The sequence below is a fragment of the Elaeis guineensis genome, chromosome 16, assembly GCF_000442705.2.
Source record: "Elaeis guineensis isolate ETL-2024a chromosome 16, EG11, whole genome shotgun sequence".
NCBI lineage: Eukaryota > Viridiplantae > Streptophyta > Magnoliopsida > Arecales > Arecaceae > Elaeis > Elaeis guineensis.
In genome coordinates, this window is record NC_026008.2 from 5,363,505 (window position 1) to 5,507,683 (window position 144,179).

Genomic DNA, 144,179 nt, shown 5'->3' on the forward strand with positions numbered 1-144,179 from the left:
ATGGAAAAAATGACCAAAACTCCATTTACGGGACATGGAGAAAGGGCAAGTAACATTTTGGACCTTGTACATACTGATGTATGTGGTCCAATGTCGACTCAAGTTAGAGGTGGATACTCTTACTTCATCACATTTACTGATGATAGGTCTAGGTTTGGATATGTGTATTTAATGAAATACAAATCCTAAGCCTTTGACAAATTTAAAAAGTATCAAAGAATGGTTGAGAAATAAATTGATAAAAGTATTAAAGATCTTCGATCTGATCGAGGAGGAGAATACTTGTCTAGTGAGTTTCTCAATTATTTAAAATAAAATATAATACTCTCTCAATAGATACCTCCTTATACTCCATAATTAAATAAAATTATGTAGAGGAGGAATTGCACCTTATTAAATATGGTGCGGTCCATAATGTGTTTCATGGATCTTCTGATATCTTTTTAGAGATACGCCCTCGAGGCTGCAGCGTATATCTTAAATAAAATATCTTCAAAATATATTTTTAGCACTCCATATGAAATATGAAAAGGGAAAAGACCAAATCTTAAGCATCTTAAGATTTGGGGTTGCCTGACTTATGTGAAAAATGTTGATGGACATAAGCTGAATGCTAGATCAGAAAAATATAAGTTTGTAGGTTATCCCAAGGAGAGTATAAGATACTACTATAATCCTACTCAACAAAAGGTATTTGTTGGTAGATATACTATTTTCTTGAAGAAAGAGTTTATCCAAAAAGGAGGCAGTGGGAGGTCTATCGAACTTAAGGAAGTTCAAAACCTACAATCCATCTAGGATTTACAAAATGGTTCTCAACCAGTGTGCCCATTATTGAGACACAACCACTACACACACCTCCTCTCTGAAGGTCAAATAGAGTACGTAATGTACCACTCAAGTATGGGTTTATCATTGAGAACGATAATACATCCCACATCATTGAGAATGATGATCCCATGATCTATTCGGAAGCTATCAAGAGTAGTGACTCTGACAAGTGGCTTAATGCCATGAAATCCAAAATGGACTCTATATATGCTAACCAAGTATGGACTTTGATTGATGCACCCGAAGATGTGACCTCAATAGGTTGCAAATGGGTCTTCAAAAAGAAGATTGGAGCAGATGGCCAGGTAGAGTCCTATAAAATCAAGCTGGTGGCAAAAGGTTTCAGACAAAAATAAGATGTTGATTATGAAAAAATCTTTTCGCCAGTAGCCATACTCAAGTCTATTCGGATAATGCTTGCTATTGCAGCATACCATGACCATGAGATCTAGCAGATGGATGTCAAGACTGCATTCCTCAATGAAAACTTTGAGAAAGAAGTCTATATGACTCAACCAGAGGGATTTGTCTCTAATGGAAGAGCAAATCAGGTATGCAAGCTGAATAGATCCATTTATGGATTAAAACAAGCATCGAGAAGCTGAAACATCCATTTTGATAAGACAGACAAATCGTTTGGCTTCATCAAAAATATGGATGAACCTTGTGTGTACAAGAAGAATAGTGGGAGTGCTATTGTCTTCTTGGTCCTGTATGTGAATGACATACTGTGTTAGAGTTTTATGGTTTCATGCATGCATGATTTTTCAAAACGAATACGCAGTAGAATTTAAAAATTTTTTAGATTAAATCTAATTTAATTTAAGCATGCATAAGATCAAATCTTCAAACCATAAATAGGATCATCATATGTGAGATTAGATTCAGATATAGAAATCAAATAGACAAAAATAAATTTAAAACATACCTGGATATGGATCAATCTTCAACACAAACAGATGATCATGGATGTCTTTCGAAGATCCCTTTAGCCACACAAGCATTTGGCCTCTACGGGTATCCATACAAGACTCTGATCTGATCAGAAGTCTTTTGATCTCACTAGAATGTTAGCTTCCTTGTAGAGATCGCATCTTGATGGTTGAAAATCTTCTTTTCTTTCAAGACACTCTTAGAGAACAAGAAGATATAGGAGGATCTTGATCTCTATACTAGAGATCATGAGAAAAATCTTTTCTTCTCTTTTCTTCCTAAAATTCAGGCACCAGATCTTTACAATAGAGATGTAATAATTTTGTAAAACTTTTGGACAAAAGAAAGAGGAGACATCAATATCTAAACATGGACAAAAGGGAGAGATAGAGATGTCTAAACAACCAACACTTGGTTGTTACAAAAAGAAGGGATTAAACCAACTCACCTCACACCAAAACCATGCACGCCGTCCCTCTCTTTTTTTGTCCCTTAGTTTTCCATGATAAACCTCTAATTTTTGGGAATCTAAAACCTACTACCAATCACCTTTACACATCCCAAAAGATGGGGATTTTATAGGCTAAGATGGAGTTTGAAATTGGATAATGCCTAGGACTCTTATCCTTTTGATGCCACCCACCCCAAAACTATTTCTGCCCAGATTTACATGATAGAAAAGGAAGAAAATCTTTCTTTCTTACATGCACAAAAGGGGAGAAAAAGTGGAATCAAAGTGGTTGGGGCGTGGGTCTTTTGGGTGCACAAAAATAAGGTGGCGTGGGACTCCTTGTTGCATGGATAAAGGAAGAATTTCAAGAACATGGGACTTTTAGATAAGGTGGCTGTTTTAAATCAAATAAAATATCAATAAATCCTAATCATATTAGAACTTGATTAGACTCAAAAAGATAAAAAAATAAATCTGATTTGGAGCCTAATTTATTTAGATTAGATGTCTCCTAATTGAAGGAGGAGTCCTAGTCCAATTGGACTCTTTCTTGGTGCTTGAGTCAAACTCAATTTTTAATCCTAATCCAATTAAGATTTAGTTCACCTATAGAAATAAGGATTCCTAGTCTAATTAAGAATATATACATCTTAGTCTAATTAAGAATTGGATCAAATTCAAATCCAAATTCAATTGAGACTAATCATCCAATCTTTTTGTGGTTATCTTATAACCCTATAGGGTTTGATCAAATCAAACCCATAAAGAGTCAAATTAAATTCAATCAAATTAGACTTAATGCAAGCCCCATTGCTCAATCAAATTAAGTCAATTAGTAATTCTATTGCTAATTAATCCTCCTATAACTCACTAACTCTTTAGTAAGTTACATAATGCAATATTTGTATTAGATCAATTATCATCAAATTGATAATCAAATCTTGTTATGATTCATAATCATAATTCAATCATCTGATCTGTCAAAAGTCTCTTTTATGTGTGACTCCATAGATTCTATTTTGTCTGATAGTAAGATATATTGTGATCTCTATAACAATAACATTGAAACTCTTTTCAATGGATTGAAACAATTCCAACTCAGCCCACCAAGGATCATTGATCATCAAGATAATCCTCTTGAGTCTCACAATCCATCAGTGACACCTAGCAGTATGTAGTGGCAACCCAGCAGAATAAATAATTAACCTCTAGGTGTAGTTAGCACATGATACAGTCCCTCTATCGTGAGTCCTGACCAGATGGCAGGTCATGGATGAATCATCAAATCTCAACATCGATCATATGATAGATTCAATCAGCTCGAGTCCATATGTGATTCTATGGAAACTCTTTGTCATCAATCACAATGCTATGGCCATAGACTTAAGGACTCAACCTCTTAAATCTCATAGGACTACTCCCTTCTACTAAGATCGATAGATTCTATATTGATGCACACCCCACTCCTACAGTGGATCAACTATCGCCAACATCTACTACAAGGGCTCATTGAGACCCATATTGATATGTCAGTCAAACTCCAGCAGCCTCACTGGGAGCAGTAATGCTATCTCAGGTCAAAGAATCAGTCATACAATTGCAGCATCGAGAAAGTCACTAACGAGTGAGCAGACATCCATGTGACTTTTCATGTTGGTCACGCTCAGTGCTAGTTATTCTCTAACAACCACCTACACTCTTGCTCCAGTGTCTCTACACTGCAGACTCGAGATCCATCTGTCTGAAGGAAGCAATCCGTGCACTGATCTATCTGGATCAATCACCATCCCCATAATGATCCTATAACCATGAGCAATTTAGGAATTAACCATTAATGACACATGTCTCAAATTCTTAACTCTTTAAGAATGTGTCATTATCTTGTTAATCCCTTGGATGATTTATGGACACATAAATATGAATGGTAATATAACTGCCCAATAAGTATAAAATCATATCCTAGAGATATAAAATGTGTCAACCAAGATTGGCTTCTAGGGCATACATCCAACAATCTCCTACTTGCACTAAAGCTAATCTGCCATGTACTAAGCCCCATCTTCACAAGACAAGCTTTAGTCTTAGGCTAGCTAAGTGACTTACTAGTGGGTCAACCACATTACATGTAGAGTTTGCTCTCTGCACCTCTATGTATTTCTACTTGAGATAGTCGCGTGTTCTGCTGCTCTATGTGTTTGGATATCTGGTGAGACCTAGGCTCCTTAGCAAGGACTATAGTGCCATTATCTTTGCAGTATAGTATCACAGCATCTGATGGTATGATAATCAATTCTGCAACTAACATTAGAACCAGAATGCATCCTATACATCTACAGTGTACTCAGCTTCCATTGATCGATTATTTGGAATCTTTTCAAAATATCGACATACGAACACACCCTATGATGTAGACATTCTACTATCAATATCAGTCATGAAATCTGAATTGGTGTATCCTCTCACTTCTAGCTTTGATCATTTTTCAAATTAAGAACATATCCTCAGTTCTTCTTAAGAGCTTATTGTTGCTCCTAGATTGATTTTGATGATTACAAAGCAGATTGAAGGGATACAAATAATTTTAAAATGAAAAAGTCCTTATGCTCTTCAAGGGCAAAATCGTAATTTTACTAAAATCTTGATTTGATAGTACCATTTGGTAGAACAAATGATTTGAAATCTATTGGTGAAAATTTCATTGTGTTTGGACTTATATTTTTGAAGTTATGAAGGTTTGAAGTGCATGAGTCGACTCATGAGTCAACTCATGGCACTGTGAGCTGATTGGCACGCAAAAATTCTCCTTGGCACGCTAGTTTTCTGGCTTGGCACGACCTGTGAGTCGACTCATGAGTCAACCCACAAGGCATGAGTCGACTCATGAGTCGACCCCTGCTAATTTGAGCCAAGAATTTCCAGAAACGCATTCTCTGGTTTTTGCAACAGAGGTCGACTCATGAGTCGACCCCTGAAGCATGAGTCGACTCATAAGTCGACCCCTGCGACGGGAAATATCAGCAACGGCTATTTTTTTGCCCGTTTTAATTACCTTTTATGCTTCCTAAAAATCCTCTAACGGCTCTTTATCTGCCTAAATTGTTTTCTCTTGCTTCTAATGTCATAAAATGCTTTAAATGGTAAAAGAAATTGCAGATTAAATAGCAGATCAAACGTGAAATCAAAGGAGAAAAAAATAGAAGAAAGGATCCAAAATCTGCACGAAAAAGCCTGAGATCAACGAAATATCCAAAAAGAAAAAGAGAGAGGATCCACAATATACAAGAGAGATTGTGAAAGAGAAAAGCAAGAGCATTCAAGAGGATCTTTCAAGCCTATTGTCCAACCTTGATCTAGAGATCTTCCAAAGCTTTCAAGAGATCTTCAATCAACAAACAACCTCTTCTCAAGCATTCGTTCAAGCGTTCATCCATCTTGAGAAAATTCGAAAAGGGTTCTTCATTTGAGTAAAGTTTTTATTGTTATATTAGCTCATTTAAAGGAGCTGTTATTGTATTAATCTGTGCTCAAAATTTTCTAACTCTTTGTGAGTTTTAGTTCTTATTTTTGGAGGATTTTCAAAACAAGAAAAGGTTGATCCGAACCTGAAATCGGAGTGTTTTGGGTTTACTTGTACCCGGAAAATAAGTGATCTAGCTTGGGATAGCTAGTGTCGGAGTTTCCGACGTTTTGTATTCGGGTTGAATACAAAGTATAGTGGATTGAAATTCCCAAGTAGGAGCTTGGGGAGTGGATGTAGGTGCAAGGTTAGCACCGAACCACTATAAATCCTTGTGTTTGTGGTGTGCTTTATCGCTTCACTTTATTTTTTTATTATATTCTTGCATTCCTGCTTTAGGTAATTAATATTGAATTAAAGTCTTTGTTTTGTTCTTCATAAGTATTCAGTTGAGCTTAAAATTTTTAGAAACCCAATTCACCCCCCCTCTTGGGTTGCATAGCTGGGCAACAAGTGGTATCAGAGCCGGTGCTCTAGCCCTTCTTTGATCTAACAATCAAAGAGCCAAAGATCTATGGCAACCCATGTCGGTACTTCTCTAGCCGAGGGGCAATCAACAAACCGATCTCCACTTTTCAATGGGTCTAATTACACCTATTGGAAAGCTCGGATGAAGATTTTCATACAAGCACTCGACTATGATATGTGGAGTATCATAGTGAATGGTCCTCACACACCCACCAAGATTATAGATGGTGAGGAGTCAACCAAACCCGAGAAAGAATGGGATGAGGTTGACAAGAAATTGGCACAATTAAATGCCAAAGCCATGAATGTTCTTTATTGTGCACTAGATGCTAGTGAATTCAATCGTATTTCTACTTGTGCATTTGCTAAAGAAATATGGGATAGGTTAGAAGTAACCCATGAGGGAACAAATCAAGTAAAAGAGTCTAAAATAAACATGCTTGTACATAAATATGAATTGTTCAAAATAGAGCATGATGAGTCCATAACTGTCATGTTTACTCGTTTTACTGATATAATTATTGGTTTGAAGAGTCTTGGCAAATCTTATACTAACAGTGAACTTATAAGGAAGATTCTCAGGTCACTGCCAAGAACTTGGGAAGCCAAGGTGACTGCCATCCAAGAAGCAAAGGACTTGAACACTCTACCTCTAGAAGAGCTTCTTGGATCCTTGATGACTCATGAACTGAGCATGAAGCAACATCAAGAGGATGAAGTCAAAAAGAAAAGAACCATTGCCCTCAATTCCACAACTTCGCCTAATTATGAAATGGATGAATCTGAAGATGAAGAACAGGATGAAGAGATGGCACTCATCACCCGAAAATTTAAGAAGTTTCTAAGAAAAAGAAACAGGAGATGAGAAAGAAATTCACAAAAGGGGAACAAAGCAAAGAAAAAGAGAAAGATCAACCCCTTACATGCTATGAGTGCAAGAAGCCGGGACATTTCAGATCCGAATGTCCACAACTAAAAAAAGGTCCCAAAAATTTCAAAAAGAAGGCAATGATGGCGACTTGGAGTGCGAGTGATGACTCAAGCTCCGACGAGGAAACCTCAACAGAACAAGCCAATCTGTGTCTGATGGCACATGAAAATGAGGTAACTTCTGAATCCACTAGTGAATTCACATTTGAAGAATTGCATGAAGCTTTCTATGACTCAATTGATGAATTAAAGAAACTAGGGAAGAAAAACAAAGAACTGAAATTGGAAAATCAGTCCTTAGTGAAACAAGCTGAAATTCTTTCAATTGAAAAATTCACCTTGAGTCAAGAAAATCAAAACTTAAAGGATGAAATTAACAAACTGAAATCTATAGTAGATAAGTTCACCTTAAGTTCAAACAAACTAAATATGATCCTTGAAAATCAGAAAGCTATATATGATAAGGCTGGACTTGGCTATAAACCTCTGAAGAAATAAAAGTTTCTGAAGGATATTTATGTAAATTATACAGGTAACAAGTCTACAAATATTACTTATTTCAAATGTGGTAGAATAGGACATAAATCATACACATGCCTTAAATCTACCAATACAACTATAAAGAAAATATGGGTTCCAAAAGGAACCATTCTGACTAACCCAAAAGGACCCAAGAAAGCTTGGGTACCTAAGACAGAGACTTGACCTTTGCTTGCAGGTGTGTCTAGCATCCCAAGAAGGAAACAGGAAATGGTATCTTGACAGTGGATGCTCGAGACACATGACTGGTGATGAATCACAATTCATCACGCTTGATGCTAAGGATGGAGGGATGGTCACCTTTGGAGATAATGGCAAAGGAAAGATCATCGGGATAGGTAACATTGGTATCACTCCCTCCAAATACATTGAGAATGTTTTACTAGTTAAAGGTTTAAAGCATAACTTACTTAGCATTAGTCAATTCTGTGATAAAGGGTATAAAGTAGTTTTTGAATCATCTATTTGCATTGTGACTAGTCCTATTAACGATGGCATTAAATTTATAGGACATAGGCATGGCAATGTTTATATGATAGATTTGAATGACTTAGCCAAATTAGACATGCAATGCCTAGTATCCTTGAATGCTAAAATCAATGAGACTAGTTGGCTGTGGCATCGTAGACTTGCACATATCAGCATGCATTCTCTTTCAAAATTAATTAAGAAAGATTTAGTTCTCGGTTTGCCAAAACTGAATTTTGAAAAGGATAGAATCTGTGATGCATGCCAATTAGGTAAACAAACTAGAGTATCATTTAAATCCAAAAACACTGTTTCAACTTCTAGACCATTAGAGCTCTTACATATGGACTTATTTGGACCAACAAGAACCACCAGTCTAGGAGGAAAAAGATATGGCTTTGTAATTATAGATGATTACTCTCGTTTTACTTGGGTTTTCTTTTTGGCTCACAAAAATGAAACTTTTCATATTTTCACTAAATTTCATCGAAAAGTCTCTAATGAAAAAGGATTTTCAATTCAAAATATTAGAAGTGATCATGGAACTGAATTTGAAAATCAAGATTTTGAAAATTTTTGTGATGAAAATGGAATTGGCCATAACTTCTCTGCTCCTAGGACACCCCAACAAAATGGGGTAGTTGAAAGGAAAAACAGAACCTTAGAAGAAATGGCCCGTACCATGCTTTGTGAAAGCAACCTTCCAAGATATTTTTGGGCGGAAGCTATTAACACAGCATGTTACATTTTAAATCGTGCTTTAATTAGACAATTTTTAAAGAAAACCCCCTATGAACTTTGGAAAGGAAGAAAACCAAATATTACATATTTTCATGTCTTTGGTTGCCGATGTTTTGTATTAAATAATGGAAAAGAAAAACTTGGTAAATTTGATGCAAAATCAGATGAAGCAATCTTTTTAGGTTACTCCTCCACTAGTAAAGCATTTAGAGTTTTCAACAAAAGAACTTTAGTAGTTGAGGAGTCCATACATGTTGTTTTTGATGAATCTAACGATCTTCCTTCAAGGAAGAATGAGGGTGTTGATGATGCAGAGCCACTAATAGAAGGTATGAAGGAGATCACTCTGAAAGACTCAACAACTCCAGAAGACAAGGATCAAGAAGACGAACAAAATGAAAGAGGTAAAGAAATTCAAGAACAACCTCAAGGTACAAATGACCTACCCAAGGAATGGAGGTATGTTCACAACCACCCTAAGGAGTTAATTATCGGTGATCCTATGCATGGGGTAAAAACACGTTCTTCACTTAGAGATGTACTTAATCATTGTGCTTTTGTATCTCAACTTGAACCTAAAACTTTTGAAGAAGCTGAAAATGATCATAACTAGATTAATGCTATGCAAGAGGAACTTAATCAATTTGAAAGAAATAATGTTTGGACCTTAGTATCAAGACCTAAAGATTATTCAATAATTGGCACAAAATGGGTCTTTAGAAATAAATTAGATGAGCATGGAAATGTAATTAGAAATAAAGCAAGACTGGTTGCTAAGGGATATAATCAAGAAGAAGGAATTGATTTTGATGAAACTTTTGCACCTGTTGCTAGATTAGAAGCTATTAGACTTCTACTTGCATATGCTTGCTTTATGAATTTCAAGTTATTTCAAATGGATGTTAAAAGTACATTTTTAAATGGATATATCTCTGAAGAAGTATATGTAGAACAACCCCCTGGATTTGAAAATCATACTTTTCCTAATCATGTCTTTAGATTAAATAAAGCTTTATATGGATTAAAACAAGCACCTAGAGCATGGTATGAAAGGCTAAGCAAATTTCTACTAAATAATGGTTTTTCAAGAGGCAATGTAGATACAACCCTATTTATTAAAAGAAATCAAAATGATATGCTAATTATACAAATTTATGTTGATGACATAATTTTTGGGTCTACTAATGAATCCCTTTGTCAAGACTTCGCTAAGCTTATGCAGGGGGAGTTCGAGATTAGCATGATGGGAGAACTCACCTTCTTCTTCGGACTCCAAATCAAACAATCAAAAGAGGAAATCTCCATCATCCAAAGCAAGTACACCAAGGAACTACTCAAAAGATTTGGAATGGAGAACTGCAAACCAATTGGCACACCAATGAGTCCCTCATGTAAGCTTGACAAGGATGATGAAGGTAAAAGCGTAGACTTAAAATACTATAGAGGTATGATTGGCTCATTATTATATTTAACTGCAAGTAGGTCTGATATAATGTTTAGTGTTTGCTTATGTGCTAAATATCAATCTAATCCTAAAGAATCTCATTTGAATGCTGTTAAAAGAATCCTTAGATACTTAAATGGTACTCAAACTCTAGGGCTATGGTACTCTAAGGACTCACAAATTAATTTATTAGGATATTCATATGCTGATTTTGCTGGATGTAAATTAGATAGAAAAAGCACAAGTGGAACTTGCCAATTTCTTGGAGTTAACCTAATCTCATGGTTTAGCAAGAAACAAAATTCGGTGGCACTGTCTACGGCTGAGGCCGAATACATTGCAGCTGGAAGTTGTTGTGCTCAAATCTTATGGATTAAGCAACAACTCGAAGACTTTGGAATCAAACTTAATGAAACACCAATAAGATGTGACAACACAAGTGCCATAAATCTATCTAAAAATCCAATTCAACATTCAAGATCCAAACATATTGAAATAAGACATCATTTCATAAGAGAACATGTTCAAAATAAAAATATAATTCTTGAATATGTTTGCACTGAGAATCAATTAGCTGATATCTTTACAAAGGCCCTTAGTGAGGATAGTTCTGTGAAATTAGGAGAAATCTAGGAATTCTAGATCCATTTGCCTAAAATTTCTCAATTTCCAAAGAATTGATTAGAGCTCAATTTTCAATAACTATCCTGGTCCCAAATGCTCAAATTTATCATTCTAAAAACTTATCTTTGAGCAAAATTCCTTCACTCAAAATTTTAAATTTTTTTGAAATTTATTCACATTTTTCTTGATTTTCTGAACTTCATGAGTCGACCCCCATGAGTCGACTCAATGGCAAACTTGTAAATCCCACCAACTTTCAACGAGTTCATTGTTTTTATAAGAGTTACTGTTTGTGAGATGACTCATCTTCCCATCGTTCTTCTTCCAAAAGCCGTCTTCTCCAACTCTTTTTTGCTCCAAATCCAAGGATTAATTTTGAGGCTATTCTCCCTCCTCCTCTCCACCAAAAATCGCCTCCTTCAAAAGGATTTTCTGTGCTTTCTCGCTTTGCTTGGCGCGGTTGGAACGTGCCCTAGCACTTTATCGAACTTCCAAAATCCACTTCTTTTCTCCACCAAAATCCTTCTTTACTCTCTTGTGATCCCTCCTTCACTCAATTCAAGTCTCCTTACCTGCTACTTCAGTGGATATAGCTCCAAAGATGAAGCTTCCTCAAAGAAGGAAATCAATCCGTGAGCCTGAAGAAATTGTCCGAAAGAAAAGGCATGCTCAGTCTTCAACTGCTCCCACTCCAGTTTCAACATCTGCTCAAGGTCCCTCTCAATCCTCCATAAGCCCCAGTGTAAATCCTCTTTCTGATAGAAAAGTAGAAATCGGGAAAAATATAGATTTTCGGTTCTTTGAGAAAGAAGGTTTTACTTTTGCTATCAAAATTAAAAATCAAAGATGGGAACTCTATTGCTCTCTTAAGGAAGTCACCTATGTTGACCTAGTAAGAGAATTCTACCAGAATCTACATTATGGAAACGGGTCAGTGACTTCAACTGTAAAGGGAATTGATATCTGCTTGGATTCTAGGATATTGGGAGAAATACTTCAGTTGCCTAGTGAAGGATATTCATATATGAAACTCCCAATTAAAGAAGAGGGGATCAGAATGATCTTAGGAGAAACTTATTCAGGAAGTTTAAACAAATTGGAAGCAAAGATTTTGTCCATTGAGATGAGGGTGCTGCATCAGATAGTTTCAAAGCTCTTCTTTCCTAGGAGTGGTAGACATGACTTGCTTTCCAGCAGAGATGTATGTGTCATGTTTCATGTCATCACTCAGACCCCCCTAAACCTCCCTGCACTTATGATAGAGGCCATGAGAGAAACTTTGAACAGATCTAAGGCACACTTGCCTTATGGTATGGCCCTTACTAAAGTATTTAGGAGGTTTGGAGTTAGTTGTGAGGGGGAGGCTGCTACTAAGCTCTCACATGTGGATACTTTCAACCAACACAGCCTGCACCGAATGAGAATTACAAAGACTAATGGTGGTTGGATCAAGGGCTCTGAAGAAAGAACTGAGGATAGAGCTGAAACAAGAGCTGAAGACAGAACTGAAGGCAGAGTAGAAGAAGAAGGTCCATCTTCTCCTGTACATGACTTCAGGGCAGCTTCACCAGATACCCAGTTCATTTCTGATACTGAGGCTGGCCCTTCAGAGTTTACTAGGATGCCCACACCAGTTTATCAGCCAGAGAGCAGAGCACCTCATTCAGAGTTCAGACTGGCTGACGATCAGATCGAGCATATATCTCAGCGTGTGGCTTCTTTGCTGTCTAGTCAGTGGAGTAGTACTTCTTTTGCACCTGGAGCTACCTCTTCTGATCAGACTATTACTCCCCACATCTCCACTGTGTTTCAGATGATTTCAGATCAGTCCATCAGGATACAGCAACTTGAAGACACAGTCTGGAGATTGACTGGCAGAGTTCTAGACTTGCAGGGGCAAGTCCTTGCTTTGGCCCATCCCAAACCACAGGAGTCAATCATTAAGGTCACAGACCTCACTGCAGAGGCTGGCAGGCTCAGAGGAGCACTAGAAGGTGGATATGAATTACTGAGGAAAGAGATCCGAGGATCGAGTGAGCATGCTACCACTCAGTTCACTGCTCTACTTTAATCTGTTTCTAGAGCACTGAATGTACTTGATTCTATTAGACTCACCCTTTCTGTTCAGTCCTTAGCATCTCAGCGTTCTCAGCCTCCCAGTTCATCTCGCTCTCCTGCTCGTGGCAGAGGCAGATGGGGTAGAGGACGTACTTCTGATCCATCATCTCCTCACCCTATATCTGATGACTCCGATCATTGACTTATCTTGATCTTTACTAGATCCTAGGTACTAGTGTCTTGTTCTAGGATCTGTACCTTGGGGCCATGTATTGACAATTAGCTGGTTGATTTTTATAATATGAACTATGTATTGAAACAATTATGTTTTTAATGGAATCATCTTTTGCTTATATTTCTACCTTTTGTAATGATATCGATCATATTTTGGTTATATATTTTCTTCTTGATTGAAATATTGTCTTCTCTTTGTTGTTGTTTGCTGTTGATAATTGCTATATTAAGGGAGAGCAAACATCTGTGATATACTCTAAAAGGGAAGAAATTAAAGAATATTTCTGAAAAAGAAAAGTTAACCATGTCTGATGATGTCAAAAAGGGGGAGAAAGTAAACAATTAAACAAAAAGCAAGCAACTCATTAAAAGCAAAACCCTAAATTATGAAAGAAAAAGGGGGAGAAATTAAACAAAAAGCAAGAAAAAGGGGGAGAAATTAAACAAAAAGCAACTCATCAAAGGCAAAACCCCAAAAGCAAAATTACAAATTATGAGAAATTAATTGAAGAATTTAAAGTACAATGCTAAGTACAATGCAATTATGTAACTTTTAAATTACTTCTTTACATATGCTCTGATTTACCTTAAAAATTTAAATATGCTCTGATATATTTCAAAATTCAGACTTGCTCTGATACATCTTTTGAAATTTACCTTGATACATCTTAAGAAGTTTAACTTACTCTGATACTCCCTAAAATTTCTTTTAACTTGCTCTGATACATTATAAAATTTGCTCTGATACAGTGTGAAATTTTCTCTGATACATTACAAAATTTGCTCTGATACAGTGTGAAATTTTCTCTGATACATTATAAAATTTGCTCTGATACAGTGTGAAATTTTCTCTGATACATTACAAAATTTACTCTGATACAGTGTGAAATTTTCTCTGATACATTATAAAATTTTCTCTGATACATTACAAAATTTGCTCTGATACAGTATGAAATTTTCTCTGATACATTATAAAATTTGCTCTGATACAGTGTGAAATTTTCTCTGTTATATTATAACATTTACTCTGATACATTGTAAAATCTTTTCGGATAACATTGTAAAAATTATTTTTTTTGCTCTGATATATTGAAAAAAATTTATTTTTCTCTCTTGCTCTGATATATCTTAAACTCAAAATGATCTAATACTCTTTTCAAATGTTTATGAAAATGGACAAACTATTTTTGCATATGACCATTTATATCACATGCCAAAAGAATCATATTTCTCAAGCATATACACCTACAGTGCATTCTTTTGAAATTAATGCATTCACATAAATGCTTTTGTTCAAGTGTTTTATCATCATCAAAAAGGGAGAGATTGTTGCTCCTAGATTGATTTTGATGATTACAAAGCAGATTGAAGGGATACAAATAATTTTAAAATGAAAAAGTCCTTATGCTCTTCAAGGGCAAAATCGTAATTTCACTAAAATCTTGATTTGATAGTACCATTTGGTAGAACAAATGATTTGAAATCTATTGGTGAAAATTTCATTATGTTTGGACTTATATTTTTGAAGTTATGAAGGTTTGAAGTGCATGAGTCGACTCATGAGTCAACTCATGGCACTGTGAGCTGATTGGCACGCAAAAATTCTCCTTGGCACGCTAGTTTTCTGGCTTGGCACGACCTGTGAGTCGACTCATGAGTCGACCCACAAGGCATGAGTCGACTCATGAGTCGACCCCTGCTAATTTGAGCCAAGAATTTCCAGAAACGCATTCTCTGGTTTTTGCAACAGAGGTCGACTCATGAGTCGACCCCTGAAGCATGAGTCGACTCATGAGTCGACCCCTGCGACGGGAAATGTCAGCAACGGCTATTTTTTTGCCCATTTTAATTACCTTTTATGCTTCCTAAAAATCCTCTAACGGCTCTTTATCTGCCTAAATTGTTTTCTCTTGCTTCTAATGTCATAAAATACTTTAAATGGTGAAAGAAATTGCAGATTAAATAGCAGATCAAACGTGAAATCAAAGGAGAAAAAAATAGAAGAAAGGATCCGAAATCTGCACGAAAAAGCCTGAGATCAACGAAATATCCAAAAAGAAAAAGAGAGAGGATCCACAATATACAAGAGAGATTGTGAAAGAGAAAAGCAAGAGCATTCAAGAGGATCTTTCAAGCCTATTGTCCAACCTTGATCTAGAGATCTTCCAAAGCTTTCAAGAGATCTTCAATCAACAAACAATCTCTTCTCAAGCATTCGTTCAAGCGTTCATCCATCTTGAGAAAATTCGAAAAGGGTTCTTCATTTGAGTAAAATTTTTATTGTTATATTAGCTCATTTAAAGGAGCTGTTATTGTATTAATCTGTGCTCAAAATTTTCTAACTCTTTGTGAGTTTTAGTTCTTGTTTTTTGAGGATTTCCAAAACAAGGAAAGGTTGATCCGAACCTGAAATCGGAGTATTTTGGGTTTACTTGTACCCAAAAAATAAGTGATCTAGCTTGGGATAGCTAGTGTCGGAGTTTTCGACGTTTTGTATTCGGATTGAATACAAAGTATAGTGGATTGAAATTCCCAAGTAGGAGCTTGGGGAATGGATGTAGGTGCAAGGTTAGCACCGAACCACTATAAATCCTTGTGTTTGTGGTGTGCTTTATCGCTTCACTTTATTTCTTTATTATATTCTTGCATTCCTGCTTTAGGTAATTAATATTGAATTAAAGTCTTTGTTTTGTTCTTCATAAGTATTCAGTTGGGCTTAAAATTTTTAGAAACCCAATTCACCCCCCCTCTTGGGTTGCATAGCTGGGCAACACTTATGGTCATTTTTACAGCAATCCAGCACTGACAGCTTGGATACAACTGATATCTACTAGTGACAATTACGGTATAACCAGTTCAAGTACTTTATGGCATACGACTATACCCAAGAGGGTAGCAGACCCCTCTTTAAAATTTCTATGCTGAATCCTTTCAGCATCCAGTCTCTGTATTTTATCTGTGAAAACACAAGCATCCAATTGCATCTATCTCTATAGATCTTTGGGACGCTCGCTTTATGTCTTTTATGGAGAAATCTATATTCAATCATATTTTAACCGATGTCAGTTTTGAACACTCCCACTGACCCTTTTGAAATTCATAATTTTTTTTAATCAAATAATTTGATCATATCATCAAAATAACTTGTTTCAATTCCAAGATTATTGTGGTCCTTGTGATCATCTATCACAAGAAGTAAAATCCATAGGCTATTCCATATAGAAATCTTTAGAAGATCTCTACTCAGGAAAGCTATTTCACATCCCTTTTTTGGAGTCGATATCGTACATCGCCTCATTATAGATTCTAAGATCATTTCTATGCTCTCCATCTCTCATGAGAAATAATTTTCTCTACATCCTCTGCTAAGCATACCCGAGTATCTTTCGAGAGGATTGAAGATCCTACTATGTGTACGAGATGGAGAAGGAATATATGTCTACTGGCTCATGATGAATAGGTTCTTAAGATTCTATAGCTCGTTGCTCTTCAGAGACACTCACTTTGAGCTTGACTTTTCTCCCACTGCTTTATCTTAGTCAAATAATTTTCCAAGAAGATAGCATGTCGGGTCACAATCATATTGTGATTCTTTTAGAAAGTAATATCCCAAATTCTTTTAGGATGAGCTTTATAGACCTATCCTCTAACATATCCACCTGCTCTGCTAAACATAGGCTAGACATCTTTGAATCTCAGAATAACCAAGATTCAGTTCTCACCATGCCACACCTCATACGGTGTGGTAGGAATAGGTTTAGAGAGAACCCAATTCTATAAAAATAAAGCATGTCCCTAAAGAAACATAAATCAGTGAAGTTCATTATGGATCAGACCATATCTCATATAGTTTCTTGACTCTTCTTATCTCGTCAAACTGAGATTTACTAAAAGTAGTCCAATATGAAGCTATGCCATATTATGAGATAACCGAGAAATTCTTTTTATTGGTCTTGCATCCTCGATCCAATCGAAGTACCTATAGGAATTTTTTGATTTGTTTCTCTACTTACATCTAAATTCTTTGAACCTTTCAAAAATTTTAGATTTGTATCTCATATACAAAGTAGAGACAACTCCTTGATTAGCACATCACATGGGCTACACACATCAAATGTGTACAAGAATAAATATCTCAATGATCCTTTTTCTCTTGTCCCACAAGAGTAGCTTGGTCATATTTTCTCAAAGAGATGATACACAAACTAGATTTGACTCAACAATCAATGAGTCCAAATGCCCATATTCTTCAATTTTTTAATAATTTCTTCTCCAATATGACTTACCCTAAGGGTCCACATATACTCAAGATTTACCTCAATTCTGGATTTCTCAAATCCAATGGCATTCACTACTTGCTCAAGTTCACAGATGCATCATCATACAGATGATAGAGACTGTCTCTAAGAACTAAATCCTAACGATGATCGCGAAGGATAGATACCCATGGCCACAGTAGCAACTATTGCCCTATAGCCAATTCAAGGGTTACTTTCTCAGCCCTCTATCTTCCCATCGACTCTACACTAGATCCCATAGCTCAACTAGGAGAAAAAAAAATTGTAAGGATAATATTGAGCAATTTTGACATGCCTACTCTAGGTGTCTTTATTTCTTTAGGCTCTTCAGGTATTTATCTCTGAACTCTTTCAAAGTTTCTTTGTTAGCAATACTTTGACCAATTCAGATCAGGTACCATGATGATCTTTCATATGGTAGTTTATAATAAATTATCCTTATAAACTAATCAGAGATCGTAGGATCAAATCCATAAGCAATTCCTTATGCATTATCATGTCAAGCCTTTAGAGCTCCTTAATGTCCTTGATCATTATCAAATAATGATCATAAACTGATTGCCCATCACGCATCACATGCACTGTGCGACTCTGATCACCTCATAACACTTGTAGATGAATCAACATGTCATAGGCAGTGAACATGTGATCATGCATAGCACCTATCTTAATTGTCATTGTTCATCCACTCATCAAGTATAGCTCATTGATTATGGGTTGGATGAATCATTAACAATAGAATAGCATGGTAGAGAACATTGCTTAATTTTTTAAAATTAAGAATAATTCTTAAGTTTATTAGTCAGTCTATGTACTTGGTTTTGGTTAATCGGTTAATATCTAAGACTCAAGCTAGAGGGTTGGAAGTTGACACAATGAACAGCAAAGAGCAAAGATTCTAATTGGATGTTTGTACTTAATTTTTGTAATTTACTCTGGGAGCTTTTAGATGTAAAAAGTGACTCCCACTATTTTATCAGATCTTTCACACTCTTCGGATGGAGAAATAAAAATCCTGACGCGATAATTGAGTTTCTAGTAGGTGCTGCGGTCCCACTGATGTCATGTACCTCACCTAATAGTTATTGGTAACACAAATAAATACCGTTGCATGGACAACTCTTTGTCCAGATACTTCTCTAAGTATATTGTAGCCACTTAGTCTCTAAGTCATGTGGGCTCACCTAACAGTTATTGCCCGCGCTCCTTAGTTAAGCCAGACCTACCATTCACAAAAAGGTACAAAACCGTCATTGGGTCCCTCACCTAACAGTTATTGGGCCTAACTCCATCTTTACCCCATAACAACTCTTTGCTAATAGAGTGGTTGCATGTTCTCGATGCAACTGAACCACTATGACCAGCCGAGAACAATCAACATCGATAGTACGTTCGCACATCTACAATGGTGGAAGACCTTGGATTTAATATTTGATGGAGAAATTTTGGTTTAGGTCTCATCTAATCAGTCATCACATGATTGATGTAATTGGTATGGGCTAAATCAAACCACCAAGCAATCATATTTGAGACTCAATCTTCCAAATTGGCTAGGTAAGTGGAGATTGGTGGGGGTCCCCCCGTTGCTTTCCTTAGACATCAATAAATTGATCAGATAAATGAACAGAACCAATTAAATAATCATATTTTAATTACTTGCCTTAGACACCAATTGAATAATTGATCCGAATAGGTTAGCTTAGGTGAATCAGACTCGAGCCACAGAGCCGAATTAGGTCCTTAGGTTAATTAATTCTATATATGAATGTTAATCGATTCGATCAATAATAATTGTATGATCTTAAGCTCTATTGATCTCACCCTAATCAATACTTGACTCAGTTTAATCAACTGCTAAATCGATTTAGACCCTATATGATCAAATCAAAAACTTTTTGGTGTAATCAAATTACATGACCTAATTTGATCTACCCATGACCGATCCCTCATGCACAAATACTAATTTCAGATCTTAAATCAAAATTTTTAGATCTAAATTCTTTACATGAAGAGTAAATTTTGATCTCAAAATAATTTTAGATCATGATACAAGTATGTATCATATACATAAATAAGTTCAGGTCATTGAAACAATTTCAGCCCTAAATATAATTTCATATATCATATATATGAATTAAAATAGATCTCAAAATTTTTTTCAGATCTAAATAATAAAACATATATCACATATATGCTATAAAATTAGATCTAAAAATTTAATCTAATTGAAAATTTTAATATCATTCTATGATAACCATACAGCATAATAAATTATGCCAGGGCAACCTTATGTCAGAACGATATCAAAACTTATCAGATCTAAAATTTTTCTCTATAAATTTTAAATTTAAATCTTAATCTTATGCATATGATGTGGCTCTAATATCACTGTTGGAGTTTTATAATTTCATGCATGCATGATTTTTCAAAATGAATACACAACGAAATTTAAATTATTTTTAAATTAAATCTAATTTAATCTAAGCATGCATAAGATCAAAACTTCAAACCATAAATAGGATCATTATATATGAGATAAGATTCAGATACAGAAATTAAATAGAAAAAAATAAATTTAAAACATACTTGGATATGGATCAATCTTTAACGCAAACAGATGATCATGGATATCTTCCGAAGGTCTCTTTTAGCTACACAAGCATCCAGCCTCTACGGATATTCATACGAGACTCTGATCTAATTAGAAATCTTTTGATCTTATCGGGATACTAGTTTCTTTGCAGAGATCACATCTTGATGGTTGAAAATTTTTTTTCTTTCAAGACACTCTTAAAGAATAAGAAGATATAGAAGGATCTTGATCTCTACACTAGAGATCATGAGAAGAATCATTTATTCTCTTTTCTTCCTAAAATTTATGCACCAGATCTCTACAATAGAGATGTAATAATTTTATCTAACTTTTGGACAAAAGAAAGAGGAGACATCCATGTCTAAACATGGACAAGAGGGAGAGATAGAGATGTCTAAACAACCAACACTTGGTTGTTGCAAGAAAGAAGGGATTAAACCAACTCACCTCACGCCAAAACCATGCATGCCATCCCTCTCTTTTTTTCTCTCTTGGTTTTCCATGGTAAACCTCTAATTTTTGGGCATCTAAAACCTGCTACCAATCACCTTTACACATCCTATTGGTGCAGAATTCTGTCGAAGCCGGAGAAGCTGGAGCTGGGATGATCGCGGTCGCCGTCGGGACCTGTAAGGAAAGTCTAAATCGGAGTTAGGGGTGCTCCGACAAGACCCTCCGACGCTCAAGTCAGTACTCTGCTTCAACAGAAATGGAGTACTCGAGTGAAAATTTTAACAGAGTTTCAAGATAGAGTTTAGAGCTTAAAGAAGAACATATCTAGGGTCCCTTTTTATAGACGGAGAGTGTAACTGATTGACAGCGACGTCTGTAACCATCTGGTAGTGGGCCATTCAGGGCCATACAGAGTTTGTTACGGAGAGTAGTGGCATCAGAGGGTTGTTCAGGGCCATGCGAAGTTTGTTACGGAGAGTAGTGGCGTCAGAGGGCCGTTCAGGACCACGCAGAGTTTGTTACGGAGAGTGGAGTGGTGTCTATTGTCGTGACTTGTCAGAGAGTGGTGGAGCCACATGGAATCCATTACAGAAAGTGGAACAAGATAGTGGCCATTGTCGTGACTTGTCAGAGAGTTCGGATCTGTCAGTTGAAGCTCGACTGGGACGTCTGATGGAGCGAAATGGCTCTCTGTCTCAGCAATCCAGGAGAAGCTCGGATATTTCTGAGGTTGTGATGGGTCTACTATTGTTGGGTGCTTGGAGCACTGATGCTGCAGGCGGGAACCATCTGCCGTAGAAGCTCGGACTGAGATTTTCTATTGGGGAAGTCCGGTTTCATGAAGAATCTGGTAGAGGGTCGGCCGACAGTGGACTTCGAATGGCATTGGGGAGGTTCGTCCACTGGAGGAGTCTGGGGATCCTGTGGAAGTTTTGATGGCATTGTTGAAGTTCGGCTGACGCTATTGAAGGTTGATAGCTGGAGAGGTTCGGTAGACATCGGAGGCGATCGGCCGTTGTAGAAATCCAGCTGCTGGAGCCCGTCTGTTGTAGAAGCTCATCTGGGATCCATCCGCTATGGAAGTTCGGACAAGCTTCGATTCTTGTAGAAGGCTGAAAGGAGGCCGCTTATTGTAGAAACTTAGTCGAAGATCGATTGTCGTGGAAGCTCGGATGGAGATTTCTTACTGTAGAAACTCGGAGTAGTGACCTGGCTGATGGAGTCTGCCCCGTTGTAGAAGCTCGTCTGGATCCGTCCGCTATGGAGATGCTCGGCTGAAGTCCACCTGTAATAGAAGTTCGGAAGGAATTCGTTTACAATAGAGGCTCGGATGGAATTCACTTACAGTAGAGATCCAGAGTAAACCATTTGTAGTAGAAGTTCAGAGTAGATCGCTTACAGTAAAAATTTGGAGTAGAGATCCGGCTGGTGGAGCCCTTCCGTTGTCAAAATTCATTTGGGATCCCTCCACTGTGGGAGTTCGGCTGGAATCCAGTTCTCGTAGGAGCTAGAATGGAATCCAGAAGGTGGTCGACCATCGTAGAAATTTGGATGGAGTCTGGTTACTGTAGAAATCACATTGTCGGAGAAGCTCGAACACCGACGAAGTCCGGATGAAGTTCAAAGTAGAGTCATCCGTGGTCGAAAGAAGTCTGGAAGAGATTTGGAGAATAGTCGATCACCGTAGAAACTCGACTGATAGCGGAGTTCAGAGGGTATTTGGAGCAATCCGGTAGATGAATGGGGAAGCTCATTGTCAGAGAAGTCCGGATGGTCGAGGGAGTTCAGAAAGACGTCACACAAGGTCAGAAGCCGAAAAAGTCCTGGAAGGGTCGGTCTTTTACAAACTTCGGCTGGGGGTATTTTATACCCAACACTAGTCCCCCTACTTCCGAGTTTGGGTTCCGAATGAAGAAAGTATAGAGAGATTTTTCACAGCCAAAGTTACCTCCCTCGATTTCTGTACTTAGTTGTTTTTGGATATTTTAACGTTCGGCACGCTAGTACTGGAGCCTTTTCAGAAAAATTTTTTTCTTTTTGGAATTCCTGCTGGAGCACTGCTCTAGGTACGGTGCAATAATGGTTTTACTAGTTATCGGCCACCTTCAGCCGCTTGCCACGGTGAGTGGGCCACGTGGTGGTTATGGACTGGTTAGAGGAGTCCTGCAGTCATTATTGCACCAGACCCCATCGTCTATTTAAACCCACCTCCCCCCTTCGGGGATCTCACTTTGCACGGGAGTTTCTTCGGTCCCTCCTTCTTCCTGAGAGTTTCATTTTTCCTTAGCATCCTTCTTAGCCTTAGATGTCCTTCGAGTCGTCTCCATCTCTGCATCCCTCAGACCAGCCTAGGTTAGCTCCAGAACTTTCTCTATTTTTGCAGCTCTGTTTATAGACTGTGCCGATCTTCCTTCGTTGCAGATATGGGCGCGGATGCGGCTCGGATGTTAGCCAAGAGTCTCAAAGCCCATAAGAGGGAAGGCGCCGCAACTTTCAGGTCGGCGAAGAAGGCGAGGGTAGAAGAGACAGATCCGATCGTATTTTGCCTTGATTGCCCAAAGCCGCGCTTGTGGCACATCTTCGACCGCGAGTGCTTCCCGATCCTGCGGATGGGGGAAGCTGAAGGGGGACTGGAAGAAGAGGTCAGAAAAGAGGGAAAACCTGATCTCAGAAAGAAGGTCATGCCCACCGTCATTGTGAGGCAGCGGAAGCCATGGCGCAGAAAGGATGGCATCTACATGTACTTTGAAGATAATGCTAGAGTAATTGTTAATCCGAAAGGGGGACTGGAAGAAGAAGTCAGGTACTTAAAGTAATCCTCGACGATAGCTGGAACTGAGAGTTTGAAGTCTGATGAAGCCGAGCTTCCTTAGAGCTTTTTTTTTTTTTGGCCTTCAAGGGCTTTGTAACGCGTACTTTGCCAATGAAATGAAAAGAAAATTTTCTGTTACCCTGTCCCTCCTTGCATTAAGTTGTCGTTTATCGAACTTCTTTTGTCTTCCATCCTATTCGACATTAGCTTTGTTTGAAGATTCTTCCTGATCATCGACGTATTGATTCGCTCTTAGGGACTGGAGATTTTCGACAAGGGTTTTCTTTCCTGTTGAGATGAGGTCCCTTAAACCTCGGATGCAGCTCATTATTATTTATTATCTTCTTTTTTTTTTGGTGTAGCTTGTCGCTTTTTCTTCTTCTTTTTTATGTTAGGGTGAGGGTTTTCCCTTCTGTTCCTAACGGGATTGTAGGGGTGTAGAGGAGTTGCTGAGGGGCTTTTCCCTTCATTCGGTCTCAAATGACTAGATCTTCATTTGTGTTAGGACGAGGTTCTCCTCCTGTTCCAAAGGAAGCTCAAGATGGCGACCGACGAAGTTGTCCACCTTCGGAGGTAGTTGTCTGAGAGAGTCCAGCCTGCTTCTGCACAAGGCTCCGACGAGCTCCGCTCCTTGAGGGAGACCATGGCAGAACTGTCTGTGGCCCTTGGGCGGGAGGAGGCCGAACTGTAGCGATTGAGGATTCAACTGATCCACGAGCAGCAGGCGGTCAAAGATGCCGAGGCGGAGTCCGAGATCCTGAGGAAGAGGCTTCGAGAGTTAGAGGGCGATGGCCGATGGTTCCACCAGATGTACCGGGAGATGCTGCTAAGAAAAATAAAACTGGAAGAAGAAGTCAAAAATTTAAAGCAATCCCTAATAAGGACTGGAACCGAGAGCTCGAAGTCGGAAAAAGCTGGGCTTCCTTAGAGCCCCCCTTTTTTTTATCTTTCACCCTTCCATATATTCTTTTTTTTCTTGTTGTTTCTCTTTTTTGGCCTTCGAGGCTTTGTAGTGTATACTTCACTAATGAAATGAAAAAAAAAATTTCCATTACCTTGTCCATTCTTGTATTGAGTTGTTGTTTACTGAACTTCTTTTGTCTATTTCTCCTCGACCTGCGTTGAGTTTCCTCTGAGCGACTGAGGGTTTTTGATAGGAATATCTTTCCTCGTTGAGATGAGGTCCCTCATGTCTTTGATGCAGTTTGTTTTTTACTTATCACTGGTGTAGTTCGTCGCCTTCCCTTCTCATCTCTCTTTTTCTTTCTATTTGGGCGAGGGTTTTCCCTTTAGGTGAGGGTTTTCCCTTTGCTCTTAGTGGGGTTGTGGGGATGCAGAGGAGCCGCTGAGGAGGCTATTCTCCTCATTCGGTTCTGATCGACCGTGTCTTTATTTGTGTTAGGGTGACGTTCTCCTCCTATCTCCGACGTAACCAATTTCAGCTCATGCTAGGATGAGGTCTTCCTCCTGCTCCTAACAAGGCCGTGGGGGCACATAAGGGCCGTTGCGAGGGCCTCTACCCCCATCTGATCTTTAAATAATCAGAACTTCGACTTTGCTCATGTTAGGACGAGATTCTCCTCCTATTTCTAACAAGGCTGTGGGGGCACATAAGGGCCGTTGCGAGGGCCTCTCCCCCCATCTGGTCTTTAAATAACCAGACTTTTGACTTTGCTCATGTTAGGATGAGGTTCTCCTCCTGTTCCTAACAAGGCGGTGGGGGCACATAAGGGCCGCTGCAAGGGCCTCTCCCCCCATCCGGTCTTTAAGTAATCGGGCCTTCAACTTTGCTCATGTTAGGATGAGGTTCTCCTCCTGTTCCTAACAAGGCTGTGGGGGTACATAAGGGCCATTGCCAGGGCCTCTCCCCCCATCCGATCTTTAAGTAATCGAGCCTTCGACTTTGCTAATGTTAGGACGAGGTTCTCCTCCTGTTCCTAATAAGGCCATGGGGGCACATAAGGACCATTGCCAGGGCCTCTCCTCCCATCCAATCTTTAAGTAACCAGGCCTTCCACTTTGCTCGTGTTAGGACGAGGTTTTTCTCCTGTTCCTAACAAGGCTGTGGGGGCACATAAGGGCCGTTGCAAGGACCTCTCCCCCTATCCGATCTTTAAGTAACCGGACCTTCGACTTTGTTCATGTTAGGACGAGATTTTCCTCCTGTTCTTAACATGCTTAATTTCGATTGTATGAGGGAGTTACTTCCTGTCATTATAAGCCCATGCTAAAAGAAAAAATATACAAATATGAAACTTTTATTTAAGACAAAGCTATTGGTAATACATTCGCAGATTTTTCGAATTCCATAGCTGCGGAAGGTCTGCTCCCTGTTGGGGTCCTCCAGAGATGGAGTTGATAATCCCAATTGGAGGTCGATCTTCAGGCTGCCCCTCCCTCCTTGGCGGCTTCGGTTGCAGCAGGGCCCTTGGCCGATCTTCCCTACCTTCAGGTCAACATCGAATGAATCTATCGAGCCGACCTCATCTGATGAGCTCCTCAATCTCGTCTCGAAGCTGAATGCACTCCTCCGTGTTATGGCCATGGTCACGATGATAGAGGCAGAACTTGTTAGGGTTGCACTTCCCGGGGTGTGTGTGCATCCTTTCCGGCCCTGGCAGCTGCTCCCTAACCTCCATCAGCACTTGAGTTTTTGATGCGTTGAGAGGAGCGTAGCTGTGGAATCTTCTGGGGGGAGAGCCCCGTCGGACTCTGTGGTCCGAGCTTCTCTACCTACAAGCCCGGGGTGGAGTCTGGACACGCTTGTGTCTGGAGGGAGTTCGAGAACATGGTCGAGCTTCACTCGGCCTTTTTTCAACTGCGGACTTGCTGGAGTCTCCCGCCTGCCACTCCTTCGCGGCCTCCTCATCCTTCATCTTGAAGTCTTTTTCTGCTCGGACATATCCTTCGGCCCGAGCCAGCAAATTAGCAAAGCCCCTGGGATACTTCTTTTCCAGAGAAAATAGAAGATCATTCTTTTGAAGACCGCCCTTCAGGGCGGCCATCGCGATTGATTGGTCCAAGTTTCAGACCTCCAACGTGGTGATGTTAAAATGGTTGAGGTAAGCTCAGATGGATTCTCTCTCCTTTTGCTTGATATTGATGAGGGACTCTGAACCTCTCTGAAGATGCCAGCTGCTAACAAAGTGAGCTGCAAACTGGTGGCTCATCTGATCAAAGGAGAAGATAGTACCCGACTTCAACATCGAGTACCAGTTCCTTGCTGTTCCCTTCAAGGTAGATGGGAAAGCTCGTCACAGGATGGCGTCTGGCACATCATGGAGCAGCATCATTATCCGGAAGGCCTCCAGGTTGTCAACCAGATCTGAGGTCCCGTCGTAGCTTTCGAATTGGGGGAGCTTGAAGTTTGGCGGGATTGATTCCTACATGATCATTTGAGAGAAAGAAGGGTCAATACAGATGTCCTCACCATAAGCAAAGGGAGCATGGCGGAGCTCTTCGATCCGTTGGTTCATCTCCTAGAACCTTTGATCCAAGAGGTCCTCTCGACTGTGAGTCTCGAGGGTCTTCTGGCAGAATGGAGGTAGGGATCCTCCGGGGGTGGAATCGTGATCAGATTGAGGGCTCTCCACCCTCGGATTCCCCTTTACGGGGAAGACAGGGCGACTGGCCTAAGTGGCCCACCCTACCATCGGATTTTGGAACTCCGATGATGCTCTTTCCAACCACACTGACGCCTGTGGCTGTTGCTGCTATTGCTGCATGGCCTGCACTGCTTCGGTGAGGCCTCTGACCTGCTGAACCAGCAGGTCGAACTGCTCCATGCCGACTGTCGTTGCCAGAGGAGGAGGAGGAGCCTAGGAAACTGGAGACGAGGCTGGATCTTGCGGAGCTCGCTGAGATCTGGCCGCGGAGGCTGTGGATCGCCTGGTGGATGCCCTTCGGGGAGGCATCAGGTGGAGATCTAGTAGGAGAAGGAGAAGAGGATGTCAGAGAAGATGACCAGAGACAGTCCCGTTGAGCACTCCTTTAAGAACAAGGGTACTGCGAAGACACACGCCCTCCTTCTAGCATCAATTCTGTTGGTGCAGAATTCTGTCAAAGCTGGAGAAGCTGGAGCTAGGATGACCGCGACCGCCGTCGGGACCTGCAAGGGAAGTCTAAACCGGAGTTGGGGGTGCTCCGACAAGATCCTCCGATGCTCAATTCAGTACTCTGCTTCAACAGAAATGGAGTGCTCGAGCGAAAATTTTAGCAGAGTTTTGAGATAGAGTTTAGAGCTTAAAGAAGAACGTATCTGGGGTCTCTTTTTATACATGGAGAGCGTAACTGATTGACAGCGACGTCTGTAACCGCCTGGTAGTGGGCCGTTCAGGGCCATGCAGAGTTTGTTACAGAGAGTAGTGGCGCCAGAGGGCTGTTCAGGGCCACGCGGAGTTTGTTACAGAGAGTAGTGGCATCAGAGGGCCGTTCAGGGCCACGCGGAGTTTGTTACGGAGAGTGGAGTGATGTCCGTTGTTGTGACTTGCCAGAGAGTGGTGGAGCCGCATGGAATCCATTACAGAAAGTAGAATAGGGTAGTGGCCATTGTCGTGACTTGCCAGAGAGTTTGGGCCTGTCAGTTGAAGCTCAGCTGGGATGTCTGATGGAGCAGAATGGCTCTCTATCTCAGCAATCTAGGAGAAGCTTGGATGTTTCTGAGGTTGTGATGGGTCTACTGTTGTTGGGTGCCTGGAGCACTGATGCTGCGATGGAAACCATCTGCTGTAGAAGCTAGGACGGAGACTTTCTGTTGGGAAAGTTCGATTTCGTGAAGAATCTGGTAGAGGGTCGGCCGACAGTGGACTTTGGATGGCATTGGGGAGGTTCGTCCACTGGAGGAGTCTGGGAATCCTGTGGAAGTCTTGATGGCGTTGTTAAAGTTTGGCTGACGCTATTGAAGGTTGATGGCTGGGGAGGTTCGGCAGACACCGAAGGCGATCGGCCATTATAGAAATCCAGCTGCTGGAGTCCGTCTGTTGTAGAAGCTCATCTGGGATCCATCCGCTATGGAAGTTCGGACGAGCTTCGGTTCTTGCAGAAGGCTGAAAGGAGGCCACTTATTGTAGAAACTTGATCGAAGATCAGTTGTCATGGAAGCTCAGATGGAGATTTCTTACTGTAGAAACTCAGAGTAGTGACCTGGCTGACGGAGTCTGCCCCATTGTAGAAGCTCGTCTGGGATCTGTCCGCTATGGAGAAGCTCGGCTGAAGTCTGCCTGTAATAGAAGTTCGAAAGAAATTCGTTTACAGTAGAGGCTCGGAAGGAATTCGCTTATAGTAGAGATCCGGAGTAGACCGTTTGCAGTAGAAGTTCAGAGTAGACCGCTTACAGTAGAAATTCGGAGTAGAGATCCGACTGGTGGAGCCCTTCCATTATCAAAATTCATCTGGGATCCCTCCACTGTGGAAGTTCGGTTGGAATCCGATTCTCGTAGGAGCTCGGATAAAATCTAGAAGGTGGTCGACCGTCGTAGAAACTTGGATATAGTCTGATTACTGTAGAAATCCCGTTGTCGGAGAAGCTCGGACACCGACGAAGTCCAGACGAAGTTTGGAATAGAGTCGTCTGTGGTCAGAAGAAGTCTGGAAGAGATTTGGAGAATAGTCGATCACTGTAGAAACTCGACTGATAGCGGAGTTCAGAGGGCATTTGGAGCAGTCCGATAGATGAATGGAGAAGCTCATTGTCGAAGAAGTCCGGATGGTCGAGGGAGTTCAGAAAGACGTCATACAAGGTCAGAAGTCGGAAAAATCCTGGAAGGGTCGGTCTTTTACAAACTTCGACTGGGGGTATTTTATACCCAACACATCCCAAAAGATAGGGTTTTTATAGGCTAAGATGGAGTTTGAAATTGGATAGGAATCAAGAGTCCATAACACCTAGGACTCTTATCCTTTTGATGCCGCCCACCCCAAAACTATTTCTGCCCAGATTTACACGATAGAAAAGGGAGAAAATCTTTCTTTCCTACACGCACAAAAGGGAAGAAAAGGTGGCATCAAAGTGGTTGGGGCGTGGGTCTTTTGGGCGCAAAAAAATAAGGTGGCGTAGGACTCCTTGTTGCATGGATAAAGGAAGAATTTCAAAAACATGGGACTCTTAGATAAGGTGGCTATTTTGAATCAAATAAAACACCAATAAATCCTAATCATATTAGGATTTGATTAGATCCAAAAAGATGAAAAATCAAATCTGATTTGGAGCTCAATTTATTTAGAGTAGATGTCTCCTAATTGGAGGAGGAGTCCTAGTCCAATTGGACTCTTTCTTGGTGCTTGAGTCAAACTCAATTTTTAATCCTAATTCAATTATGATTTGATGCACCTATGAAAATAAAAATTTCTAGTCCAATTAGGAATACATACATCTTAATCTAATTAAAAATTGGGTCAAACCCAAATCTTAATTCAACTTGGACTAATCATCCGATCCTTTTGAGGTTATCCTATAACCCTATAGAGTTTGATCAAATCAAATCCATAATGGGTCAAATTAAATCCAATCAAATTAGACTTAATGCAAGCCCTATTACTCAATCAAATTGAGCTAATTAATAATCTTATTGCTAATTAATCCTCCTATAACTCACTAACTCTTTAGTAAGTTACATAATACAATATTTGCATTAGATCAATTATCAATCAAATTGATAATCAAATCCTATTATGATTTATAATCATAATTCAACCATCTAATCAATCAAAAGCCTCTTTTATGTATGATTCTATAGGTTCTATTCTGTCTGGTAGTAAGATATATTATGATCTCTATCACAATATCATTGAAACTCTTTTCAATGGATTAGAACAATTCCAACTCAGCCCATCAAGGATCATTGATTATCAAGATGATCCTCGTGAGTCTCACAATCCACCAGTGACACCTAGTAGTATGTAATGACAATTCAATAGAATAAAAGATAAATCTCTAGGTACAGTTAGTGCATGATACAATCCCTCTATCGTGAGCTCCGATCAGATGGTAGGTCATGGATGAATCGTCAAACCTCAACATCAATCAGCTCGAGTCCATATGTGATTTTATGAAAACTCTTTTCCATCAATCACAATGCTATGGTCGTAGACTTAAGGACTCAGCCTCTTAAATTTTATAGAACTACTCTCTTCTGCAAGGGTCGATAGATTTCATCTTGATGCACACTCCACTCCTACAGTGGATCAACTATCACCAACATCCACTACAAGGGCTCATTGAGATCCATGTTGATGTGTCAATCAAACTCCAGCAGCCTCATTGCGAGCAGTAGTGCCATCTTAGGTCAAAGGATCAGTCATACAACTGTAGCATCAAGAAAGTCACTAACGAGTAGCAAACATCCATATGACTTCTCATGTTGGTCACGCTCAGTGCTAGTTATTTTCTAACAACCACCTGCACTCTCGCTCCAGTGTCTCTACACTGCAGACTCGAGACCCATCTGTCTGAAGAAAGTGATCCATGCACTGGTCTATCTGGATCAATCACCATTCCTATGATGATCTTATGATCAGGAGCAATTTAGGAATTAACCTTAATGACACATGTCTCAAATTCTCAACTCTTTGAGAATATGTGTCATTATCTTGTTAATCTCTTGGATGATTCATGGACACATAAATATGAATGGTAATATAACTGCCCAATAAGTATAAAATCATATCCTAGAGATATGAAATGTGTCAGTCAAGATTGGCTTCTAGGACATACATCCAACATATTGCTCATTGAGAATGATATCCCGATATTGCAATCGATCAAGACTTGACTATCACAAAAATTTTTCATGAAAGACTTGGGTGAAGCGTCCCATGTACTTGGCATAAAGATCTATAGAGATAGATCAAAAAGGATGCTAGACTTATCCCAATCTAGGTACATTGACTTGGTGTTATAGACGTTCAACATGGAGGAAAGTAAAAGAGGTTACTTGCCCATAGGTCATGGCATACAACTCTTTAAGAAGATGTCTCCTAAGATACTTGAAGAGAGAAATAAAATAAGTTCTATTCCTTATGCTTTGGCTATAGGATCGATTATGTATGCTATGTTATATATCAGACTTGATTTGGCTTATGCCTTGAGCATTGTAAGCATATTTCAGGCTGATCTCAAGGAGGATCATTGGAAAGCTGTGAAAAACATACTCAAGTAGTTGAGGAGGACTACAGATATTTTTTTGATATATGGTGGATTTGATTTAAAACTGAAAGGTTACATCGATTCTAATTTTCAATCTGATTCGGATAATAGAAAATCTATATCTGGGTATATGTTCACCTTGTATGGTGGTGCAGTAAGTCAGAAAAATTCCAAACAACAAACGTTGCTGACTCGATTACTGAGGCTGAGTATATTGCTGCAAGTAAAGCTGCTAAGGAGGCCGTCTGGATGAAGAAATTCATCACAAAGTTGGATGTGGTTCCAGAGATTGAACAACCAGTGCCCCTTTATTGTGATAATAATGGGGCAGTTGCTCAAGCCAAAAAATCAAGGTCTCATTATAAATCCATGCACATCCTAAGATAGTTCCACCTCATTCGGGAGATAGTCGAAAGATGCGATGGGATCATGGAGCGAGTTGACACCAAGAACAATATAGCAGACCCATTCACTAAGGTTTTATCAATGCAGCAGTTTGACCGCCACCTTGATAACATGGGTATCAAGTATAGGGGCAATTGACTTTAGTGCAAGTGAGAGATTGAAAGAATGATGTCCTACAAGCCAATCGCATATGGGATGAGATAGGATGTTTATTGTATTTATCTTTCAGACTCATATAATTGATATTTATATTATTAATAAAATAGATATTTTTGATTCATTATATGCTGCATCTTGTTGTTCTTAAGATTATAATGAACTCTATAGGTCCGAACAATGATTTTAGGATCGTGAATGAGACTTAAATCTTTGATAGCCATGACTTAAAATATTTCTAGTCAATGGTACATTAAGTCGGGGATCAATGATACCAATAAGACTGGCATGTCCTATGTATGCTCAGAAATGAGGGTGGTTGATCTCATAACCACTTGTGTGGTGACACTAATACAAGGATATGGATTCTTATTAGAGAATGAGTTTACTGAATTAACCTGTGAGAGAATATTAGATAGAGTCTTATTTACATGTCAACTAATATTTCTTTAGTGGGAGTTGTGTAAGTGATCCTTTGATCTGAGATCCCCATGGTACCTTATGTACCTGGATTCATATTTTGGTCCACTTCCTAACTTAGTCCTCTGATTCTTGTGTAGAGTGTTCTAGATATGCTGAAGTGTACATGAAGATTGTGAGTGATCAATAAGGGATCAGTCACTCCTAATAAGGGGAGCGAACATCCTATGTGATCTCATAGGATGATGATTCGAAAATCTTTGGCCAAAGCAGGATGATAATTAGAAAAATATTTCTAATATATCATCAACTGAATCATTACCTTTAGATCGAGATACATAAAGATAAGTAACTGGATTTGACATATTTTAATGCCCACTGTTCATATGGGATGTTGTTTGACTGAAGGATTGAATTATACGGTAACTTGCCACTAAAGGGTATTTTGATAATTTTTTATTAAAATTTTAAATTTTTTGGATAGTTATGATATGTTGCTAGATGTTAATTTTGACTTATAGACTCGATAGAATTAAAAGAGTTTAATTTTAGAATCAATTTGGAAGAGTTCAAGTTGATTGGGACTCTTCGGGTGACCTAATCTCATCGGATTATAGTTACGTCGAAAGTCTTGGTCCACTGCTAGCTAGATTTGAAGCCCAATGGATCACACACTTTGAAATTTGGCCTTGGTCTGATCTAATTAGAGTTTAATATAAATTCTATGAATTAATTTGATATGCTAGTATATTGTATTAACCCAAGTTCCTAAATTGGTTTGATTCAAAGTGTTTGAGCTAACCTAAATCATTTGCCTTTGACCTAATGGGATTAGGTCAATTTAAATTGAAACCTTATCCAACTTGAACTAGTTTCAAGTGGAGAAGGACTCTCTATACCCACTAGAAGTCACATAAAAAATAAATGCCGCCCCATCTCAAATTAGCATGTGAAATGGAGAGTCCTTCTTAAAGAAGGCTCTTAATTATATGTGTTGCCTTAAAAGATAAACCAAATATCCTATTATTTAATGTCAAAATTGATTGGATTTTTTATGGCACACAAAAAAGGGAGTGTTCTTCTACTACAAGTATTTGTTACATTAAAAATTCATATGATAAATTTATTCACTATGTGAGAAGATGGAGCGCCAAAGGTTGGCGCCCCTTCATCTCATGTGATGTCCCTTGGTCCCTTATTTGTATGGGATGCCCCACTTGGTTTCTTACAGTGATTTTTGGGTTAAAACTAGATAGGAGGGATGTGGTAATCATATAAAAAATTTTGAAAAAAATTTGAGAAAATGACCAGGGAAATTTGAGTGGCAAAAGTTGTAAGAAGGGTGGTGAGATTTTTAGCAAGTATTGCTAGTGTGCCCTAGGGTTTGGTTTCTCCATGTGTTGAAGCCAAAAATTAAATATTAAGTTGTATGATATTTTAAGAGTATCTTTTGGTGTCGTTCTGGTGGCAAGATCGAAAGCAACTGAACTTTGGCATGATTGTAACGCAAGTTCGAAGCCGGCAGTGTTCTTGAGAAGACAAGGCTGCGGCAACGCATCGGTTGGGAAGGACCTTGGCCAACTTCTGTGTAGATCACCGTTGGAGGACTTCTACCTTGGGGTCTTGTAGAGAACACCAACATGCCATTTTTCATTTTGATAAAAGTATAAAATTCTATCTTTTTTGTCTGCTTGTTTTTGTTTTATCGATATCGGGAAGGTGATTCTAAGGTTTGGATTCTGACTTGATAGTTTTATTTGATAAAGATATTGATTTGTTTGATTTTAAATTTTTAAAAATTATTTTTTACTGCGTGGCTGGAACCCAACAAGATTAGAAGTAAATGTGATCTACTGCTCACATCATGCATGCTGATTTTATCATGTTATTATTTCAAATTTTATATGCAACATATCATGTCATAGATTTTAAAGTAGGTTGATTTGATGATTAGATCATATGCATGTTAGATTATTATGATTAATCTAGTTGCCTTCCACTGTAATTTTTTTTTTAAAAAAAAATTAAAATACATGCATGAAATCACCTACATTCTCCAATAATTATGATACACAATGACCTACACTTGATACAATTATCATCCTTATAATAATTGTGTCATTTGGTTACGAGCAGGATTTAAGAATCATACGATCAATCCTCCTTTATCATTTTGGAAGCTCTAAGGACTTCATCACAACATATGAGTTTTATTTAGGAAGATGTATTTCTTATGATGAATCTGTTAGATAATATTTATCATTTTATAATTTATATACATGTATAGAGCATAATCATCTACAACCTAGATGATTGGTTTTAGGACATATTTCCTAATAGATATCCATTGGGATCAATCTTGAACTTTTCTTCTTATTTTAGATCTATCTTTTTCAAGATAAATCTCAACCTTATGGATCTTTGATCAACTGTTGATCTTTGTCCGCGATCTCAACACTTGAACTGTAACCTTTCTCCTTATTCCTTGATATAGAAGAGATCACCCAATACCTTGGCCATGTGGAAAGGTAAGACGCCCAACCCTTGGGCATTGAAGAGAAAGGAGAAGGAGAGGATGGCATGGAGATGGGAGGAGATGGAGATCTGAATTCACAATTCAATTATTCTACAATAATTGATCTTTTTTTTGATTCCAAATCAATCTCCAATCAAGCTAAAAAGGTTAGTCCTTATCTCATAAAGTCCATTGCCTTTTAATTTGATTTTCTTCTCAAGAAAATCAGATCTAATTGGAAAGGACCATACCCTATATGGCAAGTAGAGGGGAAGCCCACATCTTATAAGGTAAGATGAGAGGGTGCCCCTCATCCCATAAGGCAGGTAGAGGGGGTGCCAATCTTTGGTGCCTTTTAGGATTTTGTGCACACAAGAGAGGGGGTGTAGCCCCTCTCTCTTTCTCCCCACGCCAACTCCAAAGGGGCGTGCACCCCTTGGACATTCCAAAAAGAAAAGGAGGCATGCACCTCCTCTCCTCTTCTCTTTCCAATTAATCCATGCCAAAAAAAAAATATCAAGGAAGAAAATAAAGTGATTTGTTTGCCAACTCATTGGCTTGATCCAATCCTTTTGGGCCCTCAAATAGATGTCCCTCTAAATCCAAATCAAAGTGGATCTAGATTAGGTTTAAGGCTATGGATTTGATCCAATCTTTATCTAATAAAGAATCTAAGTCTGGAGAAGAATTGGATTTAACCATATGCTAGTACAATTCTCCTCCAATATGATTTCACTAAATCCTAACCTAATTATTACTTCATAAGCCTAATTGGTTAATTAAAGATTAAATCTCTTAATATGTGATCCCATAGATTTTATTCTATCTGATAGTGAGATATATTATGATCTCCATCATAATATCATCGAAACTCCTTTCGATGGGTTGAAATAATTCCAACTCTGCCCTTCGAGGATCATCGATCATCAAGATAATGCTCGATGAGTCCCACAATCTACCAGTGACACCTAGCAGTATATAGTGATAATCTAGTAGAATGAAAGTATGAACCTCTAGGTACAGTTACTGTATGATTTAGTCCTTCTATCGTGAGTTCCGACTTGACAAAGGTCATGAAGAACTCATTTGTCCCCATTGTTAGTTATATGCCAGATTGGCTCGACTCAAGTTCACTTGTAAATTTTATGAAAATTCTTTTCCAATATTCATACTTACTTTGATCAAAGTCTTTCTGAACTCAGTCTCACAAATCGTATAGGACTTCTCTTTTTCTACCAAAGTCAATAGATTCTATCTAGGTGCATCCTACTCCTAACAGCAAATCTGAACCTACTGTAGCCAACATACACAGTAATGACCCAAATGGTTCGGGACCAAGAGAACCTATAGTCAAACTCAGTAGCCTCACTGTGAATAGCCGATGACACCGTAGGTCAAAGGACTACTCATACCACTGCAGCATCGAGACAATCACTGACGAGTGAGTAGACATCCAAGTAATTTTTCATGTTGGTCATGCTCAGTACAAGTTGTTCTCTAACAACCACCTGCACTCTCACCCTAGTGTCCCTACACTGCAGATCCAATACTTATCTATCCAAAAGGGAGGTGATCTGTGCATCGATCTTTAAATGAATTGATCACTATCCTCCATGACGATCTTTTGATCGGGAGTATTTAGAAACTAACCACTAATTAATGTATGTCTCCAATTCTCAATACCTTGAGAATTACCAAATCATCTTTGTTAATTTCTAGGATAAATTATAGACACATAAACATAATTGAAAATAAAAATATTTTTTATTAATAAAAAAGTATTATAAGTACAAAGTTAAGTCCTGAAATTATAAAATATGTCAACTAACAATTGACTTCTAGGGCACTCATCTAATATATACTAAGTATCAAGATCTATAGAGATAGATCTAAGAGGATGCTAGGCTTGTCCTAGTCAAGGTACATAGATATTGTGTTGAAGAGGTTCAACATAGAGAGAAATAAAAATGGTTACTTGCCCTTATGCTCCTAAGACATCTCTCGAAGAAGATGTCTCCTAAGACATATGAGGAGAGAGAAAGAATGAGTGATATCTCTTATATTTCGGCTGTGGGATCTATTATGTATACTATGTTAGAAAATTGGATAGGATGCATGTATAGATTTCAAAAATCTTTGAATAGCAATGAAAATGAATCGGATCAAACTTTTTAACCCCACATGCATTAAATCTCATCTAATCCTATCTGAACCCAAGAATAAAGACATGCATATAATCTAAAAATAAAAAAGAGATCACATCTCAATATCTTTGCACAGATAGAAATACACCGCTTCTGATGATCTTAGATCTGAAGGTCCTTGAGCCGCACACATATCCGGCATCTACAGGTATCCATCGGGATCAACCTTGAATCATTCTTCTTGTGGTAGATCCATCTTCTCTAAGTAGGATCTTGGCCTTTTTGAATCTTAATCAATAATTGATCTTGACTGCAACCTCAACCCTTGAACTGCAGCCTTTTTCTCCTTGTTCCTTGCTATAGAAGAGACTCTTCTCAACTCAGGTGTGTGGATGATGGACGCCCAACCCTTGGGCATGGGAAAGAGAAGAGGGAGAGAGGGTGAGGCATGGAGAGAAGAGAGGAGTTTTAAATTCTCAAAATTCAATAATAATGAAACCCTAAGAGACCATCTATTTATACAGACCTTTGTTGATTCTCAATCGTTATCCAATCAGGCTAAAAAAATTAGATCTTAGGTCTCTCACTTTTTAATCTATTTTTTTTTCCAAAAAAAATCAGATCTAATTGAAAAGGCCATCATCTCTGTTGGGTATAAAATAACTTCAGCCGAAGTTCATAAGAGGCCGATGCTCCCAGAGCTCTTCCGGCTTCCGACCTTGTACGGCATTTTTCTGAACTCCCCCGACCGTCTGAGCTTCCACAATACCATCCGGACTCCTCCAGTAGTTGACCTTCCATAGTGCCCTCCAGATTCCTCCAATGAATGAACTCCTATCGTGCCATCCGGACTTCTCCGATAATGAACTCCTTCAGTCGTCTATCAGACTGCTCCAAATGCTCTCTGGGCTTCATTATCAGCTGATTTTCTATAGTGATCGACTACCCTCTGAATCTCTTCCAGACTTCTTCCTGCCATGATCGACTTTACTCCGAACTTCTTTCGGACTTCGTCAATGTTCGAGCTTCTCCAACAGCAGGACTTCTACAGTAACCAAACTCCATCCAAGTTTCTACAGCGATCGACTGCCTTCTGGATTTCATCCGAGTTCCTACAAGAGCCGGTCTCCGTCCGAACTTCTACAGTGGATGGATCCCAGACGAACTTCTATAACAAATGGGCTCCACCAGCTAGATCTCTACTCCGAACTTCTATTGCAAGCAGACTTCATCCGAGCTTCTACAATAAGAAGTCTTCATCCAAGCTTCCACAGCAACCGATCTTCATCCGAGCTTCTACAGTAAGCGATCTCCTTTCGGACTCTTACAAGAACCGGACTCCGTCCGAACTTCTACAATAGAATTGAATTCCAGACTCCCCCAGCAGTCAACCTTCCACAGTGTCCTCAAGACTCGTCCAATGGATGAACTTCCATAACGCCTTCCGAACTCCACTATCGATCAACCTTCTGCTGGATTCCCTGTGAAACTGAACCTCTCCAGCGGACAGTCTTCAGACAGGCTTCTACATCAAATAAATTTCAGATAGACTTCTCTAGCAATCAGACTCCTGTCGAACTTCTCCAACAGAAAGTCTCCGTCCGAGCTTCTACAGCAGATGACTTTCGCTTGCAGCATCAACGCCCAAGGCACCCGACAACAGTGGACTCGTCAGCAACCTCAAAAATATCTGAGCTTCTCTTAGATTGCTGAGACAGAGAGCCATTCTGCTCCATCAGATGTCCCAGCCAAGCTTTAGCCGTCAGGCCCAAACTCTCTGGCAAGTCGCAAAAACAGACACTACCCCACTCCGTCCTCCGTAACAAACTCCATGTGGCCCCACCATTCTATGGCAAGTCACGACAACAGACACCACTCTACTCTCTGTAACAGATTCCACGTGGCCCCACCACTCCCTGGCAAGTCACGACAACGGACACCACTCCACTCTCCGTAACAAACTCCACGTGGCCCTGAACGGCCCACTACCAGGCAGTTACGGATGTCGCTGTCAAGCAGTTACGCTCCCCATCTATAAAAGAGACCCCCCAAATATGTTCTCCTCTAAGCTCTAAACTCTATCTCGAAACTCTGCTAAAATTTCATTCGAGTGCTCCATTTCTGTTGAAGCACAGTACTGACTTGAGCGTCGGAGGGTCTTGCCGGAGCACCCCCAACTCCAGTTTAGACTTTCCTTGTAGGTCCCGATGGCGGTCGCGATCCCCTCGACTTCAGCTTCTCCGGCATCGGTGGAATTCTACACCAACAGAATTGGCGCTAGAGGAAGGGCTGTGTCTTCGCAGGACTCTTGTTCTTAAAGGAGTACTCAACGGGACTGTCTCCAGTCATCTTCTTCAACATCTTCTTCTTCTTCTCCTGCCAGATGTCCATCGATGCCTCTCTGAAAGGCATCCACTAGGTGATCCATGACCTCCGCGATCAGATCTCAGTGAGATCCGCAAGCTCCGATCTCGTCTCCAATTTTTCAGGCTCCTTCTCCTCCAGTAATGGCAGTCGGCATGGAGTAGTTCGACTTACTGGTTCAGCAGGTCAGGAGCATCACCGAAGTAGTGCAGGCCATGCAGCAGCAACCGCAGCAGCCGCAAGCATCTATGCGGTTGGAAAGAGCATCGCTGGAGTTTCAGAATCCGGCAACCGGGTGGCCCACTTGGGCTAGTCGCCCTATCTTCTCCGGAAAGGGGAAGCAGAGGGTGGAAAGCCCTCTGTCCGATCATGATTCCACCTCCGGAGGGTCACTACCTCCATTCTATCAGAAGACCCTCGAGACTCGTAGTCGAGAGGATCTCCTGGATTAAAGGTTCCAGGAGATGAACCGACGAATCGAAGAGCTTTGCCATGCTCCCCCTGCTTACGGTGAGGATATCTGTACTGACCCTCCTTTCTCTCAAATGATTATGCAGGAACCGATCCCGCCAAACTTCAAGCTCCCCCAATTTGAGAGCTACGACGGGACCTCAGATCCGGTTGACCACTTGGAGGCCTTTCAGACAATAATGCTGCTCCATGGCACGTCAGACGCCATCCTGTGCCGAGCTTTCCCATCTACCTTGAAAGGGGCAGCAAAAAATTGATACTCGACACTGAAGCCGGATACTATCTTCTCCTTTAATCAAATGAGCCATTAGTTTGCGGCTCATTTCGTCAGCAGCCGGCATCCCCGAAGAGGTTCAGAGTCCCTCATCAACATCAAGCAAAAGGAGGGAGAATCCATTCGAACTTACGTCAACCATTTTAACACCGTCGCATTGGAGGTCCGAAACTTGGATCAATCAGTTGCAATGGCCGCCCTGAAAAGAGACTTCAAAAGAATGATCTTCTGTTTTCCTTAGAAAAGAAGTATCTCAGGGACTTCGCTGATTTGCTGGCTTAAGCCGAAGGATATGCCCGAGCAGAGGAAGCCTTCAAGCTGAAGGATGAGGAGGACGCGAAGGAGCGGCAGGCAGGTGACTCCAGCAAGCCCGCAGCTGAAAAAGGGTCAAGTGAAGCTCGGCCACGTTCTCGAACTCCCCCCGGACACAAGCGTGTCCAGACTCCTCTCTGAGCTCATAGGCAGAGAAGCCCAGACCACAGAGTTTGATGGAGCTCTCCCCCAGGAAGGTTTTACAGCTACGCCCCTCTCAATGCTTCAAAATCCCAAGTGCTGATGGAGGTCAAGGAGTAGCTGCCAAGGCCAGAAAGGATGCGCACACACCTCGAAAAGTGCAACCCTAACAAGTTCTGCCTCTATCATCATGACCACAACCATGACATGGAGGAGTATATTCAGCTCCGAGACGAGATCGAGGAGCTCATCAGACGAGGTCGGCTCGACAGATTCATCCGACATCGGCCTGAGGGTAGGGAAGATCGGCTGGGGCCCTACCACAACCAGAGCCGTCTAGGAGGGAAGAACAGTCTGGAGATCAGCCTCCAATTGGGATCATCAACACCATCTCTGGAAGACCTCGACAAGAAGCAGCCAGTGGATCGGCCGGACCGCCCAAGAGACAGAGGACTGAAGAATCTATAACCTTTACTGAAGAGGATGCCAGGGAGATTCAATTCCCCCATAATGATGCAGTTGTAGTTTCTTTAAATATTGCTGACTATGATGTATGTCGCATTCTTGTTGATAGTGAAAGCTCTGTCGATATTTTATTTTACGATGCATTCTCAAAAATATCCATTCCGGATGGTCGATTAAGGCTGATAAGCTCCCCGTTGGTAGGGTTCACTGGCGATGCTGTGCCAGTGGAAGGAATAATAACTTTGACCGTAGTTGCAGGTCAATACCCAAAACTATCTAGAGCGCAAGTGGATTTTTAGTAGTAAGGGCGCCATCTGCCTATAATGCAATACTCGACCGACCTAGCCTCAACGCCCTCTGAGCTGTGGTATCGACCTACCATTTGAAATTGAAATTTCCTACTAGCCAAGGGGTTGGAGAGGTCAGAGGAGATCAAGTCCTGACAAGACACTGCTATAACATAGCCCTACAAAGAAATGGTCAGTCTGACCCCTATCCGGTTGATGGACTAGACACTCGCAATGACCTTGCTGAAGAACGGGGTGAGCCGATTGAAGATCTTGTCTCAATTCCTTTGAACGATGGGAATGAGGAGCATGTGGTGAAGATCGGCTCCAACCTGAGAGAAGAGGTACGGACACAGCTCATCAATTTTCTACAAAAAAATGCAGATATTTTTGCTTGGGTTCTGACGAACATGCCAGGGATTGATGCAGAAGTCATGGAATACCATCTGGCTGTTGATCCCAAACACCGATCGATGAAGGAAAAAATCCGAGGTCATGCACCGGAAAGGCAGAAAGCAATAACTGAGGAAGTTGATAAACTCCTGAAAGTCGGGTTCATCAGAGAAGTCAACTACCCGAACTGGGTCTCCAATGTGGTTCTCGTCAAGAAGGCGAACGGCAAGTGGAGGATGTGTATAGACTTCAAAAAGCTAAACAAAGTCTGCCCGAAGGACAGTTACCCTCTGTCCAGAATTGATCAATTAGTGGATGCAACCTCGGGCCATGAGCATCTCACTTTCATGGATGTATTTTTCGGCTACAATCAAATCAGGATGGCACCAAAGGATGAAGAAAAAACTACATTTATTACTAACCGTGGTCTTTATTGTTACAGGGTCATGCCTTTTAGCCTCAAAAATGTAGGGGCAACCTATCAACGGCTGGTGAACAAGATCTTTAAAGAGCAGATCGACCGCAACATGGAGGTCTACATGGACGATATGCTAGTAAAAAGTAAATCCTCAATGAACCACGTCGCCAACCTTGAGGAGACCTTCAGCGCCCTCCGAAAATACAAGATCAAGCTAAACCCAGCCAAGTATGCTTTTGGAGTAACCTCAGGGAAATTCTTGAGCTTTATGGTATCAGAGCGTGGGATCGAAGTAAATTCGAAAAAGATTCGTGCCATCTAGGAAATGACCGTCCTGAAGATAATAAAGGAAGTTCAGCACCTTACTGGGAGAGTAGCAGCTCTGAATCGCTTCATCTCAAGGTTGGCCGAACGGTGCCTACCTTTCTTTCAAACTCTCAAGCAGTCGAAGAACTTCTGTTGGACCACTGAATGTCAGCAGGCATTCGAAGAATTGAAGAACTACCTCGGCTCACCTCCGCTATTGGCAAAGCCTGAATTCAGAGAGGAGCTATTTTTGTACCTAACGGTCTCCTCTGTGGCTGTCGCAGTAGTTCTGGTTAAGGAAGAAGCAAAAATTCAACGATCGATCTACTATATAAATCGAGTATTGAGAGACACCAAAATCAGGTATACTAAGTTAGAGAAACTAACTTACGCCTTGTTGATTACAGCTTGAAGGCTCCGACCTTACTTTCAAGGGCACACCATAACGCTGCTCACCGACCAGCCGATTAAGGCAGTTCTGCATCGAGCGGATGCTTCCAGAAGGATAGCGAAATGGATAGTCGAGCTCACAAAATTCAACATCAACTATCGACTTCGGCTGGCGATAAAAGCTCAGATATTAGCAGACTTCATAGTGGAATGCACTATCCCAGAAGAAGCCGAATTGAGCAAGGTGAAACTGACAACCCAGGGCTCCAACCGAACTCCCCTGAAGAAAGAATAGATCTCCCTGATGGTTTTTGGGCCCTCTACGTGGATAGTTCCTCCAACATGTCAGGCACAGGTGCGGGCCTGATCTTGATCAATCCGGAAGGAATTATCGCGGAGTACGTGCTGCGCTTCGAATTCCCTGCGACAAATAATGGAGTAGAATATGAAGCTCTGATTGCAGGACTGAGGATCGCCAAAGAGTTAGAAGTAGATTGGCTCTAAGTCTACAGTGACTCCCAATTGGTGGTGGGACAAGTCAGTGAAAACTATGAAGCTCGGGAGGATAGTATGGCCAAGTATCTTGAAAAGGTAAAAGAGATCATCTCTGCCTTCGACAGCTTTGACATCAAGCAGATTTCAAGAGTAGAAAATATCCAAATTGGCTACACTGGCTCCGGCTGAACTGCCCAAGGAAGTCTTCTTTGAAGTTCTGAAGTGCCCAAGTACGGAGGAACCACAGCTTGTAATGGAGATCAGCCATGAACCTAGCTGGATTGACCCGCTGGTTGCATACCTCAAAGATGGGGTTCTTTCTCATGATGCAAAAGAAGTTTGGAAGCTTAGGAACCAGGCCTCCCGATATATCCTCTACGAAGGCAAGCTGTACAAGAGGTCATACTCTTTGCCCCTCCTAAAATATCTCCGGCCTTCTAAAGCCGATTTTGCCTTGTGGGAGGTACATGAAGGAGTCTACGGAAGTCACCTGGGAGTCAGATCTTTATCCCACAAACTACTTCGACAAGGTTATTACTGGCCTACAATGTACCACGATTCCATTGAATATGTCAGAAAGTGTGATCGGTGTCAGAGATATGCGAATATCCAAAGACAGCCCACTTCCGAACTTACATCCTTGAGTGCCCCATGGCCGTTCGCACAATGGGGGATGGATATCTTTGGACCTTTTCCCATGGCGTTCGGGCAGCGAAAGTTCCTCCTGATGGCAATTGACTACTTCACCAAGTGGGTCGAAGCTGAACCTTTGGCGAAAATCACAGAAGCTAAAGTGCAGGACTTCGTCTGGAAGTCGATTATTTGTAGGTTCGGCTTACCCAGAACCCTCATTACTAATAATGGACTGTTGGGAAATGTGTCCCAAAAAGCCAATCATCAAGCTGTTGACGGTTGAGCAACCAAGTATTGTAATTGATTTGTTAATAAAGAAAATATATTTGATATTTTTATCATAAGCTTTCATCTTCTAATGAACTCCGTTGTTATGATGAAATCCTTAGGACTATTTAAGTTCGATAAAGAGAGGATTTATCGATTAGTCCTTAAAACTGTTCACGACCAAATAATAAGCTGTTAATGAGGACGACAGCTTCTATCGAGTATAGGTTGCTGTAGGCCATATGGGTTGGTTGTCCTCTTAACCAAGGAGTGTGGAGACACTGGTATGGCATACAGGTGAGATGTAAGGGTACATCATCATTGAACGTGACCAACTCTAGAGCATTCTGCTGTCGAGAATGTCTCTGATGGGATATAGGTATAAGTGTCCCTAAGACTTGAGATCGCCTCAGTGACTTGCAAGCAACTCACTGTGCTTTGGTACTGGACTAACTGAATTTTTAATTCAGGGATGGAAGGCTTCTGGGCACAGTCAAGTACTTGCAAAGTCAGAGTGTGATCGAGATGGGATTGACCACTCCAAGAGTTGGAGAAGAATGAGTCGCTGTATTTCAATTTAACAAAACCTTGGCCAGGATAATCCATCAGATGGATTTGATATTTTGAAATACAATGTGGACAACCTGATCAGAGTTGACAGTTGAGCTCTGGGGTGTCCTATGATCATTTTGGTAAAGGGGATGAATTATATGAAAACTATATCCGCATGGGTTCTAAGGATGTTGTTCTACACATTCGACCTATCCGATCGTCGGGTACCATTGCTAGATGGTCACTTCGATTGGTATAAGAATTTGTTTCTATGCTACCAGCTTAGGTTCGGACCTATGAGGTCACACACATTAGAGTTCATGATTCGATCGGATGGTTGATCAACGATTAAGAATCGTTCTAGGGTTAAATGATCAATACGATTGACATTTAACCCAGTACAAGTGTTGCAGGAGGATCGATTAGCAATTTGATTGCTAATTGGCTTAATTTGATTAAGCCAATGGACTGAGATTAAGTCTAATTAAATATAATTTAATTAAATTTAGTTTGGACTTGATTGGATCAAGTCCAATTGGTTTATTGGATAAGCCAAGTGCAAGGAAAAAACTAGTCCTAGTTCAACTAGGACTTGGATCAATCTAATTTCTAATTTGATTAGAAAATTAAATCTAATTTAAATCTAATTTAAATCTGATTAAATTAGGTTCTTAATTGGGTTAAGACCTATTTTAATTAGGTTGATCTAATTTTGGTTTGATTTGGTTTGGGAAACCAAATTAAAACAAGTCATGAGATAGAATCCTTGTAAGACTAGGATTCCACCTTGCGCCACATAAGCCTTCTCCACGCCCTATCTCTTATTCAATGCCAATCTCCACTTATTTTGTGTGACAAAAGCCCTCTCCCAGATCTCTCCCACGTTCACAAAAGGTCTCCTCTCTTCTTTCTTACATGGAAGGTGGTTTGGATCAAATCTAAAAGGAATAAGTTTAGATTTCGAATTCTATGAGATAGAGTTTTAGAAATCCAAAACTCTTTCAATTTTGCACCGAATTTATCCAATTTTTTTTTGAAATTTTTGTGGCTTTTAGGGTTTATATTGTGCATCCTTTGTTGGTGATCCATGTACAAAAATATGGAGGAGGTGCTCAAGAGTTGGGCATCCCTTAACTTGCCATGTTTGGATAAGCCTTGACTAGGTGTTTGACCTAGACAAGGACTCTATCATATCTCTCTATATAAGATGAGTTTCTTCATAAAATTTTAGGAGAAGTCAGAGATTTGAGAGACCTTTGTACCTTCCAAAAATCAAAGAGAAATACCTTTGGGTCATGGAGATATAAAAGATGTAAGTTTGGACATCTAGAGAGAAAAATGTGAAGAAGAAGAGGGTCTTCTTCTAGGGTTTTTGTTTTCATATCTTTCCTCCCTCCATCTTGAGTTTCCTGAGAGCATCTCAGATCTGAAACTTCTCCTTCTACTTTTCATCTTTGGAAGAGTCCAAATCAAGAAGAAGGAGGCACCTGATCAACCATCAAAGAAGGATCAGCGCAGTACTAGCATACTGTGCTGATTTTCTGAAGCAGGACTTCTGATCGAGATTCGTGGGCTCGTGTGGACGACTCCTAGAGGCCGGACGTGTGTGTGGCTTGCAACATCATCCTCAAGCCCAGATCAACAAGGTTAGAATATCTAACTTGCAAGGTAATAGATCTGATCTATTGTTTAATACATACATTAGATGTAGTATAGAAATATGTTGATATGATCAACATGTAGTTCATGCTATATTTATATATTTTAATTTTTGATTTAATGCTATGTAATAATTATGTAATAGAATCTTAGATCTAAGAATTTTATAATTTTAAAAAATAAATTTTGATTTATTTTAGTCTTCCGCTGTATGATCTTGAAAAAATTTCAAGATCTAACCCTGAAACCCTAGATCTGGTTCCTACAATTGGTATCAGAGCTTAGGTTCTTTATTACATGATTATTTATACATGCTTATATTATTTTTTAGATTAGATCTAATTTATAATCTAATTATTAAATCTAAAATTAAAATTTTAGATCAATCACAAACTGCAAGGTTGTCCTGCTGTAAGGTTTACCCCTTACAATGCAAAGGTTGTCCTAGTTTGTGTAGATCTATCTTTAATCATAAATTTGTTAGATATGATCTAGATTAAATTTATGATTTATTAGATTTAAAAGATGTTTAAATTTGAAATAAAATCTCTTTGTTAATAATTTTTGTGCAAAAAAATTGTTTAAAGTTGAAATTATTTCAATTACATGAACCTGTTTAGATTAGATCTAAAGTAGTTTCATATTTATTTCACTTATATTTTGATTATGAATCAAACATACAATATGGTTGGTAGAATCATATTATAAAATTATTTTACAAATATGAAAATTATTTTTGAAAAGCCGAACCCAACCCTCAGCCCAAAACTTAATTAAGAATTAAGAAGTTGTTTGATTAGGTTCTAGGATTGTGAATTGAAGAACCTAAGACACAAATCATAACATATTTGGTTAATGGGTTAGTGGGAATTAGGTCCATTAATTGGGTTAGACCTATGATTAGATTAAAGATGGACTTAATTAGAGAATTGACTAAATCTAATCAATTGTTGTCTTAGATTAGGTCAAAGATTCTCTAGATCAATTACAATAGTTGTAGTTGGTCAAGTCCATATCTTTAACGAGAACCAAATGGACTTGATTCTTGACTAAGCGGTCTAGCACGAACTGTTAGGTTGATCTAATCGAAACTAATTAAACCAGTTGGTGTCTAAGGTAAACCAGACCGGTGGTTTTTAATTGGAAACCTGCTTGCCTGGCCATTTCTGATGGTGTCTAAGGCAAGCTTTGGCAGACCCTCCCACTGATCGAACTTACCTGGCCTCTTGGTGAAATTATATTTTGATCGGATCACTTGACTATTGGAGCTGACCCATGTCAGCTAGGTAAATCAGTGTGACTGATTTAGGTGCTCCTAGACCAGCCCTGGTCTCCCTTAAGCTGACTTGGTGAAGCCAGTGGGAGGATCATGATAAGCTGGTTCATCTGACTTCATCCTCTATATTATTTAAATCTTCTAAAATTATTAGGTCCTTAAAATGATAAAGTTATGGAGATAAATGAGTCATAGCCTCCCATTAAGGTGTTTGAAAATGAGTCCATTAACTCAATAATCATTGCAGACCCAAAGGCCTGGTGCTTGTTGACTAATGGAATTATCACTCATCATATGATGACTTGAAAGTGTCTCTCTAATGGTGGTTAGGTGAGCCAACCAAAGTTGGGCTTAATCATTCGTTGGTTAGATACACCAAGCATGATCATGTTAATGGTTGGACCTAACCGGATCCTTACAGTGGAGGCCAAAGCCTACTGATTAGGTTTCTGAGGCAAAATTAAAATTACTAGAAATTGTTTAGAGAAATAATTGGTTATGAACCTACTCTTAGATGTACATGGGTTGACCAACCAAAGTTGGGCTTGTGTGCAGTCTAAGTGGATTCTAGTACCCACTAAGAAATTAGGATAATTCCTCGAATTGGAGGTAGAGGCTACCAATTCGAATAAAATAGTGGGAGAAACCTTTTGATTAAAGTCCAAATCTTTAGGTTTAATGAATCAATTACTAATTAGGTTATGGTTCTCCTTTGTGCAAATATGGCCACTTCCCTATCGCTCCGATCATTGTTGGACAATGATAAGTTGGTGGGACCCAACTTCGGTAGCTGGTACCAAAAGTTGAAGATAGTCCTGGAGCATGAACGGATCCTATATGTGATAATGGATCCTACACCTGAGGAGCCAGCTGTCAATGCACATGGAACAGTTAGAGACACTTATCAGAAGTGGCTCAGTGATCGGACCACGATGCACTGTATCATGCTGGCTACCATGAGCGACGAGTTCAGTCGCAGATTCAAGACGGCTCAGCCAAAGGACATGCTTCAAGTGTTGGAGGATGCCTTTGGCACACCCGATGACGTGAAGAGGCACAAGACTAGTTGTGCCATCTTCAATTTCAAAATACGGGATGGTGCCTCTGTCACTGATCATGTATTATACATGATCGAGCTGATGGAACGATTGAGCAAGCTCGGCTTTCCCTTGCATGAGCAGCTTGGGAAAGATGCAATACTGAACTCGCTACCCAAGTCTTATCTCCCATTCCTCACTCATTATAGAATGACAAAGTCTGATGTAAACTACCATGGGTTACTGGGGTTGCTTCAGAACTTTGAGAAGGATCACTAACTTCACAAGGAGTCGGTGAACTCAGTGGGAGGTTCGTCTTCTGGTTCTCGACCTTTTGAGAAAGGAAGAAGAATAAGAAGAAGAAAGTGAAGAAGGTGCAAGTTCAGGCTGGGACATCTGTGCAGTGTCAGACCAAAAAGATCAAACCCGATAAGAGTCTATTCTACTGGCAAGCACCCTAGATTAGATAGTGTGTCAGATATCTACTTATGGCACTGTAAGCTAGGTCATATAAACAAGAACAGAATAAACAGGTTGACTCAAGAGGGAATCCTCGAAGTCAGTGATTGTGAATCACTTCCAACCTGTGAGTCCTATCTTCTTGGTAAAATGACCAAGTCACCTTTTATTGGAAAAGGTGAGAGAGCTACTGAGCTCTTGAGCCTAGTACATACTGATGTATGCGGGCCCATGAGCAACAGTGCTAGAGGTGGATATTTCTACTTCATAACTTTCACGGATGACCTATCCCGATATGGATATGTCTATCTGATGAAACATAAGTTGGATTCATTTGAAATGTTCAAACGATTTCGAAGTGAAGTAGAAAAATAAACTGGAAAGAGTATTAAAACTCTTCGATCTGATCGAGGAGGAGAATACCTTTCTAGTGAATTTCTCACATATCTAAGAGAGAATGGGATTCTCTCCCAATGGACTCCTCCAGGAACACCACAGCATAATGGTGTGTCTGAAAGGAGGAATCGGACTTTGTTAGACATGGTCCGATCCATGATGGGTTTTGCTAGCTTGCCGATATCCTTTTGGGGATATGCACTCGAATTGGCCAGTTATCTGTTAAATAGGGTTCCAAGTAAGTCCGTAATTAAGACTCCATATGAGATATGGATGGGACGTAAGCCAGCACTTTCACACCTTAGGGTCTGGGGGTGCCCGGCCTATGTCAAACGATTAGTCACAGATAAACTTGGACCTAAGTCTGACAAATGCTCATTCATAGGGTACCCCAAAGAGACAAAAGGATATTTTTTCTACCATGCTGATGAACAAAAGGTGTTCGTCAGCCTTAAGGCAATTTTTTTAGAAAAGGAGTTCCTTGGTGAAGGAACCGTTGCCTCTAAGATTGAACTTGATGAAGTTCAACAGGTAGAAGGACCGATACCAATAGCTGAACCTGAGTCTGATATGATTAGATCATATCCGAAGCCCAATGTACCTGCACCATTAAGGCAATCTGGTAGAGTACCGCGTCAACCGGACAGATACTACGGTTTCTTGATCCGGGATGGTGATCCCATCGAACTTGATGAGAATAATGAGGATCCGATCACCTATATGGATGCAATGCAGAGACCTGATTCTGAGAAATGGTTTGAAGCCATGAAATCTGAAATGGAGTCCATGAAGGTCAACGATGTATGGACATTGGTTGACCCACCTGAAGGGGTTAAACCCATTGGGTGTAAATGGGTCTTCAAAAGGAAGAGGGGTGCAGACGGAAAGGTGGAGACCTATAAAGCCCGTCTGGTTGCCAAGGGGTATCGTCAACGTTATGGTATTGACTATGACGAGATATTTTTCCCTGTGGCAATGCTCAAATCCATTCGGATAATGCTTGCAATAGCTGCCCATCTGGATTATGAGATCTGGCAGATAGATGTAAAGACAGCTTTCCTGAATGGAGAGCTGACTGAAGAGGTGTATATGATACAACCTAAGGGATTTACATCCACAGATGAGTCCAAGGTGTGCAAGCTTCAGAGATCCATTTATGGACTGAAGCAAGCTTCTCGGAGATGGAACATGCATTTTGATAAGGTGATCAAAACGTATGGCTTCATTAAGAATGGAGAAGAGTCCTACATCTATAAATGGGCAAATGGTCCAGTTGTGGTATTCCTTGTCTTGTACGTGGATGACATTCTCTTAATCGGAAATGACATCCCCGCACTACAGGGAATAAAAGTTTGATTGTCATCACAGTTCTCCATGAAGGACTTGGGTGAAGCATCCTACATCCTAGGGATAAAGATCTATAGGGATAGATCTAAAAGGATGCTTGGGTTATCCCAGTCCATGTACATAGACACTGTGCTGAAGAGGTTCAGCATGAAGAATTCCAAGAAGGGCTATCTACCGATAGGCCAAGGAATTTCTCTCTCTAAGAAGGATTGTCCGACAACTCCTGAAGAGAGAGAGCGTATGAATAGAGTCCCATATGCTTCAGCCATGGGATCTATCGTGTACGCCATGACATGTACAAAACTAGATGTGGCATACTCACTAGGAGTAGTGAGTAGATACCAATCTGATCCTGAAGAAAATCATTGGAAAGTGGTTAAAGCCATCCTTAAGTATTTGAGAAATACTAAGGACCAATGGTTGGTTTATGGCAAGTCAGATCTGAAACTTGTGGGGTTCACAGACTCTAGCTTTCAATCTGACCATGATGACAGCAGGAGCATGTCGGGTTATATCTTTACTCTGAATGGTGGAGCCATCTGCTGGAAGAGTTCCAAGCAGCGTATGTGACAGACTCTGTTTGTGAAGCGGAGTACATCGCAGCATCAGATGCCGCGAAGGAAGCTGTGTGGCTGAGGAAATTCATCAACGAGCTCGGAGTAGCACCCTCCCTCGATGGTCCAGTCCTACTCTACTGCGACAGCACTGGTGCCATAGCTCAGGTGAAGGAACCCAAAGCACATCAGCGGATGAAGTACATCTTGCACCATTTTCACCTGATCCGAGAGATCGTGGATCGAGGTGACGTCGACCTTCAGAAGATCGACGGAAAGGAGAACCTAGCCGACCCCTTCACTAAAACCCTGGTAATAAAGGAGTTCGACAACCACAAGTCGAAGATGGGTATTAGATACTGTGTCGAGTGGCTTTAGGACAAGTGGGAGTTGTTGGGAAATGTGTCCCAAAAAGCCAATCGTCAAGCTGTTGACGGTTGAGCAACCAAGTATTGTAATTGATTTGTTAATAAATAAAATATATTTGGCATTTTCATCATAAGCTTTCATCTTCTAATGAACTCCGTTGTTATGATGAAGTCCTTAGGACTATTTAAGTTCGATAAAGAGAGGATTTATCGATTAGTCCTTAAAACTATTCACGATCAAATGATAAGCTGTTAATAAGGACGACAGCTTCTATCGAGCATAGGTCGCTGTAGGCCATATGGGTTGGTTGTCCTCTTAACCAAGGAGTGTGGAGACACTGGTATGGCATACAGGTGAGATGTAAGGGTACATCGTCATTGAATGTGACCAACTCCAGAGCATTCTGCTGTCGAAAATGTCTCTGATGAAATATAGGTATAAGTGTCCCTTAGACTTGAGATCGCCTCAGTGACTTGCAAGCAACTCACTGTACTTTGGTACTGGACTAACTAAATTTCTAATTCAGAGACGGAAGGCTTCTGGGCACAGTCAAGTACTTGCAAAGTCAGAGTGTGATCGAGATGGGATTGACCACTCCAAGAGTTGGAGAAGAATGAGTCGCTGTATTTCAATTTAGCAAAACCTTGGCCAGGGTAATCCATCAGATGGATTTGATATTTTGAAATACAATGTGGACAACCTGATCAGAGTTGACAGTTGAGCTCTAGGGTGTCCTATGATCATTTTGGTCAAGGAGATGAATTATATGAAAACTATATCCACATGGGTTCTAAGGATGTTGTTCTACACATTCGACCTATCCGGTCGTCGGGTACCATTGCTAGATGGTCACTTCGATTAGTATAAGAATTTATTCCTATGCTATCGGCTTAGGTTCGGACCTATGAGGTCACACATATTAGAGTTCATAATCCGATCGGATGGTTGATCAACGATTAAGAATCGTTCTAGGGTTAAATGATCAATACGATTGACATTTAACCCAGTACAAGTGTTGCAGGAGGATCGATTAGCAATTTGATTGCTAATTGGCTTAATTTGATTAAGCCAATGGGCTGAGATTAAGTCTAATTAAATATGATTTAATTAGATTTAGTTTGGGCTTGATTGGATCAAGTCCAATTGGTTTATTGGATAAGCCAAGTGCAAGGAAAAAACTAGTCCTAGTTCAACTAGGACTTGGGTCAATCTAATTTCTAATTTGATTAGAAAATTAAATCAGATTTAAATCTAATTTAAATCTGATTAAATTAGGTTTTTAATTGGGTTAAGACCTATTTTAATTAGGTTGATCTAATTTTGGTTTGATTTGGTTTGGGAAACCAAATTAAAACAAGTCATGAGATAGAATCCTAGTAAGACTAGGATTCCACCTTGCGCCACATAAGCCTTCTCCACGCCCTCTCTCTTATTCAACGCCAATCTTCACTTATTTTGTGTGACAAAAGCCCTCTCTCAGATCTCTCCCACATTCACAAAAGGTCTCCTCTCTTCTTTCTTACATGGAAGGTGGTTTGGATCAAATCTAAAAGGAATAAGTTTGGATTTCGAATTCTATGAGATAGAGTTTTAGAAATCCAAAACTCTTTCAATTTTGCACCGAATTTATCCAAATTTTTTTTGGAATTTTCATGAATTTTAGGATTTATATTATGCACCCTTTGTTGGTGATCCATGCATGAAAATATGGAGGAGGTGCTCAAGAGTTGGGCGTCTCTTAACTTGCCATGTTTGGATAAGCCTTGACTAGGTGTTTGACCTAGACAAGGACTCTATCATATCTCTCTATATAAGATGAGTTTCTTCATGAAATTTTAGCAGAAGTCAGAGATGTGAGAGAGCTTTGTGCTATCCAAAAATTAGAGAGAAATACCTTTGGGTCATGGAGATATAAAAGATGCAAGTTTGGGTGTCTAGAGAGAAAAACGTGAAGAAGAAGAGGGTCTTCTTCTAGGGTTTTTGTTTTCATATCTTTCCTCCCTCCATCTTGAGTTTCCTGAGAGCGTCTCAGATCTAAAACTCCTCCTTCTACTTTCCATCTTTGGAAGAGTCCAAATCAAGAAGAAGGAGGCACCTGATCAATCATCAAAGAAGGATCAGCGCAGTACTAGCATACTGTGCTGATTTCCTGAAGCAGGACTTCTGATCGAGATTCGTGGGCTCGTGTGGACGACTCCTAGAGGCTGGATACGTGTGTGGCTTGCAACATCATCCTCAAGCCCAGATCAACAAGGTTAGAATGTCTAACTTGCATGGTAATAGATCTGATCTATTATTTAATACATACATTAGATGTAGTATAGAAACATGTTGATATGATCAACATGTAGTTCATGCTATATTTATATATTTTAATTTCTGATTTAATGCTATGTAATAATCATGTAATAGGATCTTAGATCTAAAGATTTTCTAATTTTAAAAAATAAATTTTGATTTATTTTAGTCTTCCGCTGTATGATCTTGAAAAAGTTTCAAGATCTAACCCTGAAACCCTAGATCTGGTTCCTACATGGGCGATAATTTGCTGGAGCAAGGTTTGCTAAATTTTGTGAGGACTTAAACATCTCTCATAACTTCACATCAGTAGCCCATCTACAGGCAAACGACGAAGCCGAGGTGACTAATAGGACTCTGTTGCAAGGAATCAAGGCGAGACTTGAAAAAGCAAAGGGAACCTGGGCAGACGAGCTTTATCATGTGTTATGGGCCTACCGAACTACCCAAAGACTGCCCACGGGGGAGATCCCCTTTGCCTTGGCCTTCAGAACAGAAGCCGTTATCTCGATTGAACTCAAGCTTCCATTGGCATGAGTTGTAACATTCGACAAGCAGCGTAACTCACAGGATCTCAAGGCCAACCTCGACTTGTTAGAAGAGAAGTGGGAGACAGCTCAAGTTCGGATGGCAGCCTACAGGCAGAAAGCAGCCCGCTACTACAACTCTCAGGTCAAGAGCAAAGCCTTTAGAGCGGGGGACTTAGTACTTCGGTGAGCCGCTGTTTCACAATCTCAGAACCAAGAAAAACTTGCCCCGAACTGGGAAGGCCCGTATGAAGTCAAAGAGATAGTCCGGTCCGGAACATACTATCTAAAGGAGCTCGGAGGAGCAGACCTTCCGAGACCATGGAATTCAAAAAATTTATGAATGTATTACCGATAACTTTATCTTAAATAAAAGTTTCATATTCGCATATCTTTTCTTTCGGCATGAGCTTATAACGACAGGGAGTAGCTCCTTCAGACAATCGAAATTGAGCATGTCAGGAACAAGAGGAGAACCTCATCCTGACACAAACAAAGACACAATTATTTAGAGACTGGATGGGGGGAGAGGCCCTTGCAACGGCCCTTATGCACCCCTGCAGCCATGTTAAGAACAGGAGGAGAACCTCATCCTAACATAAGCAAGGTCGAAGGCCTAGTTATTTAGAGACCGGATGGGGGGAGAGGCCCTTGCAACGGCCCTAATGCGCCCCCACAACCATGTTAGGAACAAGAAGAGAACCTCGTCCTAACATGAGCAAAGTCGAAGGTCCGTTTATTTAGAGACCGGATGGGGGGAGAGGCCCTTGCAACGGCCCTTATGCGCCCCCACAGCCATGTTAGGAACAGGAGGAGAACCTCATCCTAACATGAGCAAAGTCGAAGGCCCGATTATTTAGAGATCGGATGGGAGGAGAGGCCCTTGCAACGGCCCTTATGCGCCCCCACAACCATGATAGGAACAAGAGGAGAACCTCATCCTAACATGAGCAAGGTCGAAGGTCCGATTATTTAAAGATCGGATGGGGGGAGAGGCCCTTGCAACGGCCCTTATGTGCCCCCGTAGCCCTATTAGGAAAGGGAGAAAAACCTCATCCTAACATGAGCTGAAATTGACTGTGTCGTGAACAGGAAGAGAACCTCATCCTGACATAAACGAAGATCTGATCATTTGAGACTGAATGAGGAGAAAAGTCTCCTCAACGGCTCTTCTACACCCCTACAACCCCATTAGGAGCAGAGGAAAAACCCCCGCCCAAATATAAAAAAAGAGAGAGAGAGAAAAAGAGAAAGCGACGAGCTACGCCAGAGATAAGGAAGAAATGAACTACATCTAAGACTCAAGGGACCTCATCCCAACGAGGGAGGCAACTTAGGCTGTGAAAATTTCTCTATACTTTCTTCATTCGAAACCCAAACTCGGAAGTAGGGGGACTGGTGTTGGGTATAAAATAACCCCAGTCAAAGTTTGTAAGAGACCGACACTCCCAGAGCTCTTTCGGCTTCCGACCTTGTACAGTATTTTTTTGAACTCCCCCAGCCATCTGAGCTTCCACAATACCATCCGAACTCCTCCAGCAGTCGACCTTCCATAGTGCCCTCCAGATTCCTCCAACGGACGAACTCCTATCGTGCCATCCGGACTTCTCCAATAATGAACTCCTTCAATCATCTACCAGACTGCTCCAAATGCTCTCTGGGCTTCATTATCAGTCGACTTTCTATAGTGATCGACTACCCTCTGAATCTCTTCCAGACTTCTTCCTGCCACGATCGACTTTACTCCAAATTTCTTCCAAACTTCGTCAATGTCTGAGCTTCTCCAACAGCAGGACTTCTACAGTAACCAGACTCCATCCAAGTTTCTATGGCGATCGACCACCTTCCGAATTTCATCCGAGTTCCTACAAGAGCTGGTCTCCGTCCGAACTTCTACAGTGGATGGATCCCAGACGAACTTCTACAACAGACGGGCTCCACCATCCAGATCTCTACTCTGAACTTCTATTGTAAGCGAACTTCATCCGAGCTTCTACAATAAGAGTCTTCATCCGAGCTTCCACGGCAATCGGTCTTCATCCGAGCTTCTACAGTAAGCGGCCTCCTTTCGGACTCTTACAAGAACCGGACTCCATCTGAACTTCTACAATAGAATTGAATTCCAGACTCCTCCAGCGGTCAACCTTCCACAGTGTCCTCAAGACTCCTCCAATGGATGAACTTTCACAACGCCTTCCAAACTCCACTATCGATCGACCTTCTGCTGGATTCCCCATGAAATTGGACCTCTCCAGCGGACAGTCTTCAGATGGGTTTCTACATCAGACAAATTTCAGATGGACTTCTCTAGCAATTGGACTTCTGTCAAACTTTTCCAACAGAAAGTCCCCGTCCGAGCTTCTACAGCAGATGACTTTCGCCTACAGCATCAGCGCCCAAGGCATCCGATAACAGTGGACTCGTCAGCAACCTCGAAAATATCTGAGCTTCTCTTAGATTGCTGAGACAGAGAGCCATTCTGCTCGATCAGACATCTCAACCGAGCTTCAGCCATCAGGCCCGAACTCTCTGGCAAGTCGCGGTAATGGACACTACCCCACTCCGCCCTTCGTAACAAACTCCACGTGGCCCCACCATTCTCTGGCAAGTCACGACAATAGACACCACTCTACTCTCTATAACAGATTTCATGTAGCCCCACCACTCCCTGGCAAATCACGACAACGGACACCACTCCACTCTCCATAACAAACTCCATGTGGCCCTGAACGGCCCACTACCAGGCAGTTACAGACGTCGCTGTTAAGCGGTTACGCTCTCCGTCTATAAAAGAGACCCCACAGATACGTTCTCCTCTAAGCTCTAAACTCTATCTCGAAACTCTACTAAAATCTCATTCGAGTGCTCCATTTCTGTTGAAGCAGAGTACTGACTTAAGCATCGGAGGGTCTTGTCGGAGCACCCCCAACTCTGATTTAGACTTCTCTTGCAGGTCCCGATGGTGATCGCGATCCCCTCAACTCCAGCTTCTCCGACGTCGGCAGAATTCTGCACCAACAATCTCTTTTGGCAAGCAGATAGGGCGTCCACTCAAAATAGATAGACTGAGTGGGCGCCCCTTAACAAAAAGGGGCAAGTAGTTGGGGCGCCAACACTTGGGGCCCCCCTTAAGGTATTTACGCCCCTCTCTCTCCCTCCTTCCATGCCAAAGCAAAAGAGGGGGTGGGTCCCTCTCTCTTCCTCACACCACTCCAAGGGGTTGGCATCCCTTGGACCTGCCAAAATGGAGGTTGCACCTCCCCTCTTCTTTCCACTCATTCCTCGCTTCAAAAAAAAATAATAAGGAAGAAATTAAGAGATTAGTTGGCCAACTCATTGACTTAATCCAGTCTTTTTGGGCTCACATTTAAGTGTCCAACTAAACTCAAATCAAAATAGATTTAGATTAGGTTTAAGGCTATAGACTTGATCGAATCGAAGTTCAGAGAAGAATTAGGTTTAACCATGTGCTTGTATTGGTCTCATAATCTAATAGGATTTCAATAAATCTTAATCCAATTAGAACTTTATAAATCTAATTGATTAATTCAAGATTAAATTCCTTAATGTGTGACCCCATAGGTTCTATTCTATCCGATAGTGAGATATATTGTGATCTCCATTATAATATCATCGAAACTTCTTTCGATGGATTGGAACAATTTTAGCTCTATCCTTCGAGGGTCATCAATTATCAAGATGATGTCTGATGGTCCTACAATCTATCAGTGATACCTAGCAGTATATAGTAGCAATCCAGAAGAATGAAAGTGTAAACTCTTAGGTATAGTTACTATATGATTCAATCCTTCTATCATGAGCTCCGACTTGACGGAGGTCATAGAGAACTTGTCAGACCCCATCGCCAGTCATATGCTAGATTGACTCGACTCGAGTTCATTTATGAATCTCATAAAAACTATTTTTCAGTATTTATACTTGCTTTGGTCAAAGACTTTCTAAACTCAGTCTCGCAAATCATATAGGACTTCTCCTTTTCTACCAAAGTCGATGGATTCCATTTAGGTACATCCTACTCCTAATAACAAATTTGAACTTACTGTAGCCAACATACACAGCAAGGATCCGAATGGCTAGGGACCAAGGGAACATGCAGTCAAACTCAGTAGTCTCGCTACAAATAGCCAATGATACTGTAGGTCAAAAGACCACTCACACCACTACAGCATTGAGTCAATCACTGATGAGTGAGTAGATATTCAAGTGATTTCTCATGTTAGTCATGCTCAGTGCAAGTTGTTCTCTAACAATCACCTGCACCCTCACCTCAATATCCCTGCACTGCAGACTCAAGACTCATCTGCCTACAAGGGAGGTGAACTGTGCACTAATCTCAAATGGATTGATCACTGTCTTTCATGACAATCTTTTGATCGAAACTATTTAAAAATTAATCACTAATTAATGTAGTCTCAAATTCTCAACACTTTGAAAATCTATCAAAATCATATTTATTAATTTTTAAGACAAATCATGGACACATAAACATGATTGGAATAAAAAAAAATTTATTGATAATAAAAATATTATAAGTATAAAATTAAGCTCTAGAATTATAAAATATGTCAGCCAACAATTGATTTTTAAGGCACATATCTAACAAACTCCCACTTAACCTAAAGTCAATTGGCTATATACCTAAGACCCATCTTCTCAAGGTGAGCTTCGATCTTCTGCTGGCTGAGAGGCTTGGTCAGTGAATCTGCCACATTATGTACGAAGTCGACTCTCTGCACCTCGATGAACTTCTTCTCGAGGTATTCATGTATTATGTGAACCACCGCTCTATATGCTTGGACTTTTGGTGAGACCTGGGCTCCTTAGCAAAGGCTATGGTATCATTGTTGTCACAGTACAATGTAATGGCATCTGATGGCATCACACCTAGCTCTGTAATAAACTTCTTGAACCAAAAGGCTTTCTTAGCATCTTCAGAGATGGCAATATACTCGGCCTCCATGGTTGAATCTACAATGATCAGCTGTTTGGAACTCTTCCAGCTAACCGCACCACCATTACACAAAAAGATACACTTCAATATAGACTTTCTATCATCGATATCAGTCATGAAGTCTGAATTGATGTTGTTGGATTCTGGTGGTGTAGTGAAAGGATTAGGTGTTTAAAATTTTTATTAAAAACATCCGATGCACCGAAAACCCTAATGCCCAAAAACTCTTGACTATATCAATCAAAGTACAATAAAATAAATTTGGATCAGAAGAATACCTATAACACTAATTCAATTTTCATAAGGCATCTAAGTGTCTGCCCTCCAACAGTGATCCACACCAAAATTGAACCAAGGACAGTGCTCCTTCTTCACCTTGCTTCAAGAGTTCTAGCCCTTAGAACTCAACTAGCCACCAATCGATCAGATCTTCCTCCAGATATGAGTCTGAATCTTTTTGAACCATCCACTAGACTTGACCATCTTTTTTTAGACCTCTAAAATCCTTAGAGCTATTAGGATTAGATTTGTCTTAAAAGAACAAGCCTTGTCCTAAAATCTAGAGTTGTAAGAGAGGGAGAGAGGGAGTGGATAGGGGATGTAAGAATTGAATGATCACCCCATCTGTTGTCCCCTATTTATAGCACTAGATGGGGTGCTAACTGAGAAGGCATGCCTCATCTAGAAAGGTATATCAAGTCCTCGTATCACTTATCTGAGAGTCCTTAAATAGAAGGACTCTTCAGGGGGTGATACGTCGATTCCTGCCTTCTCACGCATGCATGCCTAAAACAAGATGCTTTTCTCATCTCTTCACACATCAGATTAGTACGAAATTTTGTCACATAAACCTTTATTCAAATATGAATACCATAACCAAATAACATATAATTTGGATAAAAGTTCATACGTGAGGACTCTTCACCGAAGAGATGCGCAAGCACCTTCTCCCTGTCGCGTGCGCACACACCCAGAAAAGGGTGTGAAAAGCAACCTTTCTTATTTTGATAATTTTTCAAATTTTTATCATGTGATCAAAACTTAAAATTGATCCTTATCACAAAAAGTAATCAGACAGAAAATCACTTAAGACTTCCTAAACAGAAGGAGTCTTCACATCCCTTCACGTGTCCAGAAAAAACTATCATGCATGCAGCAAAGCTTCAAGCAATTTTTTTATGCACAATCTGGTAGATTTTTCATACTTAAAAAGATGTGCTAGGTGGCTCATCATCTGATCTACTTGTCATAAAAAATAGAGGCTAAAAACAGAAGGATTCTTAGTCCTTCTCCTGCTACAAATAAAGTGCGCATGCATTCTGCATATTAGTGCCAAGAGTCCTTCTTAAGTTGGACTCTTAGTTATTTGGTGTGTACACCAGATATGGTGCCTCCTTTTAGCTGCTTCTAGGTGGCTTGATCTAACCCAAATTCTCACTAAATTGAGCTAGCAAATGAGCAAGGCATGAGACCAAATTGATCTCTAAAAGAGCTAGGGATTTCACATGTGCTAGCATGCTTATCGGAACCCTGATTGAATCCAAAATTCCAATCAACCTTTTTTAAAAAAGGATCCTTGGCCAATTTCTATATGTGTGTGACCCATTGGGTTTTACATCTAGCTACTAGTAGGTCTGGGTGCAAGTTGATCTAATTTGATTAGAATTTAATCTAATCAATTTAGGTTCAATCGAGCTAACCCAATTTCAGTAATTAGAACTCTTTCTAATTGGCATTCAAATTAAACTCTTTAATTCGATCAAAAATCTACAAGTCAAGATTGACGTCTAGCAACATATCATGACTACCCAAAAGATATGAAAATTTGAAGAAAATATCTAATATGCCCTTCAATGGTAAGTTACCGTGCAATACAATCCTTCGATCATCCCAGCACCCTGAATAAGTTCATGAATATGAAATCATGTCAAACTCAAACACATATTCATATCGATTCTCAATTAACCAATGATGACTCCAATGAAAAAGCATTAGAAACTCTTTCTAATCTCCTTCCTACTTTTGGCCAAAAGTTTTTTTCTGAGTCATCTACAAATGAGAATACACAAGATGCGATCTCCTCTTACTAGGAGCGATCGATTTCATGTTGATCTACTCACAACCTTCATATACACTCCACCATATCCAGAACACCCCGTACATATCTTAATGCCATGCCTGGGTATGAACCAAAATATGGGTTCATGTACACTCCACTACTTACACAACTCCTACTTAGAGAACCATCTTTGACATGCAAGTAAGGCTTCCATAAGATGTTCTCTTTCATCGAGTCAATTCAGTGGACTCATTTTTCAAACAAGCACCCACATCCTTGTATTAGTATCCCACATAAGTGGCTAGTGAGATCTGCCACCCTCTGTATCAAGCATACATAGGATGTGCCAGTCTATCTGGAATATTGATCTCTAACTCAATGTTCCTACGACCAGAAATATTTAAGATTAAGGTTTTAAGATTTTAGGTCTCACTAGTATGACCCATTCATGTCTCCTAAAATTATTGCCCTAATCTTTGGAGTTCATCATAATCTTAGACAATAAGATGCAGCTAATATGATGAATCAATATCTCAAATAATAAATATCATTACATGAGTTGAAAAATTATAAAGAAAAATCCTATCGCAACACACTTGCGATTGACTTATAGGGCACTCTTCTTTCAATCTTCCATTTGCACTAAAGCCAATCGCCTTTATATCTCATACAATCAAGATGACGATTATATAGCTACTTTGGTATGGCCTTAGTGAATGGGTCTGTTATATTATTCTTTCTGTCTACTCATTCAAGAACAACATCCTGTCTCTAATGAGATGAAAGCGTTTGAGGATGTGCTTAGATCTATAATGAGACCTAGGTTTCTTAGCTTGAATAATGGCCCCAATGTAATCACAATAAAGTGACACCAGTCCTTCATTCTTAGGAATGACTCCTAAATCCATGATGAACTTTTTTCATCCAGACGGCTTTCTTAATGACTTCACTAGTAATGATGTACTCTGCCTCAGTAACTGAGTCAGATATTATTTGCTGCTGGAAACTCTTTCAACTCACTGCCCCATCATTTAAGGTAAACACATACCCTGATATCGACTTGCTATCATTCGCTTTCCAATGATCCTCCTTTAGATCGCCTGAAATCTGCTAGCTACGCCCAAAGCATAAGCTACATCAGGCCTGGTACATAGCATGGCATACATAATTGATCTCACAGCCGAAGCATAAGAAATTTCACTCATCCTCTTTCTCTCTTCTGGTGTCTTTGGACACATTTTCTTAAAGAGATGTATACCATGACTTGCAGGCAGGTAACCTCTTTTACTAGCCTCCATATTAAATCTCTTTAATATGAGTTCTATGTACCGTGACTGTGATATGCCTAACATCTTTTTAGATCTATCTCTATAGATCTTTATACCCAGTATATAGGATGCTTCACCCAAGTTTTTTATGAAAAACTTATTTGATCACCAAGTCTTGACCGATTGCATTATTGAGATATCATTCTCAATGAGCAGTATGTCATTGACATACAAAACCAAGAAGACAACAGCACTCCCACTTGTCTTCTTATACACACATGGTTCATCCTTATTTTTGATAAAGCCAAACTCTTTGACTGTCATATCAAATCAGATGTTCCAGCTCCTCGAAGCCTACTTTAATCCATAGATGAATTTTTTTAGCTTACATACTTCATTTGTCCTTCCACTTGAGATAAATTCCTCTGACTGAGTCATATAGACTTCTTCCTCTAGATTACCATTGAGGAATGCGGTCTTGACATCTATCTGTCAGATCTCATAATTGTATTATGCTGCTATAGCAAGCAAAATCCTGATGGACTTGAGCAAAGCCACGGGTGAAAAGATTTCATCATAGTCAATTCCTTGCTTTTGTCTGAAATCCTTCGCCACCAACCTAGCTTTGTAGGTTTCTACTTGGCCATCTACTTCGATCTTCTTTTTGAAGACCCACTTGTACCCTATTGGGGTTACACCCTCAGGTGCATCAACCAAGGTCCACACTTGATTGATGTACATCGAGTCCATCTCAGATTTCATGGCTTCCAACCATCTGTCCGAGTCTCTACTCATGACAGCTTCTAAATAGGTCAGTGAATCATCATCTTGAATGATATTGATCATATTATCATCAAATCTCAGAGGTGCATGATGCACTCTATCTGACCTTCAAAGAGGAGGTGTGTATTATGGATGTACCTCATCTTTAGGTACTTCTGATTAAAGATCTTCTTATGGTCCAACCACTGATATTTCTAGATCGATTTGTAGATCATGAACTTCAGTAAGTTCAATATTCCTCCCACTGCCTCCTTCTTGGATGAGTTTATTTTTCAAGAAAGTGACGTGCCTACTAACAAACACCTTTTGTTCAGTAGGATGGTAGAAGTAGTATCCATTAGTTTTCTTAGGATACCCTACAAACCTACACTTATCTGATCTAGCACTAAGCTTATGTCCAAAAATATTTTTGACATAACCAGAACAGCCCCAAGTCTTAAGATGTTTAAGATTAGGCTTTCTTCCATTCCATATCTCATATGGTGTACTTGCAACAGACTTTGAAGGTACTCTGTTTAATATGTATGCGGTAGTCTCTAGGGCATATCTCTAAAAAGATATTAAAAGATCAGTGAAGCACATCATAGACCACACCACATTCATTAAAGTGTGATTTCTCTTTTCTGCTACACTATTTTACTGAGGTGTATAAGGAGGGGTCCATTCAGAAGAAATACCTTTACTTTTAAGATGATCAAAAAATTCACTGGATAAGTATTCTCCTCCTCGATCAGATCGAAGAACCTTGATATTTTTTTCAGTTTGTTTCTCAACCATACATTGATACTCCTTGAACTTATCAAAGGCTTCAGATTTATGTTTCATAAGATACACATACCCAAACCTTGATAAATCATCTGTAAAAGTAATAAAATAAGAGTATCCACCTCTAGCCTGAGTTGTCATTGATCTACATACATCCGTATGTACTAGGGCTAACAACTCACTTGCTCTCTCTCCATGTCCAGAAAATGGAGTCTTGATTATCTTACCCATGAGATAAAATTCACAAGTTTCAAATGATTCATAATCATACGAGTCAAAAAATTTCTCTTTATATAACTTATTTATCCTTGACTCACTAATATGACCAAGGCGGCAATGTCAGAGATGTGTGATATTCACATCTTCTCTCTTTCTTTTCATATTTCTTTCAATATGAAAAATATTTTCATTGAGTGCAAGAATTAAAAGATTGTTATCAATATAACTACTGCCATAAAAGTCATTAGAAAAGAAAATGGAGCATCCATTTTCCATTAACCTTATTTGGCATGTAATAACAGTCTTTTAATACTAAAGTTTTGCCTGAAGATAAATCAAGCATACAGGTTTCCACAGCCTCTGCACTAATGGACTCTCCACTTGCGCTATATAGCTCGAGGTCACCTCTTTTCAGACCTTTGATATTCTGTAGTCGCTGTAATGAATTACAAATATACAATCCACAGACGATATCTAATACTCAAGTATCAGAGTCTGAGCCACTCAATAAAAAATAGGTTCGTATCATATACACACCTTTTGGTGCTATACTTGCACCCTGCTTTAAACTTATAAGATTATTCTTACAATTATACTCCCAATGTCTAAACTTGCTACAAAATAAATAGCTAATATCCATATAGATATTTTTTGCCTTCTCATTATTACTGACCATCCCAAAGTCAGAAATATCCAGAACATTAGAGTTCTTCTCCGATATGAACCTAACTTGCAAGTTCCTCAACCCATCTACATAGTTGGGATCGGTCAATATATTTTTATCTATAGTATTATGTAGTAAAAATAAAGAAGCCATAATACAGACTTAAATCTATATAAATAAAGAATAATAGTATAAGCAAACCACTCAAGTTTGATATGCATAACTAGTTGAGGACTTTTAAAAACTAGTTATATCTCCCACTATTTTATCGGATACCATAGCCCTCTCTTATGGCAAACGAGAAATCCTAATCGAGTTTCTTAATGGGTTTGAGATCTGAATCCCTTATTGAAGCCTTGTGGATATCACAACAAACCTCAATAAGTTTAAAAGTAGAAAAACCTATCCAATTGCATCTCAAGCAACTCTCAACATAACCTGTCTCTAAAAATATGCATAGCCTTGCGGATATCACAACAAACGATAGTATTTTTTAGTTAAGTCAGACCCTTCATTTTTATACAGCTATATCTGAAAAATGATGTCCTTGTGGATATCACAACAAAGCAACATATCCAAATATGCCATAAAGCATATAATATGCACCAAGATAAATCCACATCAATCCTCATAGCAAGCCTTGTGGATATCACAACAAACCTACTATGATTTTTGATAGGATATTGACTAGGCATGAAGGAAGGCATATGTAGTGTTCTAAATACTGAGCTATGTAGTATTCTAAATACTGAGCTACCTTCATTCAAGATTCGAACTAATCCAATTGATCAGAAAAATATTAAGATTGGTGGGGGTCCCCCCCGTTGCTTTTTTTAGACACCAATAAAATTGGCTAGGCCAACAACGGAACCAATTAAATAACCACCATACTTGAAACACTCCTTAGACACCAATTGATTAATCGATTCAAGAAAAAAGGTCAGCTACTGGTTCATAACACTACGACTTAATATAATTTTTATGAGGACTTTAATGATCTCAAGCACATCCTAATTCAATCACAATGATGCACAAAAATAGTTATATCTTAAAAATCATAACAACTAAATATAGCATCCAGTCATATCTCTAAGATATAGAAAACATAATCATACAATATGACTATAACTAGTATTCTAAGCATATCACATATGCATGAAGTTCTAATAACATGCATGAATACAAAATATCTTTTTCACAGTTCTTCTTCTTGGGACATCACAGTGGCACCCCTACACGCCATAAGAGTACCCTATTGAATAGGAAGAGAGAGTCTCTAAACCCTACTTGCTCTTATGACCGGACGATCTGATGATAAACCTCAATTAGAGTACTAAGTTACTAAGAAAATTCTACACATACATCATACATTTTATATTTAAAATATATCTCTAAGATATACTAGAGTTTGGATGTTCAATCGGGTTCAACCCTTGAGCCGACTTGAACCAAACTAAAATTTCATGTTTGATCACAATCAAGACAACATTCTAATCTTTGATTATATAGATTAAGATAGGTTCTGATACCACTGTTGGGTTTCAGTAGCGCAGCGGAAGGATTAGGTGTTTAAAATTTTCATTAAAAACACTCGATGCACCGAAAACCCTAATGTCCAGAAACTCTTGACTATATCAATCAAAGTACAATAAAATAAATTTAGATCAGAAGAATACCTATAACGCTAATTCAATTTTTATGAGACGTCCAAGTCTCTACCCTCCAATGGTGATACACATAAAAATTGAACCAAGAACAACGCTCCTTCTTCACCTTGCTTCAAGAGTTCTAGTCCCTAGAACTCAACCAGCCACCAATCAATCAGATCTTCCTCCAGACCTGAGTTTGAATCTTTTTGAACCATCCAATGGACTTGACCACCTTTTTCTATACCTCTTAAACCCTTAGAGCTATTAGGATTAGGTTTGTTTTAAAAGAACAAGCCTTATCTTAAAACCTAGAGTTGTAAGAGAGGGAGAGAGGGAGTGGATAGGGGATGTAAGAATTGAATGATCACCCCATCTACCATCCTCTATTTATAGCACTAGATGGGGTGCTAATAGAAGGCATGCCTCATCTGGAAAGGTATATCAAGTCCTCAAATCACTTATCTGAGAGTCCTTAAACAGAAGGACTCTTCAGGGGGTGATACATCAATTCCTGCCTTCTCACACGTGCATGCCTAGAATAAGATGCTTTTCTCATCTCTTCACACATCAAATTAGCATGAAATTTTGCAACATAAACCTTTATTCAAATATGAATGCCATCACCAAATGACACATTATTTGAACAAGAGTTCATATGTGATAAGGACTCTTCACCGAAGAGAAGTGCGAGCACCTTTTCCCTGTCGCACGTGCGCGCCCAGAAAAGGGTGTGAAAAGTAACCTTTTTTAATCTGATAAATTTTTAGATTTTTATCATGTGATCAAAACTTAAAATTGATCCTTATCACAAAAATTATCAGATAGAAAGTCACTTAAGACTCTCTAAACATGAGTCTTCACATCCCTTCGTGCGTCTAGAAAAAACTATCACGTATGCAGCAAAGCTTCAAGTAATTTTTTCATGCACAATCTGGTAGATTTTTCATACTTCAAAAGGTGTGCTAGGTGGCTCATCATCTGATCTACTTGCCATAAAAAATAGAGGCCCAAAACAAAAGAATTCTTAGTCCTTCTTCATGCTACAAATAAAGTGCGCATGCATTCTGCATATTAGCACCAAGAGTCCTTCTTAAGTTGGACTCTTAGTTATTTGGCGTGTACACCAGATATAGTGCCTTTTTTTAGCTGCTTCTAGGTGGCTTGACCTGACCCAAATGTTCACCAAATTAGACTAGCAAATGAGCAATGAATTAGACCAAATTGATCTCTAAAAGAGCTAGGGATTCCACACATGCTAGCATGCTTATCGGAACCCTGATTGAATCCAAAATTCCAATCAACCTTTTTTAAAATAAGATTCTTGGCCAATTTTTATATGTGTGTGACCCATTGGATTCCATATCTAGCTAATAGTAGGTCTGGATACAAGTTGATCTAATTTGATTAGAATTTAATCTAACCAATTTAGGTCCAATCGAGCTAACTCGATTTCAGTAATTAGAACTCTTTCTAATTGGCATTCAAATTAAACTCTTTAATTTGATCAAAAACCTACAAGTCAAGATTGACATCTAGCAACATATCATGACTACCCAGAAGATATAAAAATTTGATAAAAATATCAAATATGCCCTTCAGTAGCAAGTTGTCGTGCAAACAATCCTTTAATCATCCCAGCACCCTAAATATGTTCATGAGTATGAAATCATGTCAAACTCAAACATATATTCATATCGATTCTCAATTAACCAATGATGACTCCAATGAAAAAGCATTAGAAACTCTTTCTAATCTCCTTCCTACTTTTGGCCAAAAGATTTTTTTTGAGTCATCTACGAATGAGAATACACAGGATGCGATCTCCTCTTACTAAGAGCGATCGATTCCATGTTGACCTACTCACAACCTTCATATACACTCCACCATATCCAGAACACCCCATACATGTCTTAATGCCATACCTGGGTATGAACCAAAATATGAATTTATGTGCACAAGATTCTATGGTGGTCTCAGGTCTAAGGATCACTTGCACAACTCCCACTTAGAGAACCATCTTTGACATGCAAGTAAGACTTCCATAAGATGTTCTCTTTCATCGAGTCAATTCAGTGGACTCATTTTTCAAATGAGCACCCACATCTTTGTATTAGTATCTCACATAAGTGACTAGTGAGATCTGCCACTCTCTGTATCGAGCATACATAGGATGTGCCAGTCTATCCGGAATATTGATCTCCGACTCAATGTTCCTACAATCAGAAATATTTAAGATTAAGGTTTTAAGATTTTAGGTCTCACTAGTGTGACCCATTCATGTCTCCTAAAATTATTATCCTAATCTTTGAGGTTCATCATAATCTTAGACATAATAAGATGCAGCTAATATGATGAATCAATGCCTCAAATAATAAATGTCATTACATGGTTGGAAAATTATAAAGAAAAGTCCTATCGCAACACACTTGCGATTGGCTTATAGGGCACTCTTCTTTCAGGTGTGTCCCTCAACTTTTAGCTTCGATCCTCCATCAAAGACCAACAATAAATCTTTAGTCCTTCTCAAGTACTTAAGGATATTTTTCACAGCAATCCAGTATTTTTCTCCTAGATTTGCCTGATATCTGCTCGTAAGACTCACGGCAAGGGCTATATGAGGTTGTATACATAACATGGCATACATGAGGCTTTTTATTATCGAAGCATAAGGGATCTTACTCATGCACTAGATCTCCTCAGGTGTGTCAGAACACATCTTCTTGGAGAGATGAATGCCATGTCTAAGGGGCAAAAGACCTCTCTTGGAGTTTTTATGCTGAACCTCTTCAGTACCTCCTCTATGTACATTCACTGTGAGAGTTCTATCATTCTCTTAGATCTATCCCTATAGATCTTTATACCAAGAATGTAGGAAGCTTCTCCTAAGTCTTTTATGATGAATTCTTTTGATAACCATACTTTAATCGATGTCAGCATGGAAATATCATTTTCAATTAGAAGGATGTCATCCACATACAATGCGAGAATGTGACAGCGCTCCCACTGACCTTTTTGTACACACATGGCTCCTCATTTTTTATGAAATCAAATATTTTGATCACATCATTAAAGCAAGTGTTCCAACTCCAAAATGCTTTCTTGAGTCCATATATGGACCTTTGCAGCTTGCAGACCTTGTGATCACTATCACTGGATGTAAAATCCAAAGACTGCTCCATATAGATATCTTTCTCAAGATATCTATTTAGGAAGACAGTTTTAACATCCATCTATCAAATTTTATAATCATAAAAAGCTATTATCATAAACTGAGTGCGGATGGATTTCAGCATGGCCATAGATGAAAAGGTTTCATGATAGTCAATGCCTTTGCATTGACTATAACCTTTTACAAGTAGCCTTGCCTTATAGGTCTCTACCTTACCATCTGATCTAATTTTTCTTTATAAATCCATTTACACCTAATAGGTACAATACCTTCAGGTGGATCTACTAAGGACCAAATCTGGTTGGAATGCATGGAGTCAATTTCTGACTTCATTGCTTCCATCCATTTTTTAGAGTCTATATCTAATATTGCCTCATCATAGGTCTTGGATCATTCCTAATGTCCCTATCTCTCACAAGAAACACTTCCTCTAAATCTTTTGTAAGAATACCTTAGTACATTTCAGGAGGATAGGAGATTCTACTTGATCTACGAGGTAGAGGAGGTACCACATCTATTGGCTCATTATTGGGTTCAGATTCTTAGACTCAATGCTCTTTAGAAATTTCTCTTTGAGCTCAATCTTCCTCCCACTGTCTTCATCTTGAATAAATGCTTTTTCTAAAAAGATGGCATGATGGCTCACAATTACATTGTGATCCTCAAAAAGATAGAAGTAGTATCTCATAGTTTTCTTAGGATACCCTATAAAGCGAGCCCTAAAGGACCTAGCCTCTAACTTGTCCATCTACTATCGTTTGACATGGGTCGGATATATCCAAATCTTAAGGTATCCAAGAGTTAGTTTCTTAACATGTCATAACTCGTATAGTGTGGTAGGAATGGATTTAGAGGAAATCCAATTCAAAAGATGAATCGTAAAAAGCAATGCATGTCCCCAGAGAAAGATAGGAAGGTTTGTGAAGTTCATCATAGACTGGATCATATCTAATAGGATTCGATTCCTCTTTTCGGATAACCATTGAGCTAAGGCATCCCTGGAGGTGTCCACTGTGAGACTATGCCATTATCTTTGAGATAGATCCAAAATTTTTCACTAAGTATTCCCCTCCTCGATCTGATCAAAAAACCTTTATGAATTTTCTGATTTATTTTTCTACTTTATGTCTGAACTCTATGAACTTTTTAAAGACTTCAGACTTATGATGCATCAAATATATTTACCCATACCATGAATAATCATCAGTAAAAGTTATTAAGTAGACATAGCCACCTCTGACTTACACATCGAATAGACCACACACGTCAGTGTGTACCAAGGCTAATATCTCAATGGCCCTTTCTCCTTGTCTCACAAAGGGCAGTTTGGTTATTTTTTCTTGAAGACATGATTCATAAACCGGATAAAACTCAAAAGTCAATGATCTGAGAAGACCATCTTTCTCCAATTTGTTGAGTCTATCCTCTCCTATATGGCCTAGCCTAAGGTGCCATAGATATTTTTGGCTAATCCTATCTCTAAATCTCTTAGACCCTATGGCATTCACAGTTTGCTCATTAATATTGACACTCGCATCCATATGCAAATGATAAAGATCAATCAAGAAAGTACATGTAACAACTTTATTTTCAAAATAAATTGAACACATGTCTTTATTGAAATAAAAATTATAATTATCCTATGCCAGCACAGATATGAAAATTAAATTCTTACTGGCTACAAGTACATAATAGCAGTGTTTCAAAATTAAACTAATTTCTAATGGTAATCGCAGAGGATAGGTTTCGACGGCCACAGCAGCAACCCTTACTCCATTGTCGACCTAAAGAGTGATCTCACCTTCCCTCAGTCCTCTCATTTCTTCAAGACCCTGCATAGAAGTACACAAATGAGCACTTGAACCAGAATCTAGAACTCAACTAGAAGAAGAAGAAATCATTAGATTAGTTTTAATAATGAGTATATCAGACATACCTTCAGAAGGTGCATCCTTCTTCCTGCTCTTGAAGTCATCAGGTAGGCTGGATAGTTCTTTCTCCAGTGGCCTTCGATGTTACAATGAAAATACTTTTCTTTATCATCGACCTTTCTCGAAACCTACTTCTTGAGCTTGACCTCATTCTTTTGCTTTTTTGCAGGCTTCTTTTTCTTCTTGAAAGAAGATTTTCTCTTAGAGTAAGCCCACTCCACAGTTAGAATTGTACCCCTTGAACTCTTCAAATTGCCCTCTACTGTTACCAACATGTTCAGTAATTCAGGCAAAGTGCTATCAATTTTATTCAAATGGTAGTTCATGATGAACTATCCATACGAATCAAGAAGAAACTGGAGGATCAAATCCACCTACAATTCTTTGTCTTTGTTCATGCCAAGCTTCTGAAGCTCCTTGATGTCTTTGATCATTATCAAACAATGATCATTGACGGACTGCTCATCATGCATTTTCTCTCGGAATAGTCTCCGAAAGACCTCAAAGCGAGCTGTGCGACTTTGTTCACCGTACAACTCTTGCAAGTGAGTCAGCATCTCTTTAGTAATCCTCATATCTTCATACTGTCGCTGAAGATCATTAGACATGGATGCTAAAATATAACACTTCGCCTTGTAATCCTCATCCATCCACTCTCAAGTGTGGCTTATTGATCAAGGGATGGATGAGATGGTAACATAGATGCATCTTGATCAAGGACATGGGTTAGTTTCTCAAAACTGAGAATGATTCTAAAATTTCAAAGCTAATCTTTGTATTTTGCATAGGTCAATCTATTGGTATCGAGGATACGAGCTAAAGGATTAGAACTTGATATGGTTATCTATAGAGAGAATAGTTTCTAATTAGATATTTATACTTATAAAAATATTTATTTTTAAAATTTTAAAAACAAACAAGGCTCCCACTATTTACTCGAATCTCCCACACTCATCGGGTGGAGAAACAAAAATCTATGTACAATCGATTTCAAGTGGATACTGCGGTCTCATTAATCTATACACACCTCATCTAATAGTTATTGATGAGCATAGATTAATGAGTAGATAATACATTATCCATTGATTCACTAAGCAAGATGCAGCAAGCTTGGTCTCTAAATCCTGTGGTCTCACCTAACAGTTATTGGCACATTTCTTAGTTAAGTCTGACCCATCATTCACCAGTGGATGCAAAACTATCATTGGGATCCTCACCTAACAGTTATTGGGCCCAACCCCATCTCTACCTCGGGGTATCAAATACCAATAGAGTGGTTGTACCTTTTTGATACAACTGAATCACTGTAACCAGCCGAGAATGATCAACGTCAGGAAGGCACCCACATCTCTACAACGATAGAAGACCTCTAGACTTAATATTTAGTGAAGAGATTTAGATTTGGATCTCTTCTAAATTAGTAGATCTGATATTTGACTGATCAAATTCAAATCAGCACATCCACATATCTGACCAGTCTAGTCGATATGGGTTAACTCAAGTCAACAAGTGATCTTGTGTGAAACTGAATCTCCCAAAATGGTCAGATAAGTTAAGATGAGTGGAGGTACCCCCGTTGCTTTTTTTAGACTCCAATCAAATTGATCAGGTCAGATAACGAAACTAATTAAATAACCACCATCTAGATACTTGCCTTAGATACCAAATTGGTTGATTAGAATCGATCAGATTAACCTATTAAAATAGACCCGAACCACTGAGCCAAATTTGATCTTGAGTCAATCAATTCATATCAAAACATGAATCAATGAGACCAACTATAACTAAACTTGACTTTGAGTCTCATTGATCTAATCCTAATCAACCATTGATTAGATTCAATCAACTACTCAAAATCGACAATGGATTCTAGCCTGATTTAATCAATTGACCCTAATTGTAGTTTCATCATTAGACTTATTTATTCAACCCATACCTGTTGCCCAGCTATGCAACCCAAGAGGGGGGGTGAATTGGATTTCTATAACTTTTGAGCTTAACTAATGACTTATGAAAGATGTTTGTCAATAGCTAAATGAATGAGGAGAATGACTTTAGTTCAAGATTAATTGCCTAAAGCAAGAATGCAAGGAAATAATGAAAAGTTAAAGAGAGGCAATTATGCACACCACAAACACAAGGATTTATAGTGGTTCGGTGCCAACCTTGCACTTACATCCACTCCCCAAGCTCCTACTTGGGAATTCCAATCCACTATACTTGTATTCAACCCGAATACAAACGTCGGAAACTCCGACACTAGCTATCCCAAGCTAGTCCACTTGTTTTCCGGGTACAAGCCAACCCAATACACTCCGATTTCAGGTTCGGATCAACCTTCCCTTGTTTTGGAACCCCTCCAAAATAAAAACAATCACTCAAAAAGAGTAAAATAATTTATAGCACAAATAAGTACAGGAAAAGCTCCTTTAATGAGCGAATATAACTTTAAATACACTTTACTCAAGAGAAGAAGCCCCCTTTTGGATTTCCTCAAAGTGGATGGAGAATTGATTGAGCGCTTGAGGAGTTGGTGAGCTTGGATTGATGGCTTCTTGAAGGCTTTAAATGAGCTCTTGATTAGGGCTGAAAAGTTGGCTTGAGAAACCCTTTTTCAAATTATCTCTTTTGAATGCTCTTGAATGCTCTCTTGAATGCTCTTCTTTTTCTTTTCAATCTCTTGCTTTCTCTTCTTAATGTCTTGCTTATCTCTTCCTTATTTTCCACCTTTTGAAATCTTTTATAGCTTTAAGAAATAGAGAAAAATATTCTAGGCAGAAAAAGAGCCATTAGAGCACATTAAATGAGCATTTAAAGCACTTAAAATGGGTTAAAAACTAGCCGTTGTGGAGAAAACCCATCGCAGGGGTCGACTCATGAGTCGACTCATGCCTCAGGGGTCGACTCATGAGTCGACCTCTGTTGCAACAACCAGAAAATGAGTTTCTGTGAATTTTGGCCTAAGACTGCAGAAGTCGACTCATGAGTCGACTCATGCCTTGTGGGTCGACTCATGAGTCGACTCACAGGCCGTGCCAAGCCAAAAATTCAGCATGCCAAACTAAAAATTCAGCATGCCAAGCTGCTCATTGTGCCATGAGCTAACTCATGAGTCGACTCATGGATTTCAAACATGCATAACTTCAAAAATACAAGTCCAAAAACAATGAAATTTTCACCAATAAATCACAAAATCTCTTGTTCTACCAAATGATACTATTAAATCAGGGTTTTGATAAAATTATGATTTTGCCCCTGAAGAGCACAAAGACTTTTTCAAATAAAAAATATTGGTACCCCTTCAATCTGCTTTGTAATCATCAAAATCAATCTAGGAGCAACAATCTCTCCCTTTTTGATGATGACAAAATACTTGAACAAAAGCATTTATGTGAAATATGAATTTCAAAAGAATGCATTATAAGTGCATATGCTTGAAAAGAAAAATGATTCTTTTGGCATGTGATACAAATGGTCATATGCATAAATAGTTTGCCCATTTGCTTAAAGATTTGAAAATTTGCTCATTGGATTATGTGATTTTGGTGTTAGAGCAGAAGATTTATTTTTGTTATCAGAGCAGGCTGTATCTTGAAAATTTACTCATTCTCATTTGATTATTTGATTTTAGTATCAGAGCAAAAATAATTGAGTGTACCAATGCATGTCTAAGAATTAATTTGTAAAGTATATCAGAGCATGTCAAATTTAAGATGTATCAGAGCAAGTTAAATTTTAAAGCATATCAGAGCATGTTTAAAGAGTAATTTTAAAGGTTGCTCATTTGCATTGTACTTAGCAATTTTCTCATTGTATTTTTAAGTCATTTAATAATTTTACTTTTGATATTGTTCTTTAATTTCTCCCTAATTCATTCATTTTATTTTCAAATCTTTTAATAAATTATAATTTTGCTTTTGATATGTTTCTTTTTCTTTAATTTCTAATAATTTATAATTTTACTTTTGATGTGTTTCTTTTTCTTTAATTTTTAATAATTTATAATTTTGCTTTTGATGTATTTTTTTTTCTTTAATTTTTCCCCCTTTTTGACATCATCAAACATTGTTAACTCCCCCTCTTTTTCTGAATACGTTTTCTCTTTAGTGTTTCTAGTGCTAATCATTGATGTTTGCTCCCCCTTAATACAGCAATCATTAACAGCAATTATCAACAAAGAGAAGATATTTCAACAAGGAGAATATATATAACCAAAAAGATGATTGACATCATTACAAAAAGTAGATATATAGGTAAAAGATTATTTAAAACCATAATTGTTTCAATACAAATTTCATAACATAAAAGTCAACTAGCTATTGTCATTACATGGCCCCAAAATACAGATCCTAGAAAGAACAAGAGACTAACACCTAGGATCTAGTAAAGATTATGACTAGAAGGATCGGAGTCATCAGATATAGGGTGAGGAGATGATGGATCTCGACCAGAAGAACGTCCTCTACCCCGTCTGCCTCTAGCACGAGCAGGTGAGCGAGATGAACTAGGAGGCTGAGAACGCTGCAAGGCCAAGGACTGGACTGAAAGAGTGAGTCTGATGGAATCAAGAACGTTCAGTGCTCTGGAAACAGACTGAAGTAGAGCAGTGAACTGAGTAGAAGCATGCTCACTCGAGCCTCTGATCTCTCTCCTCAATAACTCATAGCCACCCTCCAATGCACCTCTGAGTCTGCCAGCCTCTGCAGTAAGGTCTGTGACCTCAATAGTGGACTCCTGTGGCTGAGGATGGGCCAAAGCTAGGACTTGCCCCTGCAAGTCAAGAACTCTCCCAGTCAGTCTCCAAACAGTGTCCTCTAGCTGCTGAATCCGAATAGACTGATCTGAGATCAACTGAAACACAGTGGAGATATGGGGAATCAGGGTCTGATCAGATGAATCTAATGAAGTGGACCCTGGTGCAAATGTAGTAGTGCTCCACTGTCGAGATAGCAAGGAAGCCACACGCTGAGATATCTGCTCGATCTGATCATCAGCCAATCTGAACTCTGAAGGAGGTGCGCTGCTCTCTGGCTGATGTACTGGTGTGTGCCTCCTGGTGAACTCTGAAGGGCCAACCTCTGGGTCTGGAATGAACTGGATATCTGGAGATGCTGCCCTGAAGTTATGGATAGGAGATGATGGACCTTCTTCTTCAGCTCTGTCTTCTACTCTGTCCTCAGCTCTCTCCTCAGAACCCTTGATCCAACCACCATCAGTTTTAGTAAATCCCATGCGGTGCAGAGTGTGTTGGTTGAAGGTGTCTACGTGAGAAAGCTTAGTAGATGCCTCCCCCTCAAAGCTGACTCCAAACCTCCTAAAAACTAGAGTAAGGGCCATACCAAAAGGCAGATGTGCCTTGGATCTGTTCAGTGTCTCTCTCATGGCCTCAATCATTAATGCAGGGAGGTTCAGGGGGGTTTGAGTGATCACATGAAACATAATACAAATATCTCTGCTAGAAAGTAGATCATGCCTACCACTCCTAGGGAAGAAGAGCTTTGTCACCAATTGATGTAAGATCCTCATCTCAATAGACAAAATTTTGGCTTCCAATTTATTCAAACTCTCCGTGTAGGTTCCCCCTAGAATTACACTGATCCCCTCTTCCTTTACTGGGAGCTCCATGTAAGAATAACCCTCACAGGGCAAGTGAAGTATCTCTCCCAAAATGACAGGATCCAGACAAATATCAACTCCCTTAACTGTCGAAGTCACTGTTCCATTCCCATAATACAGATTCTGATAAAATTCTCTAACTAGGTCTACAAAAGTGACTTCCTTAAGAGAGCAGTAGAAACCCCAACCCTGATTTTTAATCTTTGTTCCAAAGGTGAAACCCTCTTTTTCAAAGAATCTAAAATCTACATTCTTTCCAGTTTCAACCTTCCTATCAGATAGAGGGATCTTACTGGGGCTAAGGGAAGACTGAGAGGGACCTTGAGCTGACACAGAAGCCGGAGTGGGAGCAGTGGAGGACTGAGCAGCTTGCCTTTTTCTGCGGATATTTTCTTCTAGCTCACGGACCGACTTTCTTCTCTGAGGGAGCTTCATCTTCGGAGCCATTCTCACCACAGCAGCAGGCAGAGAGACTTGGAGGATCAAGTGGATGAGTGGAAGAAAGGCTACAAAAGGATGGAGAGGGATTTTGGCAGAGAGAAGAGGAGGTTTTGAGAAGAACGGTGGAGGCTAGGGCATGCTCCAACCGTTTCAATCAAAGGGGAAAGACGCGAAAATCTTCTTTCCCAGGCAGTGATTTGTGATGGAGAGGAGAAGGGAGAACAATCTTGAGCTAGATCCTTGGTTTTGGAGAGAATGAGGATGAGGATGGCGGTTCTTGGAGGGAGGAAGATGAAGAGATGAGTCGGCTCATGAACAGGCTTCCAATTAAAAAGAAAGAGCCCGTGGGAAGTTGGCAGTAATTACAAGTTTGCCAAGGGGTTGACCCTAGGGGGTCGACTCATGAAACTCAAAAATTCAGAAAAAAGATGAATAAATTTTGAAAAAAATTTAAAATTTTAGGAGAAGGAATTTTGCTCAGTGACAAGTTGTGAGAGTGATAATCTTGAGCATTTAGGACCAAGAGAGATGATGGAAATTGAGCTCAAAGAATTTTTGACATCAAATCTTTGAAATTGGAGAAAAATTTAGGCATATGGATCAAGAATTCCTAGATTTCTCCTAATTTCACAGAATCTGTCCTCACTAAGGGCCTTTGTAAAGATATCAGCTAATTGATTTTCAGTGCAAACATATTCAAGAATTATATTTTTGTTTTGAACATGTTCTCTTATAAAATGATGTCTAATTTCAATATGTTTGGACCTTGAGTGTTGAATTGGATTTTTAGATAGATTTATGGCACTTGTGTTGTCACATCTTATTGGTGTTTCATTAAGTTTGATTCTAAAGTCTTCGAGTTATTGCTTAATCCATAAGATTTGAGTACAACAACTTTCGGCTGCAATGTATTCGGCCTCAGTCGTAGACAGTGCTATCGAATTTTGTTTCTTGCTAAACCAGGAGATTAGGTTAACTCCAAGAAATTGGCAAGTTCTACTTGTGCTTTTTCTATCTAATCTACATCCAGCAAAATCAGTATCTGAATATCCTAATAAATTAATTGGTGAGTCCTTAGAGTACCATAACCCTAGAGTTTGAGTACCATTCAAGTATCTAAGGATTCTTTTAACAGCATTCAAATGAGATTCTTTAGGATTAGATTGATATCTAGCACACAAACAAACACTAAACATGATATCAGGCCTACTTGCAGTTAAATATAATAAAGAGCCAATCATACCTCTATAGTATTTTAAGTCTACACATTTACCTTCATCATCCTTGTCAAGCTTACATGAGGGGCTCATGGGTGTGCCAATTGGTTTGGAGTTCTCCATTTCAAATCTTTTGAGTAGTTCCTTGGTATACTTGCTTTGGGTGATGGAGATTCCCTCTTTTGTTTGTTTGATTTGGAGTCCGAGGAAGAAGGTAAGTTCTCCCATCATGCTCATCTCGAACTCCCCCTGCATGAGCTTAGCAAAGTCTTGACAAAGAGATTCATTAGTAGACCCAAAAATTATGTCATCAACATAAATTTGTATTACTAACATATCATTTTGATTTCTTTTAATAAAGAGGGTTGTGTCTACATTACCTCTTGAAAAATTATTATTCAGTAAAAATTTGCTTAGCCTATCATACCAAGCCCTAGGTGCTTGTTTTAATCCATATAAAGCTTTATTTAATTTAAAAACATGATTAAGAAAAGCATGATTTTCAAATCCCGGGGGTTGTTCTACATAGACTTCTTCAGCAATATATCCATTTAAAAAAGCACTTTTGACATCCATTTGAAATAATTTGAATTTCATAAAGCAAGCATATGCAAGTAGAAGTCTAATGGCTTCTAATCTAGCAACAGGTGCAAAGGTCTCATCAAAATCAATTCTTTCTTCTTGATTATATCCTTTAGCAACCAATCTTGCTTTATTTCTAATTACATTACCATGCTCATCTAATTTGTTCCTAACGACCCATTTTGTGCCAATTATTGAATAATTTTTAGGTCTTGATACTAAAGTCCAAACATTATTTCTTTCAAATTGATTAAATTCCTCTTGCATTGCATTAATCCAATTATGATCATTTTCAGCTTCTTCAATAGTTTTTGGTTCAAGATGAGATACAAAAGCACAATGATTAAATACATCTCTAAGTGAAGAACGAGTTTTTACCCCATGCATAGGATCACCAATAATTAATTCCTTAGGGTGATTGTGAACATACCTCCATTCCTTGGGTAGGTCATTTGTACCTTGAGGTTGTTCTTGAATTTCTTCACCTCTCTCATCTTGTTTGTCTTCTTGTTCCTCGTCCTCTGGAGTTGTTGAATCTTTCAGAGTGATCTCCTTCATTCTTTCTATTAAAAAATCTGCATCATCAACACCCTCATTCTTCCTTGAAGGAAGATCGTTAGATTCATCAAAAACAACATGTATGGACTCCTCAACTACTAAAGTTCTTTTGTTAAAAATTTTAAAAGCTTTACTAGTGGAGGAGTAACCCAGAAAGATTGCTTCATCTGATTTTGCATCAAATTTACCAAGTCTCTCTTTACCATTATTTAGTACAAAACATCGACAGCCAAAAACATGAAAATATGCAATATTTGGTTTTCTTTCTTTCCAAAGTTCATAGGGGGTTTTCTTTAAAATTTGTCTAATCAAAGCACGATTTAAAATGTAACATGCTGTGTTAATTGCTTCCGCCCAAAAATATCTTGGAAGGTTGCTTTCACAAAGCATGGTACGGGCCATTTCTTCTAAGGTTCTGTTTTTCCTTTCAACTACCCCATTTTGTTGGGGTGTCCTAGGAGCAGAGAAGTTATGGCCAATTCCATTTTCATCACAAAAGTTTTCAAAGTCTTGATTTTCAAATTCAGTTCCATGATCACTTCGAATATTTTGAATTGAAAATCCTTTTTCATTAGTGACTTTTCGATAAAATTTAGTGAAAATATGAAAAGTTTCATCTTTGTGTGCTAAAAAGAAAACCCAAGTAAAACGAGAGTAATCATCTATAATTACAAAACCATATCGTTTTCCTCCTAGACTAGTGGTTCTAGTTGGTCCAAATAAGTCCATATGCAAAAGCTCTAAAGGTCTAGAAGTTGAAACAATATTTTTGGATTTAAATGAAACTCTTGTTTGTTTACCTAGTTGGCATGCATCACAAATTCTATCTTTTTCAAAATTCAGTTTAGGCAAGCCAAGAACTAATTCTTTCTTAATTAATTTTGAAAGAGAATGCATGCTAATGTGTGCAAGTCTATGATGCCAAAGCCAACTAGTCTCATTAACTTTAGCATTCAAGGAAACTAGGCATTGCATGTTTAGTTTGGCTAAATCATTTAAATCTACCATATAAACATTGCCATGTCTATGTCCAAAAAATTTAATGCCATCGTTAATAGGACTAGTTACTATGCAGACAGATGATTCAAAAATAACTTTATACCCTTTATCACAAAATTGACTAATGCTAAGTAAATTATGCTTTAAACCATTAACTAGCAAAATATTTTCAATGTATTTGGAGGGAGTGATACCAATGTTACCTATCTCGATGATCTTTCCTTTGCCATTATCTCCAAAGGTGACCATCCCTCCATCCTTAGCATCAAGCGTGATGAATTGTGATTCATCACCAGTCATGTGTCTCGAGCATCCACTGTCAAGATATCATTTCCTGTTTTCTCCTTGGGATGCTAGACACACCTGCAAGCAAAAGTCAAGTTTTTGTTTTAGGTACCCAAGCTTTCTTGGGTCCTTTTTGGTTAGTCAAAATGGTTCCTTTTGGAACCCATATTTTCTTTATAGTTGAGTTTGCAGATTTGTCAAAGAAGCAAGTGTATGACTTATGTCCTACTCTACCACATTTGAAATAAGTAATATTGGTAGACTTGTTACTTAAAGAATTTACATAAATATTTTTTAGATATTTTTGTTTCTTCAAGGGGTTATAGCCAAGTCCAGCCTTATCATATACGGCTTTTTTATTATCAAGAATCATATTGAGTTTGTTCGAACTTAAGGTGAACTTATCTACTATTGGTTTCAGCTTAGCAATTTCATTCTTTAAGCTTTGATTTTCTTGAAGCAAGGTGGATTTTTCAGTTGAAAAGTTTTCAGCTTATTTCAATAAGGATTGATTTTTCAATTTTAGCTCTTTATTTTTCATCCCTAGTTTCTTTAATTCATCAACTAAATCATAGAATGCTTCATGCAATTCTTCAAATGTAAAGTCACTAGGGGTTTCAGAAATTACCTCATTTTCGTGTGCCATAAGGCACAGGTTGGCTTGTTCGGTTGAGGTTTTCTCATCAGAGCTTGAGTCATCACTCGTACTCCATGTGGCCATCATGGCCTTCTTCTTGAACTTCTTGGGACCTTTCTTCAGTTGTGGACATTCAGATTTGAAGTGTCCCGGCTTCTTGCACTCGTAGCAGATAAGGGGTTGGTCTTTCTCTTTTTCTTTGCTTGGTTTCCCTTTTGTGAATGGCCTCTTCCTCATCCCCTGTTTCTTTTTTCTCAAAAATTTCTTGAATCTTCGGGTGATGAGAGCCATCTCTTCATCCTGTTCTTCATCTTCAGTGTCATCAGTTTCTTCATCAGGATGAGCTGTGGATTTGAGGGCAATGGTTCTTTTCTTTTTGACTTCTTTCTCTTGATGTTGCTTCATGCTTAGCTCATGAGTCATCAAAGATCCAAGAAGCTCTTCTAGACGTAGAGTGTTCAAATCCTTCGCTTCTTGGATGGCAGTCACTTTGGCTTCCCAAGTTCTTGGCAAAGACCTGAGAATCTTTCTTACAAGCTCACTGTTAGTATAGGACTTACCAAGACTCTTTAAACCATTAATGATATCAGTAAAACGAGTAAACATTACAGTTATGGACTCATCATGCTCCATTTTAAACAATTCATATTTATGCACAAGCATATTTATTTTAGACTCTTTGACTTGATTGGTTCCCTCATGGGTTACTTCTAACCTATCCCATATTTCTTTAGCAGATGAACAAGTAGAAATGCGATTAAATTCATTTGCATCAAGTGCACAATAAAGTACATTCATTGCTTTAGCATTTAATTGGGCCATCTTCTTATCAACCTCATCCCATTCTTTCTCGGGTTTGGTTGATTCCTCACCATCTATAATTTTAGTGGGTGTGTGAGGACCATTCACTATGATACTCCACATATCATAGTCGAGTGCTTGTATGAATATTTTCATCCGAGCTTTCCAATAGGTGTAATTAGACCCATTAAAAAGTGGAGGTCGGTTGGTGGATTGCCCCTCGGCAAGAGAAGTACCGACATGGGTTGCCATAGATCTTTGGCTCTTTGATTGTTTAGATCAAAGACGGGCTAGAGCACCGGGCTCTGATACCACTTGTTGCCCAGCTATGCAACCCAAGAGGGGGGGATGAATTGGGTTTCTATAACTTTTGAGCTTAACTAATGACTTATGAAAGATGTTTGTCAATAGCTAAATGAATGAGGAGAATGACTTTAGTTCAAGATTAATTACCTAAAGCAAGAATGCAAGGAAATAATGAAAAGTTAAAGAGAGGCAATTATGCACACCACAAACACAAGGATTTATAGTGGTTCGGTGCCAACCTTGTACCTACATCCACTCCCCAAGCTCCTACTTGGGAATTCCAATCCATTATACTTGTATTCAACCCGAATACAAACGTCGAAAACTTTGACACTAGCTATCCCAAGCTAGTCCAATTGTTTTTCGGGTACAAGCCAACCCAATACACTCCGATTTCAGGTTCGGATCAACCTTCTCTTGTTTTGGAACCCCTCCAAAACAAAAACAATCACTCAAAAAGAGTAAAATAATTTATAGCACAAATAAGTACAGGAAAAGCTTCTTTAATGAGCGAATATAACTTTAAATATACTTTACTCAAGAGAAGAAGCCCCCTTTTGGATTTTCTCAAAGTGGATGGAGAATTGATTGAGCGCTTGAGGAGTTGGTGAGCTTGGATTGATGGCTTCTTGAAGGCTTTAAGTGAGCTCTTGATTAGGGTTGAAAAGTTGGCTTGAGAAATCTTTTTTCAAATCTTCTCTTTTGAATGCTCTCTTGAATGCTCTTCTTTTTCTTTTCAATCTCTTGCTTTCTCTTCTTAATGTCTTGCTTATCTCTTCCTTGTTTTCCACCTTTTAAAATCTTTTATAGCTTTAAGAAATAGAGGAAAATATTCTAGGCAGAAAAAGAGCCGTTAGAGCATATTAAATGAGCATTTAAAGTACTTAAAATGGGTTAAAAACTAACCGTTGCGGAGAAAACCCATCGCAGGGGTCGACTCATGAGTCGATTCATGCCTCAGGGGTCGACTCATGAGTCGATTCATGCCTCAGGGGTCGACTCATGAGTCGACCTCTGTTGCAACAACCAGAAAATGAGTTTCTGTGAATTTTGGCCTAAGACTGCAGAAGTCGACTCATGAGTCGACTCATGCCTTGTGGGTCGACTCATGAGTCGACTCACAGGCCGTGCCAAGCCAAAAATTCAGCATGCCAAACTAAAAATTCAACATGCCAAGCTGCTCATTGTGCCATGAGCTGACTCATGAGTCGACTCATGGATTTCAAACATGCATAACTTCAAAAATACAAGTCCAAAAATAATAAAATTTTTGTCAATAAATCACAAATCTCTTGTTCTACCAAATGATACTATTAAATCAGGGTTTTAGTAAAATTACGATTTTGCCCCTGAAGAGCACAAAGACTTTTTCAAATAAAAAATATTGGTACCCCTTCAATCTGCTTTGTAATCATCAAAATCAATCTAGGAGCAACAATACCCATATGCAATAACATAATTTTTAGATTCTAAAAATAATTTTTAGATTATATTTCATTGCATTCATTAGTGGCTTATAATCTTGAAACTGTTTTAGATCTAAATCTAATATCATATATCACATATATGTAGTTTTAGATCTAAACTAAAATATATATCATATATACATCAAATTTTAGATCTAAAACTAAAAATCCATATATCAAATATATGTATAATCAGATCTAAAATAATGATTAAAATATTTTAAAAATACTATTCAAAAAATCGGTTCGCATCAAAGTAGGACAATCTTTTCAATATAGGGGTAAACCCTATATCAGGACAACCTTATATCGGTCCGATGCGAATATTTAATCATTCAAATTTCAGATCTAAATATAAAATAAGATATATCATATACATTAATTTTTAGATCTAAAAGATTGATTCAATTATTTCAAAAATAATTCTCAAAATCGATCAATCTTGTAATAGGACAACCTTTTCAATATAGGGGATAAATCCTATACTAGGATAACCTTATACTAGCACAAGATCAATTTTAAATCAATAAAATTTTTAAATCTAAGATAAAAATTAGATTATATATATCTTTAAAAATTAGTTTTTCTGATATCATTGTTAAAAAATTAGATAGGATGCATGTATAGATTTCAAAAATCTTTGAATAGCAATAGAAATGAATCAGATTAAATCCTTTAACCCCACATACATTAGATCTTATTTAATCCTACCTGAGCCCAGTAATAAAGATATGTATATAATCTAAAAATAAAAATAAAGAAGAGATCAAATCTCAATACCTTTGCACAAGTAGAAATACATCGCTTTCGATGATCTTAGATCCGAAGGTCCTTGAGCTGCACACGTATTTGACATCTACAGGTATCCATCGGGATCAACCTTGAATCTTTCTTTTTGTGGTAGATCCTTCTTCTCTAAGTAGGATCATGACCTCTTTGAATCTTGATCAATAATTGATCTTGACTACAACCTCAACCCTTGAACTGCAGCCTTTTTCTCCTTGTTCCTTGCTGTAAAAGAAACTCTTCTCAACTCAGGCATGTGGATGATGGATGCCCAACCCTTGGGCATGAAAAAGAGAAGAGGGAGAGAGGGTGAGGTATGGAGAGAAGAGAGGAGGAGTTTTAAATTCTCAAAATTCAATAATAATGAAATCCTAGGAGACCATCTTTTTATATAGGCCTTTGTTGATTCCAAATCGTTATCCAATCAGACTAAAAATGTTAGATCTTATCTCATAAGGTCTCTTACCTTTTAATCTTATTTTTTTTTCTAAGAAATTCAGACCTAATTGAAAAAATCATCACCTCTTTTAGCAAGCAGATGGGGCACCCCACTCAAAATAGGTAGACTGAGTGGGCACCCCTTAACAAAAAGGGGCAGGTAGTTGGGGTGCCAACACTTGGCACCCCCCTTAGGGTTTTCATGCATAAGAGAGGGGGCGCAGTCCCTTGCTCTTCCCTTCCATGCCAAGGCAAGATAGGGGGTGGGCCCCTCTCTCTTCCTCATGCTACTCCAAGGGGTTGGCGCCCCTTGCACCTGCTAAAAGGGAGGCTTCCACCTCCTCTCTTCTTTCCATTCATTCCTTGCTTCAAAAGAAAATAATAAGAGAGAAATTAAGAGATTAATTAGCTAACTCATTGACTTAATCCAATCTTTTTGGGCTCACATTTAAGTGTCCAACTAAACTCAAATCAAAATAGATTTAGATTAGATTCAAGGCTATGGACTTGATCCAATTGAAGTTCAGAGAAGAATTAGGTTTAATCATGTGCTAGCATGGTTCTCATAAATCCAATAGGATTTTAATAAATCCTAATCCAATTAGAACTTCATAAGTCTAATTGGTTAATTCAAGATTAAATCTCTTAATATGTGACCCCATAGATTTCATTCTATCTAGTAGTGAGATATATTATGATCTTCATCACAATATCATCGAAACTCCTTTCAATAGATTGGAACAATTTTAGCTCTAACCTTTGAGGGTTATCGATCATCAAAATGATGTCCGATGAGTCTCACAATCCATCAATGACACCTAGTAGTATATAATGATAATCTAGTAGAATAAAAATGTGAATCCCTAGATGTAGTTATCATATGATTCAGTTTTTTTATCATGAGTTCCGACTTGATGGAGGCCTTAAAGAGTTCGTCAAACCTCATTATCAGTCATATGCTAGATTGGCTCGACTCGAGTTCATTTATAAATCCCATGAAAACTCTTTTTCAGTATTCATACTTGCTTTGGCCAAAGACTTTCTGAACTCAGTCTCGCGAATCGTATAGGACTTCTCTTTTTCTATCAAGATCGATAGATTCTATGTATGTGCATCCTACTCCAAACAATGAACCAAAATCTACTATAGCCAATATACATAGCAAGCATTCGAATGGCTAGGGACTAAAAGAATGTGCAGTCAAACTTAATAGCTTCACTACGAATAGTCGATGACACCACAGGTCAAAAGACCACTCACACCACTGCAGCATCGAGTCAACCACTGATGAGTGAGTAGACATGCAAGTGGTTTCTCGTGTTGGTCATACTCAGTGCAAGTTGTTCTATAACAACCATCCACACCCTATCCCAATATCCTTACACTGCAGATCCGAGACTCATCTGCCTACAAAGGAGGTGAACCATGCACCGATCTCAAATGGATTGATCACTGTCCTCCATGATGATCCTTTGATCGGGAGTATTTAGAAATTAACTACTAATTAATGTATATCTCAAATTCTCAACACTTTGAGAATATATAAAAATTATCTTTATTAATTTTTAGAACAAATCATGGACACATAAATATAATTAGAATAAAAAGCCCTTTATTGATAATAAAAATATTACAAGTACAAGATTAAGCTCTGAAATTATAAAATGTATCAGTCAACAACTAGCTTCTAAGGCACATATCTAACATGCTATACTATGTACCAGGCCTGATATAGCTTATGCTTTAGGCATAGCTAGTAGATTTCAGGCTAATCTAGGAGAAGACTATTAAAAAATTATGAAAAATATTCTTATGTACTTGAGAAGGACTAAAGATATTTTTCTTATATATGATGGATCAGATTTGAAACTAGAAGACTATGCAGATTCTAATTTTTAATCTGATCCAGATGATAGTAAATTCATTTTAGAGTATATATTTATTCTGAATGGAGGTGTAGTGAGTTAAAAAAATTTCAAGCAGTAAATAATAGCTGACTCAATAACTGAGATAAAGTACAGTGCTGCTAGTGAATGTGCTAAGAAAACTATCTGGATGAAGAAGTTTATCACCAAATTGAGTGCTATTCCTAAAATTGAGGATCTAGTGCCATTTTATAACACTAAGGCCATTGCTCAAGTGAAGGAACTAAGGTCTCATCATAAATCCGAGCATATCCTAAGGTGCTTCCATCTTGTTCAAAAAATTATCGAGAGATATGATGTGGATATTGAACGAGTAGATATAAAGAATAACATAGCGGATCAATTCACTAAGGTCTTACTTCAGCAATAATTTGATCGCCATCTCGATTGTATGGGTATTAAATATAAGGATGATTGACTTTAGTACAAGTGAGAGATTAAAAGATTAGTGCCCTATAAGCCAATCCTATAGTTGATGTGATAAAAATGTTTCTGTATTATCTTCTAACTCATGTAATGACATTATTTATTTATGAATAAAATGAAGCATTTTATTTCATCATTTGCTGCATCTTATTTATCTTTAAGATTATGATGAATCCCATAGATTACAATAATGATTTTAGAGTCATGATGAGATCATGTCAGTAAAACCTAAAATCTTAATCTAAAATATTTTTAGTCACTGGATCATTGAGTCAGGAATCAATGATTTCAGTTAGACGGGCACATCTTATGTATGCTCGATGGAGGGGGTGGCTAATCTCATAGTCATTTATGTGGAGACACTAATATAAGAATATTGATGCTCATTAATTAAAAAATGAGTTCACTGAATTGATCTGTATGAAGAACATCTTATAGAGTCTTATTACATGTCAAAACATAGTTCTCAAGTTAGAGTTGTGCAAGTGGTCCTTAGATTTAAAACCACCATAATACCTTATGCACATAAATCCATATTTTGGTTCATACTCATTCTTGACTGAGTTATATACGGGATGTTCTGGATATGATGGATTGTGTATGGAGATTGTGAGTTGGTCCATAAGGAATCGATCACTCCTAGTAAGAGGAGATGCCATCCTATGTGTTATCATCTCTAGATGACTCAGGAAGTCCTTGATCAAAGCAGGATGAAAATTAGAAAGAGTTTTTAATATTTTATCATTAGAGTCATCATTGATTGATAGATAATCGATATGAATATATAATTGAATTTGACATAATTCCATGCCCATAAATATATTCAAGATTCGAAATGATCAAAGGATTTTATTGCATGGTAACTTGTCACTAAAGGGTATATTTGATATTTCTACCAAATTTCTCATCTTTCAGATAGGCATGATATATCATTAGACATCAATCTTATCTTGTAGATTCTCATGAATTAAAGAATTTAATTCATGAATCAATTAGGAGTTCTAATTGGTTAGCTTGGGTTGACATGTATTTGACCTAAATCGATTAAAAAGGTTCTAATCAAACTAGGTCAACATGCTCTTGGACCTACTGCTGGTTAGATATGGAACCCAATGGGTCACACACATAAAGAACTGATCAAGAAATTTATTTGATTTTTATTAGGATCAATGGATCTTAATTGTGTTACTAATTAGCATGCTAGCATATGTTTGTTAACCCTACTCCTAACCAAATCAGATTTGGTTCAAAACCTTGCTAATTAGGCTAACCTATTTGAGTTAGACTTAAGATTAGGTTTAGCCATAAAGGGCTGCCATGAGATGGTGCCTCATCGCCTTATCTGGATGCCAAAATGAAGAGTCCCAAGGGCTAGGGACTCATCTCTTTTAGTTGGTGCAAAAGAAAGTGGTGCAGATTTTTTGTTTGGCATTAAGGATTTAGAGTTTTTCTACCTTGGGTTAAGACCCATGTGGGGCCTCCCTAGCCTTCTCTCTCTCCCTTCCATGTTTTCATAAGTTTTATCAGGTCCACATCCCATATAGAATGGCATGGAGTTTGTTTTTCTTCGAAGGGATGCAAGAAAAAAATTATGATGAGGCGCCAAGACTCCTTCTGCTTGAATGAAATTGGTTGAAACCATCTCATCTTTTCTTTTGTCCATTTGATGTGCATCTAGATCAGATCCAAGGGCTAAGAATTTTGGATAATAACTTATCTAAAGAGAAAGTGGTATATATGACTTTTTCATGCTGAAACACCGTAACTTTTCTCCGAAGAGTTGTGTAGTGCATCCTTTGAGTCCTTCTACCTGAAGGAATTTTATTTTCTACAGAGAAAATTGTGAAGGGGTGTGTGAGGCTTGGGATGCGGTGTTTGTGATGGCGCCTCCTCTCTAACTATAAATAAGACTCCCATTCGAGAGTCCGAGGCATCGAAGTTTGAGCAAATCTTCTTCCTTCTCTTGTTAAGACAAGGTCTTCCTTTTAAGACAAATTTGCCATTTTAAGACAAGAACTTAGGAAGAAAATTAGCAAGGACTAATAGAGAGGAAGGAAAGAAATAGAAAGGGAGAGACAAAGAAAAAGATTTAGGAAAATTATAATTCTAAAAAAAGGCTAAAGAATTCTTGTAGAAGAGTTCAGCAAGCAAGGTTCAAGAGAAGTACTTTTTTGGTCAAGTCCTGTGTAGATCACTATTGGAAGATATACACTTATGTGTCTTGTGGAAGTTGATCATCACCAAATCAGAATTAAATTAATATGTTTCCTATTCTTGTTTTTTATATTCAGCTTTGATTGTTGTCTATAAGGGGATCTTGGGTTTTGGGTTCGGTAGCTGTTGGTTTCATTAAGAAAATTTTTGAAATCTAACCTTCTGCTATGCCACCATAATCCAACAGAAGGGTGACCATAGGTCTCTTGTTCCATTAAGAAAAGAGGAGGAGAAGAGGATGCAGGTCCTCTACTCCCATTAAGGAAAAAAAAGAAGAAAAAAGAGAAGGAGTTTCTTTCTCTTCCCTTTCTCCTTTCTCTCTCTTCATATGCATCCCCACTATGTTCTCTCTCTAGAAGTTTCACTTTATCTTTCTACTTTGTCTCTCTATATTATTTCTCTCTCTTAGGGTTTTCTAGAATTTTGAAAAAATTGATGATGAGTTTGAATGATCTTAGTGAAGGAGATCTGATCCATGATCGCTAGACAGTACGCTAGCACCCATCTTGACTCGACCATGAATTATTAGATTTGATCATCCGTAATTTTTATTGAATCATCTATATAGTAATTCAATCATATTTTGATCTAGATCATCCTGATTGGGCTGATTGAGATATTGGGCTATATTGTTTGATCAGTTATGTTATATCTGATTAATTTCTCTCTCCATTGAATTATGAACTCAATGAAAGATTTCTAGCCATATCACTTCAAATCTGAGTGAATCTGATAGACAAAGTCTGAACCACATTGTCGGTCAGACTATATTAGTCCATTTGAAATCTTCATCAAACATCGCACAATTCGATCTTTATTGATCTCTATCAAGTTTTAGTATTTTGATGGACTTTGATTAGATGAAGTTGATCGAATTGACTCATGATCACCGAACAGCATATTGACCTCCATCTTGGTTCTTGTTGAGCACTATTGATTTAATTATTCTCGAACTCTGTTGAATCAACTATATCCTAATTGGATCTTAACCAAAAGAAATTAGATGATTGGACCAATTTAAACCGTTGAATATGGTATTCATATTATTTCTGATTGTTAGACTTGATCTTGTATAAGGGTTGTGGATACTTGATAATGGGATACCATGATATGATCTATGAACCAAAAATTTTAGAAAGATATTTATAGAATTATGTAGATTTATTGGAACGTGTATGATATAAGTAATGCTACACTTTTTCTAGATTTATTGATAAATTATAATATATTTTTTTGATATGATTTGTGAAATGATGCATAAATTTGATGAATAATATTTTATTATTGAAAATATCTTATTTTAAAATATTATGATGAAGCATGATTGGACGTATTAATTTTGTTATATATTATATTGATTGATTTTGATACCACATGATTATGTATATTTCTATCGAACTAGGATAAGAAACATGATTTATGAAGAATTTTGAGTTAAGAATGATATAAATTGATAATTTGACTATACAAAGGACTCTACCAATGGAGATTAATACGTTTGCAATTGATTTATCCTGAGGGCTTATGTCACCAGTAGATCAGTGACAAACCATCAATGAGACCAGCGGTTCAGAAGGACTTTGCTGTCAGATGATTTATAGCTCACTGCAAGATGATATACGGTGTTATGATCCTGCCACAGAAAAAATATGGTCATAACTTATTGTCACGCCTCCGACTCGAGATTGTGAATCGAGGATCATGGCAACTGCCGCATACTCATAGAAAACTCTTTCCATAAGCATACAAGGCATCTTATCATGCTATCCTAAAACAACAGCGGAATAATTAGTCAATAATTTAGATCCAAAACATAACGATCTAAATTTTTTCTTTAATATCTCAATAAATTCAGCAATGATTCATAGGCCTTACATCAAATTCAATAAGACTTTCAACCTAAAATAAAAGTATGGAGATTCTACTTCTGATCACTCTTCTACTCATATCTTGTATCATCTTAATTCTTCAATATCTGTAAAAATAATAAAATAGGAGGTAATGAGCTAAACAGCCTAGTAAGCAATGATCACTTTCAACAGATTTCATCAGACATTAAAGTAAATAATCATTTATAGAAAATAAGCATATAGAGTTTATCAATTTGAAATCAATTTCGATTTTGTAATATAGTTCATGCCAAATTTATTTTTTTTTTCAAAATTTGAGTTTCCTTCGAGATTTTAATTTTTTTATTCTTAAATTTTTTTCATCAACCATGAGCTATGACCATATTTTTCCTGTGGCAGGGTCATAACACCATGTATCTTCTTGCGGTGAGCTGCGAATCATCTGGAAGCAAAGTCCTTTAGAACCGCTGGTCTCTCTGATGGTTTATCGCTGGTCTCTTTGGCGACATAAATTCTCAGGATAAATCAATTGCCAACGTATATGCCCCCATTGGCGGGGTCCTTTACATAGTCAAGTTGTCAATTCATATTGTTCTTATATCAAAATTCTTCATAAATCATGTTTCATATTCTAATTTCGATAAGAAAATATATAATCATGTAGTATCAAAATCAATCAATATAATGCATCATAAAATCAATATGTTCAATCATGCTTCATCATAACATTTCAAACAAGATATTTTCATAATAAAATATCATTCATCCAATTCATGCATCATTTCACAAATCATATCAAAAAAATATATTATAATTTATCGATAAATCTAGAATAAGTGAAACATTTCTTACATCGAACACATTCCAATAAATCCACATAATTCTATAAATTTTTTTCCAAAATTTTTCAGTTCATAGACCATATCACAATATCCAATTATCAGGTGTCAATGATACCTATACGAGATCAAATTCAATAATCAGAAAGAATATGAATATCATATTTCAACAGTTTAGATTGGGTCTGATTATCTAATTTTATCTAATCAAAATCTAATTAGGATATAGACGATCCAAAGTTTGACTATCAATCAAATCAGATTTGAAGTGATAGGACCGAGGTTTCTTCATTGGTTTCATAAAATCAAGTAGAGAAAAAATCAGAGGAGAGAGAATTCATGAGGTATAATTTAAATTGATCAGGTGATACAATCCAACATTACGGTTGGTCCAATATCTTGATTGGTGAAATCAACATGATCAAATCAAGTCATGGTTAGATCGAGATCATGGATGATCAAATCCAAGGATTCATGGTTTGATCAAGGTGCTGGCATACTACTTGACAACCACAGATCAAGATGCTTTCACTAGAATCATTCAAACTCATCATCACTCAAACTCATCAAAATAAAATTCTTTTTCTTGACAAATTCTAAAAAAAATAAAATTTTAGAGAGATACAATTCTAGAGAGAAAAATTCATGAAGATGAATTTGTACTAATCAGATGATACGGTTCAACAAATTCGATTGATCAGATCAAGATAAATTAATCAAATCATGTTGAAATTATCATATGGATAATTCAATAGAATCATGGATGATAAAATCTAAAGATATTTGATCTGATCAAGATGGGTGCCAGTACATTGTTCGACAATCATGGATCAGGATTCTTCATCAGATCAGAATTATTAAAAAAAAATTCATTGATAAATCGATCAAAAGAGAGAAATAATTTTAGAGAGAAAAAAATTTAGAGAGAGAAAATTCTAGAGAAAAATTTATCTTGAACTCTTCAGATGATATGATTCAACAAATTTGATCGTTCAGATCAAATCATGCTGAGATTATCATATAGATAATTTAATAAAATCATAAAAAATAGAATCTTAAAAATACCTAATCTGATCAAAGTGGGTACCGGTGTACCGTCCGATGATCACAGATCAAAAATCCATCACTAGGATCATTTAAATTCATCATCATTCTTCTCAAAATTCTAAAAAATCTTAGAAGAGAGAAATAATCTAGAGAGAGATTAGAGAGAGAAAAAAAAGTAGAGAAAAGAAAAGAGGGAGAGAGAGAAAGTCTCTCTCTTTCTTCTTCTTCTTTTTTCTTTTTCTTTTTTTTTTCTTTTCCTTTTCTTTTTCTCTTCTTTTTCTTTTCTTTTCCTTCTTCTTCTTCTTTTTCTTTTCTTCTTCCCACGGCTTGCCTTGGGCCGAAATAGGGGATCTCAAATCTCTTCATTGGCTGGCCGACCGATGGTGCAACCGGCATGGGGGCGACCATCGACAGGAGGGCGGTGACCCACCATCCAAGGAAACACAAATCCGATGGCCGATGGTGACCACCGGTGCCAAAACCCAAATGAAATCAAAACTCTTTTCTCAAAGAAATCCGACGACTCCAGTTGTCGGCGAGCGTGCACACTGGCATGGGAAGAAAGGGAGAGAAGAGAGGAAGGGGAGGAGGCTCACCTTCGACGTCGACGAGGCTTTTCGATGAGAAAATTAGATGGGCACAGAGTCGGTCTTCCACGATGATTTTTCGGTGATTGCCATCGATGAACTTCGAGATTTTTAGTGGAAGAGAGAGAGGAGGGATCTGGAGGAAAATCGCTTTTCCTCATAGGATCTTCCAGATTTCATCAAATCTGGGGCAGAATAAATTTAAAAATTTTTATCTTATATATATTTTCGATCTAAATCTCTAGATCTAATCTTATTATCTAATATTTCAAATCTAAAATTAAATCTAAAACTATGATGAAAGAAAAAATACCTCAAGGGTAATCTGATTACCCTGTAGATGATCTCTGCACAGCCCGAGATTCTGATGTAGCCACGCAAGCGCCTGGCCTCTACCGATATCCACTCAGGTAGGATCTGGAATGTCTTTTCCTCGCAAATCTATGATCCAAAAATCAGATCTAAATCTGATTAGGAAGATCCTCAAAAGTCTTCCTGAAGTTGGAGTAGCAGCCTGTCGAAGAAGTCCTGCAGCCTTCTGTTCCAGGCATCACCATGCCTTGGATCTTTGCCAGATGGACATCCAACTCTTTGGACATGAAGAGGGGAGGAAGGAGAGTAGGGAGGATGTGGAGAAGAGGAGAGGGGATGGCAGCTATTGGGTTTTGTGCATAAAATAACTTCTTCTTCGAAACCCTAGGTGCAGCAGGGTTTATATAGACCCTGTATGCTGCGCAGTGCCACAACATTCAACCAATCAAAAAATTCCAATAAATTTTAAAAAAATTTTGATTGATAAAGTGATATCATCTGATCACATCAGATAAGAATCCCATCTTATCTCTAAAAGATGGCACCAACATTGGATAAGCACAAATAGAGTGGTGCCAAAGAGTCCATGTTTATCAGGACTCTTTGGTTCTTATCCATTTGGGGCGCCCACTTTAATCCAATTGGGCTCACGCCATAATCTGATTATGGCACCCAATTCAATTAGGTTTTGGCATGTGGACACTCTATAAAAATCTTCCAATGAGCTCTCTTCAGTTTAAGACCCATATGTCAACATTTGACAGATGTCCTAAAATGAAATTGGTAGGTGACAGGAATTAGCAAGTGCTTATCTTAAATTCATCTCATGAATTAAGATAAGTATTTTTTGAGCTGGACAAGCTTCATTTAGACTGAAAAAAATCTTTTCAAGATTCTCTAGGTGAGTCAAATCACATTTGGCTCAGTAGAGACAGAAAAGATTACACGAGGAGAAAGTTAGGCTCAATCGAGTGCTAGTATGATTTTCTTGAACCTAATTGAATCTAATTCAAATCAATTGGGTTAGCCCAATTGATGACATCCAAGCCTTAACCCTTGTTTGTGTGACCCAGTTAGATTTAATTCTGTATGGTAATGAGACATGTCGTGATCTCATCATCGACATCATCGAAACTCCTTTCGATGGATCAGAACTCTTCTGATTCAGACAATTAGAATGATCGATCATCAATATCATTCTAATTGCTTCCAAAATCCATCAGTGATACCTAACAGTATGTGGTGGCAACCCATCAAAATTAAAGATGAACCTCTCATGCAGCTATCTGTGTGATTGAGTTCCTCTATCATGAGTCCCGACTGAATTAGGGTTAAGGTGAACTCGTCAAACCCAACATCAGTCATATGAATCAATTGATCGATCCGAGTCCAATGTGAAACTCCAATGGAAATTTTTTTTTTTATTATTTCACTCTGCCATGGCCATGGGCTTAAAGACTCGATCTTTCGATCATCATAGGACTACTCTCATCTATCAAGGTTGATAGATCCTATCTTGGTGCGACCTAGTTCCTACAATGAATATGCTACAGCCAACATACACCTCAGGATTCTGAATGGCTAGGAGATCGAGTTATGGTGTAGTCAAACTATAACACACTCAAAGTGAACTGTCGATGCACCTTAGGTCAATGAACTAGACACACAACTATAGCATCGAGCTAGTCATTGACGAGAAGGTAGACTTCCTTATGACTGCTCGAAGTGGTCACGCTCAGTACTCTCATTCTCAATGAATATCTGTACTCTCGCTCTAGTGTCCCCATACCGTAGACTCAAGACACATCTACCCTAAGAAAGCGATCGTACACCAACCTTCTGGATTGATCTCCATCCTTGTGATGATCCTATGGTCAGGAGCTGTTTATGAGCTAGTTATATAAATATTGAGAATAGTGTCTCAAAGTCAATCGTCAGCCTGTTGACGGTTGTGCTCATTTTTGTATATGTACATGAATTATGACTTAATAAAAATTATTTTGATATTTTTCATCACAAAATGTGTCATCTTCTAATGAACTCCTATGTTGTGGTGAAGTCCTTAGGACTATTTAGACTCGATAAAGGAGGATTTATCGTTGAGTCCTTAAATCTGTTCGCGACCAAATGATACGTTGTTACCAAGGATGACAATGTTTATCAAGCATAGATCGTTGTGTGCCATATAGGTTGGTTGTCCTCTTAACCAATGAGTGTGGAGACACTGGTATGGCATACAGGTGAGATGTAAGGGTACATCTGCACTGAACGTGACAGACTCTAGAGCTATTTCTGTTGTCAAGATTTACTCCGATGGAATATGGATATAAATATCCCTCTGACCTAAGACCGCCACGGTGACTTATAAGCAACTCACTGCACTTAGGCACTGGACTACCTAAATTTCTAATTCAATGATGGAAGGCTGCTGGGTGTAGTCAAGTACTTGACTTGTCGGTGCGTGTGTCAAGATGGGATTGACCACTCCAATTTAGGAGCTGTGTATAGTTGTGTTTCAATTTAGTAAAATCTTAGCCAAGGTAGTCTTTATGAGGAGTCACAGGACTGTTTGAGTTGAGCACGATTCGGATGATCTAATCAGGGTTGACAGTTTAACCCTGAGTCATCCTAAACACAGAGGTCAAAAGGATGAATTATACAGTAACTATATTCACATAGGTTCTGAGTGTTGTGATTGTGATCATTCGACCTATCCGATCGTCGGGTACCATTGCTAGATGGTCACTTCGATTAGTACAGGAATTGGTTTCTGTGCTACCGGCTTAGGTTCAAACCTGCGGGATCACACACATTAGAGGTTTCTATCTGATCTGATAGCTGGTGAAGAGTCCTTCATATTTGGGATTCTGTGATCGAGAATCAAGATTCTCTGATCATGAATTCCACACATTTTGGATACCGGGGTCAAGAGTCCTACTGGTTTAGGACTCTTCGATCAGGGTTACATATGGATGAATTCTGATGCCTGATTATCCATCGAATTTGGACTTAATATTTATTAGAGGTTTAATTAGTGATTTGATCACTAATTAACTCAGTTTGATTGAGTAATTAATTTTGGATCAAGTCCAATTGAATTGGATTCAGTTGGGTTTGACCCGATTAGGTAAAGAGTTGACCTAATCATCGAGATGGTTTGGTCCCTGATATGATCAGGGGTTGGGTTTAATCAATTCTTGATTTGATTAGGATTTTATTGAGCCTAATTAAGCCTAATTAAGTTGGATTTAAATTAGTCTAATTGGGCCTAACTTATTTGGTTCAATTAGGTTGGTTTAAATAATGAAACCATCTTGACCCATTCTCCCTGTGCCACCTCACTTCCACTACGTCCATTTGAATTCACGAGAAGGAAGTTCTCATGAATTTTTTCTCATGCAAAGCCCTCCTCATGCCCTACTTTGATGCACCAAATGAGTGGATAAGGATGATTAATTGACCATTCAAATTCAAAATAAAAGTTTGAATTTGAATGAGCAACCAATCTTAGCGCCTTGACCTTATCCTCTTTTAATGCCCCATTTATTACACGAGAAAATGTTTCTCATGAAATCACTCATGCACAAATTAAGTCATGCCCTCCTCTTCTCACGCCTTGACCTTATCCTCTTTTAATGCCCCATTTATTACACGAGAAAATATTTCTCATGAAATCACTCATGCACAAATTAAGCCATGCCCTCCTCTTCTCATGCCCTTAGTGGATAGGGATAAATTAGTTTCCATTTGAATTCAAAATTTGATTTGAATTCAAATGTGCAATTACTCATCTTTATCTTCTCACGTGGATAAGACGTTTGATATTGTTTTAAAAGTAGGAGAAGAGTGGGGTGTGTGCAAGAAAAATTTTTGGAGAGAAAATCTGGGTGTGAGGAATCCTTGTGTGCAAGGTGAAGGTCAATATCCTTCCAAGAGAAAAAGAAAGAAAAGAAAGAAAAAGTGTGCGCAGGGTTTCAGTGAGTTCTTCAGGGTTTCAGTCTGGAGTTCGAAAACTGAGAAGGTGAGCTACGAGTGTCGTGAGCCCACCAAATTTTAGGAAGATCTTTAACATCCTCTCAAGCACATCTGTTGATGATCTAGAGCATCTGAAGAATTAGCAGACATCGATCGAAGGAATTCGATCAGCATCGGCCGTCGAAAGGGCTCTACAACGAGCTAGCACTCATGAGGAGTCGATCAAATCGGAAGCTTCGTGTGGATGATCCGCAGAGGCCAGACATATTGTGTGGCTGTATCACGATGATTAAACTCTCTCGATGATGATCAGATTACGATGATCTACTACCCGCACAAAGGTATTGTGTTCTGAACATATTAAGTAAAGTGTTTACTGTTCAAATTCGAATTTCAAATTTAAATGCATGCATGCTATATATCATATTTAGATCCTAGTGTAGGATAAATTTTTATTAATTAATTAGATTAATTAATAATTTTTGCTGTAAAATAATGATTTTGAAAAAGTTTTAAAATTACAATTTTACCCCTGCACTGACTTTCTTCACAAATGGTATCAGAGCGGGTTCTTAGATATGATATATATATTTGCATGCGTAGATTAAGTTGTAATCTAAAAATTTATAATTTAAAATTTGAAATTTAAAATTTAAAATTTAAATTTTGAAAGTTGTTCGAAATTCAAAATTCAAAAATTTAAAATTTAAAATTTAAAATTTGAATTTTCAAATTTAAAATTTGAAATTCAAAATTCAAAAATTTAAAATTCAAAATTTAAAATTCAAAATTTGAAATTCAAAATTTAAAATTCAAAATTTGAAATTCAAAATTTAAAATTTAAAAATTTAAAATTTGAAATTTGAAATTTGTTTGAAATTTGAATTTCAAAATTTAAAATTTAAAATTTGAAATTTAAATTTTGAAATTGGTATATTTAGATATACTTGATCCAAGTAGCAAGTAATCGAATTGGGTTGGTTGCCATGACCGTCCGATCATAGGAGAAAAATAGGGTTTAAAGACCCTCTCCTCCCATTCGATGGGGTCTCCTATGGCGGTAGGGGTACCGCTGTAATTATATCCCATGTAGATGAAGTAGCGAAAAGAATTAATTATAAAGGTTCAATTATGAAATTTATCATGAATGTGTTAGATTAGATCTAAAGGAATATTCATTATTTTTTTTTAAGTTATTTTCTGTTATGTAATTAGCAATAGGATTGCTATTTATGAAATGTGATGATCTATTTATGAAATGAGTCAACATATTTGGTGAACAGAAAATAAAACCTTTCAAATTTGAAAATTATTTTCAAAATGCCAAACCCTGACCTATCAGCCCAAATACTTAATTAAAAGAATTAAGTGTTGTCTAGTAGGTCTAGAATTATGAATTAAGACCTAAGATAATTGTATAAACTTGTGGGTCAATGGGTTAGATGGATTAGATCCATAATTGGGTTAGACCTAAGGTTAGCTTAAAGAAATGGACTAAATTAGAGTAATTGATCAAATCTAATCAAAAGTTGAATTAGATTAGGTCAAGGATACTCTAGACTCAACTCCAATAGTTGTAGTTGAATGGGTCCATGTCTTTAACTAGACCAAGATGGACTTAATTCATGGCTATGCGGTGGAATCCTATTTACTAAGTTGATCAAATTAAAACTAATGAACCGGTTGGTGTCTAAGGTAAGTTTGGCAGTTTGACCAGTGATTTTTAAGCGGGAGCTACTCGCAGTGATTTGATCTCTGACGAGTTAATGGCTTATCCCCACCACTGATCTCACTTACCTGGCCAACCTGGTGAATTAGATTTTGATTAGATCACTTGGTGATTAGGGCTCACCTATGTCATTAGGTAAATCAATTTGACTGATTTAGGTGCTCCTAATGCCAGCTTTAAGTAAATCCTTTTTAATCTGACTTGGTGAAGTCAGTGGGAGGATTGAAATAGGCTGGATATTTTCTTTTCTTCGATTCTTTAATAAAATCCTCAAAAATTATTAGGTCCTAAAAATAATTAAGTTATATTGATAACTAAATCATAGCCTCCCATTAAGTAAGTGATAATGAGTCCATTAGTTTAATAATCATTGGAGGCCCAAAGGCCTGGTGTTTATTGACTAATGAAATTATCATTCATAATATGATAATTTGGTTTGAGTCTTTCTGATGGTGGTCAGGTTGGCCGGCCAAAGTCGGGCCTGATCATTTATTGGTCCGATTCACCAAATCAAATCATGTTAATGGTTGGACCTAACCAGATCTTTTCAGTGGAGGCCAAAGCCTACTGATTAGGTTCAGGGGCAAAATCAATTATTAAAAGTTATTTAGAGAAACAACTGGTTATGAACCTACCCATAGATGCACATGGGTTGACCAACCAAAGTTGGGCTCGTGTGTAGTCTGTGTGGATTCTAGTACCCTCTAAGAAATTAAAGTAATTCTTCGAATTGGAGGTTGAGGCTATCAATTCGTAAAAATACTGAGAGAAACTTTAGACTAAAGTCCAAGTCTTTAGTATTAATAATTTATGTACTAATATAGGTCTAGTTTTTCTTTATGCAGCTATGGCCACTACCCTTTCGCTCCGGTCATTATTAGATAATGACAAGCTCATGAGACCTAATTTCGATAGCTGGTATCGAAAATTAAAAACGTCCTTGAGCATGAGCGGATCCTTTATGTAGTAATGGATCCGGCACCTGAGGAGCCAGCCCCGAACGCTAGAGGGGTGGTCCGAGACACTTATCAAAAGTGGCTCAACGATCGCACCACCGTTCGGTGCATCATGCTGGCGGCAATGAATGATGAGTTCAGCCGCAGGTTCGAGAACGCCCAACCACAGGAGATGCTTCAAATATTGAACGACTCCTTTGGCATGCCTGACGACGTTGAAAAGCACAAAACTAGTTGTGCCATTTTCAATGCTCGGATGAGAGATGGAGCCTCAGTCACTGATCATATACTGTACATGATCGAAATGATTGAGCGCCTAAGTAAACTGGGCTTTTCCCTGCACGAGCAGCTCGGTAAGGATGAGATCCTTAATGCTCTGCCCAATCCTACCTTCCCTTCCTTACTCATTTTCGAATGACAAAGCCTGCAGTGAACTACCACGGCTTGTTGGGGTTGCTACAGAACTTTGAGAAGGACCACTAGCTCCATAAGGGGTCGGTAAATGTTGTGGGAGGGTCTTCTTCTAGTCGTCGACCATTTAAGAAAGAGAAGAAGAACAAGAAGAAGAATAATAAGAAAGTGCAGCCGCATGCTGAGATGTCTGCACAGGGTCAGACCAAGAAGCGCAAGCTTGACCAGAGCCAGACGGAGTGCTTCTTTTGCAAGAAGCAGGGGTATTGGAAGAGGAACTGTCCTCTATACATTGCCTCACTGGACCCGAACAGGCCAAAGAAGAAGCAAGGTACTTATATGATAATACATTGTAACTTTTTCATTTGTGATACTACTGCCTGGGTATTGGATACCGAAAGCCCTTATCATATTTGCAATTCGATGTAGGATCTGCAGGTCAGTAGGAGATTTGATGAAGGTGAGAGATTCCTGAACGTTGGAGATGGAAGCAAAGTTCCAGTTCTAGCATTAGGAATCATGAACCTTGTAATCAATTCTTGAAATATAATTCTGAGTGAATGTCACTATTATCCTAGATTTTTATTAAATATTATTTCTGTAGACCTTTTGACCATGAACAGTTATCAATTTTTAATAAAAAAAAATATTTACAATACCATTTTGAATGGTGTTACAATATTTGTTGGACAACTTAATAATGGAATTTACTTTCTATCACAACCTGTTAATGTGGTTCAAACCACCGATAAATGCCCTAGAATAGATAATGTGTCAGAGTCTACCTTTGGCACTGTAGGCTAGGTCATATCAATAAAAATAGGATAAACAGGTTGGCTCAAAAAGGAATTCTTGAAGTAGGTGATTATGAATCACTTCCAACCTGTGAGTCCTGTCTTCTTGATAAAATGACCAAGTCACCTTTTACTGGAAAAGGTGAGTGAGCCAGTGAACTCTTGGCTCTGGTACATTCTGATGTATGTGGACCCATGAGCTCAAGTGCAAGAGGTGGATATTTCTACTTCATAACCTTCACAGACGACCTATCGAGGTATGGGTATGTCTATTTAATGAAGCATAAGTCGGAGTCGTTTGAAATGTTCAAACTATTCCGAAATGAGATAGAAAAATATACTGAAAAATGTATTAAAACTTTTCAATCTGATCGAGGAGGTGAATACCTTTCCAATGATTTTCTGACATATCTTGGGGAGAATGAGATTCTCTCTCAGTGGATACCTCCTAGAACACCACAGCATAATGGTGTGTCTGAAAGGAGAAATCGGACCTTGTTGGACATGGTTCGATCCATGATGGGGTTTGCTGGTCTGCCGATCTTTGGGGATATGCACTCGAATCGGCTTGTTACCTTCTAAATAGGGTTCCGAGTAAGTCTATAACCAAAATGCCATATGAGATATGGATAGGACGTAAGCCAGTACTCTCGCACCTTAACGTTTGGGGGTGTCTGGTTTATGTTAAACGTTTAATTACAGACAAGCTTGGACCTAGATCTGACAAGTATAATTTTATAGGGTACCCAAAAGAGACCAAAGGGTATTACTTCTACCTAGCTGATGAGCAAAAAGTGTTTGTCAGCCTTAAGGTAATCTTTTTGGAAAGGGAGTTCCTTGGTGAAGGGACTATTGCCTCTAAGGTCGAACTTGACAAAATTCGATAGGTAGAAAATCCGACGTAAGTTGCTGAACCTGAACCGGATTTGATTAGATCAGATCTGGAGCCCATTGTTCAAGCACTCTTAGGGCGATCTGGTAGAGACCCGACTCTGAGAAATGACTAGAGGCTATGAAATCCAAAATGAAGTCCATGAAGGTCAACGATGTGTGGACATTGGTTGACCCATCCGAAGGAGTAAAACCCATAGGGTGTAAGTGGGTCTTCAAGAGGAAGAGGGGCACAGACGGAAAGGTGGAAACCTATAAAGCCTGTCTAGTTGCCAAGGGATATCGTTAACGTTATGGTATAGACTATGACGAGATATTTTCTCCTGTGGCAATGCTCAAATCTATTAGGATTATGCTTGCGATAGCTATCCATCTGGACTATGAAATCTAACAGATGGATGTGAAGACAGCTTTTCTAAATGGAGAGCTGGACGAAGAGGTGTATATGATACAACCTGAAGGATTCACATCCACAGATGAGTCTAAGGTGTGCAGACTACAGAGGCTCATTTATGGACTTAAGCAGGCATCCCGGAGTTGGAACATACATTTTGATAGGACGATCAAGACGTATGGCTTCATTAAGAACGGAGAAGAGCCCTGCATTTATAAGTGGGCTAATGGTCCAGTAGTAGTATTTCTTGTATTGTATGTGGATGACATTCTTTTAATGGGGAATGATATCCCTGCATTACAAGGAATAAAGATTTGGCTGTCGTCACAGTTCTCCATGAAGGATTTGGGAGAAGCTTCCTACATCCTATGGATGAGGATCTATAGGGATAGATCTAAAAGGTTGCTTGGTTTATCCCAGTCTACGTATATAGATACTATGCTGAAGAGGTTCAGCATGGAGAATTCCAAGAAAGGCTATCTACCGATAGGCCATGGAATTTCTCTCTCGAAGAGGGATTGTCCGACAACACCTCAAGAGAGAGAGCATATGGGTAGGATTCCATATGCTTCGACAGTGGGATCTATCATGTACGCCATGACAAGTACACAACCAGATGTGGCATACTCACTATGGGTAGTGAGTAGATACCAATCTGATCCAGGGGAGAATCACTGGAAGGTTGTTAAAACCATCCTAAAGTATTTAAGAAATACTAAGGACCAGTGGCTTGTTTATGGTGAATCGGACTTGAGACTTATAGGGTTTACAGACTCTAGTTTCCAGTCTGATCACGATGACAGCAAAAGTGTGTCGGGATTTATTTTTACCCTTAATGGTGGGGCTATCTACTGGAAGAGTTTCAAGCAACACACAGTGACTGATTCAGTTTGCGAGGTGGAGTATGTCGCTGCATCAGATGCTGCCAAAGAAGCGGTGTGACTGAGAAAATTCATCATCGAGCTCGAAGTAGCACCCTCCCTTGTTGGTCCAGTTCTGCTCTACTGTGACAGCTCTGGAGCCATTGCTCAGGCGAAGGAACCCAAGACACACCAGCGGACGAAGCATATTCTGCGCTGCTACCATCTCATCCGAAAAATTATGGATCGAGGTGATGTCGACCTTCAGAAGATCGACGGAAAGGAGAACCTGACCGACCCATTCACTAAAGCCATTACGGTGAAGGAGTTTGACGACTACAAGTCGAAGATGGGTATTAGATACTGCACCGATTGGCTTTAGACCAAGTGGGAGATTGTTGGGAATAGTGTTCCAAAGTCAATCGTCAGTCTGTTGACGGTTGTGCTCATTTTTATATATGTACATGAATTATGAATTAATAAAAATTATTTTGATATTTTTCATCACAAAATATTTCATCTTCTAATGAACTCTTATGTTGTGGTGAAGTCCTTAGGACTATATAGACTCGACAAAGAAGGATTTATCATTTAGTTCTTAAATCTGTTCACGACCAAATAATACATTGTTACCAAGGATGATAACGTTTATCAAGCATAGATCGTTGTGTGCCATATAGGTTGGTTATCCTCTTAACCAATAAGTGTGGAGACACTGGTATGGCATACAGGTGAGATGTAAGGGTACATCTACACTGAACGTGACAGACTCCGGAGCTATTTCTGCTATCAAGATTTGCTCCGATGGAATATGGGTATAAATATCCTTCCAATCTGAGACCGCCACGGTGACTTACAAGCAACTCACTGCACTTAGGCACTGGACTACTTGAATTTCTAATTCAGTGATGGAAGGCTGCTGGGTGTAGTCAAGTACTTGACTTGTCGGTGTGTGTGTCAAGATGGGATTGACCACTTCAGTTTAGGAGCTGTGTACAGTCATATTTCAATTTAGCAAATTCTTGGCCAGGGTAGTCTTTGTGAGGAGTCACAGGACTGTTTGAGTTGAGCACAATTCGGATGATCTAATCAGGGTTGACAGTTTAACTCTGAGTCGTCCTAAACACAGAGGTCAAAAGGATGAATTATACAGTAACCATATTCACGTAGCTTCTGAGTGTTGCGATTGCGACCATTCAACCTATCCGATCGTCGAGTACCATTGCTAGATGGTCACTTCGATTAGTACAAGAATTAGTTCCTGTGCTACCGGCTTAGGTTCGAACCTACGAGGTCACACACATTAGAGGTTCCTATCTGATCTGATAGCTGGTGAAGAGTCCTTCATATTTGAGATTCTGTGATCGAGAATCAAGATTCTTTGATCATGAATTCTACACATTTTGGGTACCGGGGTCAAGAGTTCCACTGGTTTAGGACTCTTCGATCAGGGTTACATATCGATGAATTCTGATGCCCGATTACCCATTGAATTTGGACTCAATATTTATGAGAGATTTAATTAGTGATTTGATCACTAATTAACTCAATTTAATTGAGTAATTAATTTTGGATCAAGTCTAATTGAATTGGATTCAGTTGGGTTTGACCCGATTAGGTTAAGAGTTGACCTATTCGTCGAGATGGTTTGGTCCCTGATATGATCAGGGATTGGGCTTAATCAATTCCTGATTTGATTAGAATTTTATTGAGCCTAATTAAGCCTAACTAAGTTGGGTTTAAATTAGTCTAATTGGGCCTAACTTATTTGGTTCAATTAGGTTGGTTTAAATAATGAAACCACCTTGACCCATTCTCCCTGCGCCACCTCACTTCCACTGCGCCCATTTGAATTCACGAGAAGGAAGTTCTCATGAATTTTTCCTTACACAAAGCCCTCCTCACGCCCTACTTTAATACACCAAATGAGTGGATAAGGATGATTAGTTAGCCATTCAAATTCAAAGCAAAAGTTTGAATTTGAATGAGCAACCAATCTTAGCGCCTTGACCTTATCCTCTTTTAATGCCCCATTTATTATACGAGAAAATATTTCTCATGAAATCACTCATGCACAAATTAAGCAACACCCTCTTCTTCTCACGCCCTTAGTGGATAGGGATAAATTGATTTCCATTTGAATTCAAAATTTGATTTGAATTCAAATGTGCAATTACTCATCTTTATCCTCTCACGTAGATAAGATGTTTGACATTGTTTTAAAAGGAGGAGAAGAGTGGGGCGTGTGCAACAAAAATTTTTGAAAGAAAATCTAGGCGTGAGGAATCCTTGTGTGCAAGGTGAAGGTCAATATCCTTCCGAGAGAAAAAGAAAGAAAAGAAAGAAAAAGTGTGCGCAGGGTTTCAGTGAGTTCTTCAGGGTTTCAGTCTGGAGTTCGGAAAGTGAGAAGGTGAGCTACGAGTGTCGTGAGCCCACCAAATTTTAGAAAGATCTTCAACATCCTCTCAAACATGTTTGCTGATGATTCGGAGTATCCAAAGAATTAACAGATATTGATCGAAAGAGTTTGATCAGCATCGACCATCGAAAGGGCTCTACAACGAGCTAGCACTCGTGAGGAGTCGATCAGATCGGGAGCTTCGTGTGGATGATCCGTAGAGGTCAGATATGCTGTGTGGCTATATCGCAATAATCAGACTCTCCTAACGGTGATCAAATTACGACGATCTACTATCCATACAAAGGTATTGTGTTCTGAACACATTACAGTAAAGTGTTTACTGTTCAAATTCGAATTTCAAATTTAAATGCATGCATGCTATATATCATATTTAGATTCTAGTATAGGATAAATTTTTATTAATTAATTAGATTAATTAATAATTTTTTCTATAAAATAGTGATTTTAAAAAAGTTTTAAAATTACCATTTTACCCCTGCACTGATTTTCCCCACAGTAAATTCATGTCTTAAATTTTCAACTCTTGAAAATATGAATTAACATTCCTACTAACTCAAAGGATGTATCACATATACAATGTACACAATGTGATAGAAGAATAACCCATTTATTGATTTATAATCAAAATTATAAATTTGCCCTTAGATTTGTACTGGAATGTGTCAGCCAATCTGGCATCTAGGGCACACATCTAACAAACTCCCACTTGATCTAATGCCAATTGGCTACATATCTAAGTCCCATCTTCTCAAGGTGGGCTTCGATCTTTTACTGGCCTAATGGCTTTGTCAGTAGGTCTGCCACATTATCTGTGGAGTCGACTCTCTTGATCTCGACATAATCTTTTTAGAGGTAATCACGGATCAAATAGAATCGCCACTCGATGTGCTTGGACTTCTGGTGAGATCTTGGCTCCTTAGCTAGGGCTATGTTACCATTATTATTGTAGTAAATAAGTATGGCATCCAATGACATCATTCTAAGCTCTGCGGCAAACTTCTAGTACCAGAATGCCTCCTTCGCAGCTTCTGATGTAGCAATATACTCTGCCTCCATGGTGGAATCAGCAATCATCGTCTGCTTGGAACTCTTTCAGCTGACTGCACCACCATTGCAAATGAACAGACTCTCAGATGTCGACTTTCAATCATCTATATCAGATATAAAGTTTGAGTCTGTAAATTCTTAAATCTAAAGTTCTCCATTCCCAAAGACTAGAAACATATCCTTAGTCCTTCTCAAGTACTTAAGGATACATTTCACAGAAGTCCAGTGCTCTTCGCCTGGATTCGACTGATATCTGCTTGTGACACTCACAGCATGGGCTATATCAGGTCGTGTACATAGCATGGCATACATGAAGCTCCCTATTGCCGAAGCATAAGGGATCTTGCTCATGCGTTCAATCTCCTCAGGTGTGCTAGGGCACATCTTCTTGGAGAGATGAATGCCATGTCTAAAAGGTAATAAACCTCTTTTGGAGTTTTCCATGCTAAACCTTTTTAGCACCTCCTCTATGTACATCTTCTGTGAAAGTCCGAGCATCCTATTTGGTCTATCTCTATAGACCTTAATACCCAGTATAAAGGATGCCTCTCCTAGATCTTTCATAGAGAACTCCTTAGACAACCATACTTTGACTGAGGTCAACATGAGAATGTCATTCCCAATTAGGAGGATGTCATCTACGTACAATACGAGGAAGATAACTACGCTCCCACTGACCTTTTTGAACACACATGATTCCTTCTCGTTCTTAATGAAACCAAATATTTTGATGACATCATTAAAATGAGTATTCCAACTCCGAGATACTTGCTTAAGTCCATAAATAGACCTTTGCAGCTTGCAGATCTTGTGATCATCATCACTGGATGTGAAACCAAGCGGCTGTTCCATATAAATATCTTCCTCAAGATGTCCATTTAAGAATATCGTTTTCACGTCCATCTGTCATATTTCATAATCAAAATAGGCTGCAATAGCAAGCAATGTGCGGATGGATTTTAGCATGGCTACGGGTGAGAAGGTATCCTGATAGTCAATGCCTTCACACTGACTATAATCTTTCGCTACGAGCCTAGCCTTAAATGTCTCTACATCTGCACCTATCTTTCTCTTGAAGATCCATTTACACCCAATAGGTACAATACTTTCAGGTGGATCTACCAAAGTTCAGACTTGGTTTGAGTACATCGAGTCAATTTCTGATCTCATTGTCTCTAACCATTTCTCGGAGTCGATATCTGATATCGCCTTGTCATAGGTCTTGGGATCATCACCATGAACCCCATTTTTCATGAGGAACATTTCCTCTACATTCTCTTGTATGGTACGTAAGTACCTTTTAGGAGGACGGGAAATCTTAGTCGATCTACGAAGTGGAAGAGATTATGTTAGGACTGGTTTTGATTGATTTGGTTCCTCAAGTTCTTTAGCTCATTGCTCTTGGGAGACATTCTCCTTGAGCTTTATTATTCTTCCGATGCCACCATCTTGAATAAACTATTTTTCAAGAAAAATAGCATTTCGACTCATAATCACATTGTGGTCTTCTGGAATATAAAAATAGTATCCTAATGACTCTTTAGGATATCCTATGAACCGAGCTCTAAATGAACTCTAACTTGTCCGTCTGTTGTCTTTTGACATGAGCCAGACAACCCCAAATTCTGAGATGATTCAGACTTAACTTCTTACCATGCCATATCTCATATGGTGTGGTAGGAACGGTTTTAGAGGGAATCCTATTCAATACATAAATTACTGTCATGAGACAATGTCCCCAAAAAAATTCAGAAAGATCTGTGAAGCTCATCATGGAACGGACCATATCTAATAGGGTCTGATTTCTCCATTCTGAAACTCCGTTGAGTTGAGGTGTTCCAAGTGGAGTCTATTGAGAGACTATGCCATTATCCTTAAGATAGTTTAGGAAGTCCTGACTAAGGTATTCACCTCTTCGATCTGATCGAAGAACCTTAATGGGCTTTTTTGTTTGTTTTTCTACCTCATGTCTAAATTCTTTGAACCTTTCAAAAGCTTCAGACTTGTGTTTCATTAGAAACATATACCCGTACCTAGACATATCATCAATAAAGATAATGAAGTAGATGTAGTTGCCTCTAGCCGGTACATCAAATGGGCCGCACACATCCGTATGTACTCGAGCAAGTAGGTTTGTGGCCCTTTCTCCATGTCCCACAAAAGGAAGCTTGGTCATTTTGCCTTGAAAGTATGATTCACAAACTGGATATGACTCAGAAGTCAATGGACTCAATTGCCCGAATTTCTCCAATTTGTTAACCCTGTCTTCCGCTATATGACCTAGCCTTAGGTGCCATAGATACTTATCATTTAGACTATCTCTAGGCCTTTTAATTCCTATGGCATTCACATTTTGCTCAATATTAAATATAGATATATCAATATGTAGCTGATAGAAATCGTTAATAAGAAAACCATCTGCAATTTTATTATTTTCATATAAAATATTATAATGATCCTTATGAAAGCTAATCACATAGCCTTCTTGTGCTAAACATGAAATAGAAATCAAATTCTTGCTTGCTGCAGGCACATAATAACAATCTCTAAGAAATAAATCTAATCCTAACGGTAATCGCAGAGGGTAGGTTCCCACGGCCACAGCAGTAACTCTTGCTCTGTTTTCGATGCATAGGATCATCTCCCCATCCCTCAGCCTCCTGCTCTCCTCAAGACCCTATATAGAAGTGCACAAATGAGCACTAGAATCAGAGTCAAGCACCCAACTAGATGCAGAAGAAACCATAAGATTAGATTCTAAAATGAGAAATACCTCCAGAAGGACCATCCTTCTTATTCTTCAGGGTGGCTAGGTACTGAGGATAGTTCCGCTTCCAATGACCGTCTGATTGGCAGTGAAAATATTTTTTCTTATCAGCAGCCTTCTTCTTTGGTTCTGACTTCTTCTTCTTGCCATCCACCTTCTGCTTCTTCGCAGACTTCTTTTTCTTTCCAAAAGACTTTCTCTTGGAAGAAGTTCGCTCCATAGTAAGAACTGAGCCTTTTGAACCCTTCATAGAAAGCTCAGCTGTAACCAGCATGTTCATTAACTCAGCCAAGATACACTGCATCTTATGCATATGGAAGTTCATGATGAACTGACCATATGCATCGGACAAGGACTGAAGGATCACATCAATCTAAAAATTCTTGTCTAAGATGATATCGAGCTTCTCAAGCTCCTCAAGATCCTTGATCATTGTCAAACAATGATCTTGGACTGACTGCCCATCATGCATCTTGGCCTTAAAAAGTCTTTGACAGACTTGATACTTGGCCGCGCGACTCTGTTCACCGAACAACTCTTGCAGGTGAGCCAACATTTGGTGGGTAGTCAAAATATTCTCATGATGGCACTGCAAGTCATCAGACATTGCACCCAACATATAGTACTTTGCTTTGTTATCATCATCCATCCACTTTTTCAGAGACACTCTCTGTTCAGCAGTCGGACGTGCTGGCATGGCAGGTGGGTCCTGGTCCAAGACATGAGTCAATTTTTCAAAATCCAGAATAATTCTATAGTTCCTCAACCAGTCTTTGAAATTGGGTCCAGTCAATCTATAGGTGTCTAGTATTTTGGTCAAGGGATTTAAGGCAGACATGTTTTCTGTAGAGAGTCAAAAATATCATTCATCCAATTCATGCATCGTTTCATAAATCATATCAGAAAAATATATTATAATTTATCGATAAATCTAGAAAAAGTGAAACATTACTTATCTCGAATGTATTCCAATAAATCTACATAATTCTATAATTTTTTTTCTAAAATTCTTCAATTCATAGACCATATCACAATATCCGATTATCAGGTGTCAATGATACCTATAAAAGATTAAATTCAATAATCAGAAAGAATACGATATCATATTTTAACGGTTTAGATTGGGTCTGATTATCTAATTTTATCTAATCAAAATCTAATTAGAACATAGATGATCCAAAGTTTGACTATCGATCAAATCGGATTTGAAGTGATAGGACCAAGGTTTCTTCATTGGTTTGATAAAATCAAGCAGAGAAAAAATCAGAGGAGAGAGAATTTATGAGGTATAATTCGAATTGATCAAGTGACACAATCCAACATTACGATTGGTCCAATATCTCGATTGGTGAAATCAACATGATTAAATCAAGTCATGACTAGATCGGGATCATAGATGATCAAATCCAAGGATTCATGGTCTGATCAAGGTGCTGGCATACTACTTGACAACCACGGATCAAGATGCTTTCACTAGAATCATTCAAACTCATCATCACTCAAACTCATCAAAATAAATTTTTTTTCTTGATAAATTCTAAAAAAATAAACTTCTAGAGAGATACAATTCTAGAGAGATATAATTCTAGAGAGAAAAAATTATGAAGATGAATCTGTACTAATCAGATGATATGGTTCAACAAATTTGATTGATCAGATCAAGATAAATTAATCAAATCATGCTGAAATTACTACATGGATAATTCAATAGAATCATAGGTGATAAAATCTAAAGATATTTGATCTGATCAAGATGGGTGCCAGTACGTTATCCGACAATCATGGATCAGGATTCTTCATCAGATTAAAATTATTAAAAAAATTCTTCATTGATAAATCGATCAAGAGAGAGAAATAATTTTAGAGAGAGAAAATTCTAGAAAAAATTCATCTTAGACTCTTCAGACGATATGATTCAATAAATCCGATCGATCAGATCAAATCATGCTGAGATTATCATATAGATAATTTAATAAAATTATAAAAAATAGAATCTTAAAAATATCTAATTTGATCAAAGTGGGTGCCGGTGTACCGTCCGACGATCACAGATCAAAAATCCATCACTAGGATCATTTAAATTTATCATCATTCTTCTCAAAATTCTAAAAAATCTTAAGAGAGAGAAATAATCTAGAGAGAAAGTAGAGAGAGACTAGAGAGAGAAAGAAAAAGTAGAGAGAAGAAAAGAGGGAGAGAGAGAAAGTCTCTCTCTTTCCTCTCTTTTTTCCTTTTTTTTCCTTTTTTTTCTTTTCTTTTCCTTCTTCTTTTTCTTTTCTTCTTCCCACGGCTTGCCTTGGGCCGAAACAGGGGATCTCAAATTCCTTCGTTGGCTAGCCAACCGACGGTGCAGCCGGCATGGGGACGGCCATCGACAGGAGGGCGGTGACCCATCGTCCAAGAAAACATAAATCTGGTGGTCGGCGGCGACCACTGGCGCTAAAACCCAAATGAAATCGAAACTCCTTTCTCAAAGAAATCCAACGACTCTAGTTGCCGGCGAGCGTGCACACTGGCATGGAAAGAAAGGGGGAGAAGAGAGGAAGGGAAGGAGGCTCATCTTCGACACCGACGAGGTTTTTCGACTAGAAAATTGGACGAGCACAGAGTCGGTCTTTCGCGATGATTTTTCGACGATTGCCATCGATGAACTTCAGAATTTTCAGTGGAAGAGAGAGAGGAGGGATCTCCTCCTTAAATAGAGCCAGAGGAGGCCTCTTTCCGACTCTGGTTGGGAGTCGGTGAGAGGAGGAAGAAGACTCCCTTCAAGAGTCTTCTCCTCTGTTTCTTCTTTCCTTCTTTTTTTTTGTATTGGGTTGGGTTGAAGGCCCAATGGGCTGGGCCATGATACTTATGGTTGATGAAAATAACTTAAGAATGAAAGAATTAAATTCTTAAAAGAAACTCAAATTTTTGAAAAGAAATTGAATTTGGTATGAATATTATACAATTGAAATTGATTTTAAATTGATAAACTCTATATATTTTTTTCTATAAATGATTATTTACTTTAATGCCTGATATAATTTAGTTAAACTGATCATTGCTTACTCGACTATTTAGCTCATATTAGGAATTATGTCCTAAAATCAATTGTGTGACAATTGAGTTCCTCTTTGTATATAATTTATTGATTAATGAATAATAGTTATTCTGATATTTTTCATCACAAAGTTACATCTTTCTTGAGCTCTTATGCTGTGATGAAGTTCTTAGAATTATATTAGTGTACAATAAAGAGAGGATTTATTATATAGTTCTTAAACATGTTCATGACCAAATGATATATTATTATGGGATGATGATATTTATTGAGTGGAGGTCATTGTGTGCCATATGCATTGGTTGTCTTCTTAACCAAGGAGTGTAATGACACTGGTATGGGATATAGGTGAGATATAGGAGTACATCATCATTGAATAAGTGACTCACCTATTGAGCATTCTGCTATCAAGAGCTACTCACAAAATACATGGGTATAAGTGTCCTTCAGATTTGAGATCACCATAGTGACTTACAAGTAACTCACTATACTTTGGTACCATACTATCTAGATTTTTAATACAGTAACGGAAGTCTACTGGGTATAATTAAGACTTGCAAAGTCTGTGTGTGGATCAAGATGGGATTGATCCCTCCAGATTATTAAAGTTGATATATCGTTATATTTTAATTTAGTAAAATCTTGATCAGTATAATCTATGAGATAGATTTGAAAAGTTGAAATACAATGTGGATGAAGCAATCTCGATGGACAGTTAACCTGAGACCATCCTAGAGCATTCAGGGTCAAAAAGATGAATTATGCAGTAATCATATGTATAAGTTCTAAAATATTCTTTTATGATAATTCGATCTATTTGGATGTCGGGAATCATTGCTAAATGGTATCTCGATTAGTGCAGAAATTGGTTCCTGTCCTACCAGCTTAGTGTTTGAATCTATGGAGTCATGCACACAAATCAGACAAAGTAGAAAGAAATATTAGCCTATGTTTATATGTCCAATTTGGAAGTACTTGATTTGATTGAACATATAAGCTAACTTGATTAAGAATTAAGTTATGGGTCAAATGAGATTGAAGAGTTGACTATGTCTAGCTAGCACTACATATGAGGTTAGGTTCGATCTTGAGAATGAACAGTTTCTGATCTATGATTTATGGAGCATATGAAAGATTGAAGTTAAGTGATGATTAATTTTAGATTAGATCTGAATTAACTAGACTTAATTGGGTCCAAAAGTATAAGTTAAACTTGGTATAAAAGTCCTAAAGAGTTTGAAATTAACAGCCTTTTAAAATTATTTCAAACCAGCTTCGAATTGGATTTGAATCGGATCCGTTTTGGATGAGATATGAGAAATCTTTCTTGCACTGAGATTTTTCTCTCATATGGACTGACCAACACCTAGAATGGTGCTAGTTTGGGGTGCCCCATGTGGGTGAGGGATTGGGTGCAATTTAGTTGTCATATATGATGGCAATTCTATCTCATGTAGGAATCTTTCTTTCATAAGTATTAGACTGATTTAAATTAGATTAGAATTAGGACTCCTATACTTATTGGGTCATGAAAATCATCTATAAATAAAAAAAATCTCTATTCATGGATGCATAGCAAACAAATCAAATTGAGAGAAGAGAGAAAGAGAGAGAGAGGTATGTGAAGAGAGAAGCCCTTCTTCTTCCCTTTGGCCTCTTCCCTTTATTGCTGCCCCTCCTCCCTTGGGCATGGGCCCTCCTTGGGCATCCCACCTGCTGATGTAAGGTATCACACCAGTATATCTTCTCCCTCATTTGATTAGATTGTGAAGATCGAAGTTCATCCTACTTTCCTGTGGCCTCTGGTGTGCATGCGAAGTAGAGGATCTGTATATCCAGACCTCCGTGAAGATTTAATTCAGATTATTTGAGATTTGATCTCTGATTCTACTACTCATCAGATAAGAATTTAATTTTTATTCATGTAGATTAATAAAAAAATTTTGAGATACAATCTGGGTCATCCGAAGGGAAATAGTTTCCCTTCCCTTCAAATGGTATCAAAGCAGTCTGAAATACATGCATGCATAACTAAATTTTTTGAAATTAATTATATAAGTTATAATTAAAATTTTAGATAAGATATTAAATCTAATTTAAATCTATTTATATAAAATTTTTAATATGATTTTAATTAGATTAGATGAGTCTAATCAATTGTTGATTAAAATTATTATAAGTTTATTATAACAGAATTCTACTGTTACTGAATTTTTGATGAAATAATAATATGAATTAAACTTTATTTTAAATTTATTTTAATAAAATTTTAATATTATTATTTTCATAATAAATTAAAATTTATTTTAGATCTGAATTGGATCCATTTCGATTGATATTTAGATTTGAATCCTATCGAAATTCAGTACTATGCGAAAACAGATTTTATCAAAAATTTATTTCTTATGTATTCATATTTATATTTAATTAATTTTTTATATGATATCAAATTTAAAATTAATATTTTATAATTAATATAAGATATATTTCAGATATGATATAATGTATATGATGTATTAAATTTAATTAGATTAGATGAAGAACATAATTGATAAGATCAAGGATATATTCATGACATAAAATTATTTTGTCAATAATTGCATGTTGATGTGATTATATATGACATCAAATTTTAGATCTTAGTTGCCTAGTACTCGGATTGATGAGATCATCAGATCATCTGGTCATAGGAGATTGAAGAGATTAATCTCTCTTTTGCCTATTCAATGGGTTCTCTTATGACGTGTAGGGGTGTCATTGTGATCCGATTTTATGAAGAAAAAAAGTAAATAGATTTTTATATATTATTTTGATCATAAATATATTTAGATTAGATCTAAAATAATTTATGATTTATTACAATAGGATAAAATTTAGATATAAAATTATTTTAGATCTGAATTGAATATTACATAAGATGTAATCGGTATTGATCTAAAAATTATCATAATGCATGAGATGTATGTATGAAGTTTAGATCATACCTATGCATGTTTAATTATTAAACATATTATAAAAATTTATTTTTATGAATTGAAATATATGATATGCTTCATCTGAAACTTTAGTCGAATAGTTCTACAGACTGAAACATACATTTCACACACTTAATTTTGAATTAAATTTGAATGATCTAGATTTGAGAATTGAAGATCATTAAGACACCACATAAAATGATGGGCAAAGGGTTAGCATAAATTAGGTCCTTCTAATGGGTTAGATCTAGGGTTAGAAACATATATAGACCAAGTAGAGAAATTGGTTAAATCTAATCAAGTGTTGAATTAGATTAAGTCAGTATTTCTCTAAATCAATCTCAATAGTTGAAGTTTGATCAAGTCCATATATTTGACCCTAATAAATGGACCATGATCATGGCTCCGTGGTTGAGCCTGAATCTTTTTGTGAACCTAATTGAAACTAATTAATCAGTCGATGTCTAAGGTAAGTTTGGCAAATTCAATCAAGTAATTTTTAATTGAGAGCTATTCACCTAGATATGTCTACGGTGAGTTAAGGGCACATCTCTTCCACTGATCTCACTTACCTAGTTGACATGGTAGATTATATTTTGATTAGGTCACTAGTCGATTCATGCAAACCCATGCCATTAAGGTGAATCAATATGACTGATTTAAGTGCCTTTAGATCAGCTCGTGTCTAATCTTTTACATAACTTGGTGAAGTCAGTAGGAGGATTTGCTGCTTGCAGGTCGACTTCTTCTCTTATTCTCAGATCGATGAAATTAAATTTTTTAAATTATTAGATCCATCAAATGATAAAGTTATGAGATAGCTTGGTCATAGCCTCTCATTAAGGTTCATGATAATGAGTCCAATATTCTGAATAGGTATTGGAGGTGCCACACGTCTGGTGTCTATTACGTATTAAAATTATCATTCATCATATGACCATCATGATGTACCTTCATATCAATGCTCAGGTTGGTTGAGCCATACTCGGATCTGGATATTTATTTGTTGGATGCACTTGGTGTATCATGTTAATGGTTGGATCTAACTGAAATTTTCAGTGGAGGCACCACACACCTGCTGAAGGGATGCCTGGGGCAAAACCTAATTACTAGAAGTTGTTTGGAGAAATAATTGGTTATGAACCTACCAATGGATGCACTAAGGTTGGCCGAGCCACACTCGGGTCCGAATGTAGTCCGTGTAGATTCTAGTACCTGCTAAAGAATTAGTGTAATTTTTTGAGTTGGAGGTAGAGGCTACTAATTCATAAAAATAATGAGAGGATCTTTAGACTAAAGTCCATATCTTCAGGATTAAAAGTAATTCATATACTAATAAGCTAATATTTTTTCTTTCAGTTATGGCCAACACACTATCCCTTCATTTGCTGTTGGATAGCGACAAGCTCATCGGATCCAACTTCAATAGCTGGTATCAAAAGTTGAAAATCATCTTAGAGCATGAAAGGATTTTGTATGTCCTTACGGACGAGGCACCTGAAGAATCTACAGCCAATGCTCCTCGTGCTGTGAGAGACACTTACATAAAGTGGCTCAATGATCGTACGACTATGCATTGTATGATGAGGACAGCCATGAATGATGAACTTAGTCATAAGTTTGAGGTTGCACGTCAGAGGAGATCATTCAAATGTTGAATGAGTCCTTCGACACCCCAGAGGATGCCGAAAGACAAAACCTTATGCGGTCTTCAATGCCCATATGCGAGAGGAGGCTTCAGTCACCGATCATGTATTGTACATGATTGAGCAAATTGAATGCCTTAGTAAACTTAACTTTCTGTTGCATGAACAGTTAGGTAAGGATGCTATCTTTAATTCGCTATCAAAATCCTATCTATCCTTTTTCAGTCATTATAGAATGACGAAGCCTACGATGAACTACCATGGTTTGCTAAGATTACTGCCAACTTTTGAGAAAGATCACCAGCTCCAAAAGAAGTCAGTGAATTTAGTGAGAAGTTCATCTGTAGGGTGTCAATCCTCTAAGAGAGAAAATAAAAAGGTGCAGAAATCTCATATCGTCGATCCTAAGTAGGGCAAACTATCAAAAGTTGATAAGAACCAGGTAGAGTGCTTCTTTTGTAAAAAGCTGGGTCATTGGAAAAGGAATTGTTCTGCTTATATAGCCATCTTTGATCCAAACAGGCCTAAGAACAAGAGAAAGAAGCAAACGGTTGCTTAACAAGATACTTATATGATAACTCCTTGTAATTTTTCTGTTTGTGATACTACTACCTGAGTATTGGATACTGAGAGTCTTATTAATATATGCAATTCATTGCAGGAATTACAGATAAATAAGAAGTTTAGATAGGGCGAGCGGTTCCTTAATGTTGGAGATGGAAGTCTTAATCCACTTCTGGTCATGAAAACTTTACAGCTTGTCTTCAAGTCCAGTAGTGTCATGTTAGATGATTGTCATTATTGTCCCTCCTTTTTGATGAATGTCATCTCTGTAGGCCTTTTGACCAAACTTGGTTATAAATTTATAATAAAGGATGATTTTTGTGATATTATTATGAATGATACTGCAATTATGCATGGACAATTAAAATATAGCATATACATAATATCACGGTCTGTTAGTGTAATGTACACAGTCAGCAAATATCCTAGATTAAATAATATCAGTGAATCCTACCTTTGGCATTATAGGCTTGGTCATGTGAACAAAAATAAGGTTGATAAGTTGATCAAGGAACGTGTTCTTGAGATAGATGAATGTGAATCATTGTCTACCTGCAAATCCTGTCTACTTGGTAAAATGACTAAGTCACCTTTTAAGGAAAAAGATGAAAGAGCCAACGATGTCCTAGGTCTAATACATACTGATGTATGTGAGCCTATGAATATAAGTACCAAAGGAGGATATTACTACTTCATTACATTTACAGACAACCTATCGAGGTATGAATATGTCTATCTTATGAAGCATAAGTCAGAATCATTTGAAATGTTCAAATGATTCCATGTTAAAGTAGAGAGATAGATTGAAAAGAGTATTAAGACCCTTCGATCAGATCGAGGAGGTGAATACCTCACCAGTAAGTTTCTGACATATCTAGAAGAAAATGAGATTCTCTCACAGTAGACCCCTCCTGGAACACCACAACATAACGGGGTATCAGAGAAGAAGAATCGAATCTTATTAGACATGGTTCGATCCATGATGGGCTTTGCGAGTCTGTCAATCTCTTTTTGGGGATATGCTCTAGAAACTGCCTGCTACATTTTGAATATGGTACCGAGCAAGTCTGTCGATAAAACTCCATATGAGATATGGACTGGGTATAAGCCGGTGCTTTCGCACCTTAGGATCTAGGGGTGTCCAGCTTATGTCAAGCATTTAAAGACAGATAAACTTGGACCAAAGTTCGATAGATGCTTGTTCGTAGAGTATCCAAATAAAATTAAAAGATACTACTTCTACTTCGCTGCAGAGGCAAATGTATTTGTAAGCAGTCAGGTGGTCTTTTTGAAAAAAGAGTTCCTTGGTGAAGGAGCTAATGTCTGTAAAATTAAACTTGATGAAGTTCATGAGGTAGAAAGATCGACACACACAAAATTATATTTGATTGGAGAATCGAATCTGAAGCCAGTAGAGGTGCCATTAAGGAGATCCGATAGAATACCGCATCAGTCGAATAGATACTACGATTTTTTGGTCCGAAATGATGACTCTATCAAACTTGATGAGAACGATGAGGATTCGATCACTTATATGGAGGCCATGCAAAGGTCCGACTCTTAGAAATGGCTTGAGGTCATGAAATTGAAGATGGAGTCTATGGAGATTAATGGTGTGGGGATACTAGTTGATCCACCCGAAGGGATAAAATCCATAGAGTGTAAATAGATTTTCAAGAGAAAAAAGAGAGCGGATGGAAAGATAGACACCTATAAAGCCCGTCTAGTTGCCAAGAGTTACCATCAATGTTATGGTATTAACTATGATGAGACATTCTCTGCTGTGGTAATGCTCAAGTCCATCCGGATTATGCTTGCTATTGCTGCACACTTAGATTATGAGATTTGGCAAATGGATGTCAAAACTACTTTCCTTAACAGGGAGCCAGAAGAAAGAGGTGTATATGCTACAACCTGAAGGGTTCACATCCACAGATGAGTGAAAAGTGTGCAAGCTAAAAATATCTATTTATGGACTTAAGCAGGTATCTGGGAGTTGGAATATGTATTTTGATAAGGTGAATAAAATGTATAGCTTTGTTAGGAACGGAGAAGAGCCTTACGTTTACAAGTAGGCTTCCGATTTTGTAGTCATCTTTCTTGTATTGTATGAGGATGACATACTGTTACTAGAAATGACATCCCGGCTTTGCAGAGTGTGAAGTTGTGGTTATCATCACAGTTCTCCATGAAGGACTTGAGAGAAGCATCCTACATCCTATGGATGAAGATCTATAGAGATAGATCTAGAAAGTTGCTTGGATTGTCCCAATCTACATACATCGATACCTTGTTGAAGTAGTTCAATATAGATAATTTCAAGAAAGAATATCTTTCGATAGGCCATGGAATTACTTTTCTCAAGAAGGATTATCTGACAACTCCTGAGGAGAGAGAGTACATGAGTAGAATACTATATGCTTTGACAATAGGATCTATCATGTACGCTATGATATGTATGAGATCGGATGTGGCCTATTCACTAGGGGTAGTGAGTAAGTACCAGTCTGATCCGGGTGAGAAACTTTGAAAGATTGCGAAAGCAATTCTTAAGTATTTGAGAAATACTAAAGACCAATGGCTTATCTATGGAGATACTAAACTAAAACTTGTGGGATATACTGATTTCAGTTTTCAGTCAGATTGTGATGACAGCAGAAGCATGTCGGACTATGTATTTATCTTGAATGGAGGAGCTATTTGCTAGAAGAGTTTCAAGCAACATATTGTGGTCGATTTTATATGCGAAGTGAAATACATTGCTGCATCAGATGCTGCAATATATTCTACACCGCTATCACCTGGTGTGAGAGATAGTAAATCGAGGTGATGTTGAGCTTTAGAAAATCGACGGAAAGGAGAACTTAGCCGACCCCTTCACTAAAGCTCTCGAGATCAAAGAGTTCGATGACTTCAAATGGAAGATGGGTATAAGATACTGCCCCGATTAGCTTTAGTCCAAGTAGAAGTTGTTGAAAATTATGTCCTAAAATCAATTATGTGACGATTGAGTTTCTCTTTGTATATGAATTATTGATTAATGAATAATAGTTATTTTGATATTTTTTATCACAAAGTTGCATCTTCCTTGAACTCTTGTGCTGTGATGAAATTCTTAGAACTATGTTAGTGTGCGATAAAGAGAGGATTTATCGTATAGTTTTTAAACATGTTCACGATCAAATGATACGTCATTACAGGACGATAATATTTATCGAGTAGAGGTCATTGTGTGCCATATGGATTGGTTGTTCTCTTAACCAAAGAGTGTGGTGACACTAGTATGGCATACAGATGAGATATAGGAGTACATCATCACTGAACAAGTGACTCACCTGCTAAGTATTCTGCTGTCAAAAGCTGCTTGCGAAACACATGAATATAAGTATCTTTCAGATCTGAGATCACCATAGTGACTTGCAAGTAACTCACTGTGCTTTGATGTCGGACTAACTGGATTTTTAATGTAGTGACGGAAGGCTACTGGGTACAGTCAAGTACTTATAAAGCTTGTGTGTAGATCAAGATGGGATTGACCCCTCCAGATTATTGGAGTTGATATATCGTTGTATTTCAATTTAGTAAAGTCTTGGTCAGAAAAATTCATGAGATGGATTTGAAAGATTGAAATACCATGTGGAAGAAGCAATCTCAGTTGACAGTTAACCTGAGATCATCCTAGAACATTCAGGGTCAAAATGATGAATAATGCGGTAACCATGTGTATGGATTCTGAAATATTTTTTTACGATAATTTGATCTATTTGGACATTGGGAACCATTGCTAGATGGTATCTCGATTAATGCAGGAATTGGTTCCTGTGCTACCGCCTTAGTATTTGAACCTATGAAGTCACACACATAAGTCAAACAAAATAGAAAGAAATTGACCTATATTTATATATCTAATTTAGAAGTATTTGACTTGATTAAACATATAAGCTAACTTGATCAAGAATTAAATTATGGATCAAATAGGATTGAAGAGTTGACTATGTTTAGCTAGCACTATACATGAGGTTCAGATTTGATCCCGGGGATAAACAGTTTCTGATCTATAATCTATGAAGCATATGAAAGATTGAAGTTGAGTGCTGATTAATTTCAGATTAGATCTGAATTAATTAGACTTAATTGGGTCTAAAAATTTTAGTTAGATTTGGTATAAAAATCTTAAAGAGTTTGAGATTACTTCGAAATTATTTCGAATCAGCTTCGAATTAGATTTGAATCGGATTCATTTTGGATGAGATATGAGAAATTATTCTTACACTAAGATTCTCCTCTCATATGGGCCAACCAACATCTGGAATGGTGCTGGTTTGGGGCATCCCATGTGGGTGGAGGATTGGGTACAATTTGGTTGTTGTTGGGAAATGTGTCCCAAAAAAGCCAATCGTCAAGCTGTTGACGGTTGAGCAACCAAGTATTGTAATTGATTTGTTAATAAATAAAATATATTTGACATCTTCATCATAAGCTTTCATCTTCTAATGAACTCCGTTGTTATGATAAAGTCCTTAGGACTATTTAAGTTCGATAAAGAGAGGATTCATCGATTAGTCCTTAAAACTGTTCACGACCAAATGATAGGCTGTTAATAAGGACGACAGCTTCTATCAAGCATAGGTCGCTGTAGGCCATATGGGTTGGTTGTCCTCTTAACCAAGGAGTGTGGAGATACTGGTATGGCATATAGGTGAGATGTAAGGGTACATCATCATTGAACGTGACCAACTCCAGAGCATTCTGCTGTCGAGAATGTCTCTGATGGGATATAGGTATAAGTGTCCCTTAGACTTGAGATCGCCTCAGTGACTTGCAAGCAACTCACTGTGCTTTGGTACTGGACTAACTGAATTTTTAATTCAGAGACGGAAGGCTTTTGGGCACAGTCAAGTACTTGCGAAGTCAGAGTGTGATCGAGATGGGATTGACCACTCCAAGAGTTGGAGAAGAATGAGTCGCTGTATTTCAATTTAGCAAAACCTTGGCCAGGGTAATCCATCAGATGGATTTGATATTTTGAAATACAATGTGGACAACCTGATCAGAGTTGACAGTTAAACTCTGGGGTATCCTATGATCATTTTGGTCAAGGGGATGAATTATATGAAAACTATATCCGCATGGGTTCTAAGGATGTTGTTCTACACATTCGACCTATCCGGTCGTCGGGTACCATTGCTAGATGATCACTTCGATTGGTATAAAAATTTGTTCCTATGCTACCGGCTTAGGTTCGAACCTATGAGGTCACACACATTAGAGTTCATGATCTGATCAGATGGTTGATCAACGATTAAGAATCGTTCTAGGGTTAAATGATCAATACAATTGACATTTAACCCAGTGCAAGTGTTGCAGGAGGATCTATTAGCAATTCGATTGCTGATTGGTTTAATTTGATTAAGCCAATGGGCTGAGATTAAGTCTAATTAAATATGATTTAATTAGATTTAGTTTGGGCTTGATTGGATCAAGTCCAATTGGTTTATTGGATAAGCCAAGTGCAAGGAAAAACTAGTCCTAGTTCAACTAGGACTTAGGTCAATCTAATTTCTAATTTGATTAGAAAATTAAATCAGATTTAAATCTAATTTAATCTGATTAAATTAGGTTCTTAATTAGGTTAAGACCTATTTTAATTAGGTTGATCTAATTTTGGTTTGATTTGGTTTGAAAAACCAAATTAAAACAAGTCATAAGACAGAATCCTAGTAGGACTAGGATTCCACCTTGCGCCACATAATCCTTCTCCACGCCCTCTCTCTTATTCAATGCCAATCTTCACTTATTTTGTGTGACAAAAGCCCTCTCCCAGATCTCTCCCACATTCACAAAAGGTCTCCTCTCTTCTTTCTTACATGGAAGGTGGTTTGGATCAAATCTAAAAGGAAAAGTTTGGATTTCGAATTCTATGAGATAGAGTTTTAGAAATCCAAAACTCTTTCAATTTTGCACCGAATTTATCCAAATTTTTTTTGAAATTTTTGTGGCTTTTAGGGTATATATTGTGCATCTTTTTCTGATGATCCATGCATGAAAATATGAAGGAGGTGCTCAAGAGTTGGGCGTCCCTTAACTTGCCATGTTTGGATAAGCCTTGACTAGGTGTTTGACCTAGACAAGGACTCTATCATATCTCTCTATATAAGATGAGTTTCTTCATGAAATTTTAAAATAAGTCAGAGATTTGAGAGACCTTTGTGCCATATAAAAATTAGAGAGAAATACCTTTGGATCGTGGAGATATAAAAGATGCAAGTTTGGGTGTCTAGAGAGAAAAACGTGAAGAAGAAGAGGGTCTTCTTCTAGGGTTTTTGTTTTCATATCTTTTCTCCCTCCATCTTGAGTTTCCTGAGAGTATCTCAGATCTGAAACCCCTCCTTTTACTTTCCATCTTTGGAAGAGTCCAAATCAAGAAGAAGGAGGCACCTGATCAACCATCAAAGAAGGATCAGCGCAGTACTAGCATACTGTGCTGATTTTCTGAAGCAGGACTTCTGATCGAGATTCGTGGGCTCGTGTGGATGACTCCTAGAGGTCGGACATGTATGCAGCTTGCAACATCATCTTCAAGCCCAGATCAATAAGGTTAGAACGTCTAACTTGCAAGGTAATAGATCTGATCTATTATTTAATACATACATTAGATGTAGTATAGAAACATGTTAATATGATTAACATATAGTTCATGCTATATTTATATATTTTAATTTTTGATTTAATGCTATATAATAATCATGTAATAGGATCTTAGATCTAAAAATTTTCTAATTTTAAAAAATAAATTTTGATTTATTTTAGTCTTCCGCTGTATGATCTTGAAAAAGTTTCAAGATCTAACCCTGAAACCCTAGATCTGGTTCCTACAATTGGTATCAGAGCCTAGGTTCTTTATTACATGATTATTTATACATGCTTAGATTATTTTTAGATTAGATATAATTTATAATCTGATTATTAAATCTAAAATTAAAATTTTAGATCAATCACAAACTGCAAGGTTGTCCTGCTGTTAGGTTTACCCCTTACAGTGCAAAGGTTGTCCTAGTTTGTGTAGATCTATCTTTAATCATAAATTTGTTAGATATGATCTAGATTAAATTTATAATTTATTAGATTTAAAAGATATTTAAATCTGAAATAAAATCTCTTTGTTAATAATTTTTGTGCAAAGAAATTGTTTAAAGTTGAAATTGTTTCAATTACATGAACCTGTTTAGATTAGATCTAAAGTAGTTTCATGTTTATTTCACTTGCATCTTGATTATGAATCAAACATGTAATATGGTTAGTAGAATCATATTGTAAAATTATTTTACAAATATGAAAATTATTTTTTGAAAAGCCAAACCCAACCCTCAGTCCAAAACTTAATTAAGAATTAAGAAGTTGTTTGAATAGGTTCTAGGATTGTGAATTGAAGAACCTAAGACACAAACCATAACACATTGGGTTAATGGGTTAGCGGGAATTAGGTCCATTAATTGGGTTAGACCTATGGTTAGATTGAAGATGGACTTAATTAGAGAATTGACTAAATCTAATCAATTATTGTCTTAGATTAGGTCAAAGATTCTCTAGATCAATTACAATAGTTGTAGTTGGTCAAGTCCATGTCTTTAACGAGAACCAAATGGACTTGATTTTTGGCTAAGCGGTCTAGCACGAACTGTTAGGTTGATCTAATCGAAACTAATTAAACCAGTTGGTGTCTAAGGTAAACCAGACCGGTGGTTTTTAATTGGGAGCCCGCTTACCTAGCCATTTCTGATGGTGTCTAAGGCAAACTTTGGCAGACCCTCCCACTGATCGAACTTACCTGGCCTCTTGGTGAAATTATGTTTTGATCAGATCACTTGACTATTCGAGCTGACCCATGTCAGCTAGGTAAATCAATGTGACTGATTTAGGTGCTCCTAGACCAGCCCTTTTAATGATCTCCCTTAAGCTGACTTGGTGAAGCCAGTGGGAGGATCATGATAAGCTGGTTCATCTGACCTCATCCTCTATATTATTTAAATCCTCTAAAATTATTAGGTCCTTAAAATGACAAAGTTATGGAGATAACTGAGTCATAGCCTCCCATTAAGGTGTTTGATAATGAGTCTATTAACTCAATAATCATTGCAGACCCAAAGGCCTGGTGCTTGTTGACTAATGGAATTATCACTCATCATATGACAACTTGGAAGTGTCTCTCTAATGGTGGTTAGGTGAGCCAACCAAAGTTGGACTTAATCATTCGTTGGTTAGATACACCATGTATGATCATGTTAATGGTTGGACCTAACTGGATCCTTACAGTGGAGGCCAAAGCCTACTGATTAGGTTTCTGAGGCAAAATTAAAATTACTAAAAATTGTTTAGAGAAACAATTGGTTATGAACCTATCCCTAGATGTACATGGGTTGGCCAATCAAAGTTGGACTTGTGTGCAGTCTAAGTGGATTCTAGTACCCGCTAAGGAATTAGGGTAATTCCTCGAATTGGAGGTAGAGGCTACCAATTCGAATAAAATAGTGGGAGAAACTTTTTGATTAAAGTCTAAATCCTTAGGTTTAATGAATCAATTACTAATTAGGTTATGGTTCTCCTTTGTGCAAATATGGCCACTCCCTATCACTCCGATCATTGTTGGACAATGATAAGTTGGTGGGACCCAACTTTGATAGCTGGTACCGAAAGTTGAAGATAGTCCTGGAGCATGAACGGATCCTATATGTGATAATGGATCCTGCACCTGAGGAGCCAGTTGTCAATGCATGTGGAACAGTCAGAGACACTTACCAGAAGTGGCTCAGTGATCGGACTATGGTGCGTTGTATCATGCTGGCTACCATGAGCGACGAGTTCAGTCACAGATTCGAGACGGCTCAGCCAAAGGACATGCTTCAAGTGTTGGAGGATGCCTTTGGCACACCCGATGACGTGGAGAGGCACAAGACTAGTTGTGCCATCTTCAACGCCGAAATACGGGATGGTGCCTCTATCACTGATCATGTATTGTACATGATCGAGCTGATGGAAAGATTGAGCAAGCTCGGCTTTTCCTTGCATGAGCAGCTTGGGAAAGATGCAATACTGAACTCGCTGCCCAAGTCTTATCTCCCATTCCTCACTTATTATAGAATGACAAAGCCTGAAGAGAACTACCACAGGTTACTGGGGTTGCTTCAAAATTTTGAGAAGGATCACCAACTTTACAAGGAGTCGGTGAACTCAGTGGGAGGTTCGTCTTCTGATTCTCGACCCTTTGAGAAAGGGAAGAAGAACAAGAAGAAGAAAGTCAAAAAGGTGCAAGTTCAGGCTGGGACATCTGTGCAGAGCCAGACCAAAAAGATCAAGCCTGATAAGAGTCTATTCTACTGGCAAGCACCCTAGATTAGATAGTGTGTCAGATATCTACTTTTGGCACTGTAGGCTAGGTCATATAAACAAGAACAGAATAAACAGGTTGACTCAAGAGGGAATCCTCGAAGTCAGTGATTGTGAATCACTTCTAACCTGTGAGTCCTGTCTTCTTGGTAAAATGACCAAGTCACCTTTTACTGGAAAAGATGAGAGAGCTACTAAGCTCTTGGGCCTAGTACATACTGATGTATGCGGGCCCATGAGCACCAGTGCTAGAGATGGATATTTCTACTTCATAATTTTCACGGATGACCTATCTCGATATGGATATGTCTATCTGATGAAACATAAGTCGGATTCATTTGAAATGTTCAAACGATTTCGAAGTGAAGTAAAAAAATAAACTGGAAAGAGTACTAAAACTCTTCGATCTGATCAAAGAGGAGAATCCTTTCTAGTGAGTTTCTCACATATCTAAGAGAGAATGGGATTCTCTCCCAATGGACTCCTCCAAGAACACCACAGCATAATGGTGTGTCTGAAAGGAGGAATCGGACTCTGTTAGACATGGTCTGATCCATGATGGGTTTTGCTAGCTTGCCGATATCTTTCTGGGGATATGCACTCGAATCGGCCTGTTATCTGTTAAATAGGGTTCCAAGTAAGTCTGTAATTAAGACTCCATATGAGATATGGACGGGATGTAAGCCAGCACTTTCACACCTTAGGGTCTGGGGGTGCCCGGCCTATGTCAAACGATTAGTCACAGACAAACTTGGACCTAGGTCTGACAAATGCTCATTCATAGGGTACCCCAAAGAGACAAAAGGATATTTTTTCTACCATACTGATGAACAAAAGATGTTCGTCAGCCTTAAGGCAATCTTTTTAGAAAAGAAGTTCCTTGGTGAAGGAACCGTTGCCTCTAAGGTTGAACTTGATGAAGTTCAACAGGTAGAAGGACCGACACCAATAGCTGAACCTGAGTCTGATATGATTAGATCATATTCGGAGCCCAATGTACCTGCACCATTAAGGCGATCCGGTAGAGTACCGCATCAGTCGGACAGATACTATGGTTTTTTGGTCCGGGATGGTGATCCCATCGAACTTGATGAGAATAATGAGGATCCGATCACCTATATGGATGCAATGCAGAGACCTGATTCCAAGAAATGGCTTAAAGCTATGAAATCTGAAATGGAGTCCATGAAGGTCAACGATGTATGGACATTGGTTGACCCACCTGAAGGAGTTAAACCCATTGGGTGTAAATGGGTCTTCAAAAGGAAGAGGGGCACAGACGGAAAGGTGGAGATCTATAAAGCCCGTCTGGTAGCCAAGGGGTATCGTCAACGTTATGGTATTGACTATGACGAGACGTTTTCCCCTGTGGCAATGCTCAAATCTATTCGGATAATGCTTGCAATAGCTGCCCATCTAGATTATAAGATCTGGCAGATGGATGTAAAGACATCTTTCCTGAATGGAGAGCTGACCAAAGAGGTGTATATGATACAACCTGAGGGGTTTACATCCACAGATAAGTCCAAGGTGTGCAAGCTTCAGAGATCTATTTATGGATTGAAGCAAGCTTCTCAGAGTTGGAACATGCGTTTTGATAAGGTGATCAAAACGTATGGCTTCATTAAGAATGGAGAAGAGCCCTGCATCTATAAATGGGCAAATGGTCCAGTTGTGGTATTCCTTGTCTTGTACATGGATGACATTCTCTTAATCGGGAATGACATCCCTGCACTATAGGGAATAAAAGTCTGGTTGTCATCACAGTTCTCCATGAAGGACTTGGGTGAAGCATCCTACATCCTAGGGATGAAGATCTATAGGGATAGATCTAAAAGGATGCTTGGGTTATTCCAGTCCATGTACATAGACACTGTGCTGAAGAGGTTCAGCATAGAGAATTCCAAGAAGGGCTATCTACCGATAGGCCAAGGAATTTTTCTCTCTAAGAAGGATTGTTCGACAACTCCTGAAGAGAGAGAGCGTATGAGTAGAATCTCATATGCTTCAACCGTGGGATCTATCATATACTCCATAATATGTACAAAACCAGATGTGGCATACTCAATAGGAGTAGTGAGTAGATACCAATCTAATCCTGGAGAAAATCACTGGAAAGTGGTTAAAGCCATCCTTAAGTATTTGAGAAATACTAAGGACCAATGGTTGGTTTATGGCGAGTCAGATCTGAAACTTGTGGGGTTCACAGACTCCAGCTTCCAATCTGACCATGATGACAGCAGGAGAGTGTCGGGTTATATCTTTACTCTGAAAGGTGAAGCCATCTGCTGGAAGAGTTCCAAGCAGCATACTGTGGCAGACTCTGTTTGTGAAGCAGAGTACATCGCAGCATCGGATGCCGTGAAGGAAGCTGTGTGGCTGAGAAAATTCATCAACGAGCTCGGAGTAGCACCCTCCCTTGATGGTCTGGTCCTGCTCTACTGCGACAGCACTGGTGCCATAGCTCAGGTGAAGGAACCCAAAGCACATCAGCGGACGAAGCACATCTTGCACCGCTTCCACCTGGTCTGAGAGATCGTGGATCGAGATGACGTCGACCTTCAGAAGATCGACGGAAAGGAGAACCTAGCCGACCCCTTCACTAAAGCCCTGGTGATAAAGGAGTTCGACTACCACAAGTCGAAGATGGGTATTAGATACTGTGTCGAGTGGCTTTAGGACAAGTGGGAGTTGTTGGGAAATGTGTCCCAAAAAAGTCAATCGTCAAGCTGTTGACGGTTGAGCAACCAAGTATTGTAATTGATTTGTTAATAAATAAAATATATTAGACATCTTCATCATAAGCTTTCATCTTCTAATGAACTCCGTTGTTATGATGAAGTCCTTAGGACTATTTAAGTTCGATAAAGAGAGGATTTATCGATTAGTCCTTAAAACTGTTCACGACCAAATGATAGGCTGTTAATAAGGACGACAGCTTCTATCAAGCATAGGTCGCTGTAGGCCATATGGGTTGGTTGTCCTCTTAACCAAGGAGTGTGGAGACACTGGTATGGCATACAGGTGAGATGTAAGGGTACATCATCATTGAACGTGACCAACTCCAGAGCATTCTGCTGTCGAGAATGTCTCTGATGGGATATAGGTATAAGTGTCCCTTAGACTTGAGATCGCCTCAGTGACTTGCAAGCAACTCATTGTGCTTTGGTACTGGACTAACTAAATTTCTAATTCAGGGACGGAAGGCTTCTGGGCACAGTCAAGTACTTGCGAAGTCAGAGTGTGATCGAGATGGGATTGACCACTCCAAGAGTTGGAGAAGAATGAGTCGCTGTATTTCAATTTAGCAAAACCTTGGCCAGGGTAATCCATCAGATGGATTTGATATTTTGAAATACAATGTGGACAACTTGATCAGAGTTGACAGTTAAACTCTGGGGTGTCCTATGATTATTTTGGTCAAGGGGATGAATTATATGAAAACTATATCCGTATGGGTTCTAAGGATGTTGTTCTACACATTCGACCTATCCGGTCGTCGGGCACCATTGCTAGATGATCACTTCGATTGGTATAGAAATTTATTTCTATGCTACCGACTTAGGTTCGAACCTATGAGGTCACACATATTAGAGTTCATGATCCGATCAGATGGTTGATCAACGATTAAGAATCGTTCTAGGGTTAAATGATCAATACGATTGACATTTAACCCAGTGCAAGTGTTACAGGAGGATCTATTAGCAATTCGATTGCTGATTGGCTTAATTTGATTAAGCCAATGAGCTGAGATTAAGTCTAATTAAATATGATTTAATTAGATTTGGTTTGGGCTTGAATGGATCAAGTCCAATTGATTTATTGGATAAGCCAAGTGCAAGAAAAAACTAGTCCTAGTTCAACTAGGACTTGGGTCAATCTAATTTCTAATTTGATTAGAAAATTAAATCAGATTTAAATCTAATTTAATTTGATTAAATTAGGTTCTTAATTGGGTTAAGACCTATTTTAATTAGGTTGATCTAATTTTGGTTTGATTTGGTTTGGAAAATCAAATTAAAACAAGTCATAAGACAGAATCCTAGTAGGACTAGGATTCCACCTTGCGCCACATAATCCTTCTCCATGCCCTCTCTCTAATTCAACGCCAATCTCCACTTATTTTATGCGACAAAAGCCCTCTCCCAGATCTCTCCCATGTTCACAAAAGGTCTCCTCTCTTCTTTCTTACATGGAAGGTGGTTTGGATCAAATCTAAAAGGAATAAGTTTGGATTTCGAATTCTATGAGATAGAGTTTTAGAAATCCAAAACTCTTTCAATTTTGCACCGAATTTATCCAATTTTTTTTTAAAATTTTTGTGGCTTTTAGGGTATATATTGTGCACCCTTTTCTGGTAATCCATGCACGAAAATATGAAGGAGGTGCTCAAGAGTTGGGCGTCCCTTAACTTGCCATGTTTCGATAAGCCTTGACTAGGTGTTTGACCTAGATAAGGACTCTATCATATCTCTCTATATAAGATGAGTTTCTTAATGAAATTTTAAGAAAAGTCAGATATTTGAGAGACCTTTGTGTCATCCAAAAATCAGAGAGAAATACCTTTGGGTTGTGGAGATATAAAAGATGCAAGTTTGGGTGTCTAGAGAGAAAAATGTGAAGAAGAAGAGGGTCTTCTTCTAGGGTTTTTGTTTTCATATCTTTCCTCCCTCCATCTTAAGTTTTCTGAGAGCATCTCAGATCTGAAACCCCTCCTTTTACTTTCCATCTTTGGAAGAGTCCAAATCAAGAAGAAGGAGGCACCTGATCAACCATCAAAGAAAAATCAGCGCAGTACTAGCATACTGTGCTGATTTCCTGAAGTAGGACTTCTGATCGAGATTCGTGGGCTCGTGTGGATGACTCCTAGAGGCCGGACGTGTGTGCGGCTTGCAACATCATCCTCAAACCCAGATCAACAAGGTTAGAACGTCTAACTTGCAAGGTAATAGATCTGATCTATTGTTTAATACATACATTAGATGTAGTATAGAAACATGTTAATATGATCAACATGTAGTTCATGCTATATTTATATATTTTAATTTTTGATTTAATGCTATATAATAATTGTTGGTACAAAAATCTGCTCGCGCTGGAGAAGCTGGAGTCGGGGAAGTCGCGGTCGCCGCCGGGACCTGCAAAGGAAGTCTAAACCGGAGGTGGGGTTGCTCCGGCAAGACCCTCCGACGCTCAAGTCAGTTCTCTGCCTCAACAAGAATGGAGTGCTCGAACGAAGAATTTAGCAGAGTTTTGAGATAAGAAATGAGCTTATGGAATAACGTATCTGGGTCCCCCTTTTATAGGCGGAGGAGGCAACGGATTGATGGCGACATTTGTAACCGTCTGGCAGTGGACTGTCCAGGGTCAGGCGGAGTTTGCTGCGAAGCGTAGTGGAACGGACCCGTGGCTATCACTGGGGCGTGCCACGTGGAATCTGCCGCACGAAGTGGGGTGGCGTTCGTCGTCGTGACTTGCCAGTGGATGGGAGAATCGCGCAGTATCCGTTGCAGAAGGTGGAGCAGGATCGTGGCCGTTTATCGTGGCTGGTCAGATAGTAATGGAGCCGTGCGGGATCCGCCACAAGGAGGGGAGCAGTGCTGCGATCATTACTGCAGCCTGTCAGGAAGTGGTGGGGCTGCGCGGAATCCACCGCAGGAAATGTAGCAGAATCGTGGCCGCGATTGTGGCCTGGGAATGCTGATCTGTCGGCTGAAGTTCGGCAGTGGTCAGAGTCCGGCCACCGTAGAGGTCCGGACGAAGGTCGTCTGCAGCCGTTGGAATCGAGAACGGAGCCCGGCTCTCACAGAGTTCGGGTAAAGCTTTCCTGCAGTTAAGGTTAAAGGCGAAGTCCAGCTCCCGTAGGAGTCCGAGCGGGGCTTACCAGCAGTTGACGTTGAGGACGGAGCCCGGCTCCCGTAGGAGTCCGGGCGGAGCTGTCCTGTAGTCGATGTCGGTGGCGGAGCCCGACTCCCGTAGGAGCCCGGGCGGAGTTGTCCTGCAGTCGATGTCGGCGGTGGAACCCGACTCCCGTAGGAGTCCGGACGGAGTCTTCTTGCGGCTGAAGTTGTTGGAGTCGAGGATGAAGCTCTGCTCCCGCCGGAGTCAGGGCAGAGTTTTCTTGCAGTCAAGGTTAAAGGCGAAGTCCGGCTCCCGTAGGAGTCTGGGCGGGGCTTACCAGCAGTTGACGTTGAGGATGGAGCCCGGCTCCCGTGGGAGTCCGGGCGGAGCTGTCCTGTAGTCGATGTCGGCGGTGGAGCCTAGCTCCCATAGGAGCCCGGGCGGAGTTGTCCTGTAGTCGATGTCGACGGCGGAGCCCGGCTCCCGTAGGAGTCCGGGCGGAGTCTTCTTACGGCTGAAGTTGTTGGAGTCGAGGACGAAGCTCGGCTCCCGCCGGAGTCAGGGCAGAGTTTTCCTGCAGTCAAGGTTAAAGGCGAAGTCCGACTCCCGTAGGAGTTCGGGCGGGGCTTACCAGCAGTTGACGTTGAGGACGAAGCCCGGCTCCCGTAGGAGTCCGGGCGGAGTCTTCTTGCGGCTGAAGTTGTTGGAGTTCTCGGTGAAGGAGCCCGGCTCCCGTAGGAGCCCGGACGAAGTTGTCCTTTAGTCGATGCCACTAAGGACTTCGGCCGTGGGTATTTTATACCCAACACCAGTCCCCCTACTTTCGAGTTTGAATTTCAAACGAAGGAAGTACACAGAGAGAGAGATGGGCACATCCGAAACCGTCCCTTCGAATCCTGCGCACTGCCGCCTCCGGATATTTTGGCATTGAATGTGCGCGTGCCGGAGTCTTTTCGAATTGGAGCGGTACGAGGGGACGCTTCGAAATTCCCGCAGGTACACTGGCCTAGGTACGACGTAATTATGATCCTGCCAACCGTCAGCCGCTTTCAGCCGCCCGTCAGGGGGAGTGGGATACGTGTCGGATGCGGACTGGCCCGGGGGATTCGCGATCATTATGGCGCCGGATCCCAGGGTCTATGTAAACTCGTCCTTCCTCCTTTAGGCGTCCTACTCCATTCCTGAGTTTTTGCTGGTGTCTGTCTTCTCTTCGAGAGTCCTGCTTTAGTGAGCGTCTTCTCGAGCCGTAGGCGCCTTCCGTTTTTCGTCCCTCAGGTCCCTCAGAGCAATATAGGTTAGTGCCAACCTTCCTCTCACCGCCTAGGGGCTTCTTTTCTTATTGTTGCTTTTGTGCATCCCTCCGAGTTAGTCTTTGGCCTTTCGCTCCCCTTTCGGTCCGTCTTTTTAGGGTCCTTTAGATTCCCCCTTCGAAACTACTCAAAATGTCCTCTGGCTCTTCTGCTCCCAGTAGTTCCGAGAGTTCTTCTGCTTCAAACCCCCAGGTCCCCTTCTCTGTGGATGAACCTGCGTCCGGAGCTGGGCCTCGCCCGATTTTCGCACCGGACGTTATTCCATGCTCCTCGACTTCGGAGGAACTCCTTCTGATAAGGGTTCAGTATGGGGTTCCTCCGGAGTACGACCTGGAGCTACCTGGCCCCTCTGACCGAGCCAGCACTCCTCCTCCCGGTCGCTTTTGTTTGTATCAGGAAGCGTTCCGTGCCGGACTCTGACTTCCGCTTCTTGCCTTTGTCGCTGCCTTCTTCCGCTTCTTGGACATCTCTCTCGCTTCCATGGCCCCGAATTCCTTTAGGTTTTTGATAGGGTTTCTCTCCCTCTGCCACGTAGTCGAGGTTCAGCCGTCTCTCTCCTTGTTTAGGCATTTTTATACCTTCAAACGCCATCCTTTGGCGAAGGACTGGTGGTACTTCTCCCCCCAGTTTGGTAAGAAGGGGTTGCTGAAAGGCGCCCCTTCCTCGATTCACAATTGGAAGGAGAAATACCTCTTCGTCCACTGCCCGACCCTGCAACTGGGCCTGCCCGCTTGGGGTTCTCTGAGGGATTCTGTCCGCCGGGCTCCCAGCCTGGGGGAGGACGACCTCCAAGCCGTCCAGAAGCTTCTAACTTATCCCGCTCCTTCCCTTCCTAATCTTCTGAGGGAGCAGCTTCTTTTCAATATCGGCCTGAGCCCTCAGGATCCAGCGAGTATTCATCTTATCTTTTCTTTTCTTGCCTTCCTCTTCTTCTTCTCTTTACTTCTTTTTCCTTCCCACTCTCTTCTTTTTCTTTCTCTTCTTCTTTTTTTTTTTTTTTTTACTCTTGATTGATCGGTGTTGCTTCTTTTTCCCCTTTTTCTTCTTTCTTCTCTTTCTTTTCTTTCTCTCTCTTTTTTTTTTTTTTTTTTTTTAGCAATGGATGCCGAAGCAACGCGGATGCTCGCCAGGGGCATGAGAGCTCAAAAGAGAAAGGGTGCGGCGGCCTCCGGATCGGCGAAGAGGGCCAGGGCGGAGGAGACGAGCTTGGCTGCGTCCGTCCAGGCGGCCCCGGCCATCGACATTCCTTCAGATGCCGAGCCAGTGGCTCCCCGGGCCTCCTTGAGGAGCCCGCCGACTGGGGCCCCCGCTCCGGGGGTTCGCCCCACGGAGGCGCCCGCCGTGGAGAGGAGGAGGAAATCGGTGGCTCGCAGGACGAGTAGCCACCGAGCTGCTGTGGACGAGTTCGTCTGCTCTGAGGAGGGATCGGAGAATCCCTTCAATGATAGGGACTTGATCAAGCGGTTGATCGACGGCTGCATCCTATCCGACGTCGTGGGGAGGATCGACCGTGCCGATCCTGAGCAGTGGGCTTAGGACTCCTTGGGGTCCTTCCTCGAGGTAAACGGATCTTTATTTAAACGGTCACTCGGCTTCTGTCGTAATTCTCTATCCATCCTTGCAGATTGGACACCAGCTCTTTGCCTATATCGAGGCGGTGAGCCGCATGAGGAGGGACATCCTCCAGGCGGAGGAACGCTGCCAAGCCGAGGTTGCCCGCCTCCAAGCGAAGTCGGCTGAAGTAGCCACCCTCTAGGAGGCCCTGGAAAGAGAGAAGCGGTCTCGGGAGGAGGAGAGGCAGATCTTGGAGGAGTCGGCGAGGAAGGCGGAGGCCGAGGTCGCCCATTTGGTCGAGCAAACTCCGATCCTGGTCTCAGAGGCCAAGGCCCTTGCGGTGGAGGAATTCAAGGTCTCCGCAGAGATGAGGAACCTGAATGTCCAGTTCGGCCAGGAGGCGTTCACCAAGGGGTTCAAGCTCTGCCAAGAGAAGGTGGCCAGCAAATTCCCCGAGCTCGACCTCGGCTTCCTCGAGGAGTCTGAAGATGAGGTCGGCCCCTCATCCACCGCCACCACGGTCGCAGCCCCCGCACCGAGTTCTCCACCTCCCGCCCCTGAGGTCTGAGACCTCAGATCTTGTGCCCTTATTTCGTCGCAATATTTCCTTTCTGTTTGCCTTCAAAATTATTCAATCAATAAAGTCGAATTTCTTGTTGTGGATGGCTTCTCCCGCCCCTTCCTCCTTCTTTCTGCCTTTCTCCTTGCAATGAGTCGTTCTTTGACGCTTCTACCTTCCGATGGTAGTGTCCTACAGAAGCACTCCCCTTGCCCCTGGGGGTCCCGCTGAAATCGACGATCCAGCGATTGAAAAAGGAGGTCCTTCACCTGACGAAGAAGTTGAAGAAGTCGGAAGGCGAGCTCCGCAAATTGAGAGAAGACCATTCTGAAGCCGCCGCTGAGGCCGCCCACTTTCGGGGTCTCCATATGAAGGCAATTATGGATTACAGCCGGAGGAAAGCGAACTTCGCAAAGGAACTCGAGGAATGCAAGAAAAGCATCAGCGATCGAATTTGGGCTCAAGAAGCCAGGATCAGCGCCCTGAAGGTGGAACTGTCAGCTGCGAGGAGGAAGATCGGCCAGCTGGAAGAAAATTTGTTTCGGCTCTTGGCCCGGGTCGATGATGAACAGAGATGGTCGCAGAAGGTCTCCGACCGTCAGAAGCAGCTTCAAGACGCCGAGATGAGCCACGACATGCAGCGGGCTAGCTGGCGCAGGCAGGTGGAAGAGTATAAAGGGAGATTCCGGACGGCGACCGACGAAGTCGTTCGTCTTCAGAGGCAGCTGGCTAACAAGGTGCAGCTTACTTCCGCCCAAGATTCTGAAGAGCTTCAAGCCCTGAGAGGCACTGTTGAGGGGATCTCTGTCTCCCTCGGGGAGAAGACAGCCGAGCTGCAACAAGTGAAGATCCAACTGGCACTTGAGCCGCGGGCCGTCGCGGACGCGGAGGCGGAGTCCGAAGTTTTGAGGAAGAGGCATCGAGAGGCGGAGGCCGAGAGCCAGCGACTCCGTCGGACGGTCCAGGATGCGCTGCAGAAGAGGGAAGAGCTAGAAGGAGAAATAGAGAATTTAAGGCAGTTCTGGTTGAGGGATGGAGTAGATAACTCTAGGTCGGAGGGAGCAGGGCCTCCTTAGAGCTCTTTTGTCTTTATGTCTTATCATGTAGTTACTTCTTTTTTGTCGTTTTGTCTTTCTTTCCTTGGCCGTCCTGGCCTTGTAGTGTGTATATCGGAAATGAAAAAAAAAGTATTTTGTGTTACCTCGTCCACGCGTTGCACTGATATTGTTGTCTGCTGAACCTTTCTTGTCGTTTGACTTGTTTGATGTAGACGTCGTCGGGGGGGGGGGGCTTTTTCCCTCCATCCGATCTTGTTAGGCGGCCGGGTTTCGCCACCATTAACCCCCGCTGCAGAAGTCGTGGATGGAGCCCGACTCCCGTAGAAGTCCGGGCGAAGTCTTCCTTGTAGGCGAAACCCGACTCCCGTAGGAGTCCGGGTGAAGTCTTCCTTGTAGGCGGAACCCGGCTCCCGTAGGAGTCCGGGTGAGGTCTTCCTTATAGGCGGAACCTGGCTCCCGTAGGAGTCCGGGTGAAGTCTTCCTTGTAGGCGGAACCCAGCTCCCGTAGGAGTCCGGGTGAAGTCTTCCTTGTAGGCGGAACCCGGCTCCCGTAGGAGTCCGGGTGAAGTCTTCCTTGTAGGCGAAACCCGGCTCCCGTAGGAGTCCGGGTGAAGTCTTCCTTGTAGGCGGAACCCGACTCCCGTAGGAGTCCGGGTGAAGTCTTCCTTGGAGGCGGAACCCGGCTCCCGTAGGAGTCCGGGTGAAGTCTTCCTTGCAGGCAGAACCCGACTCCCGTAGGAGTTCGGGTGAAGTCTTCCTTGCAGGCGGAACCCGGCTCCCGTAGGAGTCCGAGTGAAGTCTTCCTTGCAGGCGGAACCCGGCTCCCGTAGGAGTCCGGGTGAAGTCTTCCTTGTAGGCGGAACCCGACTCCCGTAGGAGTCCGGGTGAAGTCTTCCTTGCAGGCGGAACCCGGCTCCCGTAGGAGTCCGGGTGAAGTCTTCCTTGTAGGCGAAACCCGGCTCCCGTAGGAGTCCGAGTGAGGTCTTCCTTGTAGGCGGAACCCGGCTCCCGTAGGAGTCCGAGCCTTCCATTTTGCTCGAGTCGGTGTGAGGTTCTCCTCTCGTTACTAGCCTGGTTGTGGGGGTGCGTTAGGGTGCTGCAAGGCCTCTCCCACCATCCGGTCTAAAAGAACCGGGCCTTCGACTTTGCTCATGTCAGGACGAGGTTCTCCTCCTGTTCCTGACATGGCTGTGGGGGCACATTTGGGCGCTGTAAGGCCTCTCCCCCCATCCGATCTAAAAGAACCGGGCCTTCAACTTTGCTCATGTCAGGACGAGGTTCTCCTCCTGTTCCTGACATGGCTGTGGGGGCACATTTGGGTGCTGTAAGGCCTCTCCCCCCATCCGGTCTAAAAGAACCGAGCCTTTGACTTTGCTCATGTCAGGATGAGGTTCTTCTCCTGTTCCTGACATGGCTTTGGGGGCACATTTGGACGCTGTAAGGCCTCTCCCCCCATCCGGTCTAAAAGAACCGGGCCTTCAACTTTGCTCATGTCAGGACGAGGTTCTCCTCCTGTTCCTGACATGACTGTGGGGGCACATTTGGGTGCTGTAAGGCCTCTCCCCCCATTCGGTCTAAAAGAACCGGGCCTTTGACTTTGCTCATGTCAGGACGAGGTTCTCCTCCTGTTCCTGACATGGCTGTGGGGGCGCATTAGGGCATTGTAAGGCCTCTCCCCCCATCCAGTCTAAAAGAACCGGGCCTTTGACTTTGCTCATGTCAGGACGAGGTTCTCCTCCTGTTCCTGACATGGCTGTGGGGGCGCATTAGGACGTTGTAAGGCCTCTTCTCCCATCCGGTCTAAAAGAACCGGGCCTTTGACTTTGCTCATGTCAGGACGAGGTTCTCCTCCTGTTCCTGACATGGCTGTGTTTTTGGAGGGATCATATCCAGTCATAATATATCTACGCCAGGTGGGAAGGGCACGTTAGGTAGAAAGAAAAGTAGATTCAAGGTGAAATCGTAAGTGATACATTTACAGTTTTCCCGCTCCTCCTTGAGGCCCTCCGGTGATGGAGTCGATGGTTCCGATGGGAGGTCGGTCCCCGGGTTGCTCCTCCCTTTTCTGTGGTTCAGGTTGTGGGAGGGCTCTTGGCCGGTCTCCTCTACCCTCAGGCCTGCAGTGGATGAATCTGTCGAGTCGACCTCGCCGAATGAGCTCCTCGATCTTGTCCTGGAGCTGGATGCATTCTTCGGTGTCGTGACCGTGGTCGCGGTGGTAGAGGCAGAACTTGTTGGGGTTGCGCTTCCCGGGATGTGTGCGCATCCTCTCCGGCCTAGGGAGCTGCTCCCTGACCTCCATTAATACCTGAGCCTTCGAGGCGTTGAGGGGGGCGTAGTTGCGAAATCTCCCTGGTGGGGAGCCCCGCCGAACCCCGCGGTCCGGGCTTCTCTGCCTGCGTGCCCGGGGTGGAGTATGGGCGCGCTTATGTCCAGGAGGGGATCGGGAATGCGGCCGGGCTTCCTTTGGCCTTTTCTCAACTGCGGGCTTACTCGAATCTCCCGCTTGACGCTCCCTTGCTGTCTCTTCGTCCTTCATTTTGAAGGCTTCTTCCGCTCGGACGTATCCTTCAGCCCGAGCCAGTAAATCGGCAAAATCCCTGGGGTACATCTTCTCCAGGGAGAACAAAAGATCATTCTTCTGAAGGCCACCTTTCAAGGCGGCCATGGCAACTGATTGATCCAAGTTTCGGACCTCCAACGCCGCGATGTTAAAGCGGTTGACGTAGGCCCGTATGGACTCCCCTTCCCTCTGCTTGATGTTGATGAGGGACTCCGAACCCTTCTGGGGATGTCGGCTGCTGACAAAATGGGCCACAAATTGATGGCTCATTTGATCGAAGGAAAAGATGGTACCCGACTTCAAAGCCGAGTACCAGTTCCTCGCTGCTCCCTTCAAAGTAGACGGAAAAGCCCGGCATAAGATGGCGTCAGGAGCACCGTGAAGCAGCATCATCATCCGGAAGGCCTCCAGATGATCAACCGGGTCCGAAGTCCCGTCGTAGCTTTCGAACTGGGGAAGCTTGAAATTTGGCGGGATCGGTTCCTGCATGATCATTTGAGAGAAGGGAGGGTCAGTGCAAATATCCTCACCATAAGTGGGGGGCGCGTGGCGGAGTTCTTCAATCCGCCGGTTCATCTCCTGGAGCCTCCGGTCCAGGAAATCCTCTCGACTTCGAGTCTCGAGGGTCCTTTGGCAGAACGGGGGCAGGGATCTTCCAGGGGTGGAGTCGTGATCCGATTGAGGGTTCTCTACCCTCGGATTTGTTTTCCCGGGAAGGATGGGGTGGCTGGCCCAGGTGGCCCGCCCCGTCGCTGGGTTCTGGCATTCCGGAGATGCCCCTTCCGAATGCACCGACGCCTGCGGTTGCTGCTGCTGCATTGCTTGTACAGCTTCGACGAGGCCTCTGACCTGTTGTGCCAGCAAGTCGAATTGCTCCGCGCCGACCGCCGCCGCTGGAGGAGGAGGAGGAGGCTGAGAAACAGGAGGGGAGGCCGGAGCCTGAGATCTGGCCGCGGAGGCCGTGGACCGTCGTGTAGACGTCTTGCATGGAGGCATCGAGTGTGGATCCCGCGGGGGAAAATATGGAGTGGGTGTCGGAGGGACGATCGGAGGTGGCTCCGTTGAACACTCCTTCAAGGACAAGGGTACTGCGAAGGTTCAGACCCCTTCCTCTAGCGCCAATCTTGTTGGTACAAAAATCTGCTCGCACCGGAGAAGCTGGAGTCGGGAAAGTCGCGGTCGCCGCCGGAACCTGCAAAGGAAGTCTAAACCGGAGGTGGGGTTGCTCCGGCAAGACCCTCCGACGCTCAAGTCAGTTCTCTGCCTCAACAAGAATGGAGTGCTCGAACGGAGAATTTAGCAAAATTTTGAGATAAGAAATGAGCTTATGGAATAACGTATCTGGGTCCTCCTTTTATAGGCGGAGGAGGCAACGGATTGATGGCGACATTTGTAACCGTCTGACAGTGGACTATCCAGGGTCAGGCAGAGTTTGCTGCGAAGCGTAGTGGAACGGATCCGTGGCTATCGCTGGGGCGTGCCACGTGGAATCTGCCGCACGAAGTGGGGTGGCATTCGTCGTCGTGACTTGCCAGTGGATGGGAGAATCGCGCAGTATCCGTTGCAGGAGGTGGAGCAGGATCGTGGCCGTTTATCGTGGCTGGTCAGGCAGTAATGGAGCCGTGCGGGATCTGCCACAGGGAGGGGAGCAGTGCTGCGATCATTACTGTGCCTGTCAGGAAGTGGTGGGGCTGCGCGGAATCCGCCGCAGGAAATGTAGCAGAATCGTCGCCGCGATTGTGGCCTGGGAATGCTGA